This window comes from Canis lupus, chromosome 36, assembly GCF_048164855.1.
Source record: "Canis lupus baileyi chromosome 36, mCanLup2.hap1, whole genome shotgun sequence".
Lineage (NCBI taxonomy): Eukaryota > Metazoa > Chordata > Mammalia > Carnivora > Canidae > Canis > Canis lupus.
Genome location: NC_132873.1, coordinates 1,382,489 through 1,524,543, shown reverse-complemented (window position 1 = coordinate 1,524,543; position 142,055 = coordinate 1,382,489). Strand labels below are relative to the sequence as shown.

Below are 142,055 nucleotides of genomic sequence, written 5' to 3'. Positions count from 1 at the left end.
TTTTCCTGACTCATTTCCTTGCTATGTAATGTGGATGATCATAATTTACAGAACATATTAGCGTAACATAACATAAACTAACCGGAAAAGCTTTATAATATATAAAATATTATATTTTATTTCAAATTATTATTATATTATATTATTATTACATTCTATTGCAAATCTCTTACAAATGAGAGGTCATATTAGCGTTTAATGGATGCTGCAAGTGGCTGGCACAGCTAAGTCACAGGCATCCACAAGCCATCCATTTTACCCTTTAGAATATAAAGTTCTAGAGTTGCACTGTCCAATACAGTAGTCACTAGCCACGATGTCTATTTAAATTTAGATTAACTAAAATTAAATACAGTTAAACATTCAGCATTCTCGCTTGTACTAGCCACATAGCAAGTGTTCAATAACCACATATGGCCAGTGGTTACCTTATCACACAACACACGATAAAACATTCCCTTCATTGCAGAAAGTTAGAGATATGTACTGATTTAAAGGGCAGATTCTATGCTGTTGTTCTCAGAAAACAATATAGCAAAAAAATCCTAAAACCCATTTATAACCCAGTATCAAAAATTTTGCAGTGATGATCACTACCCATTTTGAGCTTGAGACTTTAAACCAGCCCTATAAGCCCACACACCAGGCATGCACTTGCTTATAAAGGTAAACCCCAAATACCTACCCATGAGTAGTGAAATCGTCCTGTAGAATTCTGATCTGCTCTTGTTTTGATCCCAACTTGTTTGAGTACCTACTCCTGACTGTTTCTGATTTATTATCTTGTTCTTCCTCCTTTGGGCTTGGCATTTGCTTCCAATCTCACTGGCTTAATTTTGGATTCCTCCTGTACTCTTCTGGAAGTATCCACCCCTAAAGGGTACATTGAATAGTTGGTTTCCCCAAGACTAATCCAATTTATGGTGCTGACCCACCCTTATCATCTTGACCCACCTGATGCTGTGTTGGATAGTAGAAATGCACACACAATTATGTTATGAGGGAAGCAGCTGATCAAATTATGTTAAAATTGTTGACTGTTGACAGGGTCATGTATTTGAATGCTTTCAGGAGTCAGACTAGCAAAATCATGAGTGAAGTGTTCTGAGTTTAATAGTAGGGGTGGAGGGTATTAAAGCAGACTAGAAGCCTATGCTTTATTGGGACACCTGGGTGGTACAATTGGTTAGGCATCTGACTCCTGATTTCAGCTCAGGTCATGATTTCAGGGTCGTAAGATGGAGCCCCACGTTGGACTCCATGCTCAGTGGGAAGACTGCTTGGGATTCTCTCCCTCTTCTACTCTCTCTGTCCCTGCCTGGACATGTTCCCTCTCTCTCTGAAATAAATAAACAAATCTTTAAAAAAAAAAAAAAACATATGCCTCACCATGAGAAGCTCAATTAAAAACTAAAATAAACATTGTATAAGCAATTGGAAGTACAGAAATTGGAAGAGATAACATTATTTCTTTTTTGCAGATGATGAAATAGTGTCCTCGAAAAACCTAAAAGAATCAATTGCTAAAACTAACAAAAACAGTAAAAAAAATTCAGTAAGCTAGAAAGATATACATAGTACACAAAAATTAATACCTTCATATATAGGAAGCAGGAGAGTGAGGTTCTTGTCTCGTGGAGTAGAGTCAAAGAACGAATCTCAGACTAAAGAGAGTGAGCAAAGTAAGAATTTTATTAAGCAAGGATAGAGAAAAGGCTCTCAGGAGTGAGAGAGGTCCAGACAAGGTTGCCACTGGGAGCTTGTAGGATTGGTCTTTTATTGAAAGTTGACCAGAGAAACTAAATCCTTTTAACATCTCTATTGATAACACCATTGAGTAAGGACTAGTAAAAATAGCCTTACTTCCTTTTGAGGGTCCTGTAATTCTTTGTTGGTCGCAAGTAGCTGTTCTAACAAGACCCCACCCACCTCTGACAGGTAGAACAGGATGGTCTGGTTTGTTTCTTTATCTCTGGTTTTCTTACACCTCCACATTCTTGGGATTTTTGCGAGCCTTATCCCATAGCCCCCTACTTATCTCTCCCTACCTAGCCCCACCAGCCCTTTACTCATATACAAACAATATAATAATAATAATATCAGCTAGAATATATAATAGGAGAGCAGATTTTATTTACAAGAGAGAGAGAGAGAGAAAAGAAAGAAAAAAAAAACTTGAGCAAGAAGTTGAAAAATTCAAATAAGAAAGGCTTTAAAGTGTTCTTCAAACAAGATAAAGTTATTTGGAACAACAGAAAGACACTATCCTTTCTGAACAAACCCATTTAACTTCAAACTTGTCACATTTCCCCAAGGTAATATATAAATAAAATGAGATCTCATAAAAAACTTAAAGTTTGTTTTTTTCTAGAACTAAATAATTCTAAAGTCTGCATGCATTTTTAACCATTCAAGAACATCTGAAAAGAAAACCCTAAAAAAGAAGAGCCATGTGAGGGGACAATTTCTGTTAGATTTAAACACAGTTTTATAATAGAATGGTCCTGGGACACCAATTAAAGGGAATAGAAAGTTCAAAAATGGAAGGAGGGAAGGAAGGAAGGAAGGAAGGAAGGAAGGAAATTAATTTACTACAGAAACTTAAAGTAAACTCTTTTGCATGAAAAAATGCCATCAGGAAAAAAGGAAATTACAAACTGGTAGAAAATATTTGCCGCCTAGAAAAAAAGGAGTAACCTTCTTAATTTATAAGTAACTTAAAAATGAGAAAAAAAGAAACACCAAAAACTTGATACAAAAAATGGACAGAAATTAAGACACACAAATTAACATGTAAGGAAGAAAATAAGCCCAGTTTTGTTTACAATAAAATAAATGCACAATACAACTCAGATACTATGTCTCACTGCTCAGACTAGCAAAAATCAAAAGTTTGAGGAATACCCTGTTGACAAGGCTGTGAGGGGACAGACACCACAGCCATACATTGTTGGTAGTTGTATGAAATGGCGTAAACCTAAGTGGGGCAGTTGGAAGTATCTTACAAAATTATCTGCCTTTTACCCTATGATCTAGCAATCCCCATTCTAGGAATCTACCTTAAGGCATATGTCCACAAAAGGAAACAACACATACACAAGGTTATGCACTGAGTTATGATTTACAGTTGCAAAAGATTGAAAACAATCCAAATAGTCAACTGGGGAGCTGTTGTTGAATAAACTACGGTAATCCACACAATGGAGATTTGCAACTGCACAAAAAAAAAAAAAAAAAAAAAAGGAAGAACTTCATGAATAGGTATGGCCTGGATTCCAGTGTCTATTGTAAACTTAAAAGAGCAAGATCATGTATATGGCAAAATAGGCTACTTTGGGTTTTAAAAAAAAAAATAGCTCTATTGCAGTATAATGGATATACAAAGAACTGCATGTATTTCCTGTGTACAATTTAAAGAGTTTGGATATATGCAAACGCCCTTGATACCGTCACCACAGTCAAGGCAACAGACATATCTGAAACCTTCCAAAGGTTTTTCTGTCCATGTGTTCTTGTTTTACTGGTGGCAAGAACACTTAACTTGAGATCTGTCCTCTTAACAAATCTCAAAATGCACAAGACCGTATCGTTAACTATAGGCACTATGTTGTACAGCATATCTCTAGAGTTTCTTCATCTAGCATAACTTAAAGTTTTTTACCCATTGAGAGACAATTCCCCAGGTCCCTAACCACCCAGCCCCTGGCAACCGCTACTGAATTCTCTGCTTCTATGAGTTTGACTATTTTAGATATCTCATGTAAGTTGGAATCATGCAGTATTTGCCCTTCTGTAACTGGCTTATTTCACTTGGTATAATGTCCTCCAGGTTCATCCATGTTGTCGTGAATGGCGGGATTTCCTTCTGTTAAGACTTTAAGACAGAGTAACATTTCACTGTATGTATATGCCCCATTTTCTTTACCAATTCAGCTATTGATGGACTCCTGGCTTGTTTCCATGCTATTTTTTCTTTAATTAAAAAAATGGCTAATTTATTTTTATTTATTTATTCCTTTTCATGCTACTTTTGTGTGTATGTTTTAAAAAAACTGATCAAACAAATGAACTTGATTACCTGTAGGGGTGCGTGGGAACTGGGTGGGAGGGATGGGGATAAAAATAAAAATTCTAAGGGTAGACCTTTCTTAATGTCTGCTGAATTGTGGAAGTACTTTACATAGTCCAAAAATAAAGTTAAATCAAAAAGGGAGGAGATTCACAGGATATCAGCCCACAGCACTGACCCACCTGTTCCCCCACTGGTGACCCATGATCACCTGCAGGCTTAAGGATTTCCTCAGCTTACTAAGGAGCATTCTGAGGCTGAGGATAGAAAATACGTGCTTGGGGAAGGAAAACTGAGATTTAAAATTAGGTTAAGCTAATTGTACTCACCTTCTTAAAAACTAATGGCCAGTTATATTATAATTAGCTATTCAGTTCTGTTACCTTCATAATGTGTAGAGAGATAGTAGTCATAAGTGTTCATTCTGGCTTATAGTTTTTTCCCCAAAGTGATTCTGATCACAGACCAAGTTCAAAAACTTATTATTCGGTTTCTAAAATTTCAGGAAACAAGGCCAGCTTTCCCTAATTTCCATCATCTGACTCACACACCAAGCCCCTGAGGCAGCAACAGCAAACATATTGGTGTCAGCAATTATGGGCTGACTCATCCGAGAACATGCACAATTAACCTATTGAACATTGCTCTGGCAGCCCGTTTCATCCTCAGTAGGACCATCTGCATTGCATTCACCCAGGGCAGAAGCCCAGCCAACCTGTCGTGCATCCCACGCGTTTCCGCTCTGACGCCTGGCCAGAAGCAATTCATAACCCCACAGCGCGTGCTGCATTGGCCTCGGAGCTCACACTCAAAGCATTCCCTCTGAGCTGAACAGACTGAGTTACTCTGTGCTCACGGTGCTGACCCCGAAAGCTCCCCAAGCTTTAGAAAAATGATTCCCTACTGTTGCAGGAACTTCACCTAACAGTTCACAAAATACTACAGGGATTAGGAGTCTACCACTTTTTGCTTGAATAGAGATGTAGCTATTTGGCTTGCTGAATGTCCATAGGAGAAACACTTGATCTCTCTAAATTTCAATATCTTCATTTGCGGAAAAAAAAAAAAGTACCCAGCCAACAGGCTTTTTTTGTAAGAATTTAAGGAGATACTTTAAGAGGGAAGCACACAGGACCCATTATTCAATATGCTGGGAAAAAATTAGCTCTTATTTCTATAACTGATTGAAATCTTCTTCATTAAGGATCCTCCTCCCCCTCCCTCAACTCACCATGAGTAAGTGAGGAAAAGTACAAAACAATAAAATACTAACATCTACTATAGAAAAGATCTCAAAAGATCTCAACATTATTTGTCAAATCGTCCCTGCTACTCTTCTTCCACAAGATGGATTTCTAGGGATACTTATGCTGGTGGAGAAGGGGAAGATCTGGTATTCACTGATCTTCCCCTCTTTCAAAATGGCAGGTCTGGTCTTGTCCAAGGCTGAGCTCTGTGGAGATACAAGTGACAGGGTCCCTAATTGGGTGCAGTTCTTCTACTGTTGTCCACTGCTCAAGTCTGTAGCTGACATATTTGTGATGGATTTCTTTGTATTGGTCAAGATTTGTTTATGGGGCCCTGCTTAAGTCTGCAGCTTTCCTGTAACACCCATTTGTTAAATGGGAGTGGGGACTCCCATTTTTCTCTGTCCCTGCAACTGTATGCCCAGAAAATTCTTAGTTGTTCTTACCACCACCAATATGAGTTTGTAGAAACTTTCAGGTCCTCCACAATCCCTCCTGGAGCTGAGTGCAACTCAAGAAAGCTAGCTCCTCTGGCTAGCACTCTACTCCCTTGTTATGCCATCATTCTCTTGAACATATGTGGGGCCAACCACGTAGCAGTCTCCTCCCAGGGGTTCAAAAGAGAATAAGATCAAATCCCTTATCTCAAATTTATCTCATCCTATAGAACACCCTTCTCACTGTGGCCTCCCTGGAACACTGGTCCAAGGAGAGCTCGAAAAACACATCATCTTCCAACAATGTTGTCTTCACACAGGCTCTTTACTTCTTTGTCTGGGATGTAGCAATTTCATATTCTCCTTCTAAAAGTGGCATTTAACTCACCCATTCTCTGGGACCTAAAGGTGATGAAGAACAGGATGAGAAACCAGTTTGCCAATAAGGGAAGCTCCCAAGTAAAGATTCTTTGTTACACATGTAAAGCATGAAGCAAGAATGTTGATTTTCTTCCTTGGCGCTCAGAACAGAACTACAGAGCTACAGAGGAGAACTGGCCATCCAATAATACGCAGTTTTCAATTTGGAATCCAAAACTGATCACACTGTAAGGAAGCATGGTATTTGAAGAAATGAGTGAGATATAATTGTGAAAATTTGGGATGGGGGTGGGAAGCCACAGTCCTACTTCCAAGGAGATAAAGATCACGAAGAAAAGCGAAAATGAACAGGGATATGTGTACAGGCTAAGCTGAGAAAGAAGGCTAAACAGATCTTTAATGGAGTGGTTTTGTTTCTCCATGACTATCTGAGAAATGTGGACAGGGGGAGGAATATAATGAAAGAGAAAAGACAAATCCTGCCTGAGGGAACAATGTGTCTCCACGGCTAGGTATTAATCTCATCTGAGAAAGTTCGCGGTGGGCTACATAGCAGCTGCTGCGTGGTAGTCACAGATGGCCAGTTCAAGACATCTTACTGAACTCATGTTCCTCTTTCCCAAATCCCATTACAATCACAAAAGAAATACAAAAATATAGTCACCAAAGCTCCAAAAAGGCAGAAAGTTGTCAGAAGAAGATGGGACAGTTGATAGTGATCTGCAAATTTACTTACCAACAAGTATAAATGCTTGCCATGTGCCAGGCGGGCCCACACCCCTCCCCTTATGAATCTGCATTCTTGTGGGAGAGAGCTCCTATTCTAGCGTAGCCGTTCACATGTGAAGGAACCCATGCAGCCATAAAAGATGTTCACCAGGAAAATAGATTTTTCCCAGCAGAATCACAGAATAACTCAAGTCTTAGAGACTCTATTGGCATAGGTAAGAATTCTTAAATTTTAAGACAAGGGGTACATGGGTGGCTCAGTTGGTTGGGTGTCTGACTCTTGATTCTGGCTCAGGTCATGATCTCAGGGTCGTGAGATTGAGTCCTGCTTTGGACTCCAAAGCTGCTGGGACTCTGCTGGGAAAAGCCTGCTTTCAATTTTCTCTCTCTCCCTCTCCCTCTGCCCCTCCCCACCTCTAAAAAAACTATAAGACAAAATAGGGTACAGAGTTACGCCAAAACTTTTGAAAATATGCATGAAAAGGATACTTTTCTCAGAAAGGTTAAAATATATATATTTAACTCAATAAGAGGTAGAAAACATGGATAGATGAGTAAATGAAAAGTTGGTCAAATGACTACTATACAATGTTTAAAGGCATCAGAATCATAATTTCATAGCCAGATTTTTCCAAGTCTTCATAGAAAACAGAATATTTGTGTTCTATAAATTTCAATATTCTGTTCTACAATATAAAAAAAGATACAATATTTTCCAAATCATCAAACAACATTGATATAACCCTAATACTAAAAACAAATAGGAATTCAGGAAACACAAACAAACAAAAATCTATGGAACTAATTACATTCATTAATAAATTAAGGGAGACTTTCATGTAATCATTTTAATAGATCTTAATAGATTCTATTTAGCATTTGATACAATTCCACGTTTATATTTTTTAAAATATTATTAGCAAATGAAGAATGAAAAAAACCTTAACCTATTTTATAAGTGTTGTCCAACAGAAATTGAGAGCAAGTACTTTACCTAATGGTAAAATATTTGTAACATGCTCATAAAAGTAGAAAAGATCATAAAGATGTCCACCATCACCATTGCCTTTTGACATTTTGTTGGCAATCCTGGCCAATAAAGAAGATAAGAAAAAAAAAATAAAAGGTATATATTCATTTTGGAAACAATGAAATCAAAACCTCATTATTTTAGATGATATGACTGTCTACCTGAAAGACCCAAGAGAATCTAATAATTTTTAAAAGCCTATAAGAACTAATAAGAAAGTTTCAAAAGTGGACAGAATTAATTGCTTAGAATTACTGCTAATTAGAATAGCAATAGAAAATAAGAGAATAAAAAGATTTTAATCATAATCATAACAGAAATTATGAAAACTGTAGAAAAATCCCATTAAACGTGTGCACTATTTTTATGAAGAGTATAAAAGATGCTCTAAGGAGATACATTATGTTTATAAGCAGGATGTGGAATTTGCTTGGTAAGCAGATTCTCAGATTCACCCAGAAGAGAAAAATGCATAGAAATGGCCAAGACATTTTTGTTAAGGAACAGTAAAAGCATGTAGTCACTTGGTTAATAGATACCAAAGAGAATTATAAGGCTGTGATCATTTTTAAACTATAAGTTTTACCCAAAATAAACAAATAGATCAAGTCCACAAAATAGAGAATCCAGAAACAAGCATGCATGCCTACGATAATTTATAATTAGTGATATTTCAAATCATGAAAAATGAAGGCCTCTATCCTAAAAATGATGTTGTAGCCATTTCTGTTTGGAAATACATATGTGTGTGCACATGCATGCCAAAAGAGAACTTATGGATTTTCTAGTTCTACCTGAGAGTTTTACAGAGCATCCATTGGCCTAGAAAACTGATTAACACACCTCAAAGACATGCAACTACCTAAGGGTACCCTGGAACAAGACTTTTTTAATTAAAAAACTAATGTGATCCAGGTGCTTTCTTATATATTTTATCGTTTATTCGTCATTTCAACTCTGCAAAAGGCTCACGATTATCTCCTTTTTTACAGAGGAGGAAAGTAAAGTTTGGATAGTTTATGTAATTAATTTCCCTGAGGACTGTACCTCAGTTAAGCAAGGAGCCAGGATTCAAAATTTGATCTATTTGCTCTAACTTCTTCCCACTTCATCATGTTGCCTCCTACGCAAGTCCTTGTGCAGAGCTTTTAAAGAGCAATGAATCCTAGCCGCTCCCAAGGTAACTATTCCCCATTATTATTTATTTGCTGAGTGTTTATACAACAGCCTCCAGAGACCCCCATCCCCAGGGACCCTGTCACACTAGGTTGCCCATGTGGGCTGTTTGATTTAAAGTTGATCTCAAATTGCCAAAGGAAGATGTCAGTTGTTCCATTAATTGAAATGGCATGACATAAAATGTCAATGATGCGTGGCCAGAAGGCCCACAGAAAATAAGAAAACATTAATGAGATATAGGCCAGGGATTTCAGAGTTTCAAGAAGCAGTATCCTCCATTGAGGTTCTCTTAGCCAGAGAGCCCTTGCTCATCGAGGGAAGTAACAACTGTGAGACCACAGACACGCTGATCCTTTTCTCAGTGGATGCCAATCTGAGGACAATATGAAAACATAACAGGGCAAAGGAGAATCCTGGTGGGAGAGAAATATCACATGCCCTGGAAAGAGGATCCCGTAATGCAATAAGAAATCTGTGAAACTGAAATTCATTGAATGTATTTTTTTGTCCTAGGCTTTTTTCCATTTATATCTGGGTTTCTTCTAATATCTTGAAAAGCTGTCCTTTTCCAAATCTTCATCCAAAATTTATGCCCTGAAATAGATGTCAGATTTTCCCTTTGGTGTTGAGTCTCCACAGCACACTCAGGAATCTCTTGCTGAAACATTGGGTTCTCACTGAGTGTAAAAGGTAAACTCCTGACCACAGGACAGTTTATGATATGACTCCTGCCTACACTTACAGTCTCGTTTTCTCATTCCTTCCCCACACTCTTTCAGTGTGCTGTGTGATATCCCCCTACCATGCCATTCCTCTTATTCCTCTGCACCTTTTCCATAGTGTCATCATGCCTGGCACACCCTGGTCTCACAGTCTCCTGTTTACCTTCCAAGATGAGGCTCAGGTGGCACCTTTGCTCTTCCCAGCTTTCCCAGATGTAACATAATATTCCACAAGTCTTATCTTGACCCACTTTTGAAGTCATGGCTACAGACTCTCAATTCCTCTTCCTGGGCCTTTACCAAACCCCCAACCCAATTAGTCCCATTTTAGGCCCTAATACTCTTGGGCCACAGTAGTCACATACCCACCTGCCAGGAGCCCCCAAATACCCGAGGGATGACACCTTCTTCTTTTGTTCTGCAGAACTATTCAAAATATCCAGTCCCTAAAAAGTTCTTGCAAAACCTGGCTAACTCCACCTCACAGATGGTGCCTCCTGCAGTCCCTGTTTGCTGTTACCCTGTCCCCAGGTGCAGCCCTCTTGTGTGGCAGCCTTCTCTTGTTAAGAGCTGCAAAGAACAAAAAGTTCTGCTCCTGAGCATCTTTGTGTTGTGTTCTGCTATCCAAAGAACCAATAATAATACCAAATATAAGGACGCCTGGTGGGATCCCTGGGTGGCGCAGCGGTTTGGCGCCTGCCTTTGGCCCGGGGCGCGATCCTGGAGACCTGGGATCGAATCCCACGTCGGGCTCCCAGTGCATGGAGCCTGCTTTTCCCTCTGCCTGTGTCTCTGCCTCTCTCTCTCTCACTGTGTGACTATCATAAATAAATAAAAATTAAAAAAAAAAAAAAAAAGGACGCCTGGTGGCTCAGCTGTTGAGCGTCTGCCTTCGGCCCAGGGCATGACCCCGGAGTCCTGGGATCGAGTCCCACATAGGGGTCCCCGCAGGGAGCCTTCTTCTCCCTCTGCCTGTGTCTCTGCCTCTCTCTATGTGTCTCTAATGAATAAATAAATAAATAAAATCTTTAAAAAATACTGAATACATGGGGATCCTTGGGTGGCTCAGCGGTTTGGCGCCTGCCTTTGGCCCAGGGTGCGATCCTGGAGGCCCCGGACTGAGTCCCGCTCAGGCTCCTGGCATGGACCCTGCTTCTCCCTCTCCCTGTATCTCTGCCTCATTCTCTCTCTATATATATATCATGAATAAATAAATAAAATCTTAAAAAAATAAAAAGAATACTGAATACATAATTGTGAAATGCCAGATGAGCAAGGCACTCAGGCTCTCCTTTATCTGTCTGCCATGTGCTTGAAGATCAGAACTGTTGAATTTATCGGCCATCAGGATCAGCTGTGACTCAGCAAAGAAGTTGATGATCGTGGTCAACACTTCCAGCCTCTCTTTATGAATCCTGTTTTTCCATTTTGGTGTCTCTTTGAGGTAGGAGAACAAACTTCTGTTTTTGGCAGTATGCCCATCAGATACCTTTTAAGTGAGATTCCCCAAATGAGAGCCTTTGAAGACACAGAACTGGAACAGAGACTTCTAACCATTACAGGAACCCTCTCCAGACTGAAGAAAAACTCACCTGCCTACCAATGAAATGTGTCTGTCCTGCTCTAGCTATTAACCGCAGAGGGAAATCTTTGAGAATTCATTACCGGGATCCCTGGGTGGCGCAGCGGTTTGGCGCCTGCCTTTGGCCCAAGGCGTGATCCTGGAGACCCGGGATCGAATCCCACGTCAGGCTCCCTGCATGGAGCCTGCTTCTCCCTCTGCCTGTGTCTCTGCCTCTCTCTCTCTCTCTCTCTCTCTCTGTGACTATAATGAATAAATAAATAAAATCTTAAAAAAAAATCTTAAAAAAAAAAAAAAGAGAATTCATTACCATGAGTTGCCTTCACATGGGTTTGCTGTTAAGATTACGCTCTTTGCTTGGCCTGAAAAACCCCAAGCCAATTCTTATGTTGGTAACCCATTAGGACATTGGATATAACAAATAAATTCCCTCTTAAGGATACGCCCCCCTCCCCACCCGTGGCAGAGTAGGTAAATTCACACTGCCTATGAGCTCTGAATCTAATATTTAAAAAAAAAAAAAAAAAGGAAATATGACATTGCCTGGTGTGAGACTAATTAAAGAAAACAAGCAGCAGAATAAAATCCCCCATGAATATGATATTGGAATTATTATATATAGAACATAAGTGTCTAAAAAATAAAATATAAAACATGAAGGAGTATTTATACCCCCCCAAATCAGGCATAATTTAAAAAGAAGAAAATGCTTAAATAAAAAATATAATAATTGTAATAAAAACTCATTTAACAATTGAAACAGCAGATGAGATATAGCTCAAGAGAAAATTAGTAAACTGGAAGATAAATCTGAAGAATTTACCCATACAAAGTGCAGAGGCAATAATAGTAAATATGTATATGGTACTTTTTATGTTCAAGTATTATACAAAATTCTCTAATTGTATTAACTCTTTTTATTCCCAGTAAACTCTTATAAACTCTTCTGTTCTCATTTTACAAACAGTGGAATTAGGACAAAAAGAAATGAAATACCCTGCCCAAAGTCACACTACTAGAAAATGGCAAAACTGCAATTGGTACATTTAGGCTCTAGAGTTTACAATCTTAACTGTTAAGAGACATGAAAAGAAGAAAGAAAAATTCTAACATTTATTTATTTATTTGGAGTGTGACACATGAAGAAAGAATAGAGGAGAGGTATAATTAAAGAGATAATGGCTGAGAATTATCCAGAATTGATAAAAACAATAAGTTATCAGATTCAGGATATTCCAAGTCTCAAGCAGGGTAAGTAAAAAATAATTCTATGCTGACACGACAAAAATAATTCATAAGTATTGTTTTCAGATAACCATTCTATCAAGTATCAGTATATTTCATCTTTATGCATGAAAGGAAGAGAACTAAATTTCCAGGTTCCCCTGGCTAACAAACAAAAAGAGCTACTTAACATATCTCCCCAAATTATAGGCATTAATATGTATATTGTTATTCATAATAAACAATTAACACAGCATGACTGACAAGCCTGAGCTAATGAACATGCCTGGAACCCTGAAGAAATAGAGAATAAAATTCTCAAAATTCTCAGCCACAACATAAATCCCAATAAAGGTCAAAAATTGCAGTTTCATTGCAAGGCAATAAAGTTTGAAATCTGATTTTTTAAATGATAACTTTTTAAAAACTTTAATATTTAGACACCTTAAAATACATTTATACATAATTAATGGCTCAAAGAAGAAATCATAACAGACAGTAGAAAATATAGAAACTGAAAAAGAAAATACAGAAAATGAACTACAAATGTCCCAGAGCTCTACCTCTCCTGTATCCACACCTTCTTTTTGGGAAGAAATTGATGTAAGTTTTTGGTGTAAATCTCAGACCCTGAGCTCTCTGCCCTGGGGAAATTTCCATTTAAAGTACATCGAGGTGGTGAGAACTTCAATGGGACAGTCTTAAGGGATCAAATTCTGGTCCTGTCCCTTACCAGTTGTGTTTCTCAGTTGTGTCACCCATAAAATGGGAATGACCATAACTCTATATAAAGTTATGATCGTTGAATATATGTATTATATATGTAAGCATATATGCACATACACATATGTACAATATATGCTGCTGGAAAGTTACTTGACATAAAGTGAGCAGCATGTAAGTGTTGGTTGCACTTTTTGTTGCTAATAGAACCTCAGTGAACAGATGGAGGTAGTGTTTATGGAACACAAACGTCTTTAACAAAAGTCCTAAAATCATGTTTCTAATCAGTGCCCTTCTCTGCCTATGGTTGAATCCAAATCTACTACTTAGTTCAACCACAATTAACCTTCAGCACCTTTCTCTTTCTCTCCATCTCATGCTACCATAGACTTTGTCTAGGCCATCTAGGTAATGTTTCCCTTGAATTATTGTTACTTCTTCCATTCTGGAATTTTCACCTGCTTGCTTTCCTCAAGTCAGAGCAAAAGGAGACAGAAACCTGGGGAATCCTAGGATCATTACATTCCACTGTCTTCCTCAGCAATACATTGATGCTCCATGAAAGATTCACCTCTTAGAAAGTAAAAAATTATATTCTAGTCAAATGGAATTCAAAATCAAGTTTGACAAAACCAGGTTGATAGTTCAAAAACTACTATATAATATGCATTGTTTTGGGTGAGAGTAATAAATCTTCTGCTTAAAAGGAAGGGGGTTCAGATTATTCCCTTGCTTTGCCATGCCTGCAGAAAGAATGAAAACCTGCAGGGTCCAGAGGAATGGATTGATTCTTAAATTCTTTAACATGGGCCATAAAGGGCTAGACTTCCATTTGAAGGTGACAGAGCTTTCTCTCTTCTCTCTGCAGGTGGCATGTTAAAGCAGACATTTCCATCATCTTGTTTATCAATTATTCACTGCTTCCCATGTGTGGGAGGAGGAGTAATTCATCTGATTGTTTAGAGAGAATCCAGGACAAAAGAGCAGATTCCGTGCCTTTCCATCTACCTTCTAGAAAAAGCCTGCTATTCATTTCCCAACCCCATCTCTCTCCCTCTCCTCTTTCTCTCTTTCTGTCTCCCCCCACCCTTTCTCCTTTCATCCTCTTTACCCATAAACTAGTGACTAAATCAACCTGTCTCTGCCCTATTTGTCTGGCTGTCTTCTATTTGAGGTAGAAGCCAGGAAGGAGGACCCTCCACCTTTTTTTATACAAACAGAGACCTACTGGATTTTCTGTTCTTTGTGGGCACAAATTACCATCTACAACTGGAAAAGAAAGGGGCTGAGTCTGAAGTCTCTTTACCTCTGTATGTACACACTCATCTCTGATTTAGAATGAGAGGTACTGAATAATTTATACTAAATGTGTTTTCTTGCCAACATACAATTCTTTGACTTGTAATGTTGAGAAGATAAATCAATAAGCAGCTTGGTCGCAATAACCTTTCCTAGGAAGGTCTCTATGAACTCAAGATTTTATTAGCATTATGTTCAATGGTTTCAGTAATTTCAGACCATTTCCTCCTACAAGTGAAAGAAAACTTTTCATGGATCAAGCGGAATTAGATATTGGCATTTCTTAGGGAAATATGAAGAAATTGTATATGAAGAAAAAAATGCAAATGAAACAATAGGTTAATACTCAGACTGATTACAGGAAGCCAAAGTACCCAAAGAAGATAAAATGGGAAGCATGGAGAGTCTTTTAAATGAGGCTTACTTATGCCTCAGGTCCTCCTCAAAAAAAAAAAAAAAAATTAAGAAGACACTATGCAATTGAATCAAGGCTTATGGAAATGTCCTCTAATGGAGCAATTTTTTTTTTTTGAGTAATTGCAAAGAAGGCAATTTGGTGGATTTTGCTTGAATAGCACAGAATAATTTAAGGATGTAAGAGCACACACCCTTCATATGAGATCGCCTTCTTACTGGAAAGACTACCTCTGCAATGCAACCATAGCTTGGGGCATTTCAGGCACCCACTACAGCTTTGATTAATTACTTTCCTTGTATTTTATTTTATTAGGTAGTCACACAGTGAGGAATGAGGACTGATTTGATCAGAAAACAGCTTCTGTTGAATCAAAGGTTTAAAAAAGGTATTGAAATGTGGTGAATCAGGCTAAACAGAAAGCAAATGGCCATCATGAGACGCTCAACAGCTGTTTGCATAACATGGGGTCTCCTAAACCTTGTGTCCTTCACCCCCTCGCTTCGGGGTAAATGCAACCCAAATTCAGTTATTTTTCAACAACATGATTTGGTACCCCCCTCTACGAACAGAGAACTTAAACAGAAAAAACCACTAAGTAGATGTTTTAACACTTCACATCCTCTGAGCTGGTTAGAGTAGTTAGAGAAGGCAGTTTGGGATGAGCAACATTACAGGTAGTGAGGGACAGGGCTTGCATCATGTTTTTTTTTTTTTTTTTTTAAAGATTTTTTAAATGTATTTGTTCATGAGAGACACAGAGAGAGAGGCAGAAGGAGAAGCAGGCTCCCTGCAGGGAGCCCGATGCGGACTAGATCCAGAACCCCAGGAACACGACCTGAGCCAAAGGCAGATGCTCAACCACTGAGCCACCCACGTGCCCCAGGGAAGTGTTTTCTTCAGTATGATTTATTTTGTGCATCATACATTCAGCCAGCATTTATTAAGTTCCTGCTGTAAAGTACCACATGAAAAGTTTTATGATGATTTCCATATGAAAATGAATAGGGGCTCTTTAAAGACATATTTTATAGAGAGCACAACATCATTTTATCAACACCAAATCCTGAAATTGTATAAGGAATTGTATGTTAATTTTCAGCTTCCAGAACAATCTTCAGGTGTCACCCCCAATCTGTCAGAATGAACAATTTATCTCCTAAAGTTGAATATCTAGGATGGGAGATAAAAAAATTTAGAATCATTCAAACATGAGGATTGAGTCCTACATCAGTCTCCCCACAGAGAGTCTGCTTCTCCCTCTGCCTCTCTGTGTCTCTCATAAATAAATAAATAAATAAATAAATAAATAAATAAATAAATAAAATCTTTAAAAACAAAGCAAAACAACGCTTTGCTAATAAAATTAGCATATACCCATGAAGTCCTCACTCATAGATCAAGAAAACTGGAGAAACTGAGACAAACCTATAGGTTTAGCTTAAAAAGTATTAACTACACAAATATTCAAGGGCTTGATTTTACATGACTTATTTGACTTCAACCAATTTAATGTTGTTTTTAAAAATTATTTTTTAGGGGATCCCTGGGTGGCTCAGCCGTTTAGCGCCTGCCTTTGGCCCAGGGCACGATCTTGGAGTCCCGGTATCGAGTCCCACGTCGAGCTCCTGGCATGGAGCCTGCTTCTCCCTCCTCCTGTGTCTCTGCCTCTCTCTTTCTCTATGTCTATCATAAATAAATAAATAAATAAATCTTTAAAAAATTAAAAAATTAAAATTATTTTTTATATTTGCATGTGTTTTATAGTTAATATACAATGCAATTTACAGTTTCCAATCAATTTTTATATCTTTTTTTTTTTCCTTTTTTTTACAAGCAGGTTTGGCAGTCAGGTAGGCAGGTAAAGTATTTAGGTCTGTGGTCTTGTCTAGCCTAAAGAATTGCACACCTCTGGACTTCCTTTTTCATTTCAAAAGTGGAGAAAACCAGGAAGCCCTGTATACCATTTGTTCTTTTCTCTTCTTGAGGCTCTTCTGTAAACATCCCCAAATATTTACTTTGTGAATAATATTTTCTGCCAATCCTTGATTTTCTGAAATCCTCAGGAAAAATTAGTTTAATCAAAGATTATCAAACTGTTGACATACTAGAAGTCACCTCCGTCATGACTCAAGAATTCAAATGACGCTAAAGGAAAGACAGTAATCCAAACAAACTCATTCTTTAAGGGATTTGAATTAAATTTTCAAAATTTGAGAGATGGATAATGGAATAGAGAACACTTAACCCTAAATTACAAAGGTGAATACTGACATCAGTAGCAATAGGAGATTTACAAATAGATTTCCTTCTTTTCCAGAAGGCATGAGTCTTCTGGGAGTCCTCGTGTCCAAGCTGTCTCTATTTTCTCTACTATTTTGTGCCACAAACTTGAATTAAAAATCAAAAATCTGTTGAACGTAGGAGAATGTGGCTGGTAGGCAACTGTGTCTTGCCCTACTAAAACCTAAGGAAGGAAATTATAAAGAAACGTAAAAGTCGACATTATAGTTTAGTTTGACTTCTAGAAAATCTGTTCAAACTTTTTTTTCAGTTTATTTTACTGGGTAAAACTTAAGAGGAATTTTCATGCCTTTGTCAGATAAAAATGGTCTAAATCAATGTTTCATAGAATTGATATTCCTTTCACATATCGATGTTTTTAAAAGACTTTGGAAATTTGGATTATCCTCCTGTAAATAAAAACGGATAATAAGCTATAATTATATAATCTTTTTTTAACAAAGCACTTTCATATTTATTGATTCTCGTTGCCCCTGTAATAAACTTGTCGAATAGCCAGGATATTTTTCTTATTTAACTAGTAAGAAAACTGAGAGTTGGCAGAAAGTGAAATGCATGAGACAGAGTTGTATAAGTATTTTCCCTCTTTCCTCTATCTAAGTCCAAAGGAATCTAATTTTCCTCTGATTGACAGCGAAGCCTGAAGTAGAGCAAAATACTTTTTTGCCAATGTCATTTTAATTCAGTTTGGTGATAAATTAAAATTATTTTGCACTAAGGAACTAAATTTCTACAAAAAGAAAAGAGATGGTTTCTCTTGCTCAAAGATGGAGTGCAATGAAAATGAAACTCTAGATTCTTTCACCTTAAGTTCCTTGAAGTGAGCTAGTTGACTCCTCAGGTTCAAATGTGTACCCAAAAAGCACGTCCTGCACATCCTAAGGAATCCTGGTTGTGCTTCAGTGCATCTTGGATTAATGCCATCAGACCTTTACATTGTTCATTCCTATGCAAGACTTCTATGTCCCTTGAAGTTAAGGCATCCCAAATAGCTATTTTTGGTCTCCTTTGATCAGTGCTTCTGATGCTCTAGTGGGAAGGGAAAAGGTATTAATTTTTATTTTTAAACTACTCAATTTGGGAAAATCTGACCCTTAGAGACAGAATTAAAACATAAATAAGTATTAAAAAGGAGAATTCCCCTCTTATCCTCTGATTTCCATGAGTAGGAATTTTTCTTAAATCCTTTAAGCCTCTGTCCCAAAACTTACTGTTGGAAGTAGATCAAGTTACTCATGTGTGAGCAAAACCCATTGGTCCTAAGTGGAGTTAACTTATCAAAAGCATGGGAATTTGGTTTCTTTCTTTTTCTTCCTCCACCCTATGTCAGCTGAGGCAATGATTTCCTTACAGATTAAAACTTGCTTTTGGACAAGTAGACCCAAAGTCAACTGGGTGTGCTCATTTGGTTCTGTCCCTGAACTACATTCCTACCATTAACTTTATCACTAATAAAGTTTTGCTTATGCTGGCTCTTTTGTTTACTTTCTCATTTTTTTTTTTTTAAATCAAGCAGAAAGGAAGTGTTCTATGTATTGGGTTTTCCTCAAAAACCCTGCCAAGGATAATAAACTTTACTCAAGTATTCAAAACAGGGGAAGTGAATTTAGAATGCAAGCCTACTGTGGTATATGGAATTTCAAGATGGCCTCCAAGGTTCCCTCCACCTTGGAGTTCTCCCCCTGTATAATCCCCTACCCTCGAATATAAGTGATATAGTGAATACTATAGGAAATCACCCCTGTGATTTGGTTACTAATAAACTGACTTTAGGTTGACCAAATAAAATAAATCTTACAAATCAATACCTAAAAGACAGATGATCCTATAAGAAATTGAGCAAAAATATAAGCATGAATTTCTCAAAAGAGAAAATTAAGTGACCAGTAAACAAAGAAAGTATTTCCAAGTCACCCATGACATTGGTGGAAAAATCACTAGGGTTTTGGTGGTGATTAGGGAAATGGAATCACACATTGTAATAAGACTGTAAATTGTTCCAACCACTTTTTTAGAGCAACTCTTAGAAGTTGAAGATGTACATAACCTTTGACTAACCAGTTTAGTTTCTATTGCTTTCTGGGAGAAATATACTCATATGCACAGAGACACATTCATAGATGTGCATGTACTATTTATGATATCAGAACAGTGAAAACCACCTTATTATCCACCAGGAAAGGAATGGAAAAATTACATGTAGTCTAAATATATGGTGAAATACTATAAAATGAGTGAACTAAGTAGATGAACAAGGTAAACCACAAAACATAAGTATAAGGGGAAAAGTTGGAAAAGGCATTCTGATAGTATATCATTTATGTAATATGTCATTTAATATAATTTATGCTAAGTTCATATGTTAAGCAATATAACTTAATGTACAGAATATATGATATATCCTTTATTAATACATATAAATATGGTAAATATACAGGTAAACACACTGATAAGGCATACATTGACTTGATGAGTAGAGCATACAATCAGAAATTAGACTGTATATTTCATGAGGACAGGGACTTATTTACAGCTATTCCCCACACCTAGAAGAATATCTGATAAGAATTCAGTAATTATCTTTGAACAAATGAATGAATACATTTTTATATCTAGAGGAGAATGAGAAGAATGGAACAGGGGAGATTTTAAGATGTATAAGATATGCATATAACAAAATGACATCATAAATTAAGTCTGGAGGATGAGTTCTTCTAATTTTTTGAAGTATTAGATCATTTAATATTAAACATTTAAAAATATGTCTGTGACACTTTTTTTCTTATAAAAGAATTACTACCCTTTCCCTCTGCCACCAGAATATCTTTAGAGAGCCCACATACTATTCCATGGAAAAAATCCCTCAGTACACAAATCAAAGGACTGATCTGAATTTTAAATGTTGTAGACTAAAACTTCAGCTAATAGTTGCACTACTGCTCCACTTACAAGCACAAGTAATAATCTTCTTTGTTGAAAAATAGGATTATTACCTTGTTTGATAAATTTTAAATGAATTTCTAGAAGCAATATAATTAATTACAGGAGACAGACTTGGTAAACTTCCAAAGCAGAGTTAATTTAAGTTTTCTACCTTTTGTGTAATTACATGTATTCTAATTTCATTTCTCTATGGAAGAAAACACAACAAAAATGTCCCTCAAGCGAGACACTATAATAAGAACTAGATAATCAGATATCTGGGATGTAGTTCCTGCCCTCCATGATCTCAGAGTCTAGTAAGCAAGTTAGAAAAGTAAACCATTAATTGTGATACGGGGTGACTACTGCAACCATATAATTAATCAGATTGCCAAGCACGTTGAAAGGGTTCTCACAATCTAGGGGTATAAGGAAGGCTTCCTGGAGGAAATGACACATGAATTAGACTTTGAAGGGTGTTTGCCAAACAGAAAAGTTAGTGGAGTTAGTGAGGGGCTGGGGAGACTACAGAATTTTTTCCCCTAGACAACAGGACAGTATTTTTAAATTTTCCATAGATCAAGAAGTGTATCTGAGAATTACAAGGAAGATAATAAGCTGTCGACTAAAGAAGCATTTTGGAGAGTAGCAGAAAAGAACTTGGAAAACAGAGACAGGCGCAAGACCATGAAGCACCTTATAATGCCAATACATCTTGGGACACCCGGGTGGCTCAGCAGTTGATCATCTGCCTTCGGCTCAGGGCGTGATCCCGGGGTTCACGATCGAGTCCCTCATAGGGCTCCATGCAGGGAACCTGCTTCTCCCTTGGCCTCTGTCTCTGCCTCTCTCTGTGTGTCTCTCATGAATAAATAAATAAAATCTTTAAAATAAAAATTAAAAAAAACCAATGCCGAGACATCTCATAGATTCAGAACAACTTCAAATCCTAGGTTATGAGGAACCACTGAAAAGTTTTAAACGGTGGAGTGATATATTCAGATTAGATGTAATTCAGATTGGAGAGGATGGTTTGAAGTGGGGTCAAATTGGATGCAAGGAGAATAGGTAAGAATCTATTAAAAGGAGATATGATGAGGCTTCCCTACCCTGTGATAGCACCATGGGAATGGAAAGGGAAATATTAATTCAAGACACATTTCGGACACAGAATTTATATTTGTAAGCATTACTTTCAAAAGAGGAAAAACTATGGCAGTTTGATAAACAGCCGCAATTACTATCTTCTTTTCTTCCAGGTCTCCTTGCAACGTGACTCTGCAGCACCTTCCATCAACCATGGGGCCTCTTCCTCCACCCCCTTAAACCCAGGCTGGCTCCATGCCTTGCTCTGACTAAAAGAATGCTGCAGATGTGACACTGAGCCACTTCCAAACCTAGACCTCCTTGCTCTGGAAACTGATATGCTTCTGCTTCGCTCTGTTCCTTCCTAAAAACAACAGTGAGTGCTTTTTTTTTTTTTAATCTTTAAAGGTTTTATTTATTTATCCATGAGAGACACAGAGAGAAAGAGAGACAGAGACACAGGCAGAGGGAGAAGCAGGCTCCCGCAGGGAGCCCTATGTGGGACTTGATCCCAGGATCCCAGGATCATGACCTGAGCCAAAGGGGGATGCTCAACCGATGAGCCACTCAGGCACCCCCAGTAAGTTTTTTTTTTTTTAAGCTTAAATACTCATGGGCATCAAAGGGGACCAAAGCATCAGAAATGACAAAAATACTGGAATTAAACTAGTTAACTAGTTTTCTATCAAAATACCTAGTAACCTGGACATTAAACTGGCATAATTTGTTTGCAAAGCCCTTTGGTTCACGGAACTGACAGATTAACAACTATTACTTGGAAGTAAAAATGAGTTAAATTAATTTATAGATGCAGCAGCTTGATCTAAATGAAAAGTCATGATATATAACTTTCTACAGCTACACCTATTAAACCATGGTCTTTGAGCACAGTGTCAACAAAATAATCACCAATTTTTGAAATAGTTGCTGGTGTTCCTTCAGAAGATTTTGGTCTTCTGGTTTCTTATGGTCAGTTTTCTTACTAGAGCTCCCAAGGTGGATGACAAATGTGGGCAACATTTTGAGCAAATTAAAGTTATCAACGTTCTTGAAAAATAGAGATTTAACAATTAATTTATTCTTAAGTACTTGCTCTTATTCTTTAGCTCATTTCTGTTGTAAAGGTTTACTGCAAAAGTTTAAAAACATCATCAGACAAAAAGAGCAGCTGTTGACCTGCAGCATGCAATAAATTATAAACAATAAATCATGGCAAGAACGTTCTGATGACTTTCTGAGCACTCTGTGGCAGAAGAACTCTATTTCCCACACATGGTTCACCTAACCTATAATTTCTGGTTTCCCACTGATCCCAAATCACACCAAGTGGCAGTCTGGCAACTTTCTGGACCTCACAGATCACAGCCAAGACCATGGCATCCCCGGGTAGTGCAGCTAAAGCTAGCAAAGGCAAAGAATGGTTCTTCCACCACCATCTGAAACTGAGAAGATTTGGCTTCCCCTAACTTCTTATGTGTGTGTACTTGGTTTACCTGCAAGCATCCTCCATATTGTCTTAGAAAGGAAAGTGGTTATCACCTTACATCTAGAGAGGGTTGGAAAAGAGAAGTGAGTTACCACTAATCATCTCTCAGATTTAACCATGTGTTAAAGAATTCTGTTGTCTACACAGGAATCTCAAAACTATGTTACCATGGTGGAAGGTGGAAGTACACAGTAGAGGCTTACTGAAACCCATCCCAACTTATTTAAATGTAACTTCCGATTATAAGTTATAATTTATTTAAAAAATGAAAAATTCAAGAAAATGTTAAACAGAAAAGACACCAGGACCAAAGGCTTAAACCTATACTGCTCTCAGTAAGCTGGCACCTAGGGTTTTGCATTGTAAGCCGCCTATTGTCCATCCCCAGCTCTGGATCATTAGCGTAGATCAAGGACTCAGACTCCAAGGATAGGAAGCAGAAATAGGCAGTAAATGCCATGAAAGCCACTAGAAGGAGAATCGCTGGTGGCTCTCACACCTACGCTCTCTGTCCCCGCAGCTACAGCTACTTTCTCTTTGATGACTAGCAATTAGGCTACATAGATTATAGGCCCTCAGCATCAAGGTATCCCATTAATACTTCATTGCATATAAGATATTTCAGAACCAGGAGCCCCTGGGTGGCTTAGCAGCTGAGTGTCTACCTTTGGCTTAGGCCATGACCCCAGGATCCTGGGATCGAGTCCCACATAGGGCTCCCTGCATGGAGCCTGCTTCTCCCTCTGCCTGTATGTCTGCCTCTTTCTCTGTGTCTCTCATGAATAAATAAATAAAGTCTGTTTTAAAAAAGTGTTTAAGAACCTAATATGTTCAAAGACACATATAAGGCACACTCATTGTCTTAGAGGCACCTCTCAGTCCTGTCTTATGGGGACAATATATATGCACCCAGTGGGAAAAGAATGGAAACAAAAATTCGGGACACCTGGGTGGCTCAGTGGTTGAGCGTCTGCTTTCAGCTCAGATAGATCATGATCCTAGGCTCCCGGGATTGAGTTCCTCATCCAGTTCCCCGCAGGGAGCCTGCTTCTCCCTCTGTCTGTGTCTCTGCCTCTCTCATGAATAAATAAAATCTTTTCTTAAAAAAAATTCTTCCTCCTTTATTTCCTTTTTAAATCAATATTTCTTCAAAGTAGATAGCCCCATATCCTCACTCTTCTCATCTCTGGAAGAATTATGTGTTCCCATTGATCTCAGGAAGTTGCCGATCAGAATGAGGTACAGAGATCATGTTCACAGAGGTGTGATTGAATTAATTTTGTGAACTTTATAACAGAAAATGCTATGCTTTCTGATGCCCAATAACCTAGCAAAGATTTCATGAGTCACCTATTTGCTCCTTTTACAATTAATAGATTTGATTCTCATAGGATCAAGGATGTCATTCCAGAACCATGGATAGGTGCCCTTAGGACCTTTGCACTTTCACATCCAACATCTCTCTAATGCTCTTAAGGAAGCCTGAATGATATTATTTGTGAAGAAAGAAAATGCAGTAGAATTGTTTCCTCTTTTCTTATTCCCATCCAAAGCCACCAACTATACCCTTTGGAGGAAGGGGTAGCTTTTATACAGAAAATTTAGAGGCATTAAGAAAGGCATCTATCTGCACTCACTACATATTTGCTGTCAAGGCAACCCATTTTCAGGAATTTAAACCTTTCATTCCACTTTAGAGATAAGTGTGAATCCAGTGCAATCCTCCTAGAGAGTAATGGATACAACAGTGTACAAAGACGACAGTGTCCTCATAGACAAGACATTCATAGATGTGTAAATACTTGTGGGTGAGTCTGGTCCCTGATTTTTTTACAAATGAGGAAACTGAGATTAAATGTAAAAGCGCCCAACACACACATTTGTGACCAAGACATGGACTCAGGTCTTCTGATTGCTCACCCATTGTTCTCAGAGAAAGAAGAAAAAGGAGAGTGTAGAAGATATTGGCAACAGTGGAAGACAGAAAGGGATCCTAGAAAGAGAAAGTGCAAAAAATAAAAAACCTAGTGATGCCAAAAAAATCCATTTAGGTCTCAACCACCTCTGACTAATATAGGGTCAGCAGGAGAAATAGGGTCACTGGAGCACATATATGCTCTCCCCCACCCAACCCAGAAACGGTGTGCTCCTGGGCCTCGCTGTTCAAACTGTAGGACACTGCCCAGACCAGCCACCACATCAGCCTCACCCAGGAGCTTGTTAGATGTGCAATCTCAGACCCCACCCTAGACATACTGACCCAGAATTTGCGTTTTAACGAGATCTCAAGGTGATCCATGTGCACATCAAAGTATAAGCAGTACTGGACCAGGACACAGGGCGAGATGAGGTCCGAGAGCAGCAACTCAGGCTTCCCATACACTCTGCTCCCCGCAGCCTCTGTGAGCAGAAACCAGGGCCAACCTCTGGGCTGACTCAGCACCTCATTGTTTTTTTTAAGATTTTTTAAAAAATACATTTATTTGAGAGAGGAAGAGAGAGTGAGAGAGCATGGGTGTAGGTGCAGAGGGAGAAGGACAGACTCTGCTGAGCACAAAGCTCAATGTGGGGCTTGACCTCAGGATCACAACCTGAGCCAAAACCAAGAGGCTTAACCAAATTCACCACCCAGCCTCCCCAGAGTCTCATTATTTTAAGACCCCAATTTCTAGGATTTTTTTATATTTCCCCACAATCCTCAAAGAAGATAAAATGAGAGTCTTGATGAGTGAAGGTGGGAGAGGCCACTAAAAACTGGAGAGTTTGAATAAAAGCTGCTAGGATTTTAAGGTATGTCTATAACCTACTTCTGTTTTGATCTAGTTCTGTTTTTGATTTGATTTGATGTGTTTTCTTTTGTTGCTTTGTGTATTCATATCAAGTTTCATGAAGCAGGCAAATAGAAACTTTCACAGACCATCCCTTAAATGCCTCATTTTCCTGTTCTGCAGTATATATAGTTCTATTTTATTTTGTTTTCCAAATAAGCATTTTTACAAGGCAGTTGTGCTAACTAGATTGTGAACTCTTAAAGGCAAAATTTTGTTTTATCTTCATCATCCTAACAGTTAGTGCCCTACATTTAACAAACAACCAATGATGAATGATTTTAATTGCAAGATAAAAATGAATGAATTAACGAATGGATTGAAGCAGAACAAAGTAGAATGAATGAATGAAATAGGAAGCAAAGCGCCCATTCTCCTAGATTTGGCTCCAATATCCTGCTATCATTTCTCCTGTAGTTTGTGACCTTGTCCCATGACTCCTGAGCTTCAGTTTGTTGCATGCATTACAGAGAATCAGCGAGGCTGTCTAAGCATTACTGTGTCCTGGGATGCAGAAAGAATACATGAGCTACAATCTGTAACATGCAATCAATAAATCACATTACTTTGAAATCCTCAGGTGAGAGTCACCATCCAATAGGCTTTCACTGCAAGGGCCCAATTTTCTTTCTTACACTCTGTTCTTGATTTACAATATATATGCATGGGAGGAAACGTATTATCAGAGGAAAGGGAAAGGAGGTAGCAATTTTTTTTCCCTTTTCCACCACACTCACAACCACCAAAAAATAAAAATAAAAATAAAGAAGGTAATAAAAAAGTAAAATCTTAAAAATAACCATCTCCTGGAAGTACTTTGACAAACTCATGGCGCAAATGCTCTTTTTTGATAGCCATGTGCTAGCAGGACATCATGACTCTAACAGTGATAATAACACCAATGACTGGATCACAAAATTCAACTTACATTTATATATGATGAGAAAATATAAAATCTTTATTTTGCTGATGATATCCCACTCATCCTCCTGAGACCTCATCACTGGATTACTAGAAAAACAAATTAACCTAATGTCCAACACAATAATTTAAAGTCTTTTCAGGAAATAACCTTCCATTTGTTAAAAAATATTAGATGTCTTAGATCTTCTCCTCATCTCCCAAGCTTTTCTCCCTAAAGTAGTGTTTTGTTTATAGGGTAGGAGGTAGGGAAAGACCTGAGTGTTCTAGGAGCCCCAGGAAAGAATTGGGGTCCCCTGAAGCAATGTCATCATCTCCTTCTGGTCTGTTGCAGACATGGAGTACGTCTCTCAGATCCTGCTTCATAAAACTCTGCCCAGTTGTCAGAGATTAGATGTCAACTATTAGCTCCTATGGAGTCCACCTCAACTTTAAAGCTAGGATCATGCTTTTCTTGGGTGGCTTTGACCAGAGTCTGAGTAAAGGTATGATATGATAACCTAGTGGTGGTCTTCTTGTGGTGGCTCCTTGCCACAGCATGAGCAAGATGGTATGGGGTCCTGGTCATTGCTGCCTATGCAGGATTACTTAGTCTCAGCACTTCCCCTGCCCATTCTGCTTCCTCCCTGCTGGAGGAGGTAGTTGAGGGGTCATAACCACAGGTAAACTCATGAATGGACTCTGCAATCAGAGGCTCCTCACTTCCCCCCACCCCTGACCTTGGAATGTATGCTTTGCCTACTGTTCCCACAATGGGAGCTGTTCCCAGGACATAGCCTTCAGAGAGTTAGGCATTGTTAAGACCATCCAGACTGAATGTAACTGAACCCAGTCAAGGCCTCTACATAATATTTTAAGATTCAGACAGGCAGATGCAGAGATACTCATTTTACTGCCCAAGACAAGCCTCAGACGCAAGCTTCCTTGCTTATTTAGTCTGCCATGTACCAGTTTGGAGTGGCCCTCTTTCCTCCGTTTCTCCCTGCCCTGCATGTACTAAGGCCGGTTTCGGATTTTACCCAGGAAGCTCCCAGAGCGCAAACCAACACTTTCTTTTTCTTTCAGAGGTATCAGCCAACAAACATACTGCACCCTTCCTCCATCTTGGGATCTGCTTCTTGGAGCACTCTACTGGCATCTCAGGACAAAGTCACTTGTCCAACCAAAGGCCACTCGCCCTGCTGGTTTTCCAGGCTGCTCTAACTCACAGTCTGAACTCTCTAAGTTTGTTAGAGATTAATAATGGCCACGGTATATTCAGTCTCATCTCAGCTTTCCCTGGACTGCCATGTCCCTCATGGCCTCAAGCCTGGCAGTCCAATAACGGCAATAGATATGCACAGGCATGAAATATTCAAAGTCCCAAGAAATTCTTTTCATAGCATCGTATATAAATTCTTAGGGGAAACACTCTGATTAGCTCGGGTTGGATCACATGCATGTCCCTGAACCATCACTAAAAACAAGAAGATGGGGTATTATGATTGATCAAACTCAAAACTCCACATGGTTTTGTGGTTGCAGGTAGGGAGGTACCACTGTTACTAAGCACAACACATACAGAGGAAATGGGGAGAGGCAGTCCCCAAAGCAAGGTGCGGCAGTGTGACCAGAAGAAAGAGGAAGTGGGATGTTGAGCGTACAAAAAACAAACAAACAAACAAAAATACAGTTTCTCACGCTGTGTTCCTGTCCTTAAGATTCAGTATTTTATCATAGACTTACACATAAACAGATAATTACAATAGTGCGTGGTGGGTGCTATTGAAGGAGTAGTTACTACAAAGGAGAAAAAGACTAATTCTGGGAGGGTGGTGAAAGCAGAGCGTACAAGCAAGAAGAGCAGTACCTGAAAAGTCTTCGCAAAGTTGCATCTCAAAAGTTGAACAAAAGCTTGGTAGAAAAACAAGATGGAGGACGAGGATGGAATGAGGTCACTGAGATGTGAAACATTGTGGTGGAACATCCTTCCTCCACGGAAACCCCTACTGGAGCATCTCCGTGGCACTCTGTGGATTCAGAATGGCCTAATTCCCACACCTCTCTAGCCCTGATGCACCCCTAGTCCCCAAATGCTTCCAGTTTATGGCAAATAAGAAACTACCGACTTAAGAAATCAAGTTGATCTGTTGGTTTATCTATCTCTTTGTAACTATTTTTCTTTTAATTTTATAGTCACAGCTTCATCCATAGGATGCAGGTTAGTATTTCAGTCAGGCGAAGGAGAGAAAACCATCCTAAATGAAGAAAGAATGCAGAGGGCATATTAGGTAATATTTGTGATTTGTGGATTTATTCATATATTAAATATGTAGAATAGGGGCAGCCCGAGTGGCCTTCAGCCCAGGGCCTGATCCTAGAGACCAGGGATCGAGTCCTACTTCGGGCTCCCTACATGGGGCCTGCTTCTCCCTCTGCTTGTGTCTCTGCCTCTCTCTCTCTCTCTCTCTCTGTCTCTCATGAATAAATAAAATCTTAAAAAATATGTAGAATAAATGATCAGTACACTTATGTGTATTTTACATATGTGAACATGTGAGATTAACATAGTGGAGTGTATCACATGAGTCTGTTCATGATGTGAATAACGCCTTTTTAAAGCACACATATGGGATCCCTGGGTGGTGCAGCGGTTTGGCACCTGCCTTTGGCCCAGGGCGCGATCCTGGAGACCCGGGATTGAATCCCATGTCAGGCTCCCGGTGCATGGAGCCTGCTTCTCCTTCTGCCTGTGTCTCTGCCTCTCTCTCTCTCTCTCTCTGTGACTATCATAAAAAAAAAAAAGCACACATACTATTCACATGTATTTTAACATATTATATATCATATATTACAAATATTTTTATATATCATATTAAAAAGGCATTTTTCACATAATGGATAGACTCAAAGGTGAACATTTTATACTATATTGAATTCTGTGCTTCAATGGTTCCAATTATAATGCAGTCTGAGTATATCCAAACATATACATTTTTCAAATTAAACCGTTAATTTAGCTCTGACCAGACATGAATAGAAATATAGAATGCAAAATTAGAAACTCTTCTAATTCATTTTTTGTGCGTGCAACTTTCCATAAATAGTGAGTCTTATCAGAATCAAATTTTAAGCTCAATAAATAAAAAGCACAGATGATGCTTACTTTATCCAGAACTCTGGAAAAGCAGCTAAGCCACCACAGAGGCTCAGGTGGGCACTGCCACCTTCTTATTTTCATTCTCTTAAAAGAGGCAGGAAGCCTGAAGTTTGAAGCACAAAATTGCTTCCACCAGGCTCATGAATTTTGAAGCACCTCCTGCTTTGTGCTGATTTCACATTGCAGAATGGTTCAATGCTGTAACCCTGACTCTCCTGCTACCATAGCAACCTGTTGGTTCAGAATGAATTGAACTGTGGGATTATCACTAAGGGGGAGAGAAGAGGGGTTTCTACCTTATTTATTTTTTAAGCAGTGCGCTGTGCAACACCTATGAATGGAACAACCAGAAAGGAATGATTTTCTTGTTTCTTTTAAATCAATGTTGCATTCTTAAAACGGCATGATTTTTAGATATTCGTGTAATGTCTACAGGGGTTAATTTATCATTACATCATCATTGGGATGTAGAGGACAGATAAAATCAAAATTAAAGTCTTTATCACCTCATTGAAAATTCATTGTAAAGAAAAGATGGGATTTGGGATCCCTGGGTGGCGCAGCGGTTTAGCGCCTGCCTTTGGCCCAGGGCACGATCCTGGAGACCCAGGATCGAATCCCACATCGGGCTCCCGGTGCATGGAGCCTGCTTCTCCCTCTGCCTGTGTCTCTGCCTCTCTCTCTCTCTCTCTCTCTCTCTCTCTGTGTGTGTGTGTGTGTGACTATCATAAATAAATAAAAATTAAAAAAAAAAGATGGGATTTGGAGCAATGTGTAGAAAGGACAATCATATGAAATTGGAACTTGATCTCATCAGTTTTCCCTGAACTTTAGCATGAATTGGGATTTTAAGCTTAAAATAAACCTGAAGTGTTGGTCTATGCCACCTTCAGACTTCTGAACATTTCAATTCCCATGAAATGGCCCCAGTTAAATTGGAACCCATGACAGATGGAATCAGAACTTGTTGCTTCATCACAAAGCACTTTTCTAAAATAGCTGCAGCATGAGAAGTAACCCTGTGTTTGTATATGGAGGAAAAGTGCTTCACAACATGGTCCATTTTTGTGGAAACACATAATGTGCATCTGTTGTATCCCTCTTTCCACATAATGTCTAATACTAGGTTGCAACATTGCAAACGGTTAATAATAGCTGTTGATTAATTGATTGGGAAGTTCTGTCTTATATCTAGAAACTACTTTATTCTGGGCACTGTAGAGCCACTTCACACACTTTACCCATAATTTCTTGCAATAGCCCTATAAGGTAAACATAGTCCCTACCACAGATCCAGGTAGATTAAGTGCCTGACCAAATAAAATAGCAAAGCCAGGATTTGGTTCAGTTTTGTTTTGTTTTGTTTATTAGCCTGAAAGCCTCTTCTCCAAGTAAATGTTCCATTGCCTTAGGTAGGTCAGAGGACTTTCTAGAACTGAAATATGAATGGTCTTTGAGCTGTGATACAGGAATTGACAGTCCAGCCAACATTAGAAAAGCTAGATTAGTAGGTGGTGGTCCAAACTCACCCTATCATACATGTGTGAAAACTTAATTGTTTGAAACAGAAACTCTTGAGTGTCTCTAGATCTCAGGATTAGAGAAATGTCGGCTAAGAAGTGATGCCCATCTAGGGATGCCTAGAAGGGAATCTAGGGTTGGACTCACACTCAAATCAAGGTGAATATTAAATAAGATACTTTTTAAAAGCATAACTCATGGCACCATCCTGAGATTTCAAATGTGCTGAAAACACCAAGGTCAAAGAACCCTTTCAAACAACCATGTGGGATGCACAGTAGGCAATTCACTTCACTCTTTCCTATTATATGAGCTGAGGGTAACAGGAGCACACACATGAACTCCATAAAGCACGAAACAACAAAGAAGAATGTATGCTTGATAACATCTGCTCGTTTATTTGCTACATGTCCATTGAGTAGCTCACTTAAAAGAGACAGAGGTTGGGCATCGTAGAAGATGTTGAGAGGATATTCAGAGCAGGTTTCTGATTTCAGAGTTTATAATTCAACAGATGAGGCAGACAGGTTAGATGATTAACCACGGCTATGTGGCATAACAAGAGAAATAAACAGTGCAGTGAAGGTAAAGGAAAATCCCTGGGAGAGCTGAGGAAAAGGAGTAATCAGTACACTCTTAATGGAGGCAGCAGCATGTCCACTAAACCTTGAAGAATGACTACAATGTTGGAAGAGTCCATCAGACTGAGGAAGCAAAAGCATCGTTAATAAATATGTGTTGGAGCCACTGGGTGGCTCAGCAGTTGAGTGTCTGCCTTTGGCTCAGGTCATGAACCCAGAGTCCCGGAAGGGAGTCCTACATCGGGCTCCCCACAGGAAGTCTGTTTCTCCCTCTGCCTGTGTCCCTGACTCTCTTTCTGTGTCTCTCATGAATAAATAGATAAAATCTTTTTTAAAAAATGTTTTGGAGCAACAGAAAGAACCTAGGTGGCTATTACACCATTATTTCTTAATCACAAACTGTAGCCCATTCTTCACCAGATCCTTCCAAGAGCACCATCCACTGTTCCCCAGTGATGTCCGGAAGTCACAACAACGATAATGAGTTAATGAAAGGACTTCAAGGAAAAAAAAAAAGGGTCTGACAAAGAACAAATTTCAAGGTATAAACAATACATTTTTTACTTGAAAATGTCCTAAGAATGGTAGACAGAGTGGATATGGTCATATGCGAATGATATATAAATTAACTATAAATACATATGTGAGTTTGGCCCTCCAGAAAAACTTGCTGAAGATTGCTACAATAAACCCTCTAGAAGGTAGATACTGTCTGAACACTTGCAGACAAATTGTCATCTTTGTTCCAAATCAAAAGACTTCAACTCGCCAGGAAAACTCCACTGGCGTTTCAGTCCCTGGTTCTTTTCAACCTTCAGAAGTTTCCTGATCAAAACCCACGGGGATTCTTAGCCTTCCAACAGTCAGGAATAATAGTCACAGAATAAATAGCATTAGCTGTAGTAGCTACATATTCGTGTTGGCATAGCTTATATCAGCATGTGACTAATCTCCACAGCATTTCTAATAACAGTAATCTTTTTCTTCTATGGACTAAAATAACTATAATTCTCACCTATATTGATAAAAATACCAAAATAACTATAATTTTGTAGTGCTAGAAAACAACGCCATCTTAGAGGATTGCCTAATCATGGCATAGGCCCTTCTGGTAATGCTTAAGTTGGAAAAATATCTGGAACCACTTGTCAGAAGCTGACAACTTCTACCCATCCCTTCCTGCTAAGTCACAGAGGTAATTGAGCTTCAGTGCCCCTGCTATGTTCCCTTTAGGTAAAGATGAAAGACTTGGTAAAGGAGGATATTGAAATCTGAATCAGGAACTTTATTTCATTAATTTCATTCTATAAAAATTTTAAGTGGTTCTTAAATCTGTATTGATGTAATAAAATTGCTGTCTCTTTATTCTTTCAACAAGAATTTACCTTGTTTTACTGTACAAGACTTTGCCTCTCATTTTCAATTCATTAATTTCATTGATGACTAGTTTCTATGCATTTTCTATGTTCCAGTTACTAATCTAGGGAGCTAGAGTGCAACAATAGATAAAGCAAACAATAGCGACCCCCAGAGAGATCACATTATAGTGGTGGAGAAGTGGGCAATAAATAACACTATAAATAAAGAATGCTAGAAATAGGACATGCCTGGGGGCTTAGTTGGTTAAGGTCCAACTCTTGGTCTTGGCTCAGGTCTTGATCTCAAGGTCATGAATTCAAGCCCCACCTTGGGCTCCATGCTGGTGTGGAGCCTATTTAAAAATAATAATAATAATAATACTAGATGTAGTACATGGTAAAGAGAAAGAGTTAAGCAAGGAATAGAAACAGGAAAAGTGAGTAGGAGTTGAAATTTGAGGAGGAGTGGCATGGAGAAGTCAATATTTGCACAAAATCTTGAAAAAAGGTAAGGGAAAAATCCATGCAGATATTTTGGGAAAAAGCACTTCTGAAAGAGGAAATAGCAAATGCAGAAGTCTTGAGGTGGGAATATGCTTGGCATATTCAAGAAACTCTGAGGAGGCCAGTGCCCATGGAAAAGGGGGCGAAATGGGGAGCGTACTAGGACATGAATTTAGAGCCAGAACATGTAGGTGCCTGTAGATCCTAGCAGTAACTTTGGCCCTCACTCCTGGGTATCATCTGATCTGGATTATAATTGGGTCATGTTGGTTGCTGTTTTTAGGTTGTAGTGAAAGGAGAATGAAAGCAGGGAAAAATAATAAGAAGATATTCCAATAACCCAGATGAGGATGATCATGGTTGGTAGCATGTCGGTAATAGTGAAGGTGGTAGGAAGATGAACTATGGATATATTTTGAAGTTGAGACAACAGGATTGGATGCCAGTTCATGAATGAGTTATAAGATAAAGGGAAGAGTCAGAAACAAAACCATGGGTTTTGGTATGAAGAGGTCAGATGGAAAAGTCTGTGAAAGGAGATGGAAATTCGTCAAGGAGTGGGAAACCAAGGGTTCTACTGTCAAGTTACAGGTGAGATACCTATTGAATATCCAATGAGGATGTCACATAGACAGTTGAATTAATGAGTGTGGAGTTCAGGAAAACATTATGGACTGGACATATAGATTCACCTAAGGAAAGAGAAGGATTCCAAGGCCTGAGTGCCAGCCTCCAATGTTCAGAGGTTGAAGAGATTAAAGAAGGGACAGTAAATGATAAGAGAAGGAGTAGCCAGTGAAGTGGAGGGAGAGCCAGGCATGTGCAGTGGCCTGGATACCAAGAAAAAGAAGGTGTTTAACAGTCCCAAATGCTGCTAGAACAAGTTAAATAAGGACTTGGAACTGAACATCATACCCAGCAATCTGGAAGTCATTACCAAACTCAACAGGAGCCATTTCGGTGGAGTAGGAGTAAGAACCTGATTGAAAAGAGTTTGAGACGTGAGAAAAGAGTTCGGTTAAGTGCACACAACTCTTTATTGAAGATTTTTTTCTTTAAAGGGAAGAATAGGCATGAAACATCGGTGTAAGGGAAGGCAGAGTCAGGAAAGATTTTGTTTGCTTTTTAGTTGTTTCATTGGTTTTGCAGATGAAAGAAATCGGAACCTATTTGCACGCTGCGAAAGATCATCCAGTAGAGAGGACAAAGTTGATGCACAAAAAACAGAGAATTTCTGAAGCAAGATTCTCGAGTAAGCTAGAGGGCAGAATTGAGTGCACAAGTGGAGGGATCGGTGAAGACAAAAATACAGTTGTCCACAAGAATGAGAAAGCAGAGAATATATCCCCACAGAGGCAGGTGGGTAGGTAAAAATGCAGCTGGGCCTCTAGAGCTTCTCTTTAGATGGCTTCATTTTTCTCAGTGAAACAGGAAGCAAGATAATCATGTGCATATGAATTGTGAAGGTAGAGCTGAATATTTGTGGACAGAAGGAAAGTATGAAATTACTGTCTAAGGGGAAAGAGTCCTAGTACAGGAATATATCAGAATTCCCCCATTATGGGCCATGTGAGGTCAGTAGGCATGAGGTCAGTATAGTTGTGTGTCTTTCTCCTGTTATGTTCAGTTGTAAGAGAGAAGGTAACAGTGTGTGGAGAAGTGGACTTTACTATGAAACACGAGAGACTGAAGGAAGTTAAGAATATTTACAAGGAGTGTAAGGACGAACTGTGAAATTTAAGATTGGCATGGTGGGTGGTGAAGAATAGAGAGGGTGAGAAAGAGTGGAAAGATGGTAGGGTCCATGGATACCATCTCCTTGGTGGATGTGGGTGATGATTGGAATTCAGTTCTAGAGGAAGTGCACTGGAAATATAGAAGGGAGTTGTTAGAGTGAAATTTAGATTTAGATTCAGGTTAGGTCATGGTTATTGACCTAATGGTTATTGCAAGTGAATAGCTGACAGAGGATGGCTCCTGGAAAGGGTTAGGAAGACCATCTTCAAGAATGTTAGAATTGACAAGTACTTTGAAGGAGCAATGCTGAAAGGAGTGAAGTGAGGAGGAGCAACTATCTTTAATGAGTGAGGGGGAAGTGACCTGCAACAGGGGATGAGTGCAACCGCAAGGGGTAATGGGTGTTACTGAGCGATGCCTGACACGCAAAGTACCAAATCAATACATTGTACACCTCAAATTCACACAGTGTTATTCGTCAAATATATTTCATTTTTCTAAAAAGCCATTAGTCTGGCTGTTCTAGGTGTCCAACATTTTAGCTTGACCTTTACTTGGATTTTGTGACCCTCTACTTAATTTAGGTTTTAATATATCTCATTTGAATCGGTTTTACTTTCACCTGCATATAAAATAATTTTCACTGGTAATAAAGCTGTGTAATGCCATACACCTCCCCCCACCAAAAAAAAGTTGAAAAATTAAATGTCCCAGAAGCAGCAAAAAGAAGAAAGGAAGAGTTTCAGGGGCAGCAGCAATCTCGGAGGAGAGAGGTATCTTTCTTCTAGAGCAAGAAAGTAAAGAGACTATTCAGAGAATAGATTAAGGATGCAGGGGATTTTTGCTGACAACTGACCTTGAGTATCAAAGGGCATAATACAAAATGCTATGGGAATATGGGAAAGAGTAGGAACTAGGGTAAAAGAAAGGTGTTATACAAGGTTTAGTGGGGTTGGAGTGTGGGAAATGAGGAATAACTTGGAAGTTTTCTCAAAGAAGGCACAACCAAATTAGTCCTAATTGTTCCCAAGGTGGGTAGGGTGGAGCAGCTGTGAGTGCTAAGGGGACAGAAGGTTGGTAGTGGGGGCCTTGACAAGAGACTCCCAAGCTTCCAATGGAGGCATGGAATCCTATGAGGGATGCAGTCTTCATGCCCAGGCAGTTTCTTCTCCTTGTATTGGTAGCCTACAGAGGGCATCTGTTTGAGGGTTCAAGCTACTCCCTGACTTCTGCTGAAGGAGGCTTCTAGCCAGAGAAAGACGTTTTGTTTCTCTAATCCCAACTAATTTGTCATTTCCATCCTTAAGTGGGCTAGAGCTTTCTTTCTTATGCTAGAGAGCAAATGCACTAAAGCACTTATGAAAAAAAATCATTGGATCAGAAATAAGTCTGATGACTCAGTAGCTGGGGATATGGTGGTATTGCAAAAAAGAGGGAGATACTTGATGACTGGTGTTGCAGAGAAGTCAGGCAAAGAATACACATCCCAAATTAAAGTAGCTCCCCAACGGCTAATCCTGATGCCTGTAATGTCATCCTTAGAGAATCATGGAATTTCTAGTCTGTGATTCTATGAAAAAAATGTCACACTTTACCAGAATGAGTGCAAGGTTTGACATACACAGATCCACTGATCTGTATGTAAATCCCAGCCAGGAGACTCATCAGCTGAATCATGTCCATTAACTTCTACTCAATTCCTAACCTCTGGGTAGAATGTCCAAACATCACAGTGAGGGCTTTTCTGTTGGGTGGAGTCATGTGCCAAGTTCTCATTTCTGCTTAGGGTGGCATGAAAATAGTCACTGGGTTGATTTGGGATACTAGGAGTGACTTTCTGTGTGAAACAGAAAGATAAAGAGAATATACACAAAGGGCAGAAGATATATGTGGACATCTGCCGAGCATGGTATATAATATGTACCTAGACCTTAAACTACCCAAGTATCCTGGATCTCTCCATAATCTTCGATTCATAGTACTGTCTAGTGAGGTAGTCTCTATTTTTAAAGTATTTGAGTATTGAATATTAATTAAATGGGTATTAATTAGAAATGCTGTAGAGCTTATTTACCTCTAAGGTCTCTTGCACTTAACAGATCCTAGAATTCCACAAAATTGTGTGATAATTAGAAGAGTCTAGGCAAAACCATAAAAGTAGAAAAGCTTATATTTAGTGTTCTCTCTGAGGCATGCAGGCCCTCTCATTTTGCCTTCTGACCACTCAAGTGTGGCCTCCCCTCCCTACCCCTGGTACACCCACCCACAAACACATAGATGCCATGACTTGGAAGTAACCCGGTACCGAGACCTCACGAGCCTCTCACCATCCCACTTCCGAAGTCCCAACTCAGCTGACAGGGCACTGCCCATAAAGACAATGTAGGGAAGTGGTGAAGAACCCAGGCTTCAGTAACTCGTAACGCCAAGTACCTTTGAGAAAGTTATTTAACCTTTCCAAGTTTTGCTTTTCCTGATGTCAAACAGGGATAATAAGAGACTTGTGACTGTTACAGTACAGACTAAATAAGGTGAGCTGTTTGGTATAGTGTCTGGTGTGTAATAAGCATCCAGTAAGCAGTAATTATTTCCTTGCTTCTTTTTAGGATTATCACTGTTTTGTTGCTATATAGATTTTGTTGTGGCTGCTGTTTTTGCTAATGTTGATTCCCCCTTGATACGTTAGGATGCTGGTATCACTCCTCCAACACCATACGCATTGAGACAATCACACACTGCCTAGCCCCATCAGGATCCTCTGAGCCCCATCAGGATCCTCTGAGCACTTGCAAAAGAGAATGCAACTGGAGTTTTCCATGTGCTTGTGCCCATTCACTTACCTGACAGGTTGAGAGACCATTAGCCCCTCTCAAGTCATACAAAAGAGGCATCAGCCTTGTCTTCTGAGGACCAGGGGGATCTGGAAATAGGTAGGTTACTTACAAGTCTGTAGTTACTTCTGAGTACTCTGAACATAGCTTTTTTTTTTTTTTTCAATTCTGGTTATGGATATGGAAGGTTTAAATTTATTATTTATTTATTTATTTATTTATTTATTTATTTATAAATCAAAGGTGCAAGGTATAATTCTGACAATAAAGGGCTTATAACCATAAATCATATATGTGAGAAAGCCATAGGCAAGTGTTAAGCAGTGGGCTGTTAGAGGATTTTGCATTCTATAAGTATATAGAGCATAATAATATATTTACACTTATTTCTTACCTGCGTTGGCTGTGGAAGGTAAGAATTTTCTCTTTGGGCTCCATAGTCATCTCCAGAATGAATAGTCCACAGTTGTCAAGAAATAACATTTATTAATCAACAATAAAACACACAATAGAAAAGGCCTTATGAATAAAACTATATATTTATAATGCTTTATTTTTTTGCTCCAGTACTTCACAAAACACTACAGACAGTAACAAAATAATTCAATAAATATTAAAAACTGTCAAGAGAATCATAGGACACTCTTTATCATATGTGAGCATCAACAATGCCACGGCCATTAAATACACTATTAAACACTATCACAGATATCTTTCTTGAATAAGGGATATGATTAATTTTTTATATCCAGAAGTCATAACATTGACACATATCCATACACAAGAGAACAGGTCAGAATAAAGGAAGCAGGTACCCCAGTGAAATGGAATCATCTGCCTGTACATCATTTAAAGATATTACAGTGTTAACAGGATAGAAGTCAACACACTAAAGAGAAATGTTGGGGTTTTCTTGGGGTTGGAGGAAGAAAGTAGGGCAATTGATGAAAACTCTTACATATTTTCCATTGCTCTTTTAGCAATATGCTCCCTTCCCTTTTCTGCCTTTTCTTGGTTGAGGTATTCCAGCACTTTCATTAACAGATCTTCATCCAAGTACTGTCTGTTTGGGGTATCATCATTCTTTGGGGGCCCCACAGGGAGTCTTTTGCTTACCGAGGCCAGCTCCTGAGAGCTGCCTTGGTTCAAATGCTCTTTGATGGCCTGTTCAATTTGGTCCTCGTCTTGTAGGTTATCTTCAGATGAGACTTGACTTGGAACTCGCTTCACCTGGTTTGAATTCATGATCTCAGGGTATTTCGCTAGCATCCTGGCCAAGTACTCTCCTAATTCTTGATCCTTGTCATTCAGGTTTTCATACGCTATTTGTCTGTTCTCAATATCCGGCATCCAGGTACCTTTGGGAAGTTGGTTGGCTCTAGATCTTCCAGGACCATAGGGGAGTCTCGGCAGAAGTTTCTCTCGGTTATACTGACCAGAAAAATATGGAGGCTTTTGGTTTGCTGGACTCTCCATCCCTAAAAGATTTAGAATGTCCTCAACAGTGAGCCCATCTGGTAGGGCCTCTGCCACAGCACGACCAGGTGTTTTGGCATAGCCATTCTTGGAGAGCACTTTATTTTGGAACAGGTCTGGGCGGTCTACATCAACCTCTGCGATGTCATCTAGGTCAACGGGAAGTTCAACCTCCTGCTCGGGTTCCACTGATCCATTTGGCTTCTCTCCAGTTTTCAGCATATCAATTAAGTCTTCAGGGGGTATCTGTAAATTCCTTGAGATTTCAATCAGCTGATAAATAGACTGAGAATCAAGTGGTTTCTCAAAAAGCCTGGTTGCTCTTTCCCCGTTCTGCCCATTCTGTGACCTCCCACTACCCGCAGCATTCACTAACCTTTTCAGGTATGCAATTACTTTGGAGACATCATCTGAGAGTTGGTCTTTACTCTCTTTCCGGAGATCTTCATCTTGGAGGCCCAGCTGCCCTGAACGCTTCACTTCGTCGTTGATCTGTTCATTTTTTTCTATATTCTCTTTGTTGTCTTTTACCTCTTCCTGGGTTTGATCCTCTATCTTTTCTTCTACTGGGTTCCAATCTTCTCCCCCAACCACATCTTCATAGGCAATGTTATTGGCCTTGTAGATGTCATCTTCATCATCCGTGTACAGTTTTTGCTCCTCATCAACTCTCTCACGCTTCTGGTTGTTTGGTCCTGTCAGTTTCCCCAGCTCTTGGAATACAGATTCTAGCGTGGCAAGACTTTGAGGAGTATATTGTTCCTCTACTATTTCATTTGTGCGTTTAAAAGGGTTATCCCTGGAATTTTCTTCATACATAGGAGGGAATCTCATGTGCTTGAGCTTCCTTTCTGGCCACTGTTGAGTCTCATAATCATCAGACATGTCCATTGGAAAGTTCTTTTCTGAATTCAAGCCATAGGGCTTTTCTTTTGGTAAAGACTGAGGCTCATTCTCAGCCTGTCTCAAAGCTTCAAGTATTATCCTCATCCACTCATCTTCACTCAGGGAATCCCTTGTATTTTCTGGCAAATGATTTTCATCACCATTTTCTTTTTTCTGAAGGGGAACAGAGACACCTTGGTAAGGATTGTAGTCTGGGCTGTTTTCTTCCTTGTGAGCTTGTTGTCGGAGTTTTTCTATGTATTCTAAAGCTCTGATCATTTCAGGACTGGGAAACTTTTGGACATTTTCCAATCTGAGATCTGGTTCCTTTTGAAGCAGCTGGTTTCGCTGAAATGAAGCTGCTTCATCCCCAGAGATGAGGAAAATTAAAGGGATGAGACACAGGGCTGCTCCAAACCGGTGAGTCTTAGCTTCTGCCATGTTTGAAAGATGTCCTTAAAGCATAGAAAATATGAGTTAATAGAAAGGAAAAACTAGAAGACACTATAGCAAAAGAGGTAACTGACCATTGAGGGAAAATATATAGCAGAGATTATTTCACATTACATTTAGGATGACTCTTTTTTAAAGCCATACATATTTCCTATATAACTCCCATAAGCTAACTACAAGAATCTAGCAAAATTGTTACCCAACTGCATCAAGTTTGCATGGCATTCACTCTGCTAAAATAATAACAAAAACACTGATGTGAGGTTTCTCAAATTTTATTTTTTAATTTGCAAAACACGTACTTTTTTTTAGTATGCATTGTCTGTTTAAATAAAAAATTTCCAAGCTGATTTTTAGTTCCCTTATATAGCACTGCTATTCAAATCATTGGTAAAAAAATTAGCTGGCTTAATTGAAAACATGCATGTACACACACACACACACACACACACACACACACACACACAATGATTTCCTTGATGTTGTATCAAAAATCCTGTGGTTTAGCTCCTGACTTGTACATCTGACTTTGTTGTAGAAACACCACAGCAGTGACATTATAAATGATGAAGTAACACAGCATCTTAATGTCAATCATACTGAATTGCCTTGTGGATGAGTTCTATTTACATACATTTTTCAGAAATAACTTGTTCTCACTCTGACACCAAACCCAGCTGTCGGTTTTAAAAGTTCTCTACCTTAATAACATCCAGAACATTCTCTGGCCCCAGCTAGTAGGCTAACCTAGTGAAGTTTCTGTGTAAACATATTAAAAAGGAAACTTTTAGGGATCCCTGGGTGGCACAGTGGTTTGGCGCCTGCCTTTGGCCCAGGGTGTGATCCTGGAGACCCAGGATCGAATCCCACATTGGGCTCCCGGGGCATGGAGCCTGCTTCTCCCTCTGCCTGTGTCTCTGCCTCTCTCTCTCTCTCTCTCTCTCTGTGACTATCATAAATAATAATAATAAAAAAGGAAACTTTTAAAATATCTGTGCTCCAGGCTTCTAATCATTTTATTTGTGACTGTCTTGCAAAATGCAATCATGGTTATATTTTTCATCAGCCTTCAAGAATGCATAGTAAATAATAACAGATGCTACAGAGAGAACATAAGTTTTCTTAACCAGTCTATTTCTGAACTTGTGAGTGTTCAGATTCAGCTTGACTTATGTCTGTGTCTATTTTGGTGTGGACCTGTGAAATCTTAAATGACTCATACTGCTAGAAAATCTTAAAATAACCACTATGTAATTCCCAATTTAGATAAACACAGACGATATGTTGAATTCTTCCTACTTAAAAATCTTCATTCATTTTTTTTTCCTCCAATGCCTTATAATCTCACATATGAATTAGCAAGGGGATTATTTTTTTACATGTTTTACATTCAGCATTGCTAACATTGAAAACCTATTTTAATATTTGCAATTTTTGTTACAAATAAATGTAAGAAGAGCTCACAAGTTTATTCATGATATCTTATTTGCATGATTTTGTGATATATATATATATATACTGTTTTGTGGGTATGACATTCTATTAGTTATCAATTATAGAAAATATCATTTTTCATCATTTGGTATTTTAGTAAGCTTCAGATTTTAGAACTAGCAGTGGTTGTAGTTATAGAAATTTCTTTAGCATAAATGCATATATTTATTAAAATGATCCCTATTAGATCACTTAATTTACTGAAAGAGAAAAATCTTTAAAGGCATGTCAGAGAAAACTTCTGAAATATTTACTATGAATTAATGTTTACTATAAGAAATTTTATTCACAGATTTTTAGATTTAAATAAAAGTACATTATAATTTCTTCTTTATATATATATTTATATATATATAATTTCAAGATTAATTTAGCTTTGATAATCTATTTTCAACATTGGCATTTGAAATAGTAATTTTAGGAACCTTAATGAACTTATTTACTTTGAAACCTTTATCCTGCAGTATTCTTAACATATGAGTTATGTGCTTGTCTTTAAAATCATTATCCTGTCGATGAGCTTACTGTGGAATTGGGGCAGAATTTTTAATGCAGGTATTTAAACCACAGCCTAACACATGCTATTCCTTGGTCATTTATAAGGTTTCAGTTTGGATGACATAGTTATTGCCTTTGAATAAGACTCAAGGGATTTCTTTCCCAGGTAGCAGTTTTTCTACATGCAGAAGAAGGTTTCAACAGCTCTAATATCCTATGTACAATTTGAACTAATGTCTCATAAGCTAAAATGTCTTTTCTACTGAAAGTAAAACTAGGAACATTGACAAATACAGGTAGATATATCTAATTTGAGAAATTCCACTAATTAGGATATAGAAAAAAACATGTCCCATTAAAATTTTTCAGCAAAATATTGTACAACCTCTTTCACTCAAAACATAATAATCATAGCTAACACAATTGCAAATGTTTTCCTCATGGTAATTCAAAATTATCAACTTTCATATCCAACCTATAACCCAGGATAATATTCCTCCTTGAATAAAAGAAAAAAAAAAAACAGTACTCAAGATAATTCTAGTCTTACTTTCCTGGGGCTAAACCTAAGAAATAACAATGTAAGCCTTTCAGAGTATACCAATTCAGAAAATAATTTTATATAGGTTATTAATTTTGAGCTCTCGTAAGGTAAATGTCAAAGGAAAAGAAGAACTAGTTCCAAAATTGGTTGCCTCTGTGACTCATGTGTTTAACAGCTTCGGAATGATTGGAAACCTACTGCTAAGAATATTAAACAGATAAATTATATCTCTGGCTTCGTATCTAGTTTTTAAGAGAAGAAACAACACATGAAGGAAAGAAAAATATCAGGGCTAGTTAACTTTACATTAATTGGGTATTGACGTTAAAATCCTTAACTTTTTCACACTTCTTACATATGGTTATCCAAATAGCATGGTGGTCATAAAATACCTAACAGCAAGTGGTATCGATCCTAGATTAACTTCTATAGGTACATATCGTGTCCTTACATTGGCTGAAGAGCAGCAGGTTGCTATTCAGTGATTCTTTAGATATAAGGTTGCCAAAGGGTCTTTTTCTTCTCAGCTAGGAATTAAGGAAAGAAGACGCAATTTAGAACTTTCCAGTAAATCCAAGGGAAAAGCGGTCTTACCTCCTTTTTACAAGGCAGGGGAGGTCCACAGCATGTTCCTGCGGGTCCGCCTGGCGAGCTGCTCGGGCCGCTTCAGCACCCGGACAGCTCCTCGGCTTATAGGGAGCCGCCGGCCCGGTCCGCACTGCCACACTGACGTCACCCGCTCAGCCACAAACCCGAGCACAAGCGAGTTTTTTCAAAGAACCCGAGAGAAAATAATCACTTTATATATTTAAGGGAGGGGGGGAAATGCTGCATGCTTACGCCACCTGCCTTTCCGTGGCAAAAATTGCAGTTTTCTTTTTTCTTTCATCAAAATTTTTGAGGCTTGGGATAAAACGCTCTGCACTCATTCCCCTTAGAAATAAAGAAATCTGCCAGACGGACATGGCTAATTGAACTGTAATCTCATCCGTGTTCTAATATCTGGTGATACGTGTTTCTTGATGCTATTGTTTTTGTCGTTGTAAAAAAGTTTTACACAAAAGGACTTTTTTTTCCTTCATTGCCCACAAAGAAATCACATTCCCGTTCCCTGGTATACTCCAGGAGGAATGGAAGGCACCTTATGAAAATGAAAGTCGTATTTTGTAACATGACCAGAAGCAGCATTGTTTTTAAACTCAAATTTATTTGAATAAAAAGGAAAACTCTCTCCTCTCCTCTCTCTCTCTCTCTCTCTCTCGTATGAGAATAAACTTTAAGGCTCTAAGGAGTTGAAATTTTGCTTTAGAGCTACAATGTAATTTTGAAGTGGTATCCCTAAGATTTCAGGTCTACTGGTTGATGATTCTATATGAATCTGTTGGTATCTTTTACAACATCTGTCTCAAAAAAGGAAGCTTAGAAGTTGAGTATTAATGAAAATACTCCATTAAATTAAAAAAACAGATTCTTTAACTGTTAGAGAAAAATATAACACATATGTAATGGGAATTCATCTGCAAGTGAGAGGAAGTTGAGCTATAAATATATTCCCCCTATGGAATCAGATGAATGAATTGAATACCCAGGGAATAATATAGTCGTTAACTCCCAACCTTTCAGATTTGTAATTCATGACCACAGCTCTGCTTTGCCAGATAGCATGATTATTTATTTTAATAATTTATATAAGTCTAAATTTTTAACTATTTTATTAAAGATATGTTTCCTAAAAACTATGGTTTGAAACATACTCTAAATATTAAGGATGAGCACTGGGTGTTATACTATATGTTGGCAGATTGAACTTCAATAAAAATAAATAAATAAATAAATAAATAAATAAATAAATATTAAAAGTATCTTGCTGTATAAGAGATCCCTTTAAATCTCAGTTAAATAAATAACCAGCCACTGATTTATCCATCCAATAAGTTGTAATGCCTACTAAATGCCAGATACAAAGATGAATTATATATGTGTGTTAGCTTTTGTATGATATCATATATATGTGTGATAGCTTTTTATGATATCACATATATATATAATATATAAGGTCCTAGATAGATAGATAGATAGATAGATAGATAGATAGATAGATACTTTTAAGGACCCATAAGCTGGTGGGAATGACAGACTAATTATTTTGGCATGAATTGGAAAGCACTAAGAAAGAGGTTAGCCAGATGTGTTTGGGAAGCATTGTGGAAAGCTATTTGGTTCCATATTCAAATTCAAGGGAAAAATTCAGGGGGGTGGAGAGCCTCCTGGGAAAAGAGCCTTCACTTAGATATGTCATTATCAGGTTTTATTAAAATGGTTTCCAAAAAATAAAATAAAATGGTTTCTAACTATGTTAGGTAAACCACAGTTCTCTTGAAATCCTCAAGTAAATAGGAATAGTTTAAATTTTAGGAAAAAAACAAGGGAAAATTAAAATTACCCTTGATTTTTCCCTCCTTATTCTCCTATTGAAAATATTTGATTTTTCTAAATGACCAGACCAGCATCATCTATGGATTGACATGGAACTGATACAGGCTCAGACTGGAACCCTAGGGCCAATTCCCCAAAATTTGTGTCCTTCATAATGAGTTTTGAGAGCAACGTCTATTGCTAGGTTGAAGAGAAAAGGTTGAAAATCCCATTTTTCAACCACCAACTCAAAGTTAGCTCTTTTGCTGATATTTTTGTTAGCTATATACACATAATATTTTCTTTAACCTTGATAAATATTTAAGCCACTTTGAGTTTGACCTAATTTGTTTTCCAGGAGTTCTGTGTGGCCAGTTGAACTAACCAATATCAACAACACTGCCCCCAGAAAATTCTGGAAGTTTAATCTTAAAGGGTTGAATTGGTTCAACATGGTCCCAATAGCTCTCAAGGAAGTCACTCTTGATCAGGCTAGTTCAGGAATTGAACTTTTTTGGCAGGGACCAGAAGCTATAGTTCTTTTAAGGCCCCAAAGTCAATCTCTTTCTTGAGATTAATCATGCAAAACCTCATTCAAAAACTCCAATGGAGATGTTAGAAGGCAGCTGCTGGGATGAACTGGCTCCATCAGCTACAGGTGTGGGTAGAATAATGAGCCACATGTGGATAACTGAATTTCTGCCTACTGTATGATACTATGATAAATACATTTATTGAGTTCCATTATGTTCCAACCACTGTAGTTGGAACTTCTACAACCTAATTTAATCGTCCTGTAACTACAATAGATAGTTATTTTTATCTCCATTTTGCAGAGGATGAAACTTAAATTCAGAAATAAGTAAGTCAGCCACAGTTGCCTCACTCATAACTGGTAGAGGTACAATTTGAATTCGTTCTTTCCAAAGCTGTTTCCATAATAAAGACTATGATTTAGGTACTCTGCTGGGTTACAGGAATAGAGAAATGAGTATGGCAGGGATCCAACCATTAAAGATCCAAGTCCAGAATGTAGCCACTTTGACCAAAATCCTCAGGGGTTGTCCCAATTGCTTTTCTTGATCACTGTCCAGATGGCCTACGCCCAGACTCCTATCTGGGGCAGCAAAAATAGAAAACAAGAGTTGACATTAGATCGCTTTATTGATGCTTTGTGGCATATTATAATGTCTTCCAAACAAGAGAGTATTTACTGAGTTTGAAAATTCTACTCACCAGCAGCCTGTGTTCTATAGATTTTTCCAATGAGTTATATTTAATATAACTCTAGAAATCAATTATTTTTCCCAGTAGTTGTTTGTTCTAAAGAAAACTATTTTCTGAAATAGAAATCTATTTGACAAAGTTAAAACATAATGTATAGAGAGAAAGCAGTGCTTTTGTTGACGTGAGATCTTTTAGAGCATGTATATTACAGATAACCTATACATCTTTTTATTACTAAGCCTGGATAAAATCATTTTAAATGTTCCTTACAAAATTTTAATTTTCTGTCAGGTCCAAATTGCCAACTATCATTGCCTCCAAGAAACAAAGCTCTATATCCTGAACATTTTCAAAATAATTATGTACTGTGTATGATAATAGTCTTTACTAAATTAGCTTGAATCTTCACCATGTGCTGTTAAGATCAAGCCAATCATTCACAATTCAAATCTAAGTAATTTGAATGAACTAATTTGTTTCTATGATCAGAATTTCTTAAATCTTAGTCATTTCATTCTTTGTTACTCAATTTCATATTTCATTTAGACCAGACTTTGATATTTTTTTTGTCGTTTGTACAAGCAATCTTAGTAATCCCTCAATTTGAAATGTATCTCTCTTCCACTCCATTACGTTTCCCATTTTGTTTCAATTTATAAGAAAGCAATTAAGATTCAGAAGTCAATGTGGCTTCTTTCTCCTCATTCTCTCATCTCCTTCTCCCGTGTCTCTTAACTCCCTTGTCCTTCTCTCCCTTGGAAGTTAAGACTCATGGAGGAATCCAATCTGCAGCAGGTATGGCCTGAGGTCCTCCAGCATTTACCAGGGGCAGGGGGTGGTGTGCACTGTCTTCCCCAGACTCCTAAAGGCCTGAACTACTTCTTGCTCATTCCTCCCACGTCTGCCTCCCTTCTCTTCTGTTCACTTTTCCTTCTTTATACGTCTTGTTTACTCTTTGCCTCCCTGATGCACTGCTTCCAAATTTTATTTAAATTTCTTTTAGCTGTAGTATACTTTCTTTATTAATAAATGTTCCTGTCTTGAGATGACTTAAAAAAAAAAACACTATCAAAGAAGAATGAAATGTTTTACCACTTTCCTTGCAAAAGCAAAACCTGCCAAATTGCTTTCAGAAAACATATAAATCAGGAACCGGGTACCCTCAGTACTGTTTCTCAGACAAAATCCACCAGTTCTAGGAGGCAGAAACTCAGTTTTCTACCACTGTACCCTCATGCCTGCCCCATTGCCTTTTACATAAGGACTTTTACAAAACGATGCTGTGTTGAATTAAGTTAACATGTCATCATTGTGCTGTCCAAGCTCCAGCTTGGAATGTTTTTGTTCCCTCAGTGCCCTTCGGCAAATGAACTGCCTTTATATGTGAGCTTCAAATTATGTTTAGAGTTTTTTTGCTAGCAAATTATGTTTAGGGTTTTTTTTAAGGAAAATTTTCTTTCACTCTGTTTATCTACTCTTTCCCTTATTTTGTAAAACATATTCCCAGTAGTTAAGCTAAAGTTTGAGATCGCACAATCGCACATAAGAAAAGTGAGCTATTTATGACTAGTATTTGTTTATTCTTTGTTTTTTGGGGGGTTTTGTTATTGTTCTTTTTCTACTTCCTCCTTCTCCCCCCCCCACTTCCTCTTCTTATCAAGGTACAACATTGCTGGTGGCTCCAGACAAACTAAATAAACATTTAAGGCCTCTTTTAATCCTTGGACGCTATGCCTCTTTTCTTTGTGAAATGGGATTTGGTTGTGAAATTATTTTTGCATTTGCCTACTAGGTATTAAAATATGATTTTTCTCATAAACTCTCAAAGAGAGCCACTTAAATAAATTTGGGCTTTATTTTCCATTGCCTTTGGATTCTAGAACCATCTGGTGCTTGGAGGAAAAGAAAGTACCATTCCCTTAATCTAATCCCATGCATGTTTGAGCATCTGCTCTCTCAATGGATTTTGGGAAAAGAAGTTTGTGCACTAGAAGTTAATTACTTTGTTGAAAATAACACTGAATGTCTCAATCTTTCAGATTCTCCTGACATAATTGTTTTGTGAATCAACATTTTGAGTATATACATGCAAACATTCTAACAAGGATATTTTCTGTTTGGAAATCACCCAAGTACACATTTCTACACCTCCTTTTAACCAGAAGCCCAAGGAGATGTGGGAGAGTCTTCAAGGTCAAAGTTTAGCATCTTCATGGTCAAGTTTAGCATTTTGTGTCCAGTGCCCCCACTGATTCACCAGATGACTTTCACAGTTCACTTAGCCTTTGTTGGGATTTTAGAGTGCTATTTTGGTGAAACGAATATATCACTTCTGGAGGTAGGGCACTTGCATGTGTGATATGAAGTCAGGAACTGTAAAAAGGCTCTCCAACCTAAAATCTCTTCCCCCAAAGAAAGCCACCGAGGATGTATTCCATATCATCTACTACTTTGACACTGAAGAAAGGCGGAAGTGCTGTAGGTAGGGTGATTTAAAGCACCTGTTAAAGCAGTGATTCTCAGTGTGGTTCCAGATCAGCAACATCAGCATTTTCTGGAAAGTAGCAATGCAAATTCTCAGACTCCACTCAGATCTACTGAATTAGAAACTCTGGGATGGAATCCTAGTGATTGATGTCCTACAACCCCTCTAGGTGATTCTAATGGATGCTAAGTTTTGATTAACAGTGAGTTACAGCATAAGAACGCAAGCCTGGAGGGCCCAGTTGGTTAAGAATCCAACTCTTGGTTTTGGCTCAGATTGTGATCTCAGGGGCATGAGATCGAGCCCCACAACAGGCTCCTTGCTCAACAGGGAGTCTGCTTAAGATTCTCTCTCCCTCTCCCTCTGCCCCTCCTGCCTATGTCCTCTCTCTGTCTCTCTCTCTCTCTCTCAATTAAATATAAATCTTTAAAAAGAATGAAAGAAACCTGAGAAAAGGGCTCTAGGGTGGACCTTGAAATTCCTCAAAGGCCAGAACAAAGACTGTAAAATAGAGGTAAGAACCCTGATAATGGGTAAGGTGGGAGCAAAAAATGAAGTAAAGAATAACAAAGAGAGGGCAGCCCCAATGGTTCAGCAGTATAGCGCCGCCTTCAGCCCAGGGCCTGATTCTGGAGACCTTGGATCGAGTCCCTCATCAGGCTCCCTGCATGGAGCCTGCTTCTCCCTCTGCCTGTCTCTCTGCCGCTCTGTCTCTCTGTCTGTCTATATCTGTCTCTCTCTTATTAATAAATAAATAAAATCTTTATAAAAAAGAATAACAAAGAGAGTCATGGCTAATAAATTTACAGTTTTGCTTTAACTAGCCCCTTTTGAAGGTTTCTTAATAACTCTAAAGTACTTAGAGCCCCACAAGCAAACATTAACAAAATGAAATGCATCTGTACCACTAGTCCTCTGTGAGTATTTGGGGAAGTTGCCTCAGCAGCTTTAAACATGGGGAAATGGGGATCCCTGGGGATCCCTGGTGGCGCAGCGGTTTGGCGCCTGCCTTTGGCCCAGGGCGCGATCCTGGAGACCCGGGATCAAATCCCACATCGGGCTCCCGGTGCATGGAGCCTGCTTCTCCCTCTGCCTCTCTCTCTCTCTCTCTCTCTCTCTCTGTGACTATCATAAATAAATAAAAATTTAAAGAAAAAAAAAAAACATGGGGAAATGAAATAGCCCCAGTATTGCTGCCCAAGGGGCTTAATACTAGAAGCAGTTACTCCAGGGCCATTTCGTACAACACATCTGATATAAAGAAGAATACTAAAAATTTAATTAATTAAAACAAGTCATAGTAAATTTGATTCTCTATCTCTATCAAAAGATATGGTATTTTGGGGACACCTGGGTGGCTCAGTGGTTGACCATCTGCTTTTGGCTCAGGGCATGATCCCAGGGTCCTGGGATCAAGTCCCACATCTGGCTCCCTGCATGGAGCCTGCTTCTCCCTCTGCCTGTGCTTCTCTGCCTTTCTCTGTGTTTTATTTATTTATGGATAAATAAATACAATATTCTAAAAAAAGATATGGTATTTCTATGCCTTTCTTAGATGGCATAATGAAACACTAATTTTTCTTCCTACATCTTTGAATTGTTCTCATATCAGAAATGTTCATTAAACATAAAACCAAATTAAAATCTAAATACATTTGACCTTAATATATTTGACCTTCTTCTACAGTTTTTCTAGAGACCAGCTCGCTAATCCATTATTTATTCCCACTATGGAAATCGTACTGACATTTGTAAAGAATATCTCTTTCTCAACTTAAAAAGATTTCATTTCAAATTGATTCTTGAATAAATACAGATGACTTTATCTAAATATAAACTAGCTCATAGATTATTATGATTGGAAAGTCTATTGCTTTCATCTACTCAGTCACATCTCTAACAAACAGCCTTCCAGCATATACCTAAATACCCCTAATGATAGGCAACTCATCTTTTAATGACATTTTTGTTATTCCATCTTTGAACAACTTTATGCTTAAATTTTGAGTTTTTTCCCTTGCAGTGGCCTGAACTATGACCTCTTATAGGCTTCACTATGGATCCCAGTTCAGAATTCCAGGGCTCTGTGGAGCTGGTCTCAATTTTCTTCCTATGAACAAAATCATGCCTCCTCCTCCACTCTGTTTTTCCTAAGTGAAATATCTCTACTGAATTTTCTTCATGAGTCATGGTTCTAGTCCCCATCCCCAAAGCACATTCTTTGTCTTAATTCAAAACTCTAAACAGCATCTAACTCAGAGCAGCCATCCTTCATCCCAGTCCCTTGGCCTAGAAAATCTCCCCAAACCTATACTGCCTGCTTTTCCCATTGAACCTCCTACTTCGGAGGAAGCTAAGTTACTATTTCCTGTGGGAGAACCTTCTTTGACTTCCCTGACACAGCAAATTCTTTTTTTTTTTTTAAAGTTTGCTACTTTTCTTTTTTCTTTTTTTTTTAATTTTTATTTATTTATGATAGTCACACAGAGAGAGAGAGAGAGGCAGAGACACAGGCAGAGGGAGAAGCAGGCTCCATGCACTGGGAGCCCGACGTGGGATTCGATCCCGGGTCTCCAGGATCGCGCCCTGGGCCAAAGGCAGGCGCTAAACCGCTGCACCACCCAGGGATCCCTGACACAGCAAATTCTTTCCAGAATATTCTCTCATGGACCATATGTCTCTCCTGGTTAGTACTTACTGTGGTTGTAATGTAGCATTTATTTGTGAGATTCTTCACTTATTCTCTTCCCAATTGACTGTAATCTCTTTGAGGACATGAGATCAGGGATCTTGTTTTGTTTCTTCCACTCTATGCCCAAAGCCATCCAAGCCAACCTTAAAAATATCACATCTACAAATAAACATACCAAGACCAACCCCATCACCCCCCAGTCTCTTACCTCCTTGTCAATGTCCTCACATGATCAATTATAGTCTCTGACCCTCAGTTCCAACCATGGAATCTGAATCTCAATTCATTCCTACACTCCCTCGCCCCACCCCTCCTTCCCTAACCACTGCTAATTCTTCATGTTGTTCCTTTATTATTTATCCATTTACACAGCCTCTTCATGTCCCCTAATGTTTGATTTTTCTCAGAATCTGTTTCCTCTCCAGTGTTTATCACTAATCTTCGTCACATGTCCTTTTCTACCAGGAAGTTGGCAACTTATAGGAAATAATTCCTACTTTTATTCTGGGCCACCACTCAGAAAATACTGTTGACTGAATGACTGGAGTGTTTGATTAAAAAAATCACAGTCAATTTATATTAATTGTCTACTGCATACAAACCATGGGGCTTGATCTTTTAAAATACAGTAGCAAATTATCTTTCAACATTTTTCTATTATGAGGCTCCTCTGCTGGAACCTAGAACTAATTGGATTATCTTTCCATAGATAGTTCAAGGCCTTTCAATAATTTTTCTTTTCTTAGTGCTCTCCTATACCTCTCCCAACTTGTTGGATTTTCAACTTCAATTGTATAAATTTCTCTACCAGAAAATATACTTATTCTCATCAGATCCATCTTCAGCCACGTCATTCTCCTTGCCCAGAAAATGGTCTACCTCTCTTTTACACCATTGTGATTCTTTAAAAAAAAAAAATTTAGTTGACTAATATCCTCAGGGAGGCCTTCCTCAATCAATCCCTAATCCTGCATGCAGTTACTCCATTTTTTTAGAGCATCGATTTTTAACTGGAGGTCCACTGAATCCCATGAAATTGAATGCAAATGTTTATGTCCGTATTACAGTGTGCTTTTTATCAGACAGCTCCAGAGCTATAAACAGATGCTCCAGTGAGTATGTAATCTTAAAAATTTGTCATAACACTTAGTATTATTCATTAAGTATTTTTGATTCTCCCCTTTCCTGGGCATATGATGAAACTACATTTCTTAGACTCATGATTGGGTAGTAGCATGTGACAAGTTCTAGCTTATGAGTTTAGGTGGACATATCAGAGTTTGCTTTCCTTCACTACTGTGGCAGGCAAGGTTTGAGATAGTGGCTGCCCACACAGCCTGGTCTCTGAGGGACTAACTGCAATGTGAAGTATTGTCTTCCAGAATTTTCAGGGGCATACAGTGTAAGCAAGATGTAAAGTTGTTTTAGGCAATTGATTTGGAAGGATTTTTGTTACTACCTATAACCTAGCCCAAACTGGCAGATACAAATACTGAGATCAAGTGTTTTCAAATATTACTAGAACTTGTATTATGGTCATTGTCTTATACAGAAATGAATGGTAAGACAAGTTAAGACAAGATAATGAGGATTTTGTCCTGCTTTCCCCTAGGGGCTCCTGTTATGAAGAGAGTTCATCGAATCCATCTAAGTCTCCCAAAGTTTAGCATGTATATCCATAGCACCACTGTGAATGACTTGATGTCAGCCATCAACATGGCAAAAGTAAAATTGAGTTACAGTCTGAAATTTCTTCCTTGGACAATTCTCCTGGTTATATAAAGATGAAATTCTCAGCAGGGGGCTAGTATGTTTTTAACGCTTTTCTGATACTTGAAAATCTTCCCCTTTTGGCCGTAGGCTCAGAGCTTTCTATAGGCTGCAGGATCTAAACAGAAATTTATTAACATATTTATATTTTTATTGAATTTATGATTTGGGATGCCTATTTATGTAGCTGATACAATTTTCAAGTTGAGGCAGTAATACAAATTCCTTTTTATTTAGGCTTAACAAAAGACTCAATATAGAAAAAAATATTAAGAAAATAGTAATACAGATAATGCTTAAAGATAACAAGAAAACTCTTCAAATGACTCATTTTTTTAGACATTTTGTGTTACGTAGTAGTTCAACCTTGAGTGGGATTCAGTTGTCATTTCGGGGTCCAGAACTATTAGTCACATCTCCCCCTTCTCCTTCCCATCTCCAAAAATGCTATATTCAATTTACAAAAAAAAAAAAAAAAAGAAAGAAAAGAAAAGAAAAATAAAAATAAAAAATCATTTAAGTTTTAAAACCATTTTAGTTCCTCAGCAAAACCTGCCTCGGAGCAAATTCAACAGGCAGCAGCTATGTATGGGGGAAGGTACAACCCTGGGCTCCTGCCTGGCTGTGTGACCTCAGGGAAATTACTCCACCTTTCTGAGCCCCTGTTTATTAATTTGCCAAATGACGGCGATGTTACCTGGGATAAGGGCCCAATATATAAGAGTTGTAGGAATGCTCTAGAAAGTCTGAGCCACTCTGCAGATGCGCCGCCTAATTAGCATTCGCCTCCCAGTCCCTGGGAATTCACTGAAACAGGACTAAGCCAGACCTGAATGTTGGAATTGTTTTTTTGTTTGTTTTTTTTTAATAATAAATTTATTTTTTATTGGTGTTCAATTTACCAACATACAGAATAACACCCAGTGCTCATTGTAATCAAGCTAAAAGATCATTTCCCTTACTCCGATGTGATGAGAATGGATTTCAGGATGCCCCTGCGAGGCAGGTCATTAGCCACCTGCACGCACCTGGAGGGCGGAAGAGAGGCCAGTGTGCGCGGACCTCGGGGAGCCTGCGGGCGGGGGCGGGGCTCCTGGGGGGCTCCTGGGAGGGGGAGCTCCGGGGGATGCTGCTCCCGCCACACGCCCCGGGCTCAGACCGAGCGAGGCGGTTAGGGGACGCGAGTCGGGGTCCGCGCCCCGAGGCTCCGGCGGCCGCAGCGCTGAGCGGGAGCGAGCAGGTGCCCCCCGCCGCCCAGGTAACTGGTCTCCCGCCCCCAGCGCAGCCTGCACCCCATCCCCGCCCCCGCGCGGAAGCCGTGGGCACATTACGCATTCACGAAGGCCCGCGTGACATTCATCCCCGGCTCCGTCCTAATGAGACTCGGGAACAGGGCTGAGATGTCACGATGCTCGGCGTCCAGGACGCGAGGCTGATGATGCGCGCGCGGGGAGGAGCGGGGAGGAGCGGGGAGGAGCGGGGAGGAGCGGGGAGGAGCCGGGAGGAGCGGGGCTCCAGGCTGCCCGGGTCCGCCGGCCCCAGTCCCCCGAGCTGCGGAGCCAGCTAGAGGGCTGGAGCGAGGGAGACTCTCCCCAGTCCCCCGCCCCCAAGCCGACCTCAACTCTGAAATCCCTAAATCACTGGCATCGCCTCCTGGTACCCATCAGCGCGAGCACAGGTTGGGGCCTTTTAACAAGAGCAATCAAAAGCCTGGGAGATAAAAGCCTCTTTTTCTCCCACCGCGTGAATTCCTTCCTTCCTTCCTCTCTCTTCATCTTCGCCAGAAGTCAAGAATCCTCCGTCTACTAAAAGGAGTGAGATGCAGTTAATGCGCACGTTCTGGCGCCAGACTGCCTGGGTTTGAACCGAGCCTCTGCCACTCGCGAGCTGTGGGAGCCTGATCGGGTTATTCTCTCTGCTTTTGTTTCCTCCCCCATGAAATAGAAATCATCATAGCGGGTATGGCTTCTGTGCAAATTCAATCAGAACAATAAGCATTCAATAAACATAGTGCTCTAATTATCAGCAAGCATTTATTGGATGCTTTCTGTGTGCCAAGCACTGCATTAGGCATCAGTGTTAGGACATGAACAAGATTCATGAGACGGCTGCCCACAGAGTCTAGTGGGAGAAAATGGCTTTTGGGGAAACCACCTGTACAAACCTAGATGCAATGGGCTGTCAGAAATGTGTAGTCAAGGAGCAGGGGAGATCTCGATGAATTCTGCAGACAGGGGTGCAGATGATGTCAGGTAGCAGGGGAACTTTGAACTTGGCTGTCTAAGATGGATGGCGGCCGCCAAGAGAAGAAGCATTTGTTTCATCTTAACCCCCCAGGCAGCCGAGATTCTACACAGCACTTTCTTCACTTGTCTGAAGCTCAGACTGGTCCTGAGCCCTACACGTGACTCACAAGACAGGCAGCTGTTCTGGATGCTGGTGCTCCTCCAGACATTGGGTGCCCCAATGTCTGGGATTGGGAGCAGTGTCTCCCAATCCCAAAGATACTAAGCCTGGTTAAAGAATGGGTCTATCTTTAAAACAAGTAAGAGACTTGCTAATGGCCAAGATTTTCTCAATTGTCAGGATATCCTGGTCTTTGGATTCTGAAATAGGATCTCATAGCTCCTATCAAGTAGCCCCAGTAGAACGATGAGACAACCACTTTTCAGAATTCTAGGATGAGAAAAGTTAAAGCAGGACCTATTAACCATACACCCACAAAGATGGCTCAAGTGGGATGAATACGGTCATTGGTCACAAATGACATTCACTCTGAAATTCATAGAATCCAGCACAAGTTTTGTGGTTTGTTTTTTTTTTGGGGGGGGGGGTTGTTTTTGCCAATTCAGTCAAGTCCAATTCAATTAAGTAAGTATTTATGGAGTTTTTACTATCTGCCAAGTGTTAGAGACACTACTATAGCTATGACACGGGAAGCAGAAGATGGCACATACACAAAGCACACGGTACAATTGTAATAGCTAATGTTAATTCAGTTTACTACAAATCACACACGTGACAATTAACTATATCTTTACAACTAACTTATAAAGCAGGGAATATTGAGCCACCTGCAATTATCATTTTTATATTGAAAATGGTTGAATATAGACTATTTCCTGTGATTCAAACTAATCTTATCACCATGTGGTTGACAAAGAAGCTGAGTCTGGGGGTGTCATAGATAAACACAGGTGACCTATGCTCAGACTACTTCTTAGTAATACTTCCTACCCTTTCAAGGATTAAGTGGAAAGTTGTAATAAATGTTAAAGTTCTTAATAATTTTGTCTTCCATAGCAACTTAGCTCCCCCGTAAGGGAGAAAAAGAAAACAAATAGACTCCATTTCCTGGGCAACCAGATGACTGGGGTTGAGGACATGGCCTCCAGGTACCCTGGTACCCTGATCTGGCCCCAGCTCCTGAATCTGGAAACATGGACACATTTGAAGGTAGCAGTTGCACACAAGGCTGGATTAGAGCCAAAAAAAAATTTTTTTTTATTAACCTAGATCAATCATGAATGCCAAGGAACTGGACAGGAGAGAGAGTTGAGTAAGTAGCTAAAGACTCTGATGGGTGGAACCTGGAGCAATCACGGACCTCAAGGTCAGAAAACTTGGGCGGGAGGCCCTTTGTTGGGTTTCTGGAGACTTGGGATGAGCCTGCTAGTTTCAATTAAAGTGAAACTACTGGAATGGAGCGTGAAGAACATAGACAATAAAAATGATAAAATGTCAAGAGCATCCTGTTGGTTGTGTCATTGATGGCCATTTCCCAGAAGCCATGACAGTGCAAAGCTTTCCAAAGACTCCCCCAAAATCTTCTTCCACTGTTCTCCCCACTAGACAAATCTAAAGCTAAATGGGGATTGCTGGAACCCGGTTTTGTAAAATTGGGTCCTACACAGGCTACATGGTGTGTTCTGCCTCAGTCTCCCACACAACTCCATTAACCTTTGGTAGAAGCAGTTCCCTCCTTCAAGAGCTACTATTACTCAGGGAGTTTTAACTGGAGGTGCAAAATCCAGCAAGATGGATGTGGACTTTGCTATATTCAGATTTACATCATTTTGTGCTTGTCTATTCATCATCTCTCATGTAATTACTTGTCACCATCAACTCAAACCAAGGCCCCAGAGCTTTTTTTTTTTTTTTTTTTTTTAACTTAAAAAGGAAGTAGCATTTCTCTGGGGGCCCTACACCTTCTTTGGTCTCACACAGGCCTGTCTCTCCACAGCTGCATCACAAACCTCAAACCTTAGCCCATGAACACCAACCATATTAGAACTTAAGTTTCTTGAAGTCCTGCTCTCTGATAGAACCAATCTGTAATAATGACAGAAAGAGCCATTTGAGTGACCTTCCACTCATGCATTCATTCAGCCATTTGCTTGTTCATCAAATGTTTATTGAACAGATTGAATTATTCAAGACGGAATGAGCTGTATTCCATGCCCTCTTAGAGCTCACAGGCTAGTGGCTGGGAATGAGGGCAGTTGCATGGAGATGGGGTGAAAGAGGTACGTGCATAAATCACGGTCAGATGAGGCAGGAAAAAAATACATTCTCCAGAGAGGTCCAAGAAAGGGGCCAAGAGGGAATAAGGAATTCATTCTCCCAGAAGCTTAAGAAAGCCTTCACGGATATGGTGGCATTTGAACAGGACCTTGAAGAAATATTTCAGGTAGAAAAAAAAAAGGTGACCTAAGAACACGCTCTACTGAGTGAATGAAATAAGCAAGGTGCAGAGCGGGGAGGAACTAGATCTGTTGGAGGAAAGGGAATTCGGCTTGCCACAACAACAATTAACATTTATTAAATGTTTACTTTGTTCCAAGCACAGGGTTAAGTGTTTTATTATTTTTTTTAAGATTTTATTTATTTGTTCATGAGAAACACACACAGAAAGAGAGAGAGAGAGAGAGGCAGAGACACAGGCAGAGGGAGAAGCAGGCTCCATGCAGGGATCCTGACGGGCTCGATCCCGGGTCTCCAGGATCACGCCCTGGGCCGAAGGCGGCGCTAAACTGCTGAGCCACCCGGGCTGCCCAAGGGTTGAGTGTTTTATTTAAATAAATTATAACACTCATCCTTGTAATAGCCTATGAGATATGTGCCCTTATTATTCCCTCTTTGCAGAGAAGGAAACTGAAGGAGCAAAATATCTCATAATTTTGCCAAATTCAGGTGTGTACTAACAGGAGCTGAGACAACCACAGGCCAGTTTGCCCTCCCACCCACGCCCCCCACACCTGCCTCCCACCCACCCACGCCCCCCACACCTGCCTCCCACCCACCCACGCCCCCACACCTGCCTTCCACCCACACCTGCCTCCCTCCCACACCTGCCTCCCACCCACGCCCCCACTGCCTTCTGGATAGTGTAGAGCAAGGTCCGGGTCTTGATGGAGGTGCTTTGGGAAGCCAGGTTAAGGAGTTTGGGCTTCATTACTGTCACACTTTCTAAATGGAAAAAGGAAATAAATGACAGCACAAGGAAAACTAGGAGGGCAGCTGTGTGGAATTAATTTGCATTTTAATGAGAACGTTAACCGCCTCGAGTTAGAGCCTTTAATGAAGAGCTTCCAGATGAAGCCGAGGGCAAGGGCGACCTGGGTGTGAAGAACCCTCCCCGCGGCTCTGCGGCCCGGAACCCCTGCCCACTCTCCCCGCACTCAGGTGTGTGTGTGTTTTGTTTATTTCTTCAAAGTTTGGACCAAAGCCCGGAATCGAAAAGTCGTGGGGGGAGAGTCACAGGACACCACTGAGGTTGGGAAGGCAGGTGAAGCAGATGCAGACCGTCACATTCCTGCTGTATTTTTTTTTTTTTTAATTGATGCGTAGAGGGCGCCGAGCGTCCCAGTGGTCCAGGTGCCCGAGGAGGAGACTGCGCAAGGCCACAGGCTCTGGGCTCGCAGGTTTGCCACCGGCCCGACGGGTTAGCATGCTGCTGACTCTCTTCCCTGGGCTGTGCCTTTCATCCCTGTGACTTACTCATTCCCTAAATTTCTTCTGAATTTAAACACAGAACTCCAAGAATGAGAAATTAATCCCAAGACCACTGGGGAACTAATTCTCCCACAAATTCATAATTGGACACATGGAGCTATTTGCCTTGCACCTAATTGCTCCAAATTGGGTTTTGTATATTCGCATTAATGCCTTGCTGAGTCGTCATTCCTGCATTTTTTCATGGGCAGAAGGTGGCCGTTCAGCTCTGCACAAGCCCCCCCCCCCTCCCCGCCCCCCGCAGACCTGTCTCTCATTCATCAGGAGGAAAGTGTGATTCCCGGCAGCGGAATCCCTTTTTCATCAAATTTTTGCAAAATTTGGCTAGAGTAAAGCCCACTAGAATGCTGCTGCCTTCACAGGGACGAGAGGGCAAGAGAGGAAGACCTGAGCTGGAAGGTGGGCACCGAGGGACCCCGGGCTGCGAACCGCGGCCGCTGGCACCACTGGGCAGCTGTCTGTCTGCGGAAGTTCCAGCTGCTGGAGAGGGTTGGGGGGCAGCGATATGCCAAACCAGGGAGGTGGCCACATGGATGGTGGCCCTAGTAGCCAGGGGGCTTGCAACAGGACCCACGTTCCACTCATGCCCAGGCCAGGGGTCAGGGGCCAACCACGCCGGCGGGCTGTGGGTTCTTGACCACTGTCTACTTCCAGTCCCTCAGGGCTAGCTACTTTTTTCAGGTTAGGACCCCAGTCCCTAAGGCTCCTCATCTGTCCTTGGGGAGCCTGTCTCTGTTGGTCTCCCGAGTCCCACCTCCTTTGGCTCTAGTCTTACCTTTCAGTTCCTCAGTGCCCCTTGGGGCTTTCTACCACCCCAGGACCTTTGCCAGAGGTGAAGTGTGGCTCCTCACCCCTCCTAATGAACTTCCATTCAGTCTGTAGCCTTTGCTTTTCCCATCATTTCTTCACAGAAGCCATCCCTGACTTAGGTTAAAGTGGTTCGTTTTTTTTTTTGTTTTTTTTTTTATACAGACTCTCAAAGAACTTAATTGCTGACTGTATTGACTATATTTTCTTATTTTCTGTATCCTTGATGCCCGGGCATTTGAGGCCTTGGCCTTCAAGTAACTGGCTCTTGCAAGGCAGACCTTTCCCTACAGATGGTAAGTGACTCCCCTTGCAAGCTGCCTTTGGAATGGAAACCAACCCACCCAGAGCCTACGACGCACTCTCTTTTACCAAACTTTCACACACCAAACTCCCCCTGCGCTCGATGACCCCAGAGCCAGGAAGCGCACAATTAGGGACCTACAGTCCAGAGCCCGCTGAAAATATTCCAACTACCCAATCCTGAGTCTACTTAGAATACCTGCCCTCTCACCCACTCGTTCCCAACAAAAGCCCCATAAAGGCCCTGGGCCATGTTCTGACCTTTCCCTCTCTCTCTGCCTCCTGACTGACCCTGATCCTTCTCCAGGTGGCCCCACGTGGTGTGTGGTATCTCCTATTTCTGAAAGTATAAACTTCTTATATTTTTGAAAAAAAAATTCCTATTTAAATTTTTTTTTTGTTTATTTATGAGAGACACAGAGAAAGAGGCAGAGACACAGGCAGAGGGAGAAGCAGCCTCCATACAGGAAGCTGAATGCAGGACTTGATCCCAGGACCCCAGGATCACATCCTGGGCAGAAAGCAGACACTCAACCACTGAGCCCCCCAGGCATGCCTCTTTTTCTATTATTATTTTTTTTGTATCTGTTTAAGATGATGGCTGTTAACTAAACTTGTTGTAGTGTTAATTTTATGATAAATACACATCAAATCTCTATGCTGTGCCCCTTAAACCTATACAGTGCTGTATGTCAACTATATCACAATAAAACTGGGGAGGAGTAGTCTTGTCATGATTATTGTTTCTTTTTAAAAAAAAATTTTTTTTTAATTTATTCATGAGACACACAGAGAGAGAAAGAAAGAGGCAGAGACACAGGCAGAGGGAGAAGCAGGCTCCCTGCGGGGAGCCCTACGGCGACCCATCCGATCCTGGGACCCTGGGATCACGCCCTGGGCCCAAGGCGGCTGAACCGCTGAGCCCCCGGGCTGCCCTGATTACCGTTTCTGTGCCTGTCATCTCGCTGTACCTGATTCAGACAAATCCCTGATGGACTTCAACACAGCGTCACAGGACTTTCTCCAGGCATTTCTAGGACTGTTTTATGTGCTCCCCCTACCACTAGATTGTGAGCTCCTTGAAAGAAGGTTCCATTTTTGTCTGTGCTGCACCTAGCTCTTGACAGATGCTCTTAAAAAAACAACAAATAGGGACGCCTGGGGAGCTCAGCGGTGGAGCATCTGCCTTTGGCTCAGGGCGTGACCCCAGGGTCCTTGGATCGAGTCCGGCATCGGGCTTCCCGCTTCTCCCTCTGCCTGTGTCTCTGCCCCTCCCTCTGGGTCTCTCGTGGATAAACAAACAAAATCTTTAAAAAGAATAATAAAATAAATAAATAGAAATAAAGCAGTCCTCCCATGAGCACTACTGGAATCACACAGGAAGAGTGAGGCAGAAACCTGTCATAACAACCAGGCTGTCACAGCCGAGCGTGGGAACAGAGCAGGCACCTAGGACAGGTGGGTACACAGAGCACCCCCCTTGCCAAGGATCCCACCTTGCCAAGGGAAAGCTCTGAGTGGTCAGGAACTAACTTTGGGCGTATGTGTTTGTCTTTACTCATCTATTTTTTTTCTGTGATGTTACTGATATATAACATTGTGTAAGTCTAGAGTATTCCACGTATTGATTTGATACATCTAGACATTTCCGTGGGAGGAGCAGCACTGCCTTAACTCACACCTCTATCAGGTCACCTAATTATCATTTCTTTTTTGCGGTGAGAACCCTGAAGATCTAGTCTCTTAGCAGCTTTGAAGGTGAGAATACGGTACTGCAGACGACCGGGGGAGCTTACTTTTCGGATTTGTCTGAAGGAAGGCATCTGTGTTCTCAGCATGCCCCGAGGACGTTGCAGAGCCTTTCTGGAAATACGTCCGTTGACGCCCAAGGGCACAATCCGAGGGATGGCTGACATAGCTATAACTGTAAAATAGCAGCACCGATAGCCAACGCCCCGGGCTTAATCACAGGATGCAAGAGTGTCACCGTCGCTTCTCACTTTCTCTCTGAAATGAGTCAGAGGCTCCCCATGCATCCTGTGCATTGTGTTGGAAGCCCCTGCTCTGCTCTCCGACACACGTGTCCAATTAGAAGCCCAGCATCCAGCACCTCTGACCCCATCTGTGGGAGGCAGGCTGCCGAGCTGTGGATTCTATTTCCAGCCTCGGAGCTGACGAGCCCAGGGCTCTGACGCATCCAAACACCTCGCCTGTTGTTTCCTAATTGACAGCCGGAGAGCATCGCATCAAATGATCCTCCCTCCAAACCCAATTAAGTAGCTTGTCTGTCCCGGAAGGCAAGTTTTTAAAAATTCCCTTTTATCCCCGTTCTCCATTCTCATTCCCCAGCTCCTGACCACCTCCCCCAGGCCAGCATGCTAATGTGTTTAATGTGGATCTTTTTTGCTTGTTGGTATTCTTGCAAAATGGGCTTCCTTGCTGTTCTTTGTGTGTGTGGTTCTAATTTATGTAAATTCCATTGTGTTAGATCCCTCCTTTCACTTACTGTGCCTTTTGTCATTCGTCACCGTGCCTCTCTAGCCTACTTGCCGGGTGTACACCTCCTGTGCGTGGTACGGATGTCCACACCTTACCTGGCCACTGACCCGGCGATGGATTTCTGATTGCTTCCAAAGCTCCATCATTGCAGCAGACATCCCTGTGCAGGGCCCCTTCCATATGTGCATATTCTTATTTTCTAAGGGCCAGATGGCTCTCCAGAGGCTCTTGAGAGATCCTCTGTTCTGGAATTCCCATCCTGGCCAACCCTTTAGCATTTTCCAGCCTCCTGCTTTTTGCCAAACTAGTATGTGTATAGTGATATCTCGTTCCTTTAATTTGTATTTATCCAATTGCTGATGAATTTGAGCAATCTTCCGTATGCTCGATGGCCTTTAGGACTTCCTCTTCTGGTTAAATTGTCTATTTATATCCTTTGCCTATTTTTCTTTTGTGGTTGCTTTCTTCTAGAGCCTTCATATTAATTCCTTGTCAATCTTAGATGCTGCAAACTACCTGCTCCCATTCTGCCGTCTATTAAGTTTGTCTATGACATCTTTTATGGAACAGAAACCCTTAATGTGGATGTATGAGATTTATCATATTTTATCCTAATCATTCAAGGCTCCATTTCAAAAGATTTTCCTTACTTCCGTGTCACAGAGATGTTTTAAATTTGTTTACTGTTAAGCTTATAGTTTTACTACTTGCACTTAGGCCTTTGAAATTCACTTTTAGTTGTAGTATTAGGAGAAGTCTAGTTTTATTTTTCCATATAGTGAGCCACTTCTTCCAATCTCACCTAATAGACCAACAGTCAATACCCTATTGACTTGTGGTGCCACGTTTATTGTATATGAAGTTCTGTATATTCATAGGACTGTCTCTGAGTTCATTGATATGCATTGAACATACACCATACTCCTTTATTTTAATGGCTTTGTAGGCTATTTTGATTTCTGTAAGGAATAGTATATATTTTTAATGAGTTTGGGGGACATGAGAGTTGTTTGTTTTGGTTGGCTAAACAGTTTATTGAAGGCAAACTGTTGAGGCCATGGAGAGTACTCGAATGCATCAGACAGACACCACGGTGAATGAAGGCCTCAGTGGGGGACACACCTTTGAGGAGGGTGGGTCTGTGATGGTGGAGCAACACCCAGAGGCTAAAACCTACATCGCAACCGTAGCATGATGCCAGAAAATCTGGTGTTCTGGTGGATGCAAGGAAGCAGGATCAGGGGTTGGGGTAGATCCCTGTGGTCAGAGTGCAGGGGTGAGGCTTGTGTGAAAGTGGCTCCAGTGCTTCATAGTAGATGTTTCAAGAAGGAGCCTTAGATACTCCACCACCGCTCACCAAGCTCATGTTGCATCCTTTTTGACCTTCATCCACTCATCTCAAAATTGAAAGTCCCCCTGGGGCAGTTTACTCCACTGCTCCCCAGTAGAACAAGGACCTTGCACTAGAGAACTGCTCTTGAGCCCCTGGGCAGAAACTGCTCCCTACCTAGAGCGGGGACTATCATCTTTGCTTTGACTAGCTTTGCTCATCTAAAAGGTGGGGCACACTCCTGGTCAAACTCAGCCCACACTGGTTGTACACACAACTGGTCTACCATTCTGTCTATAGGTAGGGGGGTGGTTGATCCAACCCTTGAGGGCAGTATTGTTATTCCAACACCACATGCACGCCATAGGTTGGCACTTCAAAAGTTTCATTGTTGCTGCCTGAGCCAACTCCTACTTTTAATATTTTTAAGGTTAGATAGTTTTGGATCTTCCTTCTCCCAAATAAAGTTTAGAGATGTATCAAGTCCTTTTTAAAGTCCAGTCGGGGGATCCCTGGGTGGCGCAGCGGTTTGGCGCCTGCCTTTGGCCCGGGGCTTGATCCTGGAGATCCAGGATCGAATCCCACGTCGGGCTTCCGGTGCATGGAGCCTGCTTCTCCCTCTGCCTGTGTCTCTGCCTCTCTCTCTCTCTCTCTCTGTGTGTGACTATCATAAATAAAGAAAAGCAAAAAAATTAAAAAAAAAATAAAGTCCAGTCGGAATGTTGAATGATGTTCATAAAATTTAAAGATTGATTTTTTTGAGAGTTTAAGTCATCCCATCCAAATAAATGTCTCTTCATTTATTTATATAACATTCAATGTACTTAGAGTTATAAAGTTTATGTCTTCTTGCACAAGTTAATTCCTGAATACATCATGGGTTTTGTTGCAATTATAAATGATATCTTAATTTTCATTATGTTTGGTACTAGTATAGAGAAAATCTATTGCTATTTGGGATTTAATTTTATATCCTTAAACTTACTGAATCCCTTTGATAGTTCAGAGTTTGTATGTTGATGTTGGTTTATTTTAGACTTAGAGGTAATATCACTTGTAAATAACAGCAGTTTTATTTGTTTTCCTAAATCCTTATATCACTTTTACATGAGCCAGGACCTCCAGTACACTGAAAACAGAAGTGTTGGCATAAAGATCTCTTTTTTCTGGCCTCAAACATAATACGTTTTAGTTTCTCTATTAGATATAATACTTGTCATAAGTTTTTGGAATATAACGTGAATCAAATTAAGGAAATTCCTTTATATTTCTACTTTGTGAAGAATTTTCCTCACAAATAAATGTTAAATTTCATGAATTTGTGTGTATAAAAAATGCAATACTTATAAGATTTTTCTCCCTTAGTCTATTAATGTAGGCATTTCATTATTAGATTTTTAATGTTGTATATTCTCTATGTTTGAGGAGAAATCCCTAGTTGATCATAATGTCTTTAAAATACGTTATTAGGGAGACACCTGGATGTCTCTGTCAGTTAAAGCATTTGCCTTCAGCTCGGGTCATGGGCCCAGGGTCCTGAGACTGAGCCCCACTTTGGGGTCCCTGCTCAGTGGAGAGCCTGCTTCTGCCTCTCCTCCACTCGTGCTTTCTCTCTCTCTGTCAAATAAATAAATAAAATCTCTTTTTTAAATAATAAAATATATTATTAGATTTGGGTAGGCTATTTTTTATTGAGAAATGAGTCTATTTTTAAATTTTTTCTTATTTGATTTGAAATCCAAATTAGACTAGTCTCATAAAAATAAGCTGAGTTGCTCTTGTCTTATTATTTTCTGGAAGTACTTACATAAACTAGGAATCTAGTGCTCCTTATAAGTTTGTGGAGCTTCCATGAAGGCTTCTGTGCAAAGGTTGGGTACAGGGAGTGGGTGGAACCCTAGAGGAAGTTCCTTTAATAATTGTGGGTGCACTCATTTCTCTATTTCTTGTTTATATCCGTTTTAGCATTTGATTTTTTTTAGGAATTCATTGACCCCATTCAGTTTGCCAAATGAATTAGAGGTAAATAGCATAACAGTTTTTTATTATTTTTAAATCTCTGTTGTGTCTGTAGTTCCTTCTCCTTCTTTTGTTGTGCATTTTAACTTTTTGTAGTGTCCCCCCCACCCCCCGGCTTTTTAAAAAGATTTTATTTATTTATTCATGAGAGACACAGAGAGAGAGAGAGGCAGAGCCACAGGCAGAGGGAAAAGGAGGCTCCATGCAGGGAGCCCGATGTGGGACTCGATCCCAGGTTTCCCGAAGGCAGCGCTAACCCGCGAGCCAGCCAGGCTGCCCATTCCCTTTTTTTTTCTTAATCTTTCTTGCCAAAGGTCTCTGTCGAATTATTTCCAAAGAACCAATTTTGCATTTACCTTTTTTATTATTCTTTATCCTCATTACACTGATACCTGACTTATTTTCTCCGTGCTTTTCCTTTCTTATTTATTTGCTCTGCTGTTCTTTTATCAATGTCATATGCTTAGCTCATTTATTTTTAAATATTTCATATGAAACATTAAACATTTCATATTTCCTGATAAATGTATTTGAAGTTATATATTTTTCTCTCAGTGCTTCTGTAGATGTGCCTGACAAATTTGACATTAATGCTTTCATCATAATATAAGTCAAGGTGACTTCCTTTTGACTCCATGATGAATTACTTCTTTTACACCAAGGTATTCAGTCTCCCCATATGTGAGATTTATTTTCATACTCTTTCTTATTAATTTCTCATTTTATGGCATTCTTGTTGGAATGCCTGGTCTGTTAGACATCAGTCAAAGAGAGTTTACTCAAAGATGCCATAGTAGCTACTCTAGCCATGCTTCCTTAACCATGAATGTCTGGAATGCACTCTACTTCTTGAGGATATCTGCTTCTTTCCCGGAGAGGAGGGTGCTGCTGAAAAGGTTGGTCACCCAGCAATGAAACATCCTTACCTTTTGAAAGAATTCCCAAATAAGTGGGAAGCAGGCTTGAGAAGGAGCCATATTTTGCAAAACAAGGGGGATGAGACCTATCTCAGCTTTGCCCTCTGGCCTCTGGGTTTGGGGCATGTGACTGAACTTAGCCAATCAACATGGAGCACTTTGAATCTTGGCACTTCAACAAAGCAGGAATAGTTGGAGGCTTTCAAGGGTGTGGAACAGAGTCCAGTGACATAATAACAAGTGTCTCTCTGGGAAGATGCCAATGCTGGCTATCCACACTAGAACTTATCTTCCAAACAACCCTACTTTTGCTCTTTTGCCAAACCTGCTCCTGCAGCCCTCCATTGTTTAATGGATCTGCTTTCCAATAATGGCTGCTTAAGTTTACCAGCTCTGGCATGTGTTGGGGAAACCAAGAACACTCACTGGTATACTCATTTATCCACTCCATCCTTGTGGGTCTCCAACGCTAGTGACCCTGAATCTCTTTAGGCTCTGAGTTTCCCTCTATCTGGGCCCTAAGAAAGCTCCCTGTGCTGTGCTTCCTTGGCACCGTGTGCAAGGCTTTACTGCCCCACCTGTAAGCCTCCATCTGCCTTTCTGCCTTCCCAGCATGACTGTGAACTCTTGAAGAGACAAGAAATAACTAATATTTGGTTTTGGAGCCTTGGACTCAATCTCATTAGCACATGGTTAAAGTTTTTTAACATGCTTATTAATGGAGTGGTCTCCTATCTACTTTAAACCTCTTCCTCAATTTTGCCGAGTTGAGAATAAGGTTCTGAGAGGCAATGTAGGAACAGCATATGGAACACAACCAGGAATCTTCAGGATTTCCTAGGTGCTCAGATGCCATACTCTTGAGCTGGCTTGAGGCTCCAATCCTGCCTACCCTTAGCCTAATTTTTCTGCTACTTTTGATTATGTTTATGTCAGCTTAACCATTCCTATCAGTCTTCCACTAAGAGATTAAAATGTATCATATTCTACTCTTTTTCTTTTCTTTTCAACTAATTAACTAGACCCTCCTAAGGCAGTGGTAAACCTGCTAAGACTCCTACTTAGTTCCTTCCGCAGCATTGTAAGATCATGAGATTACATTAACATGCCCTTCCCCCACCCCCCAACACACACTTTTTTGGCCCTCTTAGACTTCCATTTACCCAGTTCCTCTTTGCTTCCCAGAAATGCCATCTCCAACAGGCAATATTACTTAATTAAGGATGTTTGTGTACAAGCTTTAAGTAAGCTTTTCTAATTGCAAGAGTTTCACATCACTTTTGTTCATGTTGATAGTTATTTAAACATCATGAATAATTCAAAATCAGGTTTTGAATTGTTAATCAAAATAATGATAGCTGCAGTTCAACACTCCATAACAATTTGACTTGCAGTCAGCTTGAAAAAACCATTTCTGAAATCATTTCCTTCAACACTTAAAGCTCTGCTCCCAAAGCAAAATGAGATCCAAAATAGAGGCTTCTCTGATCCTCCGAGATAGCCTCTCCCCTGTGGTGCGTATATATGTGTTGGTGACTTTAGATAAACGAATACAGTGGAGACCTGAGTACATGTCCCAACTGCAAATATCTTTGCATTCTTCTTCCTTTTGACTGGCAATCTTTCAATTAGTGGCATGCCACTGAGAGACAAGGAACAAGTTCCTTTCTGCCTAAGGACTGTCAAGTAGGTAGAATTTAACAAGTATCCCATTTGAGAACAGTTAAGATTTGCTCTCTAGGCAAGATACCCCTTGCTTCACTTACAACCTCTTGGCAGAACCTGTAACTTCTGAACCTGTAACTCCAGGTTCCTGCTCTCAGTACAAGCCTCAGCCTGCATGCCAAAGTGACCACTTGGTATGTCAACTTGGATGTCCCGTCGTCTCAACAGACCCATAGCTTAACCGATTCCCCACAGCTAGCTGCTTTCTTTTCCAAATGCTGTGCATTGGTTGATGCTAGGGAAACAGGAGGGTATAGTGGTTAAAAGTACTTACTACTCAATTGTAACTCCTGGGTATAAATTCTGACTTGCCACTTGAGGCTACGTGAATGGAACAGGCTTCCTACCATCTCCATGCTTTGGATCACTTTGTCCATATAATGAACATGATAATGCTTATTTCATAGGGTTATTATAAGGACTAAATGAAGTTAGCATTTCTAAAGCATGTAGATGAACTCCTGGCACATTATAGGCATACAAACAGTGTTCATTAAATAAAAGGCTCTTGAATCCCTGGATGGCTCCAGGAGCTACCTTCTCTCCATCTTTCTTTGCTGGCCCATGACCTACCTCCCCCATGAATCTCTTCTATATCATATCAGCACAGACTGGTTCTTCTCTTTTTTAGTTGCAAATAACACATGAATTGGTGAAGTTTGATACCGTAACTAATACATATCTGCTGTATGCATTGTGTCTTCCAACACATGTCATTCCCCTGGTGTAGCCATCCTTGTTACAGACTTTGTTTCTTTTATTAATCATCAAAAATCAGGGCATTCACAATACCCAGGCATCCAGTGCTAATCATGTAGTAGGCATTGGGTAAATATTGATTAATAACTCAGGGCATTTGAGTGCAAGAAAAGAGACAAAGGAATAGGGATCCCTGGGTGGCGCAGCGGTTTAGCGCCTGCCTTTGGCCCAGGGCGCGATCCTGGAGACCCGAGATCGAATCCCACGTCGGGCTCCCGGTGCATGGAGCCTGCTTCTCCCTCTGCCTTTGTCTCTGCCTCTCTCTCTTTCTCTGTGTGACTATCATAAATAAATAAAAATTAAAAAAATACTTTAAAAAAAAGAGACAAAGGAATAGACTATGATAGAAAAATAGAAGACACATCGAGCCTGAGAAAAGAGGTCATATTCCCTAGCCCTCTGAATAACTCATTCAGACCATTCCTCACAATTTTAGTTACTTATTGAATGATTATATCTTTTCTAAAATGTAACCTCCATGAATGGGAAGGTCATGACAAAGATTGCACGGGAAACAATATTTTAGGGAATGCCTTCCCATTGACTATGGTTCTTACCTGAAAGAATGTGGCTATCACTCTGATGATGCCTCTGGTCAAAGATAGTTAAGATGTTCATGTGCTGGCTCAGAATAGCCTGGATGTGAGAAGAGTTAATTTACTATTAATCACCAAAAGTCACTACAGTTATATTTGTGTAAAGAGAACTATTTACACAGGATTAATAAATTACCCTCTGACAATAGTTCAACTCCAGAAACTTTTTATAAGGTAGACTTGAAAATCAGCATTAAAGAATTGACTGCTCCACCTTAACTTCACAAATTTGTTTCTTTTCTGATACACACCAGGAACCTATAAATTCATTTTGGTAACAAAGAATGAAAGGGGGAAAAAAACCCTAAAATATCATAATTTACCACATCACCAAACATTACTTTTCTCTGCAATTTATCCTGACAGGCATCTCATAGCTTGACTAAGGTGGAATAAGGTACCTAAAGGGTGGCTGACATTTGATTTGTTTCTGTTAATTTGTGGGACTAGAGAAATAAAAAATTTAACAACCACAAATTACTCTGGTGACATTTTATCTGTTAAGCATTCTAGGAGACTGGCAGTGAATAGAATGTCCTATTTCAGTACATTCAATCTAATTTAAATCTAAATTCATTTGCCCTGAAAAGAAACAACCACTGATACAAAGGTGATTTTTCAAAAGTCAAAAAGCAACTGACCCACATTATTGCCTATTGGAGAATATGCCTTAATGACCCAGATTTTTATTCCATGCTACTTGAAAGAAATTCTCTAGTATGGCTACAAAGGTGCATGAAAGACACTAAACCATAAAATAGAAAGGTAGAAACCCTTCAGGAAGAATCTTGACTGTTACAAGGTCTCTTTCTTATTATGATTATCAAAGGGACAACATATTTTACCCAGAGATTTATTGTTCTCTAAACACTAACTCATTAATGCGCCCATAATTTCCAAAAAAATTAATACATGATTTTCATATAAATACAAAATGAACACGTGTCAAGTATTCCATCCAACTCATTAATTAATAAGCAATCAGGTCAAACAGTAAGGCTGGTTCAAAAGGGAATTCAAGTCAGACAGTCCGCGCAATGCTGAATTGTATTTGCTAATATTTGCAAAACTGGTAAGTGTCCTACTTTTAGTCAATAAACTGTAACGATTAGGGTAACCTAATTTATGGATAGGAAGTATTTGTTTTGCCCCCAAACAAATGTAATTTGCATTGCTATTAGTTTTCCGATTTAAGCTAATTTCTACATTTACAGAGTTGTGAAGTTGCCTAATCAGTTGTAAATAGGAAGTCAAACAGGATATAACCCCCTGAAAAATTAGATGATCTGCAAGATGTGTGGACCTGATAGAAAGATGCAACATTTCACTGAAAGAACACTTGGTAATGTTGAGTGGGAAAGAGAGACAAATTCAGGCACAGACTGATGGCTGAAACTACAAACATTTATTTCTTAGGTTCTTGAGGCTGTGGGTCCAAGATCAAAGTGGCAGCAAGGCAGGTTTCATCTGGGCGCCTCTTCTGTTTTCTTGACTTGTAGGCGGCTGCCATCTTGCTATGTGCTCACATGAGCTCTTTCTGTGCATTGAGGGAAAGAGAGAGCTCTTTGGGGACTCTACTTACAAGGGCTAATCCCACTGTGAGGGCACTCCCTTCATGACCCCATCTAACCCTAATTACCTCCCAAAGGCCCCATCTCCAGATTTCATCACATTGGGAGTTAAGGCTTCAACATATGAATTTAGGCAGGGCAGATGAAAACATTCAGTCCATAGCAAATGCTTTTTGTTTATTTCCAAGTTTTAGGCAATTTTCTTAACTCTCCAAGCACTTCAGCCTGATAAGTGGAAAGTACTCTCTGATCCACTTCAAAGGTGAAGAAATTAAGACACTGGAAATAGTTGTAAGGGAACATGTTGGAGGAAGGACGCTCTGAGCAAACACAGAGGAATTAAGTACAACATAAGAGATGGTGAGTTTATGAGTGAGGAGGGGATGAAGCAAACTGCTAAGAATCCTTACTTCCTGGCCAGCTGACAATCCTGGAGTTTCCTGGCCTTTTATCTGATGTGGAAAATCAATTAAGTGTTATTAACAAACATAGGCTGCGTGTTGGTCACCTCATATCTATTGCCTTGACAGCACACCATCATCCTACAGTGTTCTTCTCATTAGTCAGGGAAATGACTTGGTCGTGAAGGTCTGGTGACTTGCTCAAGACCATTTCTAACAGATGACAAAGTCGAGAGTAAGTCTAGTTCTGTCTGGCTCCACTGAACTTGATTCATTCTGCAATACAGCCCCTTAGAAGTGGAGAAATCATGGCATCAAAGATATACCAGGTCCCTAGCACCATTAACTGAGATGAGAAAGACAAGGAGAGGAACAGGATCTCTGCAGGGGAGATCAAGAATTCTGCTTTGGAAATGTTAAGTTTGATATGCCCGTAAGACATCCAAGTAGAGATGTCAAGAAGGCAGTAGAGCAGAAGGGTGCTGGAGATGTAAATTTGTGAGTCATCAGCATAAAGAAGTTATTTAATATCATGAGCAAATTCATGCCTCCAGAAGAATACTCCTCTGCAAGGATAATCACCAGAATAACAACCAAGCCTGACACCCAGGGGTATGCTCATGCAAGTCATTAAAATATTTAAATACCTCCACACTAGTTGAGGAACAGTGGCTCCCTTGAGTCTCCCGAAGGTTTTCTGCCTCAGCCCTACCCCCAGTACTGCTAGGCCTGCTCACCATCCAGTTACTAACATATAACATCTGACACGGTGGGAGCCTCCAGGTGGCGACCATTCAGATTGGTCTCTACTCATGCCCTCCCACTTAGAACATTTCAAACATCACTCCTGACTCACAACTAATATTTCTTTAGGGCCTCACATATGCCAGGCACTATGTTAAGCCCTTTATTTTATTCCCTCACTGAGTCCTCACTCTCACCCTTTGTGGAAAATATTAATATCACCCCATTAGACAGTTGAGAAAATTGAGACTCAGAGAAGTCAGTAACTAGTTCTAGGCTACAGAGTGAGTGATGAAGCCAGAACCTGAGCCCAAACTGTCCCACTTGGGAGCCTCTACACCACTCTGCTTCACCAGTTCTGGAGAGCCTGTGTCCACGGCCAGGTGGCATGACGGGGGCACCTGAATATGTTCAGCTTGTAGTCCTAACTTCCTGTCCAGCCAGGACAGTGAGTGGACAAAGCTCTCTCCTGGCACTGAGCTCAGAGTTGCTGCTTGCATTCGATACTGAAGAGTTGCTTGTCTCCTTCAAACTGTCTCCTATACGGTGTGACAAGAATGGGAAATTGTTATATCACTCTTTCATGCCAGACTGTCTAGATTGTTTGTGTCACCCATATGTGTTCACTAAATAACCAGTCTGTTTCACATGTCACCCGTGGTAGCATCTACTGACATGGCTACATTCATTCATACTTCAAGAATAGTGTTTGAAGACACAGAAAGCATGGTCTTGTGGATGATTTTTCTCGATTTCAGTCTTAATAATTCAATAGTAATGATGATATGATGAAGATGAAAACATAAAATTTGACAGCAGAAAGTCTCCTTGGAAGATGCACCTGTTGAATGTGCTTCCCCCTGCCCTCCACCCGGCTCCCCACCCCATTCACATGTTGAAGCCTAGTCTCTAATGTGATAGTATTTGGAGGGGGGGTGAGTTTGGGAGGTGGTTAGGTCGTGAAGGCCTATGGGCAGAGCCCCCTCCATGGGACGTCCAGCTCAGGAGGACTGTGGAGACCCATCAAGAAAGTGGAGCATGGAGTCAAGGAAGATGATCTCAAGCCTTAAGGTTTGATGTAGTTTGCCCCTGTATGTTTTAGACTTAACTGATAACTGTTATCCCTTTCTTCTTTCCAGTTTCTCTCTTTTGGAATGGAAATGTCTCCACCGTGCCTGTCCCACAACTATATTTTAGAAATATGTAATTCGTTTGGGTTCCCAGGTTCACAGCTGAAGAGGAATTTGCCTCGGGATTAATCTTACCTCCAGTTTCACCCACTTTTGACTTAGAGGATATTTAGATAAGACTTTGAACTTTAGACTTTCCAGTTGACGTTTGAATAAGTTTAGACATTGGGGTTATCAGAGCAGAATGAATGTATTTTTCATGTGAAAAGGACATGAATTCTGGAGTCTGGGGATGGAATACTATAGACCAAGTGTCAGTGTCCCTCCACACATCCACCACACACACAATTTTTAAAAAATTTTTATTTATTTATTCATGAGAGACACAGAGAGAGAGAGAGAGAGGGAGAAGCAGGCTCCATGCAGGGAGCCCGACGTGGGACTTGATCCCGGGACTCCAGGATCAGACCCTAGGCTGAAGGCAGACGCTAAACCGCTGAGCCACCCAGGAATCCCCCAACACACACACACAATTCATGTGTTAAGACTTAGTTTCTAGTGACGGTGTTTGGAAACGGGACCTTTGGGAGGTGATTAGGTGAGGAGAGCACAGCCCTCATGAATGGAAATGATGCCTTTATCACAGGGAACTCCCTCCCCCCTGCCACCATGTAAAGATGCAGTAAAAAGATGGCATCTAGGAATATGCAAGCCTTAGCCAGACTCTAGATCTACTGGTGTCTTGATCTTGGGTGTCCAGATTCCAGAACTGTGAGAAATAAGTGCCTGCAGTTGTAAGCCTCTCAGTTTATGGTATTCTGCGTTAGCAGCCTGAATAAACTAAGTAACTCACACACACACATGCACACACACACACACACACACACACACATATCTCCCCATAATAGAGAAGTCCTGACACACGTCACATCATGGATGAACCTTAAAGCCATTATGCTATGTGACATAAGCCAGACACAAATGGACAAATAGTACAGGATCCCACTTACATTAAATGTCTAGAATAGCCAAATTCATAGAGACAAAAAGTAGAATGGAGGTCACCAGGGGGCTGCAGGAAGGGGAGAATGGGGACTTGTTGCCTAATGGGTAGACAGTCTCTGTTGGGGGCGACAAGAAAGTTCTGGAAAGAGTGGAAATGGTTTAACAACACTGAATGTACTTCATGCCACTAAATCGTATGCTTAAAAATGGTTAAAACTATAAGTTTTGGGATCCCTGGGTGGCGCAGCGGTTTGGCGCCTGCCTTTGGCCCAGGGCGCGATCCTGGAGACCCGGGATCGAATCCCACGTCGGGCTCCCGGTGCATGGAGCCTGCTTCTCCCTCTGCCTGTGTCTCTGCGCCTCTCTCTCTCTCTCTCTGTGTAACTATCATAAATAAATAAAAATTTAAAAAAAAATAAAAGCTTTAAAACTATAAGTTTTATATCAAGTATATTTTTATCACAATATTTTTAAAAATCCAACCATCTACTCATACCAAAGCAAGGGATGAAACTTGGCCATTTTAAGAAAAGAGATAGCAAAAAGAGAGAGAGAGAGAGAGAGAGAGAGAGATAGCAAAGGCAAAATAAAGATTTTATTTTTTTACACTTACAAAAGCTGAAATAACTTTCCATCAGCAGACCCTCATTAAAAGAAATGTTAAAGGAAATCTTTAGGGTAGAAGGACAATGGTAACAGATGGAAATGTGCAAGAATGAATCCACAGAAAAGAATAAAAATCCCCAAAATAGTAACTACGTGAGTAAACACACAACACATATTTTATTTAATTTAAGCCTCTTCAAAAGATAGTTGATGTTTAAACAAAAACATCAACAATCCAGTGCAGAGTTTATAAAACACATAAAAGTAAAATGTAGCAATAGCACAGAGGTCAGGAAGGAAGAAAAAGAATTATGCTATTGTAAGGTTCTTCTACTATGTGTGAAGTGGTATAATATTACTTGAAAGTGGACTCTAATAAGCTAAAAATGTCTATACTATAAATGCTAAAGAAACCTGAATTATAGGTCTAGGTTCAGAATGTTGGGGGAAACAAGGATTTCACCAAACGGAAAGAAATTGGTGAGAACATCCTAAGAAATTTTATTTAACACACATGTCTTAAGCACCTATTACATGAAAGACATTGTTTCAGTTGCTAAGAAGGACAAATGAAGTTTTTTTTTTTTTTTTTCAGTTCAGTTAAGGAAATCTTTGCATGAATTTAAAAAACCCTGGGTGGCAGGGTTGATTGAGCATCCAACTCCCGATCTCATGGTTGTGAATTCAAGCGCTGCGTGGGGCTCCAGGCTGGGCGTGGAGCCTACTCAAAAAATTAAATTAAATTAAATTAAATTAAATTAAATTAAATTAAATTAAATTAAATAATCAAATTAATTTAAATTAAATTACAAAACAAGGCGATGTAAAATATATGCTATAATATATAGAGAAGGAGATGCTGTTAAATAGGGTGAGAAATCCGTATACCTAGAGAGGCCAGGTAGAAAGCTTGCATTAGGGAAGCAGATGAGATTGTTGAAACAGCTATGACAGGCAACCCACATGGCTCGGCGGTTTAATGCCGCCTCCAGCCCAGAGCCTGATCCTGGAGACCCGGGATCGAGTCCCACTTCGGGCTCCCTACATGGAGCCTGCTTCTGCCTCTGCCTGTGTCTCTGCCTCTCTCTCTGTGGGTCCCCCATGAATAAATAAAATGTTTAAAAGAAAGAAAGAAAGAGCTATGAGTAGGGGGACTGCTACAAACCAGAGGGCATAAGTCCTTCTAAAAGCAGATTTTGCTACTTAGCATTAGCCAGCTGTTGCTATGATGCTTCACACTCCTTATCTCAACCTGCAAGACTCCACACCACCCTGCCCCTCCGTATCTGGCCTATTTACACTCCTACTGCTGGCCTCCATCTCACACTGTCCAGTTCTATTGGCTTGCTTGCTTACTCCCATTATGTGTCAAAGGTCTTTGACACACAATCTTTATTGTTATCTCCTCCAAGATGCTGTTCATCTTGACCTCCGATGACCATATGACTCACTCTCTTCACTCCTCTACCCAGTGAGGCCTTCTCCAATCACTCTATAGACTAAGAGAACCCCTCACTCTCACCCAGTAATGTGCTGGTACATATTTAACTATTGGCTCTCTGAAAAAAAAAAGAAGAAGTCTTGGTTTCTAGTATTTGTTCATTTCTGTGCTGTACATACCGCCCCCCCCCCACCGCCTCCCGCATGGACAATACCAGTTACCAACCTGATACCACTGAACACTGACTTGGGAAGACACGTGTCTTAAGAGCCCATGCATGTGATTGTAGCACATCATTGCACTTAGCACTCCCTTTCCCTTTATCCTGCTCAGTTTACCCTGCAGTTACCTACACTCATCTGACATATTACATATTTGCTTGTTTACATATTTATGGTCTGTTTTCCCCTCCACATGCACTAGAATGCAAGCTCTGGGAAGGTGGCAATTTACTTTTGTTCACTCACGTATCTTCAGAACCTAGAATTATTCCTGGCATAGAGTTGGTTGGGTCTTAATAGATATTTGTTAAATGAATAAATGCGGAGGTAACAGTGGTTCTTGGGGGTGAGAAATTAAGATTATTAAGAAGGGGATATTCTATTGGGATAAAAGCCATACATTACTATATAAAAGATAAAGTAGTGGGCCAGCAGAGATTGTCTTCTGAGGCCTGGGTTTCCAAAGATAGCTGGACATATCCAAAACTGTGTATGAGACAATCAATTAGCACTTGGAGGAAAAGATTAGAACCTCTATTTACACATTTTTATTTAAAATAATATATTATGATGTATGGAATTGTTGAGTTATCATACAGTGTACCTGAAACTAATATCACACTATATGTTACCTAACTGGAATTAAGATAAAAACTTAAAAAAAAAAGAAAATAAAATAATACATTACACTTCACTAATAGTTGATAGGAGAATCAACTGTAAAATTCCATTTTGGTCAGATTGAATGCTGGTTTCTGTTAGCAAATACGAATTTTCAAAACCAAAACATTTTATCTATTCTTCAAATTAAAAGTGACATTTTGCCATCAAAGAAGAAAATGGCTGCTTAAAACAGCAACAACGACAAAAACAATGGAATTTGCACCACAGGGACTGTGGGGAGAGCATTTTGAAAGCAGATGCTTGGAAATGATCATCAAAGAAAGCCCTTATTTCCAACAATATCCCAGCCATGTACCCTTTCACAATCCCATAGCTCAGTGCAGAGGAGGCCATGTAGTGCCCTCTGCTTCTATGTGCCCTCTTACCCGAGCCTAGTTATTATATATTTTTAAAGTTTGGTATGTGGACCACCTGCATCAGAATCTCCTGGGGGTGACTGTTACACCGGCTAGCTATTATTGTAATTACTTGCTCACTGGGCCTTCTCATGAGATTGTGAACGGTACATGGTCAACGTCTATTACCTCGTTTACCACTGCATTTCCAACCACTAAAACAATTATCTGACAAAGACTAAGAATTTAGTAAGTAATTTGTGGAGTGAATGAAATCAAGATAAAGGGTCTAAGTGCTATCAGTTCCAAATACACAGGAGGGCACTCTCAACGAATTACACAGGCAGGGGCTCTACACATTCTTCACGGCATTTTGAATGGCTTGGCAGGTGACGTTCATGTAATTCGTCCTGTATACAAAGGACAAATTCAGGATATTGCATTGAATTGTGCACAGGTTACGGACATGACTTGATGTTTGTTATCAAGTCAAGATTCAGTGCAAAAGACAGAAATTACCTACTTAAAAAGATTAAGTGCTTTAAAAAAAAACAGTTTAGAGGCACCAGGGAGGCTCAGTCAGTTGAGTGTCCAACTCTTGGTTTTGGCTCAGGTCATGATCTCAGGGTCCTCAGATGAAGCCTCATAGCCTCGGGCTCCGAGCTCAGTGGGGAGTCTGCTTGAGGATTCTCTCCCTCTGCCCCTCCTTCCACTCTCCCACACACACTTTCTTTCACAAATAAACAATTAAATCTTAAAAGAATTTTTTTTAAAGACTGGAGAGGTTTCCCTCATAAATAAATAAATTAAATCTTTAAAAAAAAAAAAAGACTGGAGAGGTTTGGTTCTAAGTTTCTATCACTGTAAATGTGATGCAATGGTCAGTAGTTCCATCGCCACAGCTGCTAATTTCAAAGCCAGTGACCAGGATGAGATGGGGAATCCTGCCATTGCTAAAATGTATTCCTGTTAGATAAAACTGCCCCTGGACACTCTGCTGAAAGATGACATGCTCCGTCCTCCTGCCTGTCCAACCTCACAGAAGTCCATCAAATGACTGAATCCATTCTGCATTCAGGACCCTAGCTGCGAGAGACGCAGGGTAGTGGCATATTTTCAGCTTTATAACTTCTGTAAATAGAAGGAGTATAAAATGAAGACTTGGAGAACCAATCTAAATAACCATAAAAAAATAACCTTAGTCACTTCAACTATGAGAATATCTTGACCCCATATCTGAAACCATGCATTAAAAATAAAAGCATACTATCTATTTCCATTTTACTTGACAGTTTCTCAGTTTATAAACTGATAGCTCTTTAAATATAAATATGGATGTTAAGAGTCTAATACAAAAACCCAACTGCAAACACATTTGTTTATTTTTTGCACTTCATTAAAAGAGTTTAAATCAGTATGTTGCACCAAAAAGAAACTGATGTTCTGAGATGTTTTTTAATACTATTGTACCTGTTGCATATTGTTTACCTTGATTATAATCCAGTAATAAAATATACTGTTGAAAATAGCTTCTGGCTGCTTTTCATGGTCACCAATGCTTTGTTCTCTTTCAATGGCTAAAACAACATGGGATTTGACACCCACAAAAGAAAATGACACATGTAAAGAGAAAGATAAGAGAGCCTAACTATAAATGCCAGATGGGTTCTCCGTTCTTTGAATGAATCAAAATGTCAAAACATGTTGAAAATGTGCATATGGCAATGAAAACATCTATTATTCCCCAAGTCACTCGAAGCAAAACCCCAAGAAAAAATCTTTTAAGGAGCTTATTAAAATAGTCTTTTCAAACATTTTTTGAAACTTGACTCTATTACTTTTGAGCCCCGTCAGGTCACCAAGACTGGATCAGGTAAAAATGACCACTGGTCTCAACTGTGGTTCTTTCACTGTGTCTTAGTAACCAACCAGCAAACAAGCCTTGCAAAAAAATATGTTTATGATACCAGAAATGTGGTGGTGTGAGTTGGCCAGGCTCTTGAATCCATCTTTTTTCCTCATCGGAACCCAAACTATGGTATTCTTTTTCTTCTTTTTTTTTTAAAGATTTTATTTATTCTTAAGAGACACAGAGAGAGGCAGAGACACAGGCAGAGGGAGAAGCAGACTCCCTGCAGGAAGCCCGATGTGGGACTCGATCCCAGAACCCCCGGGGTCACGACCTGAGCCAAAGGGGGATGCTCAACCGCTGAGCCATGCAGTCGTCCCTCAAACTATGGTTTTAACAGCCCAGGTGGTCTGAAGAAGAGTCAGAGTAGCATGGAACTGTGGGCTCACGCTTTATGTTCCTCCTCAGGCCAGATAGGTTCAGGTTGGGGAAAAGATGTGTTGGCACTTACAGTCTAGTTCATTGCCATATATATTTGTAATTTTTAGAAGAATATGGCATCTAGTAGGCATTTTACAAATGTGGTTTATAAAAACTCTTATCAGTGGGTGCTATTAGATCCCTGCTGTACAGATACAGAGACTGAGGCCCAAGACAGTGAAATAATTTGGCCAAGGTCTCAGAACTGCTAAGTGGCAGAACAAGATGCCCCACCCAGGCACTGTGTGTCCAGACTCCACTGTGCTGGCCCATAATTACTCCGGCATGCTGCTTCCATGAAGGAATATTTTACAGTGCCACATTATATACTTCCAAGCTAAATTTCTTGCTGCACCTTCAGGACTACTTGAGTTTTTGGTACCACAGGCCTAATAAGGGAAATAGTATTATTTATTCTCCTTAACTCAAGTCTAAGCCAATGATTCAAATTATTCTCTGGACCAGACAGAGTCTGTCCAGCTGTTTGCAAATGCGTCCGACTGTTGGCAAATGAACGGATTTCTATATTTGAGCCACTAGATGTTTACTTTTAAAGCATTTGTTTAAACCTATCAAGTTCAGAGAGTCCGCCAAAGTTGGTTACAAAAACACCAAACCCAAGCCTAATAAGCTTACCGACGGAATATGTTGACTCACACAATGAAACAGTTCCAAGATTTCAAGTGTTCATCCAGGGTTCATATGAGGTTCCACCTTTCAGCCCTACAGACCCAGGGCTTCTCCCATAACACAAACGATTCCCAGAATTGAGTCCCATTAGCCCTGATTGGCCTGTCTGGAGTCATGGGACCTGTTGTGCGCAGCATTGCAGTGGGGTGGGGGAGCCTACAGTCTGCTAAACGAAGTAACAAGGACCTCAGGCTGTAAGCTCCTAATAAGCACTATCTCTGTTCCGTCCCACATTTCCTAACTGCATATGACAACCAGGAATTAAATGCATTTCAGCTTTGCACAAAAAAGGGATATATCTTTAAAAAAAGAAAAATACCAGGCACTCACTGTCCTTCACATTTCCAGAAACGAAGTAGGCCATGTGCTTAGAAATAGGAGGTTTATCAACTCAGTATGTGCACTGAGTTGTCAGGAGATTTTATCAAAAAATCCTCTCAGACCCACAGAAAAATGCATTTCATTACTAAAACAAACATGTTTGCCAGTGTAACTCTTTTCTTTATAGTTTTGTTGTTTTTTGTTTTGTTTTGTTTTTGTATATTTTATTATTGGAGTTCAATTTGCCAACATATAGCAGAACACCCAGTGCTCATCCCGTCAAGTGCCCCCCTCAGTGCCACCCCATCCCCCCGCCCACCTCCCTTTCCACTACCTCTTGTTTGTTTCCCAGAGTTAGGTGTCTCTCATGTTCTGTCTCCCTCACTGATATTTCCCACTCATTTTCTCTCCTTTCCCCTTTATTCCCTTTCACTATTTTTTATATTCCCCAAATGAATGAGACCATATAATGTTTGTCCTTCTCCGATTGACTTACTTCACTCAGCATCATACCCTCCAGTTCCATCCACGTTGAAGCAAATGGTGGGTATTTGTCGTTTCTAATGGCTGAGGAATATTCCAGTGTATACATAGACCACAGCTTCTTTATCCATCATCTGTCGATGGACCCCGAGGCTCCTCCCACAGTTTGGCTATTGTGGACATTGCTGCTATAAACATCGGGGTGCAGGTGTCCCGGCGTTTCACTGCATCTGCATCTTTGGGGTAAATCCCCAACAGTGCAATTGCTGGGTTGTAGGGCAGGGCTATTTTTAACTCTTTGAGGAACCTCCACACAGTTCTCCAGAGTGGCTGCACCAGTTCACATTCCCACCAACAGTGCAGGAGGGTTCCCTTTTCTCCGCATCCTCTCCAACATTTGTGGTTTCCTGCCTTGTTAATTTTCCCCATTCTCACTGGTGTGAGGTGGGATCTCATGGTGGTTTTGATTTGTATTTCCCTGATGGTCAGTGATGCGAGGCATTTTCTCATGTGCGTGTTGGCCATGTCTGTGTCTTCCTCTGTGAGATTTCTGTTCGTGTCTTTTGCCCATTTCATGATTGGATTGTTAGTTTCTTTGCTGTTGAGTTTAATAAGTTCTTTAAAGATCTTGGAAACTAGCCCTTTATCTGATGTGTCATTTGCAAATATCTTCTCCCGTTCTGTAGGTTGTCTTGTAGTTTTGTTGACTGTTTCTTTTGCTGTGCAGAGCTTTTTATCTTGATGAAATCCCAATAATTCATTTTTGCTTTTGTTTCCCTTGCCTTCATGGATGTATCTTGCAAGAAGTCGCTGTGGCCGAGTTCAAAAAGGGTGTTGCCTGTGTTCTCCTCTAAGATTTTGATGGATTCTTGTCTCACATTGAGATCTTTCATCCATTTTAAGTTTCTCTTTGTGTCTGGTGCAAGAGAATGGTCTAGTTTCATTCTTCTGCATGTGGATGTCCAATTTTCCCAGCACCATTTATTGAAGAGACTGTCTTTTTTCAAGTGGATAGTCTTTCCTGCTTTGTCGAATATTAGTTGACCATAAAGTTGAGGGTCCACTTCTGGATTCTCTAGTCTGTTCCATTGATCTATGTGCCTATTTTTATGCCAGTACCACACTGTCTTGATGATCACAGCTTTGTAGTACAACCTGAAATCTGGCATTGTGATGCCCCCGGCTCTGTTTTTCTTTTTCAATATTCCCCTGGCTATTCAGGGTCTTTTCTAATTCCACACAAATCTTAAGATTATTTGTTCCAATTCTCTGAAGAAAGTCCCTTGCACCTAAAGGAACTGGAGAAAGAACAGCAAATAAAACCTACACCAAGCAGCAGAAGAAAGTTAATAAAGATTCAAGCAGAACTCAATGAAATAGAGACCAGAAGAACTGTAGAACAGATCAACAAAACCAGGAGCTGGTTCTTTGAAAGAATTAATAAGATAGATAAACCATTAGCCAGCCTTATTAAAAACAAAAGAGAAAGACTCTAATTAGTAAAATCATGAATGAAAAAGGAGAGATCACCACCAATACCGAGGAAATACAAACAATTTTAAAAGCATATTATGAGCAGCTATATGCCAATAAATTAGGCAATATAGAAGAAATGGACGCGTTCCTGGAAAACCACAGACTACCAAAACTGGAAGAGGAAGACATAGAAAACCTGAACAGGCCAATAACCAGGGAGGAAATTGAAGCAGTCATCAAAAACTTTCCAAGACACAGAAGTCCAGGGCCAGATGGCTTCCCAGGGGAATTCTATCAAATGTTTAAAGGAGAAACAATACCTATTCTACCAAAACTGTTCTGAAAGATAGAAAGAGATGGAGTATTTCCAAACTCAATTTATGAGGCCAGCATCACCTTAATTCCAAAACCAGACAAAGACCCCGCCAAAAAGGAGAATTATAGACCAATATCCCTGAAGAATACAGATGCAGAAATTCTCAACAAGATACTAGCCGATAGGATCCAACAGTACATTAAGAAGATTATTCACCATGACCAAGTGGGATTTATCCCCGGGATGCAAGGCTGGTTCAACACTTGTAACACAATCAATGTGATAGATCATATCAGCAAGAGAAAAAACAAGAACCATATGATCCTCTCAATAGATGCAGAGAAAGCATTTGACAAAATACAGCATCCATTCCTGATCAAAACTCTTCAGAGTGTAGGGATAGAGGGAACATTCCTCAGCATCTTAAAAGCCATCTACAAAAAGCCCACAGCAAATATCATTGTCAATGGGGAAACACTGGGAGCCTTTCCCCTAAGATCAGGAACGAGACAGGGATGTCCACTCTCGCCACTGCAATTCACCATAGTATTAGAAGTCCTAGCCTCAGCAATCAGGCAACAAAAAGAAATAAAGGGCATTCAAATTGGCAAAGAAGAAGTCAAACTCTCCCTCTTCACAGATGACATGATACTATACATAGAAAACCCAAAAGACTCCACCCCAAGATTGCTAGAACTCATACAGCAATTTGGTAGCATGGCAGGATACAAAATCAATGCCTAGAAATCAGTGGCATTTCTATACACTAACAATGAGACTGAAGAAAGAGAAATTAAGGAGTCAATCCCATTTACAATTGCATCCAAAAGCGTAAAATACCTAGGAATAAACCTAACCAAACAGGTAAAGGATCTATACCCTAAAAACTACAGAACACTTGTGAAAGAAATTGAGGAAGACACAGAGAGATATTCCATGCTCATGGATTGGAAGAATTAACATTGTGAAAATATCAGTGCTACCCAGGGCAATTTGCATATTTAATGCAATCACTATCAAAATACCATGTTTTGTTTTGTTTTGTTTTGAGAAACAGAGCCTGCTAGGAAGATGAGGCTCCCACTCCCATGCTAAAAGCTAGCCTTTGCATTGAGCATCAGTAGCTTCAGGGCACCCACCCTAGCAGATTTGTTAGCTTCCCGAAGAATGGCACGGAGTCTTGCTCACAGCTGAATATTCAGTACTTACCACAGGGCCTAGAACATAGAACAACATTCTTTTAATGCTCGAAATATGATTGAAGGAACGATGCGTAGTCAACACTTAGTGCTTACTGAGTGCCAGAAACATTTAAACTGTTCACTCTGTCCTTGCAGAAAGCTTACGGGGCAGCCCGATAGAGCTATTAATTCCACTTGTCAGATCAGGAAACTTAACACATGTAGTAAGCAACAGGCCTGTGTTTTAACCAGCCAGGCCTGGTACAAGCATCCACGCCCTGCACCGTGGTTATGCACTGCATGAGCTCCGGGACACCGACACTTGAGTGATGACTAGACACACATGTCCTGGACATGGACGTGGCCTGGGGCAAGGAGTTTATTTCTGCTGAAAAACAAGTTCCTAAATAGTGCTGGTATTCATTTGCTTAATCCGTCTGTGCCTCATTTCTCTTTCTTTGATTGCCTCACATATCCTAACTCACCAGTCTCTCCTACCTCTAAAATCCCATATGTCCCATATTTTAGATGTTCCATTAATAGCTTATCCCATACTAAGAAACAGGAGTTGCAAACCCAAATGTTCCCTTCGAACAGGTAAAGGAATTCTGAAAACCACTGTCAACCATCAGTGGCCTCTCCCACCGAATGGCATCTAAATGTAACTAGTTACTTTTCAGAGAGGTGGCCAAACAAAATTGTTCAGGGGGCTGCATTAGGAGCCGGCACTTTTCAGCTGAGGTGGTCTAAGAGAACTCTGGAGAGAGCCTCCATGGTCTCAGAGGAAATCCCTGCAATAAAACGAGAAGATAAAGCAAGAGACTCTTGAAGATGAATCCAGTGGGGCGGCCCAGCTACTGCAGTCGAAACCTGTGATGCTCAGCGTTGATCTTTCGCTGCATTTTTTGTTTCTCAAAACTGTCACACCTTAACCGCTCTTCTTACCGATCTTTCTTTTATCAATGTTATTTCACCTTTTATAAAAGTGTGTATTTAACAACAACAAAAAAAATTGGTTTCTTTGTTTTAAGAAATGCAAAAGATTCAAAGGTAAAAGAATAAACTTTCCATGAACTTTATCAATCACTATGGAATCTATTAAATATTAATGGAGTCAGAGTTTCCCCTTGACAATGAAAACATCTGTCAACTTCTTAAATCTTGTTCTTTCTTTGAAAGTCAGGTGCTCCACAGGCAACCCCCCAAGGAAATTTCCTGACTATAAAACAATAAGGGAGCCATCCAAGAGAAGACAGGACACTTTCTGCATTTGAACTGGACCAGCCTTGCATAGGTCCAAAGGAGATGGACAGTGACCAGTAAAAAAGAAAAACAATAATTAGCAAGAAAGAAAAATACACTAGAAATAAACTAAAAGTTGTAGCTTTGTGAAAATAGGCTCACCAAAATATGCAAGTAAGAAGTTAAAATGTATCTGTACATTTAAGAAAGAAGGGGAGTGGAGAGGAGGGGTGAGGAGGGAAGAGAAAGGGAAGGGATGGGAAGAAAAGAAAATTTTAAAAATGATGCTTCACACCCAGACCTCACACCCAGCTCCGTTTGGGGAATTTTCTTTTTTTCATTTTTATACCTCATGTCATCTAAAGACACATGACTTGGAATACTTTTGTTTCTGAAATGCTATTTTTAAAGAAAAGTAACTGCTAAAAGTGTTATTACAGATTTCTTTAAAATAGATTTCAGAGAATCTCTTCTAGTAGTTCGTATTTATTCATCTTGGTTTTCTACACCTACATTTATACAGTTGTTCAATGAAAAAAAAATGATTACTTTGAGATAAAGCTCTGAATCATCAAGGAAAGATTTAATTTGAATGATTACACTGTTTTAAAACTAAGGCAGAAAAGCAGGCACACACTTTTATCCACATGAACTTGAGAAAGATTTTTGTAGTAAATTCAAGTCTAGTAAACAGATTACTGCATGCTCTGGGTGTCCCAGTTAATAGAGATCTTAAAATAAGCCAAACTGAAAGTAATAATTAAGACTTGCATTCATATCTGAAATTTAAGAAACAAAACAAAGGATCATAGAGGAAGAGAGGGAAAAATAAAATAAGATGGAATCAGAGATGGAGACAAACCCTAAGAGACTCTTGGCCATAGGAAACAGACTGAGGGACACTGGAGGGGACAGGGGTGGGGAGACGGGGTCACTGGGTGACGGGCATGAAGGAGGGCACGTGGTGGGATGAGCTCGAGGTGTTATATCAGACTGATGATATAACACTGACCTCTGCCTCTGATACTAATGATACAGGATATATTAATTAATTGAATTTAAATAAAATAGAATTTTAAAAAATAAAGAGAACTGGAAGAGGAGGAAAAGAGAAAAAAGGACTTGATCCACTTTCTGTGACTATGAACAAGAGGCCACACGGGAAAGGGTGCGGGCTTATATTTTTCTTTGGGGAAATAGCCACAGGCCAGGGACCGACAGCACAGATTGGTGGGGGGGAGCGGTGGGGGGAGAGGAGGCCCCAACACAAAAGCTGTATAGTTATCTTTTTTGGACTCGGGAGCTGGGAAGAGGGAAGGAAGGTCTAGAGGTAGAAAAGTGTCTAGACAGAGTGGAGAAAAGTGTTCTGAAGCTCTGACCCCTCTCGGGGAGCCCTTCGAAAGACAGTGCCGAGGCAGGGGATGTGGATCTGCCTAAAAGCAGGCCTTAGTCCTGGATGAGCTCCCTTCAGGGGTTGCAGCGCCTGGCTGTGTTTGCACCGAGGGTCGAGGGTGGTGTGAGGAGGGCCACCCCCCCACACCCCACCCCTCCACGCCCCCCGCACACACCCACACCGCAGAGGCCACCCAGGTAAGACCTTTGTGGAGCCAGCGGTCGGGCCAAACCATCACGTGTGGGACTTGGGGCCAAGCTGGGCCCTGCAGGGGGGTCAGCCCAGAAATGCCACGTCTGGGCTCCCGCTGGGACCACGGGCCGAGACGTAGAGAGGACGGACGGGATCCCCCGTCTGGGTTATGGAGGAGAAGGACAGGCCTGGGGGGACGGGCCACCACAGGCGGGAACACGGGCAGAGCCCGCGCCCCGACCCTGGCCTTTTTTTAAGGCAGAAGGGGGCTCTCTGGAATTCTTGACCAGCTTCATCATTTAAAAAGTAGATCCTGCTTGGCTCCTGGGCCTGCCCTGAATTAGAACCTGAGAGACAGAGACAGACACAGAGAGAGAGACAGAGAGGAAGGGAGGGAGGGAGGGAGGGGGAGAGAGAGATAGAGGGAGAGGGAGGGAGGGAGGTAAGGACCGGTTGGCCTCCCGTCGCCCACCCACATCCAGCAGGGGCCGCAGAGTTCAGTCTTGGGGTGGGACAGAGTTGTCCCCTCTGCCCAGGGAAAGGCTGTGCCCCACCGGAGGAGGAGCAGCTCACATTTCGGAAAAGAAACCAAAACTACCTCTGAGCCATTCGGCCTCCAGGCCACCTTCCGAGCAGGCAGAGCAGGAGAGGTGACACCGAGCTCATCCCAATAATGTCCAGGTGTACAAGCTCTTCGACAGATTCCCATGAGACACTCCGGAGAAATCATCCATCTTCTGGTCCAATTAGACACGAAGCAGCGAAGCCAGAGGCGCAGATGTGGAGGGTGTTGCGGGGATGAGAAGGCCCGTGGCTGCAAGATCCACCTGCATGAATGGGGGGGGGGTGGTGGTAACAAACACGAACCCACGTGGGGAACGACGGCATCACTTGGGGTTCCTGTGGGGTGCATTCCCTCTCTCTCTATCCTTCTCTCAATTCTTCTCTTGCTTTGAATTCTACGTTTCCCCTTTTGTTGACCAGGACATAGCCAAATGTTTGAGGCAGAGAAACAGAACACTTCCCAGGTCACCAGGGAGTGTTGCGAGTGGGGAAAACATTAACTGCAGTAACTCAATTATGTTCAACAACTTGTGTTCCTTTGGAAAAACAACAAAACAAAACAAAAAGCATTGCTTTCTGTTACACAGAATATTAGGATTGCAATTATGTAAGAACCAAAGTGTGTAGGTGGAAAAATCCCTCGTGGGTATTTTAACAACGTATTAACCAGTGTTGTCTTTGGAGGATGAGATTTCAAGAGAGGCTTCCCCAGGTAATGGTGCCAGGGGAACACATACCTCTGTTGGGGGGACCCAGGGATTCTATGACTTAGACCAGTTTTTGCACTAATTTCTCTGCTCGGGGTCCTGAACAAAGAGGGAAGTAATATCAGGCCGCGCCTATGGCACAGACTTTCCATTCGGTACTGGACAGCCTGTATCCTTGTCACTTAGCCAGTCTGATGGGTCAAGATCTTCTGTCCTTTTTTCATGGATAGATTTAGACATGGTACTACTTTCAAGTCTTGTCTTCTGTTCCCCAGTGGGCAGCAAATCCCAAGCCCCAGCCCTTTGGGCTCCTCTCCAAGGCTGATATCATGTCTGGGAAATCAGTGTCTCTCTTTGGTCTTGAGTTCTCTTTCTCTCTATCTCTTTGTTTCTCCCTCTCCCCACCCTTGTTCAGCTTTTCCAGGCATCACTGACAAATAAAATTATGATGTATTTAGGATACACAACATAATAATCGGATCAGCAGTGTATGAGGGTTTTCTATTCTCCACAGTCTTGCCAGCTTTTGTTATTTCTTGTCTTTTTCATAATAAATGTCCTACCTGGTATGAGACAGTATCTTGTGGTTTTGATTTGCCTGTCCCCGTGGTGAGTGATGTTGAGCACCTTTTCATGGAACTGTTGGCCATCTGTATGTCTTCTTTGGGAAAATATCTATTCAGATCCATTGCCCATTTTTAAACTAGGTTACTTGTTTCTTTGCTATTGAGTTATTTGACTTCTTTGTATATTTTGAATCATAATCCTTTATCATATGTGTGCTTCATGAATATTTTCTCCCAATCCATAGTTTGCCTTTTCCTTTTGTTCATGGTTTACTTTGTTGCACAGTTTTTAGTTTGATGTCATCTCACTGGTTCATTTTTGCTATTTTTGACCTCTGCCTTTGGTTTTGGTGTCAATTCAAGAAAAATCATTACTGAGACCAATATCAAGATTATCCCCTCTATACTTTTCTAAAAGTTTCAAGGTTCCAGATCTTGAGTTCAAGTCCTTAATTCATTTTGAGTCAATTTTTACGGATGGTATCAAGTTAAATAAGATCATAAAGGTAGAAGCTCTACTTGGATAGGATGGGGTCCATGTAAGAGATTCCAGACAACTCACTGTCCCTCCTCCCACCTCCTGCACACACTGAGGAAAGACCACGTGAGGACATAGCAAGAGGCAGCCATTTGCAAGCCGGAAACACAAGCTCTCATCAGGAACCAAATTGACTCATACCTTGAACTTGAACTTCACAGACCAGAATTGTGAGAAAACAAGTATCTGTTGTTTAAGTCACCCAGTCTATGATATTTGGTTTTGGCGGACCAAGCAGACAAAGACAATTTGTTTTTACCTATTTTTCCATTTCTTAAATTTTCTTCACCACCTTCTGTAGAGGTTCTTAGTCCTGTTCATTCCTGCTAATTTTTGATCACAGGTTCTTCTATCTGCATACATTCCCTTGCTAAGTAGCCATACTCCTAAGAAGAAGAACTCACTATAAACTTGTTCAACAGGAGTAGCTTAACATGAGTACATTCTGGGCCCCTTTATTGCTAAATTACTGAATTTCTTGGTGGTTAAGCAGACAGGCAAGGTCACTGGGCGGATAGCTTAAATAGGAGGGTTGAGGACACATAGGATATGAATATCCTTGGAATAAAAAATTGAAAGGTGATTTAAGAAGAAAACCAAAAAGTCTTCACGATGTTAAGAAAGATTCCAAGTCTGTCCAAAAGAGTGTTCTGAATGCTCCTGACTATGGAAAATTACCAGGTCTACTTATCCATCTTGCAAATCAGAGAAACCCAGAGGAAGAAACAGGGCGTGAGACGTGCCAATTATAAGGAGGCAGCCAAACAGCCGTGGGAAGATAGAAAAGGCTGCTCTGTGTCACACGGTGCAGTTACAGGATCGCGTCAGAAACAGCACAGCTTCCCTCTGAACTCAGCATTCCTTGCCTCACCTAACTTATGAATAAAACATTGGGCGCTATTTTCAGAAGAAGCACCTGTTACAACAATGGCATCAGTGAAAGGGATGGGGAAGGCGGGGACGGTCGGCCAGTGAACGCATGAGCGCCGGCACACCAGCTTCTCCATCAAAAGTAAATGCCCCACACAAAAATATTCCGCTTCACAGCAACTACTCTGTTTTGTAGCTTCTGTGAATCAAGCTTGGGTTATTAAATGCACAAGAATAGACAACAGTGTGCCTTGCTAATTACCGTCTCCTCCGGTTGGCATGGAGCCTGGGTGGGAAAAAAACACAATTTGCAGCTCCCTAATAAAAGCGCATCTCCTACAAATGTTCTCTGAAATATACCATTTTCATCTTTATTTCTCAAACATATTTTTTAAAAATGCCAAGATACTCTTGCCTCTCCCCCTTCTGTTGACAGGAGCCCATATTAATTCCTTTGGAGATACTCACAGTTGCTGAACAAGGAAGCCAAATAGATCCTAAAAATGACAACATTAGGAAAATCCCAAAGACTGAGTAAGTCCAGTTCTTCCCCTCTCTCTAGTTTCTCCCTTTTTCTTCCTCGGCTGCTCCTCTAGACATTATTTCTTTGCCTTCTTTGTGATTTGCAGGCCGAGAGCCCTCCACTTTCTCTATGAGTCACCCCCTCCTGTCACCATTTCCATCCTTCTCTGTTTTAAACTGGAGGGTCAGTCATCTCAAGCAGGATTTAACCAATATCCCCAGTGCCTTTTTGACCATCCTCTTTCCAGTATATAGGTTGGGTGCTTTTGGATTCATATAGCAAAGCACCTACTCAAAGTGACATAAGCAATGGGGTGATTCCGCCACGTAACAAGAAGACCACTAGTTCCACCTTGTTGCCAAGGGCCAAGTTCCATCTTTCAACTCTACATCGTGATATGTCACCTTGTCCTTGGACTAGTTCACTGTCACCTACAGACAGGACAGCCTCCCAAGTTGGAAAAGAGACCATTTCTTCCTTCTATCTCTTCTTAGAAGCAAGAAGACATTTCCCCATCTGTAGAATCCCCCTCATTGCCTGGAATCGTATCATACGCTCAGGTCCTCGTGCCAATCAGTCAGTGGTAAGAAGACCATTACGGTTGGCTGAGATGAATCACGGCCAGCCTCCCTAGATGGCGGATGGGCCAGCGTCCCTTGAGGAACATGTCTAATCTGAGGAGAGTGGTGACTGAAACAAAAACAAGGTGCTGTCAGGAAGGGAGAAGGGAGAAGGGTGGTGAGTGTGAAGTAAGCAATCATGTTTAGTGCAGCCCTAGCATCCACCTTTTCTTCAGCCTGACCAGTAGGTTCTGCTGGCACATGTGAGGGATGCTCACTAATGACAATTTGATAATTAGGACCCTAATACCTTTTGACAGTTCATCTCATTATGTTTTCCCAGAGGGCAAGGGATATTTTAGGCTTCTACGTTGCTCCATCCCGACACTCACATCTTCCCTCGCTCCCTGAAAATCCAGGGCAATTGGTGATATCAGACAAGAGCTCTGTGAATTTTCTAAATCAACGCTACAAACATCTGACCCAAGCTGTTTTTTCTTCCTTCTTGTGATGATGGGGAAAAAATTGTTCCTCATCCTAAATGCAGTAAATCCATTTATCTCTATTATGAGTCCTGTCCCTTCTTTCTCTTCCAGGGTCCTCCTCCCAGTAGGCCCTCTCTCTATTCTACTTTCAACCTCTCCTTTACTGTCAATTTAACCCTAATAAAATACCTGATTATATCAGCCTGTTTAGTTAACCCTAGATAAGAAAAAAATTTAAGAAAAAAATACCTTCTTTACCCTATATCCTCACCCCTTTCATGCTACCTCTGTTCTCCCCCTTCGTAGGCAGACTTCTTGAAGGACTAGTGTCCTGTCTCTTCTTTCTTGCTTCCACTCACACCCCAGACCATGAACTCTGGCATTTACTCCCTTGGCTCACTGAAGGACTCTGTCTGTGCTCACTAATGACCTCCTCATCACTTAATTCAGGTCGCCTTTCAATTTGTCTCCTCCCCGATCTCTTGGCAGCACTGGGTGCTCTACTGTTCACTCCTTCCTCAACAAAACATTCTGCTTTTGTATCTCATGGCACCACCTGATTCTCAGGTTTTCATTCACCTTCTGCCCATCCACTTCGAAGCCACAACGTTCATCCTATAACATTACCCTGAGCAATTCTTACACCCACTTTCTCCCTTGCCCTGCCTTGCTTTACCCCAACTTCCAGTATATATGAAGCTTTTGTTTCTTGAATATACTATGCTTGTTATGGCCTCCTTGACTTGTCTGACACTCTTCCCCCTCCTCAGCCCCAGTCTCATGCTGACTCTTAATTCCACATTCCCTATAGTCCCATGTCCTCTGGATGTCCTCCCTCACCCCAACCCTTGCACATACAGACACGCAGTAACTGAGATGGTCCTGCCACTTGCTGCAGGCACACCACCTGCTACTGCTTCTTTTGTAGTGCTTGGATCATCGATCTTCCTCACTAGGCAACATTAGTGAGAGTAAAGTCCGTGCTCACCCTTCACCTTTTCTTTAATTTTTATCCTGCCTCCCTTCCATCCCTCAAATCCACATACTCAATTCCCCTTTCTTGGTCCTACCCAAGCACTTCTTAGAAATGTTCCTTTCATCAGATCTGACTTCCTTTTCATTCCCAAAGCATGTGGCACTAACATCATTAAGGATCTTTTTACAAACAGTTTCCAGGTCCTGTTTGTAAAATGGGAACCTCCAGGAAGTTCTATTTTTAACATATCCCAAGTGATGTTGACAATCACCTGGTGTGGAGAATCCCTAATCTATATAATCCTGGGAAGTCCTGGCTTCTATAGGAGCGTTTCTGTATGTAGAATCGCTCAATCACACTGACTAATCTCAAGTGATATATAAATGAATTAGTATGATACCCTTCTAGATTCCCAGGGAATCTAGAACAACATTGTACCTTATTCTAATCAAAGCCACTGTCTCCCAAAGCCCCTGTAAGATTTGAATTGAATGGAGAGATTTTTGGAAAGATTGGTGAGAGATATTCCACTCAACATTTATCTGAGCAACTCCAATTTCTTCATTTCTGAGTAAGTCAATCAGAAGCAGAGATACACCAAGTGTGGGGTTTGAGGCCTAGGGAAGAGAACTGTATGTGTGCAAGCAGGCGTGCTGTAAGGTAAAAAGGCCAGAAGAAGTAAAGAAAAAGAAAAAAAACAGCAATTGAACACAGAAGTGATATTTGGGCTGAGCCTTGAAAAGTTGGTAATATTTAACATGTGGATGGACACTGAGATGCCTCGGTAATTGAGCATCTGCCTTTGGCTCAGGTCAGGATCCCAAGGTCCTGGGCTCAAGTTCTGCATCAGGCTTCTCCCTCTACCTGTGTCTCTGTCTCTCTGTCTCTCTGTCTCTCTCGAATAAATAAAAATAAAATAAAATCTTTGAAAATACATATTTAACATATGGATTGGGACAAAAAGTATTCCAGGCAATTAGAAGGACATGAGCAAAGATCCGGGCAGTAGATGAGCACATTCCAAGAAGAGGAAGGGAGAAGGGCCTGACTGTGATGTCAAGCTGGAACATGGAGAAAGAGAGTGTAAGTGAGATGAAGTGGAGAATATGACAGATGAGAATGAGACTAAGTATTTAGATGGAGTTAGATCAAGTTTGGCCTAGAATTCTGAACCAAGGATTTAATTATACAAATATAATGGGGCAACATTAAAGTTTGGTGTTTGGGGGCAGCCTGGGTAGCTCAGCAGTTAAGCACCATCTTCAGCCCAGGGTGTGATCCTGGAGACCCGGGATCGAGTCCCACTTTGGACTCCCTGCATGGGGCCTGCTTCTCCCTCTGCCCTCTCTCTCTCTGTCTCTGTGCCTCTCATGAATAAATAAATAAAATCTTAAAAAAAAAAAAAAGTTTGGTGTTTGGGAAGGGGAGGGGTAGGTGAAGGACTATCATAATTAGATATCCTTTTACTGGAGAAAACATGCTGAGTACCAACGCTGTACAGAACTATTCTAGGTGTTGGGTGTATAGTGGTAAATAAGACAAAATGCCTGTTATATTACCACATGTATCAAGTAAGTCTAGTTTGAAAGAGGTAAAAACTAGGATTACTTAGTAGATCATTGGTAGTCTTACCTACCAAGTAGTCAAGGTCTGAGTTAGGGCTGGGAGAACAGCTTAAAAATGAGATAAGGATTGGTATTTTAAGAATTCTTAGAAAGGGTTCCAATCAGTCAAAACCAAATTGTTCAATGTTTCCTTAAATGTGATGTTTGAATTGATTACTATAGAATTTAACTATCGGCTTTCTGAGCCAGAGAATATTATTCTAAGAGGTAATAGACATAGTAACGAGGTTATAAAATGAGTCAAGTTTTTGAATAAAGACAAAAATATATAACTTTCACTTTCTCTTTGGAAGTTAGAGTTCTTTTTCATTTTTTAGGCTGCTCTAATGGGTGTGTACTAAAGCACCTAGGAATAAAAATGCTTATTGTAGCCTACTTTTTACACTATATAGGTGATTTTTGCAATTAACAATGAAAGAATTTCCTTCATTATTATATTCTCTAATCCTTAGAGTGACATCACACATACCTACACAAAATATGAAATATGGGTCATTTTTAAAGATCTAACTTTAAGTAGAGATGTTGGTCACTTGTAACTGAATCATTCTAACAAATCTGATCACTACTCTGCTACTAATATCTGCCTCAATCTCTGGAGAAAATTAGTCATGAACCTGAATAACCTGACTTGAGCATACTTTTAGTTAACACGTTTTAAATGCTTGAGCCAAAATGCAAATGCAGAAGTGTGCAAGATTTCCTAGATATAAGTGAGAAGGATAAGGACTATCACAAAAACCCTGTGTATGTCTGGTTTCAGACCCAGATATATATCCAACATGGAATCAATCCATGCTGACTAGTTAGTAGGTACATACATTGCCCTGGGCTAGCCTCTCATTCATTAATGTCTCTGCGATGAGCAGAGAGGCTAGTGACTCTCCGTGAAGTCTTCACTTCAGCTCAGCACGTGTCTGCTGACTGTTTCCTCTGCTCAAGCACAGGAACATACCTTCTCAACCCTTTTAGTAACAAAATCCATTGTGGGTTTGATGAAAAGTTTCAGCTACTCTCTTAAAGAAAATTAGCATGACTCCACAGTATTCCCAACACTCTCCTAATTAACTTTTTCCCCAAGCAAGCTGGGTAAGAATGGGGGCATACCTGTTTGAGCACAAGATAACCCAACACTTTCTAACCACTCCTTCCAAAGTACTGGAGCTTAATAATATGGTCTTACAAGAGAGATCCTCTAGTATTCCCAGAACACTGTGAGCAAATCCCAGAGAAAAATCTGGATTTTTCAGACAGATACGACTATCTAGGCAGAATGATAGTATGAGGTAGGTACTATTTTGTTCCCATGATATTGATGAGGAATCTGATCCTAGGAGAGTTATATATCTATCCTAAGGTCACAACTTGCTTACTTTATACAAGATGTGACACCTTGAACACGTCATGTAGCCCCTTTATCTTTACATGCACACATTGTATATAAAAAAAATGTGATAGAAAAAAAATGTGCTAGAGTCTCAACTAAATAAAGGACTAAAGAAGTCTTCACAGGGAAGTCAACAGCCCTCCCCCTGTCATTCAAGACGGTGCAGAAGATTCCAAGACCTATGGGAGGGAAGAATACAATCTGGAAAGGACATTCCACCAATCTTCCCTTTGGTCTTTGAAAGACCTCAGCAGCCCCCATCCCTGTATGACTGGCTGAGGTTGGCTCAGAATTCTTGGCTGTAAGTGCTATAGAGCCATATTTCTTTAAGGATTTTTTTTTATTTTTTATTTTTTTATTTTTATTTATTTATGATAGTCACACAGAGAGAGAGAGAGAGAGGCAGAGACACAGGCAGAGGGAGAAGCAGGCTCCATGCACCGAGAGCCCGACGTGGGATTCGATCCCGGGTCTCCAGTATCGTGGTCTGGGCCAAAGGCAGGCGCCAAACCGCTGCGCCACCCAGGGATCCCCATATTTCTTTAAAACAGAGAGTTGCATGGCTTTGAAGAGAGATGCAATCAAACCTCTGATGAACAAAGGAAGACTTGCTTGCATTGCTAGGGACCCTGGAGAACAAACATAATTAATTTGCATATTGATTGGATGAGCACAACTCCACCAAATGGGAAGGGGGAAAAAAACTCCCAAAGAGGAAGAAAACCATTTTTTTTTTTTATTAATCTTCAAAACTCAATGTGTGACTTTGGTAAATGCTAATAGATTCATGAGACGCAAGAATCACAGGCAACATACTCAAAGGAGCGGCACCGGGGGTGGTCAGACCACCAGAAGAGTATCACAGAGCTGCTATAAAGGACTGCAACCATGGTGGGGTTCAACACGAAAGGGAACTTACTAGGCTTGTTTTGTGGCCCCAAGATAAGTAGATCTCTGCTGCTGTCACCAGAATCTTAGAGTTTATATAGATGCCTTAGCTGAGCTCAGTCAAGTATACTGAACAGATGGCCTGTGTCCAGCTCTTGTGTCAACCAGCCTTCACGTCCTCTTGATGACCTCCTCCATCATGGACTCTCCAAGACACTCCCCTTTGAGACCAAGGGCACAAACCTGTCTTTGGCATTTCTATCAACCTCCTTGTGTAGCCTTGTGTTTGCCCATGTTTGATTCTGTGGCTATCTGCCCCAATTCCCTGTGAGCTCCTTCACAGCCAAGACTTGCTTTAGAAATGTTCGATTTCTCAGTGTATGCATAACATATTGCTTCTCACACAGTATGAGCTCAACAACCGTTAATGGATTATGGAGCCAATTTTTATTAAGAATACATCATTTATTAGAAGAAGTGAATGAACTTAGTCCATATTTTCCTCATGACTGAGACAAGGACCACAAGAGAGACTCAGGGAATTTGTGTTTTAAGAAATAAAGGAAATTTGGGGGTTCCATTTCTAACATTTAAATTTGGAAATGTGACTGTATCCAAAGGTGGCTCACAGCATAAATCCAAATGTAGCCCATGAATTAAGGTGCTAAAATCCTCACCTGAAACTGCAGTGAAATTAGAATTTGTTTCTTTAAAAGTGGCTGGAATAATTGAAAAGCTGCGTAAGACAAATGTGATGCAGTCAGGAAATAAGAGCCTTAAAACTGCCTTATTAACCACCACTGAATTTTAAATAGTTTAAACATTAACTCTTTGCTGCAGGGGGTCTCAAACGCAAGAGATCTTGTAATGCTAATTGCTAAAATACTCCTAATTTGTTTCTAAGGGTTTGAAACAGCTCTTAATTGCTGCTCTGTCTTTGATCAGAGCAAAGGAAAAAAATCATTAATGTTAAATTCATTCAGCATTCCCTGTGCCCAACAAAGGGCATATATGTTAGTTTTTCAACTATAACCAAAAATTGAAAACTGGACAGTTGGCAGAGATTTTAGTTGCCAGCAAATGTAAAGATTCAGTTGTCTCTTCCAACTCTAACTCTTAGAGAATAAGGTTCTCAGTCTGGTATCTCCTTATCACTGAGTTTAATTTTGCAGAAGTTACAAGGCTGTAAATTTTACTCACCTGAGTAGTGAAAATTATTTCAAGACCATTATATATTTTCATTTCAGTACCTAAGCTATGTTTATTCGCATCACTTAAAACGATACAAATAGCAAACAGAATACCATGGGATTACCCAAAAATTTTCCCAAAATAAAAGCAGTATGAGTTTCACCAAAAACTATTGATTACTTTTACAATTCTTCATTTTAGGTCAGGAAAATATTTTTTTAAATTTTTATTTATTTATGATAGTCACACACAGAGAGAGAGAGAGAGAGGCAGAGACATAGGCAGAGGGAGAAGCAGGCTCCATGCACCGGGAGCCTGACGTGGGATTCGATCCTGGGTCTCCAGGATCGCGCCCTGGGCCAAAGGCAGGCACCAAACCGCTGCGCCACCCAGGGATCCCAGGAAAATATTTTTGAAATATATTCAGACTAACATCAGAAAAAGACATAATTTACATAAGTAAAAATTAATGGGGAAAATGCTAGCAAAGACTGTATATTAGATTATAGCACAAATCCAGTAGAAGCCAGAACAGCTATAAGAAAAATAAGGGCAAAAAGAGGAAAACAGTTAGCAGTGAATACTAAAAGGAGTTCTTCTAGTTCTATTTGTGGAGGCCGAGAAAAATTAAGGCCATCCCACCTAAAGTTTAGCATTAGCACAAATACAGCCATCTTAGGGTCCCTGTGAATAAGAGCTGAACTTTACGGGAAAAACTGCAGAATGTCCTCAGTGTCCTCGGCAGGTAATCCCATATCAGAAAGACAACAGAGCCCACGCCCATGGTAGAAAGTCTCATATTAGAATGAGAACAGAGCTCAATGCCCTTGAAAGCCCCACATCAGAATGTAAACAGAACTTGGAGAAATTCTTGCACCCCTTCTGAAAATCCCCTAGACCAGCCTATAAAAAAACCCAGCTGTAACCTACTTCGAGGCCCAAGTCCCTGCTCCGCTGTGTCGGGTACACTTGGACCCAAGCTCGAGCTTGCTAATAAACCCTCGTGCACTTGCATCGGTGTCGGCTCCTCGGTGGTTTCTCGGATTCGCAATCTTGGGCACAACACTGTTCTTTTAGTTTTAAAAGGATTCCACACTTCTCTGAAAACACAATAATTGCACTCAATCTCAACAAGTACCGATAGAGGATGAAGACATTTGTAACAGACTACTGGTTGTCCCTCCAGCATTCGTCCTCCAATTCTGTCTTGCAGAGCATCCACCCTCTTCTGTGTATATGCTCAAGGAAAATGGCCCAATCCCCAGAAGAGGGCAAATCTAGATCAATCTTAGCCTTCCATAGCAATCCCGTTCCCTTAGCTGGTGATTCTTTTATGGGTGGGCATACGTTCATCAGTTGATCAAGCAAAGACAGTTCCTCTTCTTTCCTTGGAAACTGTCGCGTCAGGACCTCGTGCATGGAACTGTAGTGGCCATCCTGCAACATGGGGGTGGAGAAGCTTGAAGACAGCTGAATAGGCCAACAAAAAAGACCCAAATCCTGAATGACAGGGTGGAGCTCCTCAGTTAGCAAACCCTAAGGTTATCCTGCCTCAGATTCTTTGTTCTATGAGATGTTAAATTTCCTGTAACTGCTTACGTTATCTGGTCTTGAAATTGTCTGTTTCTGGCAGCTGGACACCTACTAAGTGATACGATATATTAGCAAGGCTGTGAACTACCCCAAGACCCTGTCAGGCTGCTCAATCAAAATGAGACTCTTAGACTTCCACTTGCCTGAAAAACTGTGAAGTCTTCCGAGCTCCTCTATGTGCCAATTACAAATAAGATAAAAAAAGAACTCTCAGAACTGAAGAGGCTTTGAGGGATGTGAGAGGGGAGCTGGCCTCCCCCACGTGTCTGAGTGTCCCTCTTTCCCAGCGCTTCTTCCAGCTTTTCCTGTCTTCTGTTTTGACTTCTGAGCATTTCCTGTACTTGGAACACGCACCTACAGCTCCGCCACTTACCAGCTTTGTAATTCTGGGGAAACTAGATCATTTTTCTTGGCATTGGCTTTCTCATTTATAAAATGGGAGAAACAGTAGTACCTAACTTACGAAGTTATTAAGCATATTGAATCTGGTAATACATGGAAAAGTACTTCTCAGAATAATGCTTGGTACCTCATGTGAACTATTATCATTATCATTATTAATTCAAATTTCCCCTTGACTAGGATGGCATTGTTTACCTCCATATGAGCAATAAGGAATACGATAAGAATGGACAGGTATTCCTTGGTCTTCAAAGTTTGTGCTATGCCACTTTGCTTTTGTGAAAGATTTATGTTAGGATCTGTTTTTGCTAATCAAAAGAAACCCAAAAAAGAATGTTTGCTTTTATGAAAAAAAAAACAAAACAAAAAGCAAAACCAGCATTCAGCATCTGCTTCAGAGAACAGTTATAGAGACAGCACATACTCAGAACAGAATGGCCCTGCCATTCTTTGTCCCCAGAAACTGTACCCAGCATCGCAGCATCAGTCCGCCAGAGCTTTGAACTGTGTCTTTGAGCATCCATGTTTTATTTCAATTTATTTTGTGTATCTGTTAGCAAGATGTGTCCTAAGGTATCAGGAAAGCTTAAGAGAGGGTATTTTGGGGGTCTGAGAATGCTCAAAGTTTTTTCCATATATTAATGGTAAGTGCTTCTTCACTTCATGCCATTTCTACTTATGAAAGTTTTCATAGAAAAGCTCTCCTTTTGGATAATGACAAAATTCTGTATTCATCCTGAACCAAGACAGATTATTATCATTATACAAATAATGCATTTTTATTTATTTAATATATTTTAAAGTGTTCAAATAGCTATGCTCACTCTATATACTATGAAAATACTCACAGGAGCATATATTAGAGACAGTAGGCAGAAAAATATAATTTGGAAAAATGTCTTAAGCATTTTCCCAACTGGGTTGAGACTAATGCCACAGTCACACACACACACACACACACACACACACACATACACACACACATGCACGCATGCATACATGCATGCAATATTTCTGTGGCCAAATAAGGAGGAAACACATTAGGTTAAACAGCATTAAACAGCTTCATAATCAGGTTTGCAGATTCAGTAAACTAAACTTGTATTTGTAGCAGCACATTCATCTGTTTTGTTTAGTCACTATTGAATTCAAAACAAAGTAAATAATGGAGTATTGGAATCTACAGTCAATTAATATATCTTAAAATATCCATACTTCTTGGACAAAATTTTAAATCAATGTCATTAAGCCAACCCTTCAATTGTCAGGTTAGTAAAAGTTCAGGGAATTTAGATGCATAGATCTTTTACGCATATGGGAACTTTCCAAATCCATTTTAAGAGGTAAAATATATTTTATTTGGAGCCCATGAGAGTCTAGAATTTTTCGTTGATATTTGAGGTAATTTAGTAGACCCCAGAATATTACCCTATATATAAAATTGCCATAAAATTGACTAAAGGTTTAGGCCACAGTGATATAAATAAATTATTAAAGAATAAATAAATGAAAGAGGAACCAATCTTCCTTACAGAAGAATTCCAAATAATACATGAAGCTACACCCTCCTCCCCCTGCAGAAAGTGGAACTTAATTTCCCTTTCCTTGAGTGTAGACTGGTCTTAATGACTCACTTCAAAAGAATGGAGTATATCAAAAGGAAAAGATAGTAAATTGACAGTGGATAAACTGGCAGGAACCACTAAAACCACATGGTTGGGAGTAAAATCCCAAGTCCTAAATCCCATGATATCACGTAGCCTATTACAATGCGATGAGAAGGATATTTCACCTCTGTTATATTCCTCTCAAAAACCCATAACACCAGGCTCATCGTGCAAAAAACAAGACAAACACAAATTGATGAACATTCTACAAAATGCATGATCCGTGTTCTTGCAAGCTGTCAAGGTTTAAATTGGCAGTTGGCTGTCAACTGCTTCTAATGAAATTAGAAGCAAGATAGAAATGGATGGAGATGGTGAAATGCAGCAAAATTCCCACTGGATTCTGAGCCAGGAAAAGGTGTTAGCGAAAAAATGAGTGGAAGCCAAAGAAAGTCAAGACTTTAGTTAATAGTATTATACCTCTTTTAATTTCTTGGTTTTATGACATGTTACTCTTAGACAGGATGCATGTGGATATAAAGCAATACACTGTACTTAGGGTTTGGAAAGAATGAAAGATAAATTGTAGAAAAAATAGGTAGTTATTAAAATTAAAAATTCAGTGCGCAGATTCAATGTCAGGCATAGCTAAAAGGAGTATTAATGAACTAGAATCAGAGCTGAGAAAATTAGCAATAAAAATAATAACAATAACAATGAAAAGACCAATACTATCTGACCGTATACTCTGTGCTAGTCACTGGAACTGCTAGCCCACTGGAGGTGGGCAGGGGATGGGATAACTAGGTGACGGGCATTAAGGAGAGCACGTGATGTGATAAGCACTGAGTGTTAAATGCTATTGATGAATTATTGAAAACTACATCTGAAACTAATGATGTACTATCTATTGGCAAATTGAATTTAAATTAAAAGAAAAGAAGAACTTGGGTAAATGATACCCCAGAATCCCCTGTGATATGTTTGCCATATTTCTGTAAATCTAAAATTAGCCCAAAATAAGAAATTTATTTTAAAAAATTGAGCAGGGACAGCACAAACCTAGCTTAACTGCCCAGAAGCTGACCATATAAAGTCCTATTAATATCCCCATTTCATAGATGAGAAATCAGAGGAAAAACAGATTATGTAAATTATCTAAGGTTATTAAAGGAATAAAAGTAAGAGAATCTAAATTGGAATGTAGGTAACTTGACTCGAGTTCTAACTTTTAATTTTTCCTTAAATTATTTAGAATTTCTTTTCTATACATCTTTTCCTCTTTTTTAATCTTAAAGTTTACAATACTCAGGCTTATGGATTTGGGTAGTTCAAATAGAGAGCTTTTCTGGCCACAACTATTGTTACTGCTCATAGTCTAAAATTTTACTTTTGGATCATAATACATCTCGAATTTATATTTGTATATTCCTCGATTAAGCTAAAACTATTACATCTGCTATCCCACCCACCTGGATCCTTGTGCTGCTTTCCTCAAAGAATATCTGTAAGAATTAAAAAACTTAGCCACAAAGCAGTTCCAGTGACTTGCACAGAGTATGCAATCAGATAGTATTGGTCTTTTCATTGTTATTGCTATTATTTTTATTGCTAATTTTCTCAGCTCTGATTCTAGTTCATTAATACTCCTTTTAGCTATGCCTACTCTGACATTGAATCTGCGCACTGAATTTTTAATTTTAATAACTGCCTGTTTTTTCTACAATTTATCTTTCATTCTTTCCAAACCCTGACTATGTACAATGTATTGCTTTATACCCACATGCATTTTATACTTACTGTTTTTCTCTCTAAATCACTTTAAATACGTGTCATAGTTTGTCTCATTTTCTAGTCTTTCCAGTCCCTGTAGGAGACATCTTTATCCTCTCTCTTTTATTTTTTGCCATCTAATAAAAAAAATAGAGTGTTTTTGCATGATTTCTGATTTTTATTTTGCCCTCATTTAAGAAACACTTGTTTTTCTCTGTAGTGTCAGGGTTATTGAAATGTACCTATGGGGAACTTTTCATCTTATTTCTACTTCTTGTCCCAGTGGAATCTCTGCTCTGAATCTAACTTTTACTGTTAATCTTTTATCCTGAGATTTCTTCAACACAAAGGTAATTAAAATTCAGACTCTAAATCTATGAGATCATAGGTTTTACATTTCAAGGGAGGCTTATCTTTTCCCCACTCTGATCTATACCTCAGATAAGCTTTCTTGTGGCCTTCCAGAGTGAATACATGGCTTGTTTTTTTCAAAGTTCTACTTTCCTTAGAACCATACCCATCCAGACTTAAGCAGGAGCTTCAGTTTCAGTATTTAATCCATACCCACTCAAGATACTGTCTCCTCCAACTGTGTCCTTCTTTCTCAACCTTGATCTGGATATTTGGGGGTTTTGTGCCTCCACATGAATTTTAGAATTTTTTTCTTTGTCTTAAAAAAAAAAAGTATTGGGATTTTGATAGAGATTGTCTTAAATCTGTAAAGTAATTAATTAAAATTGTATGGTACTGGAATAAAGATAGACATATAGAGAAATAGAACAGTATACAAAGCCTAGAATAAAACCCCACACATACAGTCAACTAATCTTCAACAAGGGTGTCAAGAGTACACAAAGGGAAAATATAGTTTCTTTAACAAATGGTACTGGGAAAACTGGATATCCAGGTGAAATTGGACCCATGTTTTACACCATACACAGAAAATGAACTCAAAATGTGTTAAAGAGTTAAACATAAGACCTAGAACTATAAAATGTCTATGAGAACAAACAAACAAACATCGGGAAGATCTTCTTGGCCCGTGATCTCTTAGATATGACCCTAAAAGCACAGTCAACAAAAGCAAAACTAAACAAGTGAGAGTATATCAAATTACAAAACTCTGCACAGCAAAGGAAACAATCAACAGTGTCTAACGGCAATTTACAGAATGGGAGAAAATATTTACAAACTATCTGATAAGTGGTTAATATCCAAAATATTTAATAAACTCCTACAACTCAATAGCAAAATATAATAATAGCAAAAAATAAAATAAAAGTAATAATCCAATTAAAAATAGGCAAAGGGGGCACCTGGGTGGCTCAATCCATGAAGCATTTCCAACTCTTGACCTCAGCTCAGATCTTGTTCTCAGGGCTGTGAGTTCAAACCCTGTTGGGTTCCATGGTGGACAAGAGGCCTACTAAAAAAAAAAAAAAAAAAGAGGAAGAAGAAAAAGAAAAAAAGAAAGAGAAAGAAAGAAAAAAGAAAGAAAAAGAAAGAAAGAAAGAAAGAAAGAAAGAAAGAAAGAAGAAAGAAAGAAAGAAAGAAAGAAAGAAAGAAAGAAAGAGAGAGAGAAAGAAAGAAAGAAAGAGAGAGAGAGAAAGAAAGAAAGAAAGAAAGAAAGAAAAATAGGCAAGGGACCTGAATGCATGTTTCTCCAAAGAGGGCATATGATGGCCAACAGATGTAAAAATTGCTCAACATCACTAATCATTAGGGAAATGCAGTTTAAAATCACAGTGAGATATCACCTCACACCTTAATAGGTGTGACTACTACTTAATAGAATGACTACTACTACTTAATAGAATGACTACTACACAAAAAAAACAAGAGATAAATGTTGATGGAGAAATTGGAATACTTATACACTGTCTCAGGGATATGAAATGGTGCAGCTGCAGTGGAAAACAATGTGGAAGTTCCTCAAAAAATTAAACATAGAATTACCGTATGATCCAGCAATCCCACTTCTGGATATATATCAAAAAAGAAACCAGACTCTGGAAGAGATATCTTCATTCTCATGTTCGTGGTAGCATCACTCCCAATAGCCAAAATATAGAAACAATCTAAGTGTCCCTCAATGGATAAATGGTTAAAGAAAATGTGGTGTGTGCATGCAGTGGAATATTATTTGGCCTTAAGAAAGGACATCCTGCCATTTGCAACAACATAGATGAACCCAAAAGACATTATGTTAAGTGAAATAAGCACCATGAAAGGGCGAATACTGTATGATCTCACTCACACGGCAAGTCTAAAATAGTAAAATTCATAGAAGTAGAGGGTGGAAAGGTGTTGCCAGTGGTTGTCGGGAGAGAAAATGGGGAGTTGTTTTCAATGGGTTGTGCAAGATGAATGCATTCTAGAGACCTGCTAGAGACCTAGCATAGTGCCGGTGGTTAACAATAGTGTATTGTGCACTTAAAAAAATTAATAGAGTAGAGCTCATGTTAGTGTTCTTAGCACAAAACAAAAAATAAAAACAAAAACAGGTAAGCATGAGAAAATTTCTGAATGTGATGAATGCGTTTACTACTTTATACTGATGGTTTCATGGGTATATGGACATGTCAAAATTCATCAAATTGTATACGTTAAATACATGTGGTTTTTTGTTTAACAATTAGATCTCAATAAAGCAGTTTAAAAATTAAATGGAAAAATGGAATTAAAGTGCAGCAAAAAAAAGAAGAAAAGAAAAGAAGAAAAGAAAAATGAAAAGAAAAGAAAAAAAGAAAAGAAAAGAAAGAAAAGAAAAGAAAAGAAAAGAAAAGAAAAGAAAAGAAAAGAAAAGAAAAGAAAAGAAAAGAAAAAAAAGCACTGTCCTCTGTCTCTGCATAGCCTATCCCATGACCAGGACTAGTCATACCTACCAGGTGGCTTCTATGCTGTGGTGATCAACATTCTCTACAATTCTAGTGTACATGAAATTCTGTTTTTCCTCTGGTAAAGTCAGCCATTGTGATGGTTAGTTAATGCAACATGTCAACTGGCTAGCCATGGTACTCAGATGTTTGGTCAAACACGACTTCAGATGTCACTGTAAAAGTTTTTTTTTTTTTTTAAGATGAGATTGACTTTTAAATCAGTGGACTTTATAACTTGACCAGAAAAGAGCAGAGACAGTATACAGAAACAGTGACTTTACAGGTAATATAAAAGGACTAAATTCATATCTTTCAAAAGTTATTCTGAATGTAAATGGGCTAAATGCCCCAATCAAAAGACACAGGGTATCAGATTGTATAAAAAAGCAAGACTCATCAATATGCTGTCTGTAAGAGACTCATTTGAGACCCAAAGACACTTCCAGATTGAAAGTAAGGGGGTGGAAAATAATTTATCATGCTAATGGACATCAAAAGAAAGGGGGGGGTGGCAATCTTTATGTCAGACAAATTAGATTTTAAACCAAAGACTGTAATAAGAGATGAAGAAGGACATTATGTCATAATTAAAGGGTCTATCCAACAAGAAGATCTAACAATTATAAATATTTATGCCCCTAACGTGGGAACAGCCTGTTGCATAAGCCAATTAATAACAAAATTAAAGAAACACATCGATAATAATATAACAATAGTAGGAAATTTTAACACCCCACTGACTGCAATGGACAGATTATCTAAGCAGAAGATTAACAAGGAAACATGGGCTTTGAATGACACCCTGGACCAGATGGACTTCATAGATATAAAGCATTCCATCCTAAAGCAACAGAATACACCTTCTTCTCAAGTGGACATATAACATTCTCCAGAATAGATCACATCCTGGATCACAAATCAGGTCTCAATCAGTACCAAAAGATCGGGATCATTCTCTGCATACTTTCAGACCACAGTGCTTTGAAACTGGAACTCAATCACAAGAGCAAATTTGGAAAGAACTCAAATACATGGAGACTAAAGAGCATCCTACTAAAAAATGAATGGATCAACCAGGAAATTGAAAGAAAAATTTTAAAATTCATGAAAACAAATGAAAGTGAGACCACAACTGTTCAAAATCTTTGGGATGCAGCAGAGGCAGTCCTAAGAGGGAAGTATATAGCAATACAAGCCTTTCTCAAAAAAACAAGAAAGATCTCAAATATTACAACCTAACCTTACACCTAAAGGAGCTAGAGAAAACATCAGATAAACCTGAAACCCAGCAGGAGAAGAGAAATAATAAAGATAAAAGCAGAAATTGATGAAATAGAAACCAAAAGAACAGTAGGACAGATCAATGTAACTAAGAGCTGGTTCTTTGAAAGAATTAATAAGATTGATAAACCCTGGCCAGACATATCAAAAAGAAGAGAGAAAGGACTCAAATAAATAAAATCATGAATGAAAGAGGAGAGATCACAACCAACACCAAAGAAATACAATTATAAGAACATACTCTGAGCAACTATATGCCAACAAATTAGGCAATCTGGAAGATAGAGGTACATTCTCAGAGATGTATAAACTACCAAAAGTGAAATAAGAAGAAGTAGAAAAAAAAAAAAAAGAAGAAGTAGAAAATCTGAACAGACCTATAACCATTAAGTAAATTAAAAAGTAATCAAAAACCTCCCAACAAACAAGAGCCTAGGGCCAGGTGGCTTCCCAGGGGAATTCTATCATACATTTAAAGAAGAATTAGTAGTTATTCTTCTGAAGCTGTTTCAAAAGATAGAAATGGAAAGCAGTTCTTTCTATGAGGCCAACATTACATTGATCCCAAAACCAAAGACCCCACCAAAAAGGAGAATTACAGACCAACAACCCTGATGAACATAGATGCCAAACTCTCACCAAAATACTACCCAGTAGGATCCAACAGTACATTAAAAGGATTATTCACCATGACCAAGTGGAATTTTTCCTGGAGTGCAAGAGTGGTTCAACATCTGCAAACCAATCAATGCGATACATCACATTAATAAAAGAAAGACAAGACCCATATGATCTTCTCAATAGATGCAGAAAAAGCATTTGATAAAGTACAGCATCCTTTCTTGATTAAAACTCTTCACGGCGTAGAGATAGAGGGAGCATACCTTGATATCATAAAAACCATATACGAAAAGCACATAGTGAATATCATTCTCAATGGGGAAAAGCTGAGAGCCTTTCCCCTAAGGTCAGGAACACAGTAGAGGTGTCCACTATGCTGCTGTTCAACATAGTACTAGAAATCCTAGCCTCAGCCATCAGAGAACAAAAAGAAATAAAAGGCATCCAAGTCAGCAAAAAAGAAGTCAAATTCTCACTCTTTGCAGGTAACATGATACTCTATATGGAAAACCCAAAAGATTTGACTCCAAAATTGCTAGAACTCATACAGGAATTCAGCAAAGTGGCAGGATATAAAATCGATGCACAGAAATCAGTTGCATTTCTATACACTAACAATGAGACGAAAGAAAGAGAAATTAAGGAGTTAATTCCATTTATAATTACACCCAAAACCATAAGATACCTGGGAATAAACCTAACCAAAGAGGCAAAAGATCTGTACTCAGAAAACTAGAACACTCATGAAAGAAATTGAGTAAACACAAAGAAATGGAAAAATATTCCCTGTTCATGGATTGGAAGAACAAATACTATTAAAATGTCTATGCTATCCAGAGCAATCTATACATTCAAAGCGATCCCTATCAAAATACCATCAATTTATTTCACAGAGTTGGAACAAATAATCCTAAAATTTGTATAGAACCAGAAAAGACTCTGAATAGCCAAAGGATTATTGAAAAAGAAAACCAAAACTGGTGGCATCACAATTCTGGACTTCCGTTCTATTATCAAGCTGTGATCATCAAGACACATAGAACAATGGAACAGAATAGAAATGGACCCTCAACTCTATAGTCAACTCATTTTTGACAAAGAATAACCCATGGAAAAAAGACAGTCTCTTCAACAAAGGGTGTTGAGATAATTGGAGAGCCACATAGAAGAATGAACCTGGACCATTTCCTCATACCATACACAAAGATAAATACAAAATGGATGAAAGACCTAAACATGAGACAGGAATCCATCAAAATCCTAGAGGAGAACACAGGCAGCAACCTCTTTGACCTAAGCCACAGCAACTTCCTGCTAGACACGTCTCCAATGGCAAGGGAAATAAGGGCAACAATGAACTATTGGGACTTCATCAAGATTAAAGCTTCTGCACAGCAAAAGAAACAGTCGACAAAACCAAAAGGCAACCAACAGAACAGGAGAAGATATTTGCACATGACCTATCAGATAAAGGGCTAGTACCCAAGATCTATAAAGAACTTATTAAACTTAACACTCAAAGAACAAATAATCCAACAAACAAATGGGCAGAAGACATGAACAGACATTTCTCCAAAGAAGACATACAGCCAACAGACACATGAAAAATGCTCAACATCACTCATCATCAGGGAACTGCAAATCAAAACCACAAGGAGATACCACCTCACACCAGTGAGAATGGTGAAAATTAACAAGTCAGAAAACGACAGGTGTTGGCAAGGATGTGGAGAAGGGGGAGCCCTCTTACACTGTTGGCGGGAATGCAGGCTGGTGCAGCCACTCTGGAAAACTGTGTGGAGGTTCCTCAAGAAGTTAAAAGTAGAACTGCCCTATGACCCAGCAATGGCACTGCTGGGGATTTACCCCAAAGATACAGATGCAGTGAAATGCCGGGACATGTGTACCCCAATGTTCACAGCAGCAATGTCCACAGGAGCCAAACTGTGGAAGGAGCCCACATGCCCTTCAACAGATGAATGGATAGAGAAGCTGTGGTCTATATAGACAATGGAATATCACTCGGCCATTAGAAAATGAAGTCTGGCCATTTGCAATGACGTGGTTGGAACTAGAGGGTATTATGCTAAGTGAAATAAGTCAATCAGGGAAAGACAAGTATCATATGACCTCACATGTGGAATTTAAGAAACAAAACAGGATTACAGGGGAAGAGAGGAAAAAAATACAAGACAAAATCATAGATGGAAACAAACCATAGTAGACTTTTAATCACAGGAAACAAACAAGGTTGCTGGAGGGGAGGTGGGGGGTATGGGGAGCCAGGTGACGAATGTTAAGGAGGGCACGTGATGTAATGAGCACTGGGTGTTATATAAGAGGATGAATCACTGACCTCTACCTCTGAAACCAATAATACACTATATGTTAATTGAATTTAAATAAATTTTTAAAAACTATTCCTTTCCTTCATATAGTACATATTTTTGAGATTTTGTTAAGCAGAAAATCATGTATACCTAAAAGTTAAAGAAATAAAACTGAAAATAAACCAATCGGTGAACTTGAAAAAGAGAAGTTTATCCTCCATAATGTAAGTGGGCCTCATCCAATCAGTTGAAGGCCCTATGGAAAGATTGACTTCCTCCAAAGAAAAGGGAATTCCTGCAACAGACGGCCTTCGCATTCGAGCTGCAACTTAAACTCCTCGCTGGGTCTCTAGCCAGCCAGCCTGTCCTGCAGCCTTTCAGATTCGTAGCCTTCACAATGGCCTCAACCAATTTTTTTGAGAAATGAAAACTCACATGCATTCACATACACACACACACATACACACACACACTTACACACTCTCCTGGGCCTGTCTCACTAAACAACCCTGACTAATACGGCCGTGTTTAGGTTTTTTTTTAAGGTTCTTACTTTAATTTTATTCAAAAGCTCTGGATGTTTACAGAAGTTTCTGCATTAGCCTAGTGTTTTTCTTAAAGAGCCACCCATATGATTCTTAATATTTGTATAGAGAACTTTATTCACAAAACAAAGGTATTGTGATTTATTTCCCTTCTCTTGTTGAAAAGCTATAGTATGAAAGTTAAAATTTATAAGTAATAATAATTTGCCTGGAAGAAAACCTTCCTGAGGTAACACCTATAACAAAAACAAAAAAAATCAAACTCAGTCAACTGGCATTACACAACACATTTTAATTATCTGAGGAGGATGTTTAGATGGGGCACTTCCAGCTTTCCATGTGAAGTGACATGCTGCTTTCATTTCTAATTAATCCAAAGGCTGTCACTTCAAAAGACCCATCAGCCGTTCAGCCATGTTGGAGTTGGATTTTTCAGATTTGATTGTCAGTAGGCAACAGTTCAGAGATTCCTCATAAAAAGCAAAATAAAGACAGCTTTTTGTGGAGATCTACCAGCGTTTAAATAATTATAATTATTAGGAGATTGCTACTGGATACACACCGATAGTTTCCTGCCTCTGAATATTAATGGAAGGCAAAGTTCACTGTTAACTCCAAAGCATTCCAGCTAAAATCACAACCTGAGATGCTGGAAATCTAATTAAGCTGACCAGCCTGACTATTTTGGCCATGCCATGACTTATTTGCTCATCTCCATAGGCCACTAGATATATTCTTAGTGTATGGGAGCCTATATAAATATATTTATACATATATATATATAATATATAGTCATATTTATATGGAAGTAAAAATTATATCAATTGTTAGCACAAACACATAGTATTTCCTCCCTGATAGTCACTATGCTAAGTACCTGACATGTGTTTTCTCACTTAAAGCTCAGTACCACTCCTCCGGGATGCCTACTTTTGTTACTCTACTCCTCTACGTGAGGGAATCTAAGGTTCCCAAAGGTAAGGAAATTACACAGTGAAACACTGACTAGATGTGACCCAATCCTCGGTCTAGGGACTTCCTCACTAAGCGTCAGGTTTCTTCATGTAGAAAGGTAATGATAATAATAATAAAAATAAAAATAAATAATAATAGAGTGCCTGAGTGGCTCAGTTAAGCGTTTGACTCTTGATTTTGGCTTAGGTCACGATCCCAGGGTGGTGGGATTGAGCTCTGGGTTGAGCTCTGCACTGGGCATGGAGCCTGCTTAAGAGTCACTCTCTCCCTCTCTCTTGTCCTTCTCCCTCTAAAAAATAAAAAATAAAATAATAATGAAGCTCTTGCATATAAGTGCTTATATTTTGTCAAGGATTGTTTTATATGTTTTGGATATTTTCATTGGTTTCATCCTCACTACTATAACCCTCATTTTAGAGACATGGAACTGTGGTAAGAAATGCAAAAATAACTGGCCCAGGATCACACAATGAGTAAACGGTGAAGCTGGGATGAAAACCCAGGGATCTGGCTACCCGGCAGCACCAGCCCTCCTTCTTACCCACTGTGTGATATGGCAGTGATTCTTCAGAGAAATACAACAGCTTTTCAGAGGTTCTGCAACATCAAAACTATTTTAATAAGAATACTAAGATAATACCTGTCCTTCCTACTCTCATTCTATCATGAATGTGCCTCTGGGAGATTTCCAGAGGCTATGTGATACTGTTGCAGATTAAATGTAGAAAAAATCATGAGAACCTGCAGTCCTTCTATGAAAGCAGCCATTAAAGAAACACTGAAAAAATGAAAAATAATGTCATCCTTTGGGAAGGCATGGTTATTTTTTGCTTGAAAAAGGATATACAGGGATGCCTGGGTGGCTCAGTGGTTAAGCATCTGCCTTCATCTCAGGGCATAACCCCAGGGTTCTGCAGTTGAGTCTTGTATCAGGCTCCCCACAGGGAGTCTGCTTCTCCTTCTGCCTGTGTCTCTGCCTCTCTGTGTCTCTCATGAATAAAAACATAAAATCTTTTAAAAAATGTATTTAGGTTGACAAATAACAGATATATTGTTGTTCTTCCTTCTTTAGAGGAAACAGTAAATAAATATTAATTTTTCACTTTTTAAACATTATATTTTATTTATTTATTCATGAGACACACACACAGAGAGGCAGAGACACAGGCAGAGGGAGAAGCAGGCTCCATGCAGGGAGCCTGATGTGGGACTCGATCCCGGGACAGGGATCATGCCCTGAGGTGAAGTCAGATGCCCAATTCTGAGCTAGCCAGGTGTCCCATACTTTTTTCATTTTTAACATGGTAAATATTGATATCTATAGCCCGTAAACAAAAGCTTTTTGGGGTCTTCAATAAGTTTTAAGAGTGTAAAGGGAGTGTCAGAAACCCAAAAGTTGGAAAATGGTTGTTATGCTGTATACTATGCATTTCAGTAATAATGTCTACTCCTGGAGAGATTTTGTGAGGATTAAATGAGACAACCAGTTTTAAGCACTTAACATGGAGCACGTGGGAAAGGTCAGCATATGTCAACAGTTATCGTCACACTATTAGGGACAGACCAAGAATTTCCAAAATGCAGTAATTCTCAACAATAATGTTATAAACTGCATTCAATGATGATTTAAGAAAATAATTGAATTCACTTCCAGTAAGTAATAAAAGTAGCACAGAAAACCAAGAAGCAAGCTAATGGGGTATGAAGAATTCTGGACAGATGACTACAATCTAGATTCCAGGCCTGAGTCTGCCATTAGCTAAATTTGTTACCATTGGCAAATTACTTGAAATGTCTGAGTTCCCGTGTTCGTATGTATAAAATCCAAGAAATGACAGAGCCCTCACCTGCTTCACAAGTCCAAAAGATCTTAATTTATATTAAAATGCTCTGAAAAGTATAAAATGAGAAAAGTTTCCTACCTCACTTCTCATACCAAAATAAACCCCAAAAGACAAAAATATTAATGTCAAAAACACAACCAAAAATTACTAGAAGAATATATAGGAGAACATTTATATAATCCTAGAGTGAGGAGAGACTTTCTTCTAAATTCTGAGAATTTTTTGCCAGCAGAAGCAATCTCTCCACCCTGAGTATCACCCCCTCCACTCACAGGGGAAGTAACTTCTCCACCTCCCTCTGAAGGGACTAACCCTGCACTGCCTGAGGGAAGAGTTATGCCCTCCCCTGAGGTCAATGCCACGAAGGACGATGCTAGGTCTGCTCAGGATGCACTGCCACCCCCCTTCTTTGCCTCCAGACTTGTAACTAGACTCAAGCCCCAGCAGATGCCTAAAGATGAGGTACAAAGTGTGAGGAAGTAGGCTACACTCCAAGAGAACTACTTAAGTTTTCTAATTTATACAAGCAGAAATCTGGGGCATATATGTGGGAATGGCTACTAAGGGTGTTGGATTATGGTAGAAGGAATGCAAAGTTGGATGGGGACAAATGTATCACTATGGACTCCCTAAGAAGATTCTACGTTTAATGTTGAATCTCAAGGAATTAGAAAGGGTTCCAACAGTCATTATTTCTGAATGGTGAGATTGTGATCTTTCCCTTTATGCTGATTTTGTTTACTGTTTTTTGGTACAAAATGGATAACTTGCATAAGCTTTTTCTTACATAGAAGTATATTTGGATGTCAGAGCACACGGGAGAAACAACATGCTTTTGACCAAGGAAGTTTGCACAAGACCTAGCTTTTCTCAATAACCTTTGTTTACAATGACCTTTGGATGATGAGGAAGTCACTCAACCTCCCCAAGGCTCAGCTTCCCCAGTAAGCACTTCACAAAGTTGTGATTTAGGAGATAAAATGTTTTAGGGCCTTCACATTGTACCTCCATATCATAAACACGTGGTAGATGCTTTTCTTATGATTATTTTTATCATTATCATAATTATTAAGGAGAGTGTCCATCATTTATAGATACAGGGCATTTAAATACCTACACAGATCAAGGGCCAACCCACGCCACGAGGAGAGCTCCCTTTGTCCAAAGAGCTAGGCATCTGTCAGTTCCCCTCCAGAGGAAGAAATAGTCACCAACCACCACATCCCCTTGTCACCGTAGGACATTTTTCATTATAAGTCTCCAATAACTGTTGATTCTATACATCGAAGCATAGTTAGCTTGTGGTTTAACTGTGCTGTTAGGCAGTAGAAATAAATAATAAAGAGAAAAATGTTACTGCCAAATATAAACAAAAATCCATTGCTATGTGAGCTAACCATGGCGCTAGCCACTTTTTCTAATGTCAGAAAACAGTAACATAATGATATGTTATCACCAAATATAAATTATTACATAATTTAAGATGCAATATAGTTTTCTTATAATGTAAAATATACAGATATTATAATATAATAATAAGTAATATAATATCAGAAATCATGCATTTTTCCAAGTTCCAAATAACTGACTTCCAAATGAAGTTGTGAACTGTTAACATATTGGGGATGGAATAATGTCATATTACACACACACGTATATATCTTGTGTTGTATACCTTATGTAATATAAATAATATTAGCTTATATATAACCTAGAGTTGTTATTTTTATATGTATAATCTCTAGGTTAGTAATGTAAAAAAATCAGGGGTTCTAGCAAACATTTAATTACTGTGGTGTTGCCGACTTTTAAAGAAAAATTGAATCCTGTGAATCAAACCGTGCCTGAGGAAGTGACTTACCTGGTTCTAAAATATTAAGCCGATGATTGAAGATTCTCCTCTGATATCCTTGAAAGAGTCAGGGAAGTTATAGGTGTGAGCTGCTTTTCATTTCCCTCATGAGGGATCCTATATGTCTCATCTCCCTAATATGGAAAAAGTACCAAAAAGGCAGAAAGTAGCAATTTTGCTAAGTCTTAGGTAAAAGGGCAAAGCTAAATTGCTGGGCTGATTATGTCGATTTCACTCATTATAGTTGCCAGGGAAGGTATATGTCTTTTGGATGAAAGTCTCATTTCCCAAAATTTTCCTTCATTAATCTATTTGGTCTGCTGCGCACAGAAACATATGATCTTCTTTAAATTCAAGGGAGCAGCTGAGCTGTGCATGTTAGTTCACAATGGGTCACTGCTACTGGAAAAGCAAAATTAGAGTTTGGGGGATGGAAAAAAATAAAAAGCTGCAACCTTTGCTCTGAAGGAGGGTTCACATACTGAGACAGAATCTAGGTAACTTAACCTCACAGGTAAATATTCCAAGACCTCAAAGGGTGATGCTGTCAGCCCTTTGGGTCACTAACTTACGGGTGGGTGGTAAGGCTGTGCGTGAGGGCTAAATTGCCCTGGATAGCAGATTACACTGCAGATTCCCAAAGTACACTAGGGAATCTACATATTTTTTAAGTGCCTCAGCTCCTAAAAAACTGATGGAAGACCGATTTGGAAACAGTAACAACTCAGGAAGTAAAAAAATGACAAGCGAATCAACTTTTGGTAAACTAATCTGCAGCTATCCAATGACATTTCAGCAAGAAATCAAAGTATGGTAATTTTTACTTTTAAGTGATTTTGCCACATGCTAAAATAGCCATATTTGAAATTTAAACATTTAAACATCCATCAGAAGGGGGGCCTGGGTGTCTCAGTCAGTTAAGTGTCTGACTCTTGATGTTGGCTCAGGTCATGATTTCAGGGTCATGAGATGGAGCCCCAAGCTGGGCTCCGGGCTGAGTATGGAGCCTTCTTGGGATTCTCTCCCTCTTTTTCTCCCCACAACCTAAAAAAATAAAACAAAATCATCCGTCAAGTATTTTTGCCTTGGGATTACCTGATCGACATTTTTATTGCTCAGCTGCCCCACCTAATTGAGCAGTTGTTTGGAGTTAAGAACACGACGCATCCATCTCAAACTCTAATGACGTATAAAATTGAGGGACAGAAATAAACTGGTACCGTGGACTCTATAATGATATCACAAAGGTTAACATTATTCATTACTGAACTAATTAGGCTAATTGCCTTCCCAGAAATCTAGATTTGAATACGCTGTAAACAGTGGCAGTTTATTTCCATATAGCTAAGGCTACACGTGGAGCTCAATCAGCAAGTCCTCAATGCTCTCAGATTCAATCTTCGAGTTCAGGCATCTCTCTGGGCAAAGCATTAGCAGGTCTGCAGAGTTTCAGCGATGTCTCCTCAATCACTTTTCAACTTTCATTGACAACATGGCCTCGTGGCAACAGTACTGGGAGCGTTGCACATAATTCCTCCAGTGCTATTCTTTCACTACTAGACGGGACTCACCCCAGGACCATGGGGGAGGGGGGCTTGAAACCTGCATTTTTACCAGCTATACATGGTGATTCTGATTTGAACACGTTGCCTAAGGTTCTAACTTTATCACCAAGTGTACTGGCCAAGATCGACACATAACCTTTTATGCCTTAACTGCCGATCTATACGGCAGGATAATGGCATTTGGATCTTCCCTTCCACTGGAAATATTAGAAAGATGACATTAGGGAAGTTACATTTGGGGGGAGGGCAGAGGGAGAAGGAAAGAGAGAATCTTAACTGGGCTCCACACTTAGCACGGAGCTCAACTCAGGTCTCAATCTCACAACCCTAAGATCATGACCGAAACCAAGAGCCAGATGCTTAACTGGATGAGCCACCCGGGTGCTCCAGTGCGATTACATTTAAAAACTAAAACCTGAGGGTTATGTTTAAAAAGAGTAGCTTAACAGTAGTTAGAAATAACAGGTTTAGCATTAGAAAGATCTGGATCCCAAACCAGTCTACCACTTACTCACCGAACCTGTGTCTCAATTTCACATCTGCAGAAAGGAAATAGTAACATCAACCTGTTAGAGTTACATGAGATTTTGAAAGATATTATATGTAAAGTACTAGTCTTGTGATTGCCACATTAAAGACACTCAATTTTTTCAAAAAGATATTACTATTGGGGGAGAACGGCTATAAATTTGCCAGATTTTTGCCAAGTAAGAGTGACAAATAAAATTACATTGTCACAGCCACCAATGTCTGGGGGATGTTTGTTACTGCTGTATATCTTAGCTCTCCTGATTGATACATAGGTCAGTTGAGGATAGAATGTTCTACTTTTTTTTTTTTTTTACTTTTTTTTTTTTAATTTATTTATGATAGTCACTCAGAGAGAGAGAGAGAGAGAGAGAGGCAGAGACACAGGCAGAGGGAGAAGCAGGCTCCATGCACCAGGAGCCCGACGTGGGATTCGATCCTGGGTCTTCAGGATCGTGCCCTGGGCCAAAGGCAGGCGCCAAACTGCTGCGCCACCCAGGGATCCCTACTTTTTTTTTTTAAGATTTTATTTATTTATTCATGTGAGACACAGAGAGGCAAAGACACAGGCAGAGGAAGAAGCAGACTCCCTGTGGGGAACGGACTCGATCCCAGGACCCTAGGACCACAGCCTGGGCCAAAGGCAGATGCTCAACTGCCAAGCCACCAAGACATTCCGGGTGTTTTGTTTTTAAGGAAAGGAATTGTCAGGTATTGCTTTCTCTATGAACTTTGGTCACTATGCATATCAAACTCTGCAAGCAGTGGACCATCTGCAGGGATGCTAAGCACAGAGCTTCTACTCATAGGTACCCCTTGCAAGAGCAAACACAAAGAGCCCCTGGCAGGAATAGGCTTCTCGCCAGATGTTAGATTCCATGTTTAACCAGATGCCCGGTTGCTTTTATTTTCTAGGCACAGTGCGTCACTAGCATTGGGGAGGATGAGCTCTTCTGGCAACACCGTAAGAGAAGGCCTCCCTGGGCACCTTTAGGCGCCCCCTTCCCTGGGACAGCCCTGCGGGAGCCTCGATCAGCTCAAGTCCCTCACCGCGGCCACCCCTCGGTGACCCCATGGGCCCTGGGCGTCGGTTCTGGCCCTCGGGGGCTGTCGGCTGGGCCCCGGCCCCGGGCAGAGCTCGGCCCCCGTGCCCGCTGCCTGGTCTGCCCTGGTCTCTGGGGCCCGCGAGCCTCCCGGGGCGACCCCGCCCGGCCTCCCCTGGTGGGCCTGCCTCCTGGAAGGACCCCAAACCCGTGGGATCAGCGACCCACTTTACTTCGTTATGACGTCATAGCCAATTACATCTGCAACCATCCTACTTCCAAACAAGTTCACGTTCTGAGTTGCTGAGGCTCAAGATTCCAACATATGAATTTGGGGGAGGACACCGTCCAGCCCATCAGGTCAGGCCTCAATTCTTACACCCAAAACCACCACTGCAGGGGCGCCTGAGTGGCTCATCTGTCCTCAGCTCAGGGCATGATCTCGGGGTCCTGGGATCGAATCCCACATCAGGCTTCCTGCTCAGGGGGTAGCCTGCTTCTCCCTCCCCTCTGTCCGCCCCCACCCCCACTCTCTCTCTCCAATAAATAAATAAAATCTCAAAAAAAAAAAAAAAAACCAAACTACTACTTCATTTAATATCATCTCCAAATGCCAAGGAAGGATCTAAATGTCTCTCTTCTCAACTTACAAAGACGATTTACGTTGAATGGCTTGCGCATGTCTCGGGGCAGCTCCCTGGTACTGCTGTGCCTGGTGGGCACCTCGTGGTTTCTCCTGAAGGCAGGGTCCACCTCTCCTCCATCTCCAGGTGCTCTTCTTGGACATTCCCTTGACCCAGCTCCTGCCTTATCCATGCTTGCAGAATAGAATTTAATTTCCTCCTCTAGCTTCTGCTCGTGTCCCCACGTATTCATTGTTTTCCCATCAGGAAGCTGCGGCTGCCAACACTCCATGGGGTATTCCTTCCCCGCACAGAACTGGCCTGGTAACGGGTGTCACCTGCCGCGCGCTCCTCAACGCTTGGGCTGCCATTTGGAAGCGTCAGTGGATCAGCACGGACAGCATTTCTCACAAATAACACCCTTTCTAGAACACTAGGCTAATGTTCTACATATGCAGAATGTTATATATATGTGTGTATATATATTATATAATTTCTTTTTATTCTTGCTTCACTAGCCAAATGCTACTGGATTCACTGTTAAGAATTTGAAATTGTCCTATTTAATCTGCTAAATCTGCTGCTGAAGACCAGAGTCTTCAGATCCCAAGGAGCTGGTGTCCTGCAGCTTTACCTGGTCTACACTAGGTGTCATTGTGAACAATGTCTACGCCTAAAGATTGAAGAGGATTCCAGAGACTGCCATTCCTTATAGTATTTCTTTTCCCTGAACAAACTGAGCAGTTAATCACAAGATCGACATAATATCAACAAATTTGTGCTCGTGGATGGATCACACCAAAAGTTATAAAGCCTTAAAAGCAGTATTTAAATGCCTGCATCTAAAACCAATATTTAAAATCAGTATTTAAGGACAAAAAAGACTGAGCTACTTGAGACGCCTCACATTTGCTATGATTTCTTGCATTTCGGTTGCCCTTTACCTTATCTAAGGTTGCCAGCCTGTTCTATTCTTTCGTCTCTATCCATCCCTCTCAAAGATTTCCAAGAGCCAGCACGGAGAGGTTGGCATATCTTTCTGCCACCCGGCCCTCCCTGGCTTTCCTGTTTGTGCAAGAAGCTTGTTCGGTAGAATCTTGAAGTCGGCGATGCTCATCCCTGACTGCGTATTAGATTCACCCTGCGAGGTTTCGGATGATGCTAATTTCTCAACCTCAGATTTTCTGATTGAAATAGTTGGGGGAAGGGCCCATGCACAAGCATTGCTTTGATCTTTTTAAAACGCTTCTGATGATTCTAACATTCAGCCAGTTTTACAACCGCTGAAACAACTTTAGCCTAAGTCTCAAAACCACTGTTTCTGAATGTGTGATCCACAGACTTCCTACATCTTCCAAAAAGACCAATAAAAAAAAGGTAAATATCCAGGTTTTATCCCAAACCTACCGAATCAGAACATGGGGACGATGGAGGTCCAGACATCTGCTTTCAACAAGTCTTACGTGATTCTCACGACTTGGGAACTACTGCTCTAAGGCAATGGTTCCCCAATTTCTTTTGCAAGGACTCATTTTTTGGTTACTTTTCGTCACCAAGGACAAACCCTGTGAAGCTGTGACACGCCATGACACACTCTGTTGGTTGGCTTACTCAGAAGTGAATTCTAGCCTTTTTCTCCCTCCTTATGTTTCACAGTAGATGCCAGAAAAGCTAAATACCCGCTTCTGTGAACTCCCACACAGCTACTAGCAACAAGGCACCATGACCCAGTTCGGTGAACAAGTCCAGGGCATGTGCGCTAGTGGGACTGGCAAACTCTGGCTTCTTTATAAAAGGGACTGTATAAGCTGCATGCTCCTGGCTTCAGCCCTTCCCTACTCTTAACGCTTTGAAGCTGGATGTGATGCCATCAGGTGACCATAGAGGGACGGCAAGGGCAAAGACAAAGGACCAACACGCTATGGCTGACAAAGTAGAACCCAACAACCTGGATCATTGCCTTTGTCAAGAAGCCCACCATTGCTATTGCCATCAGCATTCCTAACTGATGAGTCCCCCACTGCCCTAATTCATTCCAGAGAAAAACAGGACCTAGTTGGAAGTCTCCATTTGTCTTCCTTCCCAAACCTTTAATATCACCCAAGAATTTGTCTGCAAAACTTAATATATAAAGTCTTGAACCCCAGGCTCCAACTCCACTTCCACCGTTTAGCCCTGGAAGTCTTTCATTCTACTGCCCTCCACCCAAAAGAAGAACCCTGTCACCAGCTCATCCTGCCCACCACCGAGGTGCCTTGAGCCCTTCTCTCCTCCCAGGACGCTCCTCCTCTCTCTTCCCACAGTGCTCCTCCTCTCTCCTCCTCCCACAGTGCTCCTCCTCTTTCTTCCCATGGTGCTGCTCCTCTCTCTTTCCAGGATGCTCCTCCTCTTCCTCCTCTCTTCTCCCACAATGCTCCTCCTCTCTCCTCTCACCATGTTCCTCCTCTATTTTCTCTCCAGATGCTCCTCCTCTCTCCTCCCTCGATGCTTGACTCTCCTCCTCTCTCTCCAAAGAGGATGCATGCTCATGAGTTGTTTCCTTTCTCACCTCAGAGTGAGAGAAGCAGGCAGAAGTTAAGCAGGGAAGAAGGCTGGGCAAACATGGACCCTTCACACTGATGACCTTTAACCCCTCACACAAGGAAACCCAAATATAAAACCCCACAGATATATTTGTTCTGGGACAAAAGGCAAAGGGGCGGGGTAGTAAGCCTTTGCCCACATCCATCCCCAAAACTCCAGGGACCCATTTTCAACCCAGGCTGCCCTTCTGAAGCATGGTTGGAGCTTTCCACATTACAGAACCCAGATTCTATGACCCAAAATTGGGGCTCTTGCGTGGCTCAGGGGTTGAGCCTCTGCCTCCAGCTCAGGGCGTGACCCCCAGGTCCCAGGATCAAGTCCCACATGGGGCTCCCTGCACGGAGCCTGCCTCTCCCTCTGCCTGTGTCTCTGCCTCTCTCTGTGTCTCTCATGAATAAATAATATGTTAAAAAAAAAAAGACTACCACTCAGAATTTAGATTCCACAGATCTGAGTGGGACGCAGACATCTGTGTTTAAAGCTTCATGGGCACCTGACAAGATCCAAGGCTGATGATCCCAGACCACAGAGGGCAGCGGGGAGGGCAGCCCTCACTGCGAACGGTGACTCTCCGTGAAACGAGGAAGTGTTCGCCCTTCCTCTTCTCTGTGTTACATGTCAAGCGATTCAAACAATGACTGAGGCAGTGACCCTGCCCTCTGGTCACTGAGATTTCCATTCTACCTAATTGGAAAGCACTTGAAACTTCATGTGGGTCCCTTCTTAGTTTCCTCCAGACCTTTCTAGCATAAATGACTTAGACAAGGCAGGTCTAGTGCTCCTGTACCCAGTCATGCGATTTTGTCCAAATTGTTTACCCCCTGCTTCTAATAGGCTCAGTCACCTCTTAGACCGCCCATGATGGACAAATACTTCTCCAAGTATTGGAAAATTGAAACTTTTTGACACCTCCACACATTTTTGAAAGGACAGAAATAGAGCCGCCGTATGCATCGTAGTTCAGGCTGTGTGTCCGGCCACTTTTTTTGCTTAGCATTCCAGGCTTACCTGTTCCAAAAAAGCACGAGAACACGCTAAGTATCTTAGTCTATTTCTTATTATGAAATTTTAGTTACAGAGATGAAAATCCCTTTCCTTTTGGAAATAGTCTTAGCATCTCCAAATGCAAGCTGGAAGGATCGGTGCACAGCAGCATGACCTAACAGCAATGTGTCAGATGAAATGGGTCTCGTCCCAAGCTCTGCAGGAGTCCGTGGAACTCACAGCCGTTATATCCTAGGCCATCCCCGAAATGCCACTACTTGATAAAATTTTCCCACATTCTTTTTTCTTAGACTCTTAGTCTCTAAAATAAGAATGAACATCCATCATGGCTTCCAATGTCACCAGCACTTTGAGACACTGAATACTTTTGGGGAGTGTAGCCTGTTTTTAGAACTGACTGAAGGAAGAGTATAATTTCCACAGCTGAAAGGTACTTGTCTGTAGCACTAGTTATTAGTTCACCTATTCAAGTGAAATGATTCTCCATAGAAACTGATCTTTCTTCATTAAATATGCTGAACCCAAATGAAATCGAGGCCTTGCAATTATCAGGGGGAAAGATAAATTGAACTGAAACTGTTTCATAAGGCTATCCTTTTCATTTATTTCCTGTGAATCATATGAACTTCAAGGAGATCTCACACCCATGCTTTTCATCAAGGAACAGGTAATGCACTTAACATTTTTTTATGACTCAGGCCAGGGAACACTGTGATCTAGCCCCTGGGGTTTCAAAATAAACAAACTACTTTCTCATCAGTATTGGGATAACCCCAGAGAAGCTGAGAGATCAGTTTCACTCAGAAAAGAAAAAAAATGCATTTTACAGAATGAAATATATATATATAGGTACATACAAATGTATATCCATCTACGACAAGATGATAGAAGTTATCTGCCAAGGTGTATGGCACAACACGGGCCTGCAGGCTGGGAGAGTAAGTCCCTTTGACACAGCACCTTCCAGGGTCAATTCCGAGAGGGAGGCCAAGGACTGCTTTGCCACTTGCGCTTGGGGTACCGATTCCTACTGTTCTCCTGATGGAGGTGCTAGATTACCTATTGCTTTATGTACCTACATTGTCATTAAGGCACACTTAGATCCTAACTTCAAGGTGAGTGGTACTTGGGATCAGGTGGGGGTGAGGGGCAGGGGATCTGTGCCCTTGGTTGGTGGAATAACATATGGATGTCCCGCATCCCCAGAACTGCCTTGTATTACCCAGTCTTGCTTTTTCTACCGTGTTCTCAGCATAGGTGTCTCTGTTGAGTTCATCTGTTGCTCTTTTTTTTTTTTTAACAGTTTTTTGGAAGACTAATTAATGTACAAGAAACTTGCATGCGTTTAATGTATACAATTTGATGAGTTTGGACATATGCATACACCTGTGACACCATCACTGCCATCAAGGTAATAAATATATCCATCACCTCCAAAAGTTTCCACCTGCCCCTTGGGGTTTTGTACTTTGTTGTTAGTGTATGTGTGTGTGTGTGTGTGTGTGTGTGTGTGTGTGTTTTAAGAGCAGGTTACATGAGATCTACCCTCCTAACAGATTAAGTGTATGATACAGTACTGCTGACTTTAAGCATATACTCCTTATAAAAAGGTTGCTGGAACCAAAAACTACATTTGTAGAATGTGCTCAAGGACAAAGATTGCTTATCCTGATCTTCTCCTGGAATTGCTTCTGATTGTCATTCACAGATTTTATACAATACTAAATAAGGTCATGACTATCCTAAGGAAGCAGAAACTGTAGGCTATATTTCAAAATGACTTTACATAAACTCTTAGAATAAGCCAAGATCTAAAGTACAGGGAGCCAAAGTCATTTCCTTTCCCAGAGATTATTTCTTACCTCCAAATTGCATTCATCCTGATTAAGAAGGCAAGTTTTTGTTGTTGTTGTTATTCATTACAAACAAGCACTAATACTATTACAAAATATGTCCAAATCCGGTTTTAGCATTCCCTGAGGTCCCCCAATTCCATAAAATCCAGCACACGTTTTTTTCTACTTTTTCCTGGTTATTCAAAATTCCTCTAAGGTTTCCCTCTCTCCAGTCAAGGAAATGGAGATTGGTCAGAGTAATGAAGTCTGTGAATGCCTTTATTATCCTGATTATAGTAGAACAAATTCAGGTAGTCTCCCTCTCTGACTTCCCCCTTGGTGCTTGAATCTGGTCACCACATGCTCTTGGGAGTGGCTCCATCATCCCATCTCAGCGACTAATGCTTCTGGCTGATGGAGGTGATTAGGTTGTGAGAGAGGAGGAAATTATTGTTTTGGTGCAGATAATAAATCTGAGGAGTGGGTGGGATAATCATCAGGTAGCTAAAAAAAAAAAAAGAAAAAAAAAAGTAATCATTGAAAGGAAGGGGATTTGGGACTCTGTTTCCAAACTTGATCTCAGGCATGAAGAAATTTCAAGTCAGTTCCAACCAACAGTTAGTTTACTTGGATTATGTTAGAGGCAGAAGGAGTGATGTAAAGACTAGAGAAAGTTTATAGGAGAAAAAGTTTACAAGAAAGGAAAATGAGACAGAACATGAACCATCTAGTCAATACTTAATGGTATCTCATGTGGCTGCCCGTCACTTAACACATATTTGGGGAAAAAAAATGAGAATGTACTTAGATACTTCCCCACCTTGTTAAGAAGAACATGAGGTACTTTGGAGTTCATCTTAAGACCTTTTGCGTAGATCTGATGAGCAAAGATGAGTTATGACTCAGTGACTAACTAGAGGAAATGAGTCATAAGATGGTGTATTTAGCTGTTTGAGCTTCAGCATCACACTCAGCCCATCTGACACACAGTTTGTTTGAAAGTTGAGAAGTAAACTTACTGAATACTATTTTTATTGTTAGTATATTCATTTCCCAACATAAAATATATTTCTTGGTCTCATAACTTTGGATAGAACCTTAAATGAAGTTCAGTCTCAAAAGCCAAGAGGTTTAGATTTTCTTTTATTTTTTTTCCAAGTAAACATCTGCATTGATCATGAAACTTATTAAAATAACAGGAAAGTCATAAACACGATGATATAATCTATGCTCTCTCCCTGTGGGGCACATAAATTCATATGTATTAAAAAGAAGTTAAATTAACTATTTGAAAAATCCAATTATGGGAACTATGCAGCAGCCACATCATAAAATATACAGCCTCAAGGTTTAGAAAGTGTTCGATAATTTTTCCAATGAAATACAAAACATCAAATTTTTCATGCTATAGGGGAAACTAGTTTTAAATTTCTACTGCATTTGGTTCTCTTCTATCCATCCAAACACTTGGATTTGTATTCATGATGAATAAATATCTCTTTTTAAAGCAAAGTAAGACCATGAAGACAATGAGAGGGTTTTTCTGAGATAGAATTGAAAATAAAATTGTACATATTTAACGTGTGCAACTTACGGAATTGGTATATGTATACATTGTGTAATGTTTACCATGGCCCAGATAATTAACATATCCATCACCTCAGCTACCTTTTGTGTGTTGCGTGTGTGTGTGTGTGTGTGAGAGAGAGAGAGAGAGAGAGAGAGATGAGAATGCTTAATATTTACTCTCTTAGCAAATTTCTAGTATACAACACTGTATTATCAGCTGTAGTTACCATGTTGTACATTACAGCTCCAGAACGAATTCATTTTATAACTGAAACTCAGTAGTACCCTTTGACCAGTATCTCCCCATTTCCCCTCCTCCACCCTTGAAAACCACCATTCTACTGTCTTATGAGCTTAACTTTTTTTAAAGATTCTTCATATAAGTGAAATGATATCATGGTTGTCTTTCTCGGTCTGGATCATTTCACTTATAATGTCCTCCAGGTTTATTTATATTGTCAACAAATGGTCAGATTTGTTTCCTTTTTCAGGCTGAATGATATTCTATCTATCTATCTATCTATCTATCTATCTATCTATCTATCATCTATCTCTGTATCTACATAGTTTCTTTATTCATTAATCCGTTGGGAGACACTTTGGCTCTTTCCATATCTTGGCCATGTGAATAGTGTTGAAATGAATGTAGAAGTGCAGATCTTGGAAAAACTGATTTTTGTTTTCTTCACCAATATACCGAGAGATGGACTGCTGGATCATATGGTTGTTCTATTTTTAATCTTTTGAGGAACCTCCATTCTGTTTTCCATTACAGCTGCACCAATTTACATTCCCACCAACTGTGCACAAGGGTTCCCTTTTCTCTACATCCTTGCCAACACTTATCATCTATTTTTGATGATAGCCCTTCTAACAGGTATGAGGTGATATTGTGATTTTGGTTTGCATTTCCTTAGTGATGAGTACTGTTGAGCACTTCATCGTGTATCTGTTGGCCATTTGTGTATCTTCTTTAGCTAAATGTCTATTCAGTTTATTTGACCATTTTTAATGGGATTATTATTTTACTATTGAGTTGAGTTCTTGATATATTTTGGATATTAACCCCTTAGCAGATGTACGGTTTGCAAATATTTTCTCCCATTCTATAAGTTGCCTTTAAATGTTATTGTTTCCTTTCCTGTGCAGAAGGTTTTTAGTTTGATGGACTCACAGTTGCTTATTTTTTGTTTTGTTGTGTGCACATTGAGGGTCATATACAAAAAAATCATCACAAAGACCTATGCTAAGAAGCTTTTTCCCTAAGTTTTCTTCTAGGAGTTTTATAGTATCAGGTCTTACATAAATAATTACAGTATTAGAAAACTCTAAATCTGACCATATACTTACTTTTACCAGTGAGTTTGATACCAAGTTTTCTTATTAACATCCTTTCATTTTAGCTTGTCACTCCCTTTAGCATTTCTTATATGTTAGGTCTAGTGATGATGAACTCCCTTAGCTCTTGTTTGTCTGGGAAAGTCTTTATCTCTCCATCATTTTTTGTTTTCCCTAGGCAGTGCCCTGAAGGAAGGTGCTGGTCACAAGTGAGGAAAGACACTAATTGCTGAAGCTATATGGAAATTGAGAGTTTCTGCTAGGAACTAAAGGGACAATATTGTAAAGTGACATTAGCAAGATGGCAAAATAGGAGTTTATTACCATCGTCTTTCCACAGGACATTACATTCAACATTCACTCACAGATAAGAATAACTTTGTGGGAGTTTGGGAATCCAGCAGAGAATATTCAGCGCACCACTGAAGCGAAAAATCTGAGAATATATCCATTGAAGAGGAATATTGAGGTGATCTTCATGACTGAGGAATTGCGAGTGTCTAGAAAAAATAATATTTATTACCCAGAACTTCTTCATATAACCTATGATTGGGTCCTTTTATTCTAAATCTAACTGATGAAGAAGTTAAGTATCAGAGAGTTAGATGTGATCATGGTTATTAGCTAATAAAGGATATATTGAACTTGGTATGTAGATCTTTTGATCCAGGTCCCACATACTTTCTACTATCAATTATTGCTATATAAGGTCTTAAATATAATTGTAAAAGGAAAGAAGAGTTGGTTTTGAATATATTCATTCATGTTTGTTGTTGCATATTGAAACCCATATTTATTTAAAATTCTTGACCAACTGTCATCACCTAAAGGTGTTGGCAGGATATACAAGTTACTTTTGACAGGTAGAAAATCAAATAGATATTCAAGATTTAGATTTTCCATTGATGATCTTCATGCCTTGACATCCTCTGAGAAATGTAACCTCATCTGATATACAAAAGAAAATGACCCAAAGATTCACCAAGTTTTTTTTAAAGATTTATTTATTTATTTTAGAGAGCATGAGAGCATTAGTAGTAGGGGCAGAGGGAGAAGAAGAAAGAGAGAGAAAGAGAGAGAATCTCTGCACTAAGCGTGGAGCCTGACATGGGGCTCAATCTCAGGACCTCAAAGATCATGACCTGAGCTGAAACCAAGAGTTGGACACTTAGTCCACTGAGCAACCCAGGCATCTCAGATTCACTATTTTTTTATACTGAAAATTCACTATCTTGAAAGTATTACCACACTTATTCAAATCAGGCTGATGCCCGACTGGCCTTTTCTGTGAGAGATCAGATAATAAATATTTTAGGTTTAGTTGGTCATACAGCCTCACAACTACAAACTCTGCTATTGAAATATGGAAGCAGCCATAGGCCATATTTAAAAGAATAGTCTCATCTATGTTTCAATAAACTTCATTTTCAAAAACATATGATAGGCTAGATATGGCATATAGCATTAGTTTTCTGACCCCTGCACTAAATTATCACAGGGCATTTTATATTTCCTACTCTTCATTAATGCAGATAATAATGAGGAAATGAAAAATATAAAATAGTAAATCTTAGGCATGGAATCATTCATAGGCTTTAATTTTTCAGAGAACAACATGACAAACATTTTTCCCTCCGTATTTACAACTGCTGGTAATGTCTTGGACTGGTAGATGGGTTCAAGATATATTTTCAAGGAAAAGCAACAACAAACAGAATACACAATGGGTTGGAAGTAATAGAGGAATCCATGATGACTCTAGATTTACCAGCATAAGTAAATGGTGATGCGATTTGTTGAAATGGGATAGACTGGTAGGAGAGTATTTGGAGATGAGGGGTAGAATTAAAACTTCTGGATTGAAATGTTAATTTTGAAATGTTATGAAACATGAAAAAAGAACTGTCAGTTAGGGCTCTTTGAATATACTCAGAGAATGGGTTTTGACTAAAAAGATAAATGTGGGAGTCATCAGCTCATCAATGGCATTGAAAGCCATGGAAATGGATAAAATTACCTAGGCAGAGAATGCAGAAAGGGAAAACAAGACAAGGAAAGATCTTGATGTACTTTCTGAATCATCCAAGAATGAACTAATCATGTTCAGCACAGTTAACCAGTGCTAAGGGGACTTTCATGTACTTTCAATCTTAGTAAATCTATAATTTGTGGGTGGTAATAAACCCACATTCCTACTCCCCAGGGAGTTTTTTTTCAAACTTATTCAACCCCATAGCCCTTTTTAAAAGAAATTTCTTGAGGTACATGTTCATCTAAACAAAATTTGGGAAATGCTATACAAGATAACAGTGACTAGCGTATTGTATAATTCTTTTATAAATTCATTTTCTTATATTCATCACTGTGGTTTTCTAGTCAAAGAGATAATATTAGCCTTCACAGCATAAAGAAAAACAGATTTCAAATCTCTGCATTTCAGACTTGCACTCCATTTTACTTCTATCTGCCTGATATACTCAATGCATTCCCTCTTAAGGTATTACCTACTCAAAGATGTAGGCAAATTCTCTGCAGTTTATGGTCTGGAGAGAACAGGAACTCACAGAGTGGATGCTTTCTTGTCATCTGCTCAAACATTTTGTTCTTCTCTTATGCAAGACCACACTCTATTTTCAGGAAGGCAATGGGGGAAAAAAATGAGAGTTCTCAAGACAATGAATTAGTGGAAATAGTCATTCTATTTTCAGGAGAGTGGGGACAGAGGTGGTGTACTTCAACTTCTGCTAAGGTTGAGTGGCTTCTATCAGACTGAGCCTCCAGTAAATAACAACTATAAACTCTGGACAAGATATAAAAACACCCAACTAAAGGTACTGAAGGGTGAACAAAAACAGGGAGAAAATGGAGTGGAGACAGTATTTATTAAAACATAGTGGCACTGGGTAAATTTCCAGTTTTTATAACTTTCCAATGGAACGCAGCCACAAGGACAAAAGAAGCAAGTTGATATCTGAGCTACCACCTACTACAGAGGAAACAAAAATTTTCAATTTCAGCTCAGCCAAGTTACAGCCTGGTTTTTAAAAAAATCTATATTTTTCAAAGGAACATAATAGAGCCAAGAGTTTCTATAACATTTTCCACAATGTTGAGGATACAATACAAAATTGCTCAACAAACAAATAAATAAGAAAACATGGACCATTCTCAAGAGAAAAGACAATCAGTGCAGACCAATCCTGAGATGGCACAGGTGTTGGGCAATTAGCAGACTTGGATTTTAAACCAGCTGTTACAATTTGCCCTAGGACATAAGGAGAATATTCTCATATTGTGTGAAAATTGGACTATCTCAACAGAAAAACAGAAACTCTAAAAAGGAATCAAATGCTAGAAAATGCTATCTATGAAAAAAAATGTTACTGGATGGGCTGAGCATCTGAGTGGAGCTGACAGAGGAGAAGTCAGCTAACTTGAAAATAGATCAATAGAAATAACCCAAACAAACAAACAAACAAACAAACAAACAAAAGAGTATAAAAGAAGATTGAAAATTAAGAAAGGAACAGAACCATAGGGACCAGGTGGGATCATATCAAAAGGTCTACTCTGTGTATAATTTGAGTCCCAGAATAAGAGAAGAGAAATGATGGGGTAGAAAAAAATTTCTTAGGAAATAATGGTTGAAATTCTTACAAATTTAATAAAAGACACAAACGTACAGTGAGCACCAAGCAGTATTAATACAAAAAGCCCTATACCTAGATACTTCGCAGTCAATTTGGCAAAAACCAAAGATAAAGAAAAATATCTTAACAACAGACAGAAAAAAGCAATACATTGTCTACAAAGGAGCAACACTCAAGTGACCACTGCCTTCTCATCAAAAGTAATTATTTTTAAAGTACTGAAAGATTTTTTAAAAAAATAATCAATGTAAAATTTTATCTCCAGCAAAATTATCTTTCAAAAATCATGGTAAAATAAAGACATTTTCAGATAAGAGAATATTAAGATTTCACAATATCCAGACTTGCCCTACCAAAAATGCTAAAGGAAGTTCTTCAGGCTGAAGGGAAATGAAACCAGATAGAAACCCAAATCTTCAGGAAATAGTGGGGAGCATCAGAATCAGTATAAAGTAAATATACAAAAGACATTTTCCCCTTAATTAAAAAAATATATGACTATTTAAAGAATCCCACTGATCCAACTATTTGAAGACAGGCTCAATTTTTCATTTTTCACCTGAAATGAAAAATATTTCATTTTAACATTTTGTCCATGTTATCAAGCTTAGATCTTAAAGGTCATCAAATTTTTCCTGGCATGAAACTGACATTTGGATATAATGTGATGATTATTTTCTGAGGTTAAATATATATTTTCTGTCAGCATTTACTTGTCACATTAATTCTATTTGGATTCTTTTTCCCCTTTGTAGAGAAATGTGTCTGAAGTTGATAAGCTTAGCAGGCTTCTAGCCTAATAGGATTATTCTCAGAACATCTCTTAAAAGGGAGACATTTTCTTAATGGACTTCCATTTTGAGAGATTTCTGTATTGCTAATCCATGAACTCCCTCCGGTGTAGTTAGAATTCCTGGATTCCTGAAAGTGTACTTCATTTATTAAGTCTGCTAATGCTTAGTTAAAATAATCAAATAATCAAAACATGTTCAGAAAAGGGTAAAAATTCTTAGGGAAAAGCAATTAAATCCTGTCCCCCAAATCATAATATAAAACTCCTCCAAAAAGAAAAGCATAATTGAAAAATTGAGTTAAAAATGCCTTCAAATGCTAAACAGGAAAAAGACATTGCCTGCTATTAAAAATCGAGGGCAAAATCTTCAACATAATGTCATCAAAGTCATATCCAGATTTTTAAGGTAATTTCTACAAGTAAACAAAAAATTTATTTTCCCAATTTTTTCATTTGCCTGCTGGACAGTTGTTCCTGATGCTCCATCACTGTCTCTACATCTATATATCAGCAATTAAATTCCTCATCTATCTCGAAGAATTTTCCTCTCCTCCCTAATACCACCATCTTCTTTGTCTCTGAAGTTTTCAGCCTAATAATTATCTTTGGTTTCACTCTCATCTCTCATAAAAGGATTTCCCATGCGCTGACAACCCTCACTGCAGTCTCTGAAAGCTAGCCTTGTCTTTCCCTTCCCCTTGCCTTCAACCTGATTGAACTTGGGGTCAAGAAGCCTGGGTTCAAGGACAAAAAATATAAAAGTAAAGAAGATAGAGCTTCCATGCCTTAATAATAACTGGTGAATTTTGAGCACTCAGATGCATTTGTCTCATCCTTATTACAACTCTATGAAAGAGACATCATCATCCTAGTTTTAGAGAGGAGAAGGCAAACATAGAAATGAAGTAGCTTGCCCAGGTAACAGATATACGTACAGTACAGAGGGGCCTCCACTGAATCAAGTCTGAGTCTAAAGCATAAGTCCTAACTGGGGTTAAATGACATTTTCCAGGGACCAGACACTGAGGCTGCCGGCAGCTTGATGGCATTATTGTGCCTCTGCTCCAGGGCAATTCTCAAATCAATTACGTTCCATGTGCAAAAACACGGTGGTCACACAAATGTGTTCCAGAAATCAATACCTGGTCTATTCTGCTGTGCTCTCCTTCACCCACAGCGTTAGAGGATAGATAAAAGTGGAACCGAAGTAGCTAACTGGTGATACTTTCGCCAACTGGTCAAGGGAAGACTTATTTGGAATCCCAGCGGGTTTGGCTTCTTCTGGGTTGGCCCTATGTATTTACAGCTGCCCTGCCCTCTGTCGCTAAGACCATCCCTCTCCATAGGAACAAGTACAAAAATGCATGAAAAGCAACTGGAGTTTAAGAAGAAATGGCCCTGCCAACCCTGGAGGGAGAGAGAGGGGCAGCTGCTGTTAAAAATACCCGGGCACGAGCAGAAAGCTCTTCCTGCATGAGCCCGAAGGTACAGGAAGGGAAGGGCCAGAAGGGAAGAGAGAAGCTGGAGGGCTGCCAATACTGCCTCCACCACAGGGCCTTGGCTTTGCCTTGTGGAATGAACCTCCTTGGTACGAGATCCATCTTCAGGTGTGCATGAGCCCTGGGGTAACAGAACACTGGTCCCTCTAAATCTGATTGTCCTCTTGGCACAGATTGGAAAGAGGCTCCCAGACACTGGGCTGGACAGCCTGCAAGACCAGGAGGGTTTGCTCTTCTTGAGAGCCCAGGAGCCCTCCATCCAACTATCCATGTCATCAGCTAAGCTGACGTGTTTGCAAGTGGCTTTCAGCCGCAGGCACAGCTTATAGGGCCACCCTCCTGCCAGAGCCTGGCAGGATCGGAGCCGTCGGCCTGTCAAGATCTGTGCTGGCTGGCGCAAGAACAGAAATTTTTTTAAAAATTGAATACATCAGCCAAATTAATCCCATTAAACTCTAAATGACATCCTATTGAGGAAAACTAATTAAAAGAAGGATGTTGCTACATTACTATTCCTTCTCTACCATAGAAATCTTAGGAAAACAAAAATTTTTTTAAACGTCATAGAATGTCAGAGATGGATGTAATCTTAAAGATTATAGTCTACCTTCGAGATCATCCCATCCAACTATCTTATTTTGCAAATGCTTGGCAGAGGGAGAATGAAAATTCACCAGAATATGCAAATTATCTGAGGGGTTTTTTTTTCGTTGAAATACAAAATACATGCAATATATAATATCTCTAACCCGGTTTATGAAATAAAATAAATTTTGATGACTTCTTTTAGTCCCTTAAAATAAATCTTAATATAATCTAATCCAAAGCCTCTTCTAAGGATAACTTGTAATAGCTCATTGTGTAGAGTTCTAAGTTATACTATTCCTATGTTGACGCAAATGTCTCCTCTGGCTGGACTGAAATTCTCTCCACCCCTAGAATAAGCCTCATAAATCACTTTCTTTCTAAGCCCTCACTCATTCTTGGTATGTTTTCTCAGGCTTGAATCCACTGCCTCCCCTTTATCTCTACACATCTTGACTTCCTTCTTTTTGTGTACTTATCTCTCCGTTGAACTTTCAACATGGTAAAAGCTCTTGTTCCTCAGGTTTTGAGTTTCCAACATCAATTAGAGTTTTTAAAAAATAGACACACTGTTCCTATTAGTAAAACAAGAGCTTATATATGGAAAGTGCTAAGTAAGTGGGGCAATGTATGAAGCGGATTACCTTGTCCCATCACGATGATTTTTATCAGGAGGTTGGTGATATAGTAAAACCTCCATATTACAGACAAAAAAAATAGGCTTAGAGTTAGGAAAGTAGCCCCAGATCACACCAGCAGGGTATCAGTCCCTGAGGTCTGTTATCAAAGCACTCTCTCTTGACTACTACGCCATCCTGCCTATGAACCTGTGATGGATCACAGTGAGGGACAAAGCTAGATACTAATTTGGAACTAGTTTTTCTGGGAGGCTATGATGGTAGGGATGCCTGGGTGGCTCAGTCAGCTAAGCATCTGCCTTCGGCTCAGATCGTGATCCCACGGTTCAGGGATCAAGCACTACATTAGGCTCCCTGCTTGAGCTCCTGCTGCTCCCCCTGCTTGTGTTCTCTCTCTGTCAAATAAATTTAAACATCTTTAAATATATATATATATATATATATATATATATATATATATATATATATAGGCAGAATTGAGTGCTTGAATGCTTTTGACATACAGCCAGAGCTATAAGCAAGGGAAGCCCAAAGAAGACTCACTGTCCCTTTTAATTCTTTATGATGATTGAAACACTACAGCTCAGAATCTATGGGATATGGTTAAAGCTGTTTGTAGGGGAAAATTGGTAGCCTTAAACACTTTATCAATACATAAAAAAGAATGAAAAAAGAAGCTAAATTCCGGACTCATAAAAGCCAAACGAAACCACCGTCAGTACCATAACAAAGCACACCAAAATACAACACAAGGAAATAAATAATCAATATGAAAGCAAATTCATGAGAAAAACAACAGAAAAACAGCAGATCTCATTAATAAAACCAGATATGGATGTTTTTAAACAACAAAATAAACAAAGCACTGGCTAACTAAATTGAGGAGGGTAGGCAGAGAAAGCACAAATATACAAAATTAATGACATTGGGAGAAACGAAGTCATTGCAAAAGAAGAATTTTTCCTTTTTTTTAAAATAAGACTACTTTGCAGGCCTTTATCTGAATACACTTGAAACACTGATGAATGGATAATTATCTAGGAAAATATAGTTTTCAAAAATTGACCCCATTAAATATATAGTTCATAAAGATAAATTTCTGTAGAAGAAACAGAGAAAGTCCATAAATTGCTTGTATAAATTAGAATTTGAAAACTAAAAATAGAAATAGAAATTTTAAGAAAACATTTGAAAGGTAGAGAGGGGATGCAAGACCACCTATTCTGCAGTTCTTCACATTTTGATTTATTTTTTTCCTGTCTGTTACTCTTTTCTGCTCTTTCCCTCCATTCATACAGGTCCCTATTTTTTAGGTTGAATACTGGTTCAGAAAGAATTTCTTATGTAACTTCTCCTTGGGGCTCCAACTCACATTAAGAGATCTCTGGTAACTTCATCGATGATGTAATCTCAGTTTATTGTTCTTATACCTAATCCCAAATGGTAAATATACCTCTCCTATACCCGTCTGAAAAATCTTATCCTTGCTTGAAATATTAATTTGCTAAAGTCAAGGAAAGAAAATCAAATTCCAGGGGCACCTGGGGGGCTCAGTGGTTGAGCGGCTGCCTTTGGCTCAGGGCATGACCCCGGGATCCTGGGATCGAGTCCCACATGGGACTCCCATAGGGAACCTGCTTCTCCCTCTGCCTGTGTCTCTGCCTCTCTCTGTGTCTATCATGAATAAATAAAATTTTTAAAAATAAAAGGAAGAAAATCAAATTGAGACAAGAGATCTGGCTTTAAATTTGAAATAAGTATCTTCACAGTAGGACTTGACAAGTGTCCTCTGAATTGTCTTTGAACTCAAACCTGTTACATTTCCTTCTGAACCAGTAGTGCAGTGGGACAATCCATGGCTTCTTTTGGTGATTTCCCTACTTTTGCCATCTCTGAAGATCCCGTCATCATTGTGAGCCGGTTTTGTTTTGTTTTCTCTGAATTCCATCAGGCTTCCAGCTAATTTCATAATCAACCCTAGAGGAAATTATTGACGTGAATAATCTAAAGTTGTAAACAATTTGTATGGTTCATGCCGAATTAGTCATTCTGATTTTAATGAGAATGATAAAGTACTGAATGACCTTTGTTATCAAGTGAAAATTAAAACTACTGCTACTTGATGGTTCTTTTTTCTTGAATTTCCTTGGGTTTTTGTTGAGTCAGACTCTTAAGAAATAATATTAATCAGACCGGCGCTATTTTTTCATTGATAAATTTGATGATATCAGCAGAAGATTGTTTTACTACCACCTAAAATTAAAAGGAAATCAAGGTTTCTTCTAGAGGGGTTGTAATGAATGTGCAGATAACTCTGTACAAAAGTCAGATAAGACCTGTCTATTTTCAAAGAGGAAAATGCAATAGCTTATAATTTTTTTTCCGAAATATTCTCAATAGAGTAAAAGTTGAAAGATGCTAAAAGAATCCTGATTTCATCCTTCATTTGCCACGGCTCTCTTCAATTTCCTTCTTTTTGTGACTTCTCTTTCTTCTAGATCTGAAGACAAATTTTCTTTTTCATCATTATCTCAGGTTAAATTCAATTGGGAAGGAAGAAAGAGAAGCATGGGAATTCATAAGCAAAAAAATTCAATTCAAGTGAAACTGGCTTTTGCATTTTTGAACCTTCAAAGAAGAGTCATGTTAGGTTTGGGCGCCTTCATTCTGCTGCAGTATTAAGGCCCACTTACTTATTCAGCTAGTATTTCCTACGCACCAAACTTTGGAAAGGTTGCTGGGTTCTGGAGATACCATGGTGAGGAAAAACAAGACAGAGACCTGGCCCCCACAAAGTATAGAATCTAGTCAGGAGGACAGATTAATTAAATAATTGTGTAAATTAATGTAAGCAATGGTACATGTAAGAAAGGAGAAGTAGGTGGCATGATGAGCATATACTACAGGGAGATCTAGAACATTCTATCAGGATCAGAGAAGGCCTCTCCAAGGAAATGGCATTGTAGGTGAGAGCTGAAGAAGGGTACTTGGTAACTAGGCATGAGGGTAGGGGATGGGGGGGGGGGGGTGATCTTGCAGGAGAATGGACTGTACCCAGCTTTTGCACGAGGACGAAGGTTGGTATAATGAAGAACCCTCAGAAGTGCTTCATAAGAAAGCTTCACAGCAATGCTCAAAAACTTTGAGGAGGAAAAAATGGAAAAAAAAAATAGGTCACTGTACTTAGCACAGCATAAGTACTAAGTAAACTCTGGCTTCTATTACTATTGTTTTCCATTTCAACATGCTACCCCCACCTCTCTGCACAGCGGCTGCCCACCCAGCCAGCTTCCAAACTTATCTCTCAGCCCCCAGGTAGGGGCCCCTTCAGTGCATATTCTATAATCTGATCTGTGACACAGCAGAAGTATTGCTCAAATACATTAAATTAACGTATTGGCCATTCAGCAAATGCATGTTAAACAGTTTTGTAATTAATAATAATGACAGCTGACAGTTGCTGAGTACATACCATTGTGCCAACAGTGCCGTATGGATGGGGAGCTCTTCCTAACAATTTTATGAGGCAGATATTTTTACTGCCATCATTTTACCTGTGAGAACATAGAGGTTAAACAACTTCCTTGGGCTACATGCTTCACAAGCTGGGTTTTTAATTCAGCATACAGTGATACATGTCAATTATTTCTCATTAAAACTGGGGAAAAGTAAATTAAAAAAAAAAATCTGAGATCCTTGGGTGGCTCAGCAGTTTAGCGCCTGCCTTCGGCCGAGGGCCCAGGGTGTGATCCTGGAGTCCTGGGATAGAGTCCCACGTCAGGCTCCCTGCAGGGAGCCTGCTTCTCTCTCTGCCTGTGTCTCTGCCTCTCTCTCTCTCTCTCTTTCTTTGGGTCTCTCATGAATAAATAAAAATAAAATCTTAAAAAAAAATCTATCTCTAGAGTGTGAGAGTTCAACCACTATTCCATCTTGTCTCTTTTAAGACAGACAAAGGCTTGGATGCCCACGTGGCTCACTCGGTTAAGCGGCCCTGGCTGTCTTTGGCTCAGGTCATGATCTCAAGGTCCTGAGACTGAGCCCCACATGGCATTGGGGACCCTACACAGCGGGGAGTCTGCTTTTCCCTCTGCCCCCTCCCTCTCGCTCCTGCACACACACACTCTCTCTCTCAAATAAATAAAAATCTTTTTAAAAAGGGGGCGGGGGCTCTTGCTCACATAGAGATTACAACCTCCTTGGAAAGAGGTGAGGAGCATGGTGGAAATTCAATAAACCAGGAAAGAAATACTCGAGTATTTCGTGATTGACTTTACAAAGGAATTAAACAGTGATGTGACACCTAAGGAATGGGAATGAGCAGAGAATACCACTTTTTTTTTTTTTTTAGAATACCACTTTTGAAAGGGTTTTTCAGAAATGGCTTTTGTGGGGAGGAGCCCAAGCACTGAGATCTAAAAAGTAGAAAAGAGAGTTCTGTGAAGAGGTAAGGAAAAGATTTCCAGCAGAGGAAACAGCAGAAGTGCACTGACCTTGCAGGAAGGCAAGACTGGTGTGCAGGAGGAACAAGGAAAGGTCAGAGCAAGGAGGTGAAGGTGCAATGAGATAAACCAGATCTTAAGATCTTGGGCCCCAGTGGGAGGTCTGAATGTCATCTGAAGGACAAAAGGAAGCCAGTGGACATTTTAAAACCAGGACCAGAGTAAAAAAGGATCTGGTTAGTATTTTTTTAGAATTTCACATTAACTTCTGTTTAGAGAATAGATAATAGGCATCAAGAGTGAAAGAAAAGAGACAGAGCGACTGCTGTCAGCGCAGAAGGGACTGTGGTTTATAGTAGAGTGTTGGCATCGGACGTGGGAAGAAGGGAATAGAGAGATAGAAATGAAAAGTCTTGCGAATGCATGGGATGTAGAGAATGGGAAGAACAGAGGAACCAGGGGCAACTCCTAGGCATGGTGGCTCAGGTGACTACCAACGGTGGTCGGTCCCCAGGGAGGGAAGGAAGGAGCACAAGTGTGGAGGGGAAACTCATGAGTCCCAGTTTGAATGTGAAGTCTGACCTACCTCTCACCTTCGTGTGAAGGTATAAAACACAAAGTTGTATATGTGAGGTTGGAGTTTGGGGATAGAGTTGGGAACATAAGGGCCATGGACGTGCAGATGGTCTGGAAAGCCATGGAGATCACCTAAGAGGAAAGAAACAAAAAGGCCTGGGCCATAGTTCCTGGACGCTGCTGCTGATGCATCACCCCTCCTGGGGTCTCGGACTCCCCGTCAGCTAAATGAGAGCGGAGCGCTAAAGATACTGCCTGCCTCAGGCTCAAGGACGCCAA

At 40.0% G+C, this 142,055-nt stretch overlaps 1 protein-coding gene and 4 long non-coding RNA genes across 13 annotated transcripts; 2 read left to right on the top strand and 3 right to left on the bottom strand.

Annotated features, from left to right (window-relative positions):
- The first annotated feature begins 26,926 nt into the window (after positions 1-26,926).
- LOC140625598 (uncharacterized) lies at positions 26,927-28,704 on the top strand. Its single transcript, XR_012024943.1, has 2 exons — positions 26,927-27,069; positions 27,650-28,704. It is a non-coding gene; the product is annotated as an uncharacterized lncRNA (long non-coding RNA).
- A 10,071-nt stretch (positions 28,705-38,775) lies between these two features.
- On the bottom strand, positions 38,776-44,357 carry SCG2 (secretogranin II). The gene is made up of 2 exons (XM_072812579.1): positions 44,200-44,357; positions 38,776-41,071 (listed from the first exon to the last, which is right to left on the bottom strand). Exon 2 carries the CDS (start codon positions 41,055-41,057, stop codon positions 39,210-39,212), a length of 1,848 nt encoding a protein of 615 aa, XP_072668680.1. The 5' UTR covers positions 41,058-41,071; positions 44,200-44,357; the 3' UTR covers positions 38,776-39,209.
- Positions 44,358-70,568: 26,211 nt separating this feature from the next.
- On the bottom strand, positions 70,569-92,978 carry LOC140625295 (uncharacterized). 5 transcript variants are annotated; one of them, XR_012024648.1, is made up of 4 exons: positions 92,639-92,978; positions 89,524-89,752; positions 71,126-71,204; positions 70,569-70,847 (listed from the first exon to the last, which is right to left on the bottom strand). It is a non-coding gene; the product is annotated as an uncharacterized lncRNA (long non-coding RNA). The 5 variants fall into 5 exon arrangements; XR_012024651.1 differs by lacking the exons at positions 70,569-70,847; positions 71,126-71,204 and adding an exon at positions 72,576-72,701; XR_012024649.1 differs by lacking the exons at positions 70,569-70,847; positions 71,126-71,204 and adding an exon at positions 82,963-84,423.
- Positions 92,979-100,059: 7,081 nt separating this feature from the next.
- LOC140625309 (uncharacterized) lies at positions 100,060-129,722 on the bottom strand. Of its 5 annotated transcripts, none has more exons than XR_012024668.1 (5): positions 127,510-127,624; positions 126,717-127,193; positions 117,517-118,551; positions 116,773-116,970; positions 100,060-101,242 (listed from the first exon to the last, which is right to left on the bottom strand). It is a non-coding gene; the product is annotated as an uncharacterized lncRNA (long non-coding RNA). The 5 variants fall into 5 exon arrangements; XR_012024666.1 differs by lacking the exons at positions 100,060-101,242; positions 127,510-127,624 and adding exons at positions 113,115-113,306; positions 129,609-129,722; XR_012024667.1 differs by lacking the exon at positions 100,060-101,242 and adding an exon at positions 113,115-113,306 and having other exon boundaries at positions 116,769-116,970.
- Positions 120,915-130,244, top strand: LOC140625308 (uncharacterized). Its single transcript, XR_012024664.1, has 4 exons — positions 120,915-121,003; positions 121,785-123,516; positions 126,158-126,265; positions 129,775-130,244. It is a non-coding gene; the product is annotated as an uncharacterized lncRNA (long non-coding RNA).
- Positions 130,245-142,055: the final 11,811 nt, after the last annotated feature.

Excerpts from the sequence above, each read along its gene's own strand:
- SCG2 (XM_072812579.1), bottom strand. The coding sequence starts at position 41,057 with ATGGCAGAAGCTAAGACTCACCGGTTTGGAGCAGCCCTGTGTCTCATC.